Source organism: Myotis nattereri (genome assembly GCF_964212035.1).
Source record: "Myotis nattereri genome assembly, chromosome: 20".
Classification (NCBI taxonomy): domain Eukaryota; kingdom Metazoa; phylum Chordata; class Mammalia; order Chiroptera; family Vespertilionidae; genus Myotis; species Myotis nattereri.
Window position 1 is genome coordinate 3,675,577 of NC_138096.1, and position 123,847 is coordinate 3,799,423.

Here is a 123,847-nt window from a genome sequence, read left to right on the forward strand (position 1 = left end):
AGCTTCACCTCCTGCCAGTGCCTCAGTGTCGCCAAGCTGAGGACTCGACTGTGAAGAGCAATGGTCACCCACAGGCAGGAAAGAGACCAGGCTGCACGCCTGCACCCCCAGATTAAGCCAGACCCGAAGCTCACCCCACCTCTGCACCCCCCAGAAATGCCTCTGGCTAGGAGGTCCGAGTTGGGTTTTCTTTTTTTTCTTTTTTTAATGTTTATTGATTTCAGAGAGGAAGGGAGAGGGAGAGAGAGAAACATCAATGATGAGAGAGAGTCATTGACTGGCTGCCCCTGCACACCCCCTACTGGGGATCGAGCCCTCGCAACCCGGGCCTGTGCCCTGACCGGGAATTGAACCAACCGTGACCTCCTGGTTCATAGGTCGACGCTCAACCACTGAGCCACACCGGCCGGGCATGCTCATTCTTTTAAATCTTTGCTGGCCCGTTACATGACACCTCATTGTTTTCATTTGCAAACCTGTGGTTTTTATAAGGGATGTTAAATAGCCTGTCATTTCGCTTTAACGTTTCGGAACGTGGCTGTGTTACCTCCAATTCTGAGTACAGTCAACAACCTCATAAAACACACGCATTTCTGCAATCTTCTGCAGCCGGGCCTCTCCGGGCTGGGGCCCCGGTGTCCGCAGGGGTCACCCACCCCCTGGAGTCACCCTGGTCAGAGGACAGAACAGAGGCGCTCCCTTCTCCACCCTGACCCCAGTCGGGGACAGCCCTGCCTCGCCGATCCTTCAAGACAGGATGCTCATGCCTGCAAAACTAGGCCAGCGCCCAGCTCTGAGGGCCAGTCAAGGAGTGAACAGAAAGTCCTCGTAAAAACTGAAAAGACGCCCTCGCCGGTTTGGCTCCGTGGGAATGGACAGAGTGTCGGCCTACGGACTGAAGGGTCCCGGGTTCGATTCCAGGTCAGGGCTCGATTCCTGGTCAGGGCTCGATCCCCAGCAAGGAGGGTGCAGGAGGCAGCTGATTATGGATGTTTGTCTCTCTCTCCCTCTTCCTTCCTCTCTGAAATCAATAAATATATATCTTAAAAAAACCGGAGAGGCCGCCCATCTTAAAAATGCCTGTGGAACCCCAAGGAAGACCACGGGGTTTTCCGTCTCCAAGGTTCTTGGGGGGAGAATAAACACCTGTGTTCACTGCCCGTGAAGGAATGAGCCGCAGGAGAGAAGGAGCAACCCGAGAGCCCTGCCTGCTTATCACCTGGAAACATCTGGAACATGTGGGCAAGGAATGGGGTGCCTAGGAGGCCGGGGCTCCGGAGGAGGAAGTGGGGCGAGCGGGGCGAGGATCTGACGCCGCCAGGCCCGGGGCTGGTTTCCTGTGCATGGGTCCGTGGTCTGTCGGCCGGCTTTCCTGCACGGGGCCCTGAGCAATTTCACTTTCACACCGGGGTCTGCTGTCTCCGTGGAGATAGGAGGGCCTCCCAGGAGTGAAAGGGCAAAGCTTCCACTGGGAGTGAGGTGCACCAGGCTGTGGCCTTCTCCCCAAGCCCACCCAGGGCATCCCTGCCCACCGGGCCTCTAAAGTCTACAGTCGAGCCTGGCCTGTGTGGCTCAGTGGTTGAGCATCAACCTATGAACCAGGAGGTCCTGGCACAGGCCCGGGTTGCAGGCTTGATCCCCAGTGTGGGGCGTGCAGGAGGCAGCCATTCCAGGATTCTCCCTCTTCATTGATGTTTCTGTCTCTCTCACCCTCACTGAAATCAATAAAAACATATATTAAAAAAACAACTATAGCCCTAGCTGGTTTAGCTCAGCGGATAGAGTGTTGGCCTACGGACTGAAGGGTCCCAGGTTCGATTCCAGTCAAGGGCACGTGCCCAGGCTGTGGGCTCGATCCCCAGTAAGGGCTGTGCAGGAGGCAGCCCATCAATGATTCTCCCTCGTCATTAATGTTTCTATCTCTCTCTCTCCCTCTCCTCTCCTCTCTGAAATCAATAAAAAAAAAACACATAAAAGACATTAAAAAAAAAAAACAACTATAAAATAGACTTTGAGTGTCTATCACCTGGAGAAGTTACCAGATGAGGCCCAGACAGCACTGACATTGTGCTTACCCAGGAGGCACCCCAAAATACTGACAGGATCCTCTCTAGGCGCTAGGACGGTGAGCAGTCTTGAATTGCTTTGCTTCGCTGCACTTTCCATAAAAAGCCGACGTCACCTCTGATTCCTTTTCATCACCCTCCCCGACTCTGAATATTGAATCAGCCATGCCTGCAGAGTCTGCTTCAGCGAAGGGTCTCCCGTCAGGTTCTTGTCCCATGTTCACGGGTCCCCCACCGGCTGGAGGCTCTCACCTCCTCCGTGCACACCTGCGGCATCTCGCGCTCGCTCCCTCCTACACCTGCCGTCAAACCCCAACTCCGTGCCATCTCCTGCTTCAACACCTCCCGGGCTATGTGAGGCTGAGCCAACCTTGGCCCAGGTCCCAGCGCCTCTGGGGCTCACGTGCCTCCCCATGCTGTTCCCGGGGTGGGGAAGGGGGGGAACAATCCGTTCCTGCTTGCTGCCATGGCCTTTCCCGTGTGAAAAGCCTGTCGCCAGAGGACATTTCTCCATGGATTTTTAGAGAGAGTGGAAGGGAGGGGGAGAGACAGAGAGAGAAACATCCACTGGTGGCTTCCCGCACACGCCCCGACCAGGGTCAGGGATGGATGGAGCCTGCCACCCAAGTACGCGCCCTTGACCAGAATCGAATCTGGGACCCTTCACTCTGAAGGCTGACGCGCTACCCACTGAGCAATCCGGCCAGGGCTAAAAAAAAAAAAGGGGGGGTAGAGGGGGGACTCATCACATTCTGCCATGAATTCTAGCTGCATCCCTTGACACAGATGGGACCTCAGGCCCTCAGATGAAATAGATCAACACACTATTCTGCAAATAATTCTGTTCTTATCTCGCAAGCCCCTCCCCTCCTGCAAAGGGAGCCCAGGCCTGAGGTGACTGCTCAGCCACCCTCAGCCCCAAGTTAGCAAATCTCTTAAAAAAAACCCAAAACACCACAGGGACTTTCAAAGACCTGGAGGCTTGTTTCTAAAGCCCCCTCTTCTCTTTATCTCAGCCAACTATCAGACAGACAGACAGACAGACAGACCTACCATCTCAGCCAAATATCAGACAGGCAGACAGGCCTACAGCGCTGTTTATTTTCCTTGTGCTTCAAAGGGACTTAGAGCCCTGGCCTGAGGCACAGTGACAAGGTTGGGCTGTACTGGATCCTGATCCCCCACCCCACCCCCCAGGGAACCTGGAAAATGACTTCCCAGCAGGGCTCTCTGACTCCCCAGCCGCCACAATCAGACTTCAGAGCATGTTTACAAAGCAGGGAGCAGACAAACAGGAGTGGCCCCGAGGGCTTCCTGTCTCTGATCCCGCAGAGGGGAGGGGGGGAGGGGGGCCTTCCTATCTCACCCCCACATGTACCCTCCGAGGGCCTAAGTTCAGACTCTGCACACAGCAGGCAGAGGTTTATTATCGAATTCAAACCCAGCACTGGTTTCTATGAACGTGGATCCATCAGTAGAAACTGCTGGGAATTAAAGTCATTCTGTAAGCAGCTTTGAGAACCTCCTCAGAGCGGCTTGGAAATGCGTCCATGCCCAGGCGAGGGGGGGAGAAGGCAGTCCCTAATGGATGAAAAGGTGTGGAGGCTGCTTGCTCGTCTACATTTAATGAAGTCTCGGTTCTCAGACCAGATGCGCTCCTTTAAGAAAAAGGATGCATCCCTTGGGTTTCCGGTCAACAATCTCTAGATGAAGAGTTAAAGGATTCCTGTGATAAATGTTTTGGAAAATGTATTATTCTTGGGACAGAGAGAAGCAGCCTTCGGATATATTTGATTTCCTACATTAAGTACCTACCTGGGAGAGGAGAGGGAAGGGGCCTGCAGATTCTAAACACAGGGGCGGCGGGGAAGGGGATCGTGGCCAGCAAGAGGGTTGGAAAGGAGGCGGGTTTCCGATCTAGCCTGGCCTGGCCTGGCCGAGGCTGGAGAAAGGCTCGCCGACACCCAAATCCCTGCCCTTGTCCTGCTTTTGGCGTCACCTAAACCGTGCGTCCTACTCACAGACACCTCATGCGCTCCCCCAGGGCTGAGCAAAACGAAGCCCAATTGTCCGGAGCCCAGACACCACCCGCAGGCCCGCGCGCTTCCCCCAGACCCGAGGGCGCAGCTGCCCGGCCGGGCGCGCGGGTTGGGGGCGCCTGGCCTCCACCACCATCTGCGGCCGTCCCCCCACCCCCCTCCCCCCGCCGTAATCGGACTCTGCACGCGCCGCCTGGGGAGCGGGGGAGGGGGCCAGGGCTGCTCCAATCCGCGGTCTACACTCGCTCGGACAAAGCTGCCCTCCTCGGGGCAGGAAAACGCCATCGCACACGGGTCTGCACCCGCCGCGCCCGGGCGCGCAGGGAGCCGACCCCGACTCGGGAAGTCGCCGGAGTTTCCGAGCCCACGGGACTGGGGCGGGCGGCGAGTCTCTGAAAGCGGCCCCTGGAAAGGGGGGACCCCCCAAAACAGGGCGGTGGGCCAAATCGTGAGCACACACAAGAGGGCAAGTCGACGAGGTAGGGGAGCCCGGCCGGTGAGCTCATGCGCTGGGCGTCAACCCAGGAACCAAGAGGCCGTCGGTTCGATTCCCGGTCGGGGCACATGCCCGGGGATCGGGGACTTGGCAGGAGGCAGCTCTCTCGTGATGTTTCTCTCTCCCTTCTTCTCTAAAATATCAATAAAAACACATTCAAGCAAGAAAAAGGGAAAAAGGGGCAGTGGAGAGGACAGTGCCCGTCTGCCCGGGCCGGCTCCGGGGGCCACCCATCCAGAGAGGGGCGGGTGGGCGCGGGGACTTCCGGAGCGGAGCGCGCGGGTCCCGCGACCTCGCCTCCCTCCCCGCCGCCCGCGGGGCCCCCCTTACCATCTCCTTGCGCAGCAGGGCGAGCGCGGCGTCCAGGTTGGGCGGCTTGGGGGGCAGCGCCGCGCTCCGGGCCCCGCCGCCGCCCGCGCCGCCGCGGCTCAGCTCGTCCTGGATGCGCGACTTCTGCGCGTACAGCCGCTCCAGGTGCCGCCAGCCGCCCGCCGCGCCGCCCGCCGCCGAGTGCAGCAGCCCGCTCAGGCTCTTGGGCAGCGGGGGCAGCCCGTCCACGCGCAGCCCCCGCGCCGCGCCCGCCGCCTCCCGCGCCCCGCCGGCCCCGCTCATCGCGCGCCAGGCCACGCGCCCGCCAGCGCGCCGCGGCCCGAGTCCAGGATCCCCCGCCCGCCCGTTCCCGGCGGCGCCCCACCCACTTCCCGCCGCGCCCCGCCCCGTCCCGCGCCCCGGGAGCCGCCCCCGCCCCGCTGACTTCCAGCCCCGCCCCCTGGGCCCCCGATCCGCCCAGCACCGTGTTCCTCCCGGTGCCCCGCTCACTCCTAGCCCCGCCCCTTACCCTGGCCCCGCCCCCTAGGCCCCGATCCGCCCAGCCCCGTGTTCCTCCCGGTGCCCCGCTCACTCCTAGCCCCGCCCCTTACCCTGGCCCCGCCCCCGGCCCGTGCCCGCCTGCGCCCCTGTGCGCCCCTGTGCGCCCCTGTTCGGCGTCTGCCCTCGCCCACCTATCGCTTCTCGGGGGGGGGGCACCCCCTCACCTGCCCACGACCTCGCGGGACCGAGCCCTGCCCCGGCTGCCCCACTCCCGGCCAGGTGGGCTCCCGAGCAGCCCCCGAAGCTGCTCATAGTGACCAGTGACCGAGGGGGCCCCCACTTCAGTGCGCCGGGGGAGGCCGGCTGGTGCAGGGGGCGGTGTCCAGAGGCTCCCGCTCGGGGCGGCAGGAGATCGGAGAGAAAGTGGGGCCGTGGTCGCCGTCCCCGAGGCCAGGACCCATCCAGCCGGTCCAGGCTGACCCAGGTCTGGGACAGCCAGACCCCGGCCCGGCCCTCGCCCCTCGTCCACTTGGGCGCTGGGTCCTTGTGAGTAAGAGGCACGTGCAGACGCCGGGCCCAGCGGCCAAGAGCGCCAGGGCCACTTTGGGCATCAAAGCGCATACTTGCGCGCCCGGGCGGTGTGGCTCAGTGGTGAGCGTCGACCTATGAACCAAGAGGCCATGGTTTGATTCCCGGTTTGACTATCAACAATAAAAAGTATATTTAAAAAGGAAAACCAAAACCCAGTTATTTAGCTCTCCTTGTTGAACCATGAAATGATTCCTTCCATGAATGCATGCACCTGGGACTAGACTCCCCCAATCATGTCAACAATAAAAGTGAAAATAATACGGAAACAACAACAGCAACTAAGCATGTCTGTCAGCCTGGCCCTGAACGCGCCAGCCATTCCACAGAGAAATGTCAGGAAAGTAGAGAAAAGGATTAACTCTCCCAAAATAGCCATCATTTCTGAAGCAAAAGTAACCCTCACAGCCCTGGCCGGTTTGGCTCAGTGGATAGAGCATCGGCCTGCCGACTGAAGGGTCCTGGGTTTGATTCCGGTGAGGGGCTTGTACCTTGGTTGTGGGCACATCCCCAGTGGGGAGTGTGCGGCTGATCGGTGTTTCTCTCTCATCGATGTTTCTGACTCTCTGTCCCTCTTCTCCCTTCCTCTCTGTGAAAAATCAATAAACTATATTTAAAAAAAAGAAGTAACCCTCATAACTCACACCTCAGAGGGAGAGGATAGAGAGAGAAAGAGGTTCCCCCTTTATAGGAAGGAAGAATAAAAATGACAGTTATGCCCTAGACCAGCGGTTCTCAACCTGTGGGTCGCGACACCTTTGGGGGTCGAACGACCCTTTCACAGGGGTCGCCTAAGACCATCGGAAAACACATATATAATGACATATTGTTTTTGTGATTAATCACTATGCTTTAACTATGTTCAATTTGGAACAATGAAATTGGGGGTCACCACAACATGAGGAACTGTATTAAAGGGTCATGGCATTAGGAAGGTTGAGAACCACTGCCCTAGCTGGTTTGGCTCAGTGGATAGAAGAACAGCCTGCAGACTGAAGGGTCCCGGGTTCAATTCCCGTCAAGGGCATGTAACGCGCTTGCTGGCTCCATCTCCAGCCCTGGTTGGGGTAGCGAGGGAGGCAGCCAATCAGTGTGCCTCTCTGACATTGATGTTTCTCTCTCTCTGTGTCCCCCCCCCCCCTCATTTCCACTCTCTCTAAAAATCAATGGGAAAATACCCTCCGGTGAGAATTAACAAAAATAAATAACAGTTACAGCCAGAGAGAGACAGAGAGGTCAGGAAATAAGGACCCATTGGCACACACAGCCCCACTGCAGATCGGATACCCATGCCGTACACAGAGTGGATAACTTTAATATCCACTGATTATTTGTTTTCATTATTAAACAATTCCATTGTTCCAAATACACTCAACGGGCTCATAAATGGCAAAGTGTTCTGAGCACTTCAGACAGCCCAGGCAAAAAGCCCTGCATTTTGGGGGGCTTTCCCCCTTTAACCTAGACACCCTCTCCACAGAGTCCAGCCCCAGAACCCTTGTGTGTGTTTTTTTAAATATATTTTTATTGATTTCCAAGAGGAAGGGAGAGGGAGAGAGAGAGTAGCATCCATGATGAGAGAGAATCACGGATCGACTGCCTCCTGCACGCCCCACACTGGGGATGGAGTCCGCCACCCGGGCCTGTGCCCTGACCGGGAATCGAACCGGGACCTCCTGGTTCATAGGTGGATGCTCAACCACTGAGCCACACTGGTGGGGAGGGACCCTTGATTTTAACGGGGGCGGATGTCTCCTCTGGCCCCTTGCCCAGGAGTAAGATGGGCCATGAGAAGCCCCAGCTCAGGCCGTGTGAGTTGAGGGCACTGGAGGTTTCCCGCCCCACCTACCGCCCAGATTCCTCCACCTCATCACCGCACCTCGCCTTCCACTAATCACCTAGTCACATTTCCGGATTTCAGGCATTTATTTATCCGCCTACTTAAACGGCGGGTGTCTTCTTCGGCAGAGTGACAAGAGTGACACCTTCGCTGGTGTGGGAGTAAGGAAGCATTTGATCTTTGGTTCACACCCTGGCATGAATTCCTTTCATCCCCTGAGTCACCTTGCTGTCTGTCCTGAAGATCCCCAGAAGCTGGGTGACAGGAGGCGTGGTGATCCATGGTGCCAGGCGAAAAGACATCATTTCAAAGTATCAGGGCAGCGATATCATGTTAAAGCACATACTTGTGCCCGGCTGGCGAGGCTCAGTGGTAAAGCGTCGTCCTATGAACCAGGAGGCCATGGTTCGATTCCCCATCAGGGCACCTGCCCGGGTTGTGGGCTCCATCCCCAGTGTGGGGCGTGCAGGAGGCGGCCGATCTGTGATTCTCTCCCATCATTGATGTTTCTCTCTCTCTCTCTCATCCTTTCCCTTCCTCTCTCTGGAATCAATAAAAACATTTTTTTTAAAAGCTGGTTGATTTGCCCAGTTTGCTCAGCTCCTCGGCCCTGGGACCTTGACACCGGCCTTGAATGCTTCCTGAGGAGGCGCCGGGGGCGGGATCGGGCAACTGGTTTTGTAAAGGCCCGACCAGAGCCTGCAGGTAGAGGTGATGGTCGAAACCTGTGAAATAGAAATGATCACAGGGCGGAGAGCCCTCCACCAGGATTAGGGACACTCACTCACGAGCCCTTTGAAGAAAAAAAAAAAAAAAAAAAAAAAAACCACCAAAAAAGGCAAAAGAGAGTTCAGAGATCTAGAAAATGCAGTAAGTAAATGAAAACATGTAGGCCCTAACCAGTTTGGCTCTGTGGATAGAGCGTCGGCCTGCGGACTGAAAGGTCCCAGGTTCGATTCCGGTCAAGGGCATGTACCTTGGTTGCGGGCACATCCCCAGTAGGGGGTGTGCAGGAGGCAGCTGATCGATGTTTCTCTCTCATCGATGTTTCTAACTCTCTATCCCTCTCCCTTCCTCTCTGAAAAAAAAAAGAAAGAAAGAAAGGAGAGAAAGAAAATATGTAGGAAGAATCTGCCACAAGCTCTTTCCTTAAGAGCCAGAGGCAGCACTTCCCAGAGGAGGCTGGGCCTCACCGGACAATGCCCTCGGGGCGGGGTCTCAGCAGGAGCACAGCTGGCGGGAGAGGAGGTGGGACTCGGGGTAGAGACGTGGAGAAGTGTTTGTGGAAACCAGGCAAGAGGAGACTGACATGGATGGGCAAGCTGGTGGGAGGGAAAAAAGCATGAGGAGGAGGGAGAGATGCTTGGATTGTTATCGCTAATTCATATCTCCTCCCCGCCCTCCTTTCTTTCCCTTCCCCTTTAATCTGCTTCACGCCAGGCAGTGAGCCAGGTTCAAAGATCTACATGAGTGACTCCGAGGTAATGAATGAAATCCTCTTAAGAACATGGTAATTATTTTTGTTGATGCGGTCCCAGCCTCTCCTTAAACGTCTGAAAAGACGTGGGGGTCACATCATTGAGATGTCAAACCTTTCTGAATTTTAGGAATAATTCTCCTTCGTGGTGGGGTGGCCTCCTAATTGAAAAAGCCCTCGCCCAGGCCTCGCTGGTGTGGCTCAGTGGATAGAGGGGTCCTGGAGAGGGAGGGGTCCTGGGTTTGATTCCGGTCAAGGGCACACGCCCAGGTTGCGGGCTTGATCCCCAGTAGGGGGTGTGCAGGAGGCAGCCAATCAATGATTCTCTTGTATCATTGATGTTTCTCTCTCTCTCCTTTCCTCTCTGAAATCAATGAAAATATACCCTGAGTGGCCAGATTATTATGCCCACCCCATCAGTACTTCATCGACACTTCCAAAAATACTGAATACTGAAAACTTCCTAAGCAAATACTCTCAAGGTTTTATTATTATTATTATTTGCATAACTAATTCACTTCATTGTACTGATGGGCTGGTCATCATAATCTGGCCGGTCATAATAATCTGGCCACTCAGTGTATTTTAAAATAATAATAATAATAATAATAATAATAATAATAATAAAACTAAAAAGTTCTCACACCGCGTTATCTCATGTGTCTCCACAAAAGTCCTTATTTAGTCAAAGAAGATCCCTCTCTTAGGAAACATTTTTAACTGCGAGAGCCCTGCTTACACATTCTTCCTCGAAGTCAGCTGAATGGCTGTTTTTCCTTCCAGCTATCCGTTCCTCTGAGCTGTCCCTCCTTCGCTTAAACACCCGCAGGCCCTCCAGCCGGCCTTCTGTGAAGACGTGCTTTTGAATGACTTTGCCCTCTGCTCCTTTTCCTCCACACGCATCCTGGTTGTCAGTATTTCTCTTTGCGGGAGGGATGTTCATCTGTAAGTGACAGAGTCCAGATGTGGCTGACAAGCTCTGGACAGCTAGGACTGGTCCCCCCCACACCCTCCCCCCCCCACACACACACACACACTCACACACACACACACTCACTGTTCTGCTGCTCTTCAAGCTTAAACTCCAGTTAAAGAGGGGAGTTGGACACATCACACTTCTGAAGAACATCAAATGTTCATCCAACTGTAGGTTCAGCCCTTTTTCAGGTAAGTTGCACAAGAGAATAGCAGCCCATCCCGACAAGTGTTAGGATCAACAAATATATGTTGATTTAGGCCTCGGATGTTTCTGGAGAGACATGTAAGAAAGGGGCTCTTTACTTCTAGGGAGTGGAAAAGGGAGGTTCCCACAGGGAGCGTTTTTCTCCTTTAAATATATTTTTATTGATTTCAGAGAGGAAGCGGGAGGGCGAGGGAGATAGAAACATCGGTGATGACAGAGAATCATGGATCGGCGGCCTCCTGCACGCCCCACACTGGGGATCGAGCCCGCCACCCCGGGCATGAGCCCTGACTAGGAATCGAATCATTCATCGATCGAACACTCAACCGCTGAGCCACACCGGCCGGGCCAGAGTGGCATCCTTCACCACCGCAGTAGCCAAGCCACCAGTGTCACTGATAAACAGAAGAACAGGGTCAAGGGCAGAACCCTGTGCCAGAGACCTTCCTCGTGCGGCAACCATTTGTTGACTCCCATTCCTTGTGTACATTGGACTGCTGCAGCTCAACTGTGTCGGATTGCAAGGGCGCGGAGTTCAGTGTGACAGCCAGGAGCCCCAAAGGTCTACTAAACCAATGACAGGTGACCACCCAGATTGAGAGGCGCCGCGGGTATAAAATACACAGCGGGGTCCCAAACACCTCGAATGAAATCAAGACTGGAGAGACCTCATGAGCCATCGTTTATGTGGACTGCACGTTAAAATAATAATATTTTTGGATACATTTGGTTCAATAAAATGTATTCTTAAAACCAACGGGACCTCTTTATTTTTTAGAACACTACGAGATTTATAATGACGTCTGAGGTTTGCACTTGTGTGGACAGCGTCCTGGCCCTAGCCGGTTTGGCTCAGTGGCTAGAGCATCAGCCCATGAACTAAAAGGTCCCAGGTTTGATTCCAGTCAAGGGCACCTACCTCGGTTGCAGGCTCTTCCCCGACCAATCGTGCAGGAAGCAACCAATCAATGTGTCTCTCGCACATCAGTGTTTCTCTCTCTCCCTTTCTCCCTGCCTCTCCTGCTTCTCTCTCTAAAATCAATTTTAAAAATTTAAACACACACACACACACACACACACACACACACACACACACGAAACTAAACTTTTATCTCCACGCAGGAGATAAAGCCAGCCCTTGACCAAGGGCCTGGCTGTGAAGAGGGAGAGGTGTAAGAGACACTTTTTTTTTTTTAATTGATTTTTTTACAGAGTGGAAGAGAGAGAGATAGAGAGTTAGAAATATCGATGAGAGAGAAACATCGATCAGCTGCCTCCTGCACATCCCCCACTGGGTATGTGCCCGCAATCAAGGCACATGCCCTTGACCGGAATCGAACCCGGGACCCTTCAGTCCGCAGGCCGACGCTCTATCCACTGAGCCAAACCGGTTTTGGCAAGAGACACTTTTTAAAAAACACATAAAACTGATGACTAGCCCTAACCAGTTTGGCTCAGTGGATAGAGCGTGGGCCTGCGGACTGAAGGGTCCCAGGTTCGATTCTGGTCAAGGGCATATACCTGGGTTGCGGGCACATACCCAGTAGGGGGTGTGCAGGAGGCAGCTGATGGATGTTCCTCTCTCATCGATGTTTCTGGCTCTCTATCCCTCTCCCTTCCTCTCTGTAAAAAATCAATAAAATATAAAAAATAATAATAATAAAAAAAATAAAAAATAAATAAAATAAAAATTTTTAAAAGCCCCACAATAACGGGGACACGGCTGGCCTGCAATTGTCACCGTGTACGCCGCACAGGGGTGCCCCCTTAGGAGTCGCTGCCCGCACCTGTGTGTGCTCAGGACAAACGCGGCGCTTCGGTCCAGGAGAAAGACAAAAGCTGCTTTCAGAGGAAGACAGGAAGCGAAACCTGAGCTCCATCTGTCCGGGGCCTTGAATAAAAGCAGACGTGTCTGCCTGCACCTCACCTTCTGCCCGTGTTTCCTTCGGTCAAAACTCAGTACCTTGGCACCCTCTCCGTGTGCCATTTATCAGCATGTTGCTGGCAACAGATGTCCAAGGCGGGTGGGGGTCAGGGGGGAGGGGAGTGGGTAAGGGCCCAGGATGCTCACTGTCCAGGCTGTATCCACAGGCCTTTGTTGGAAAAGAGGCAATTGCTCTAATCAGAGTTTGCTGAAAGGGACCTCTGGGTATCGTCTCGCCCTGGTACGATGAACGCCTGCTTGGGAGTAAGCAGGAGGCGATTTTATGTTATTTATTTTTAAAATATATTTTTATTGATGTCAGAGAGGAAGGGAGAGGGAGGGAGAGATAGAAATATCCGTGATGAGCCAAAACCGGTTTGGCTCAGTGGATAGAGCGTCGGCCTGCGGACTGAGGGGTCCCGGGTTCGATTCCGGTCAGGGGCGTGTGCCTGGGTTGCGGGCACATCCCCAGTGGGAAGTGTGCAGGAGGCAGCTGATCGATGTTTCTCTCTCATCAGTGTTTCTGGCTCTCTGTCTCTCTCCCTTCCTCTCTGTAAAAAATCAATAAAATATATTAAAAAAAAAAAAAAAAAAGAAATATCCGTGATGAGAATCATCGATCGCCTGCCTCCTGCACGGCTCACCCTGGGGATGGAGTCCGAAACCTGCTTTTCACTGTGTGCACCACCCTCCATGCATGGGAGCCTAAGGGTGCCGTGAGCTGGACCTCAGGGAGCTGGGTCAAGTGGGACCTGGCCTGGCCTAGGGACACAGCGCCCCCTGTGGGCCATTGCAGGGAAGTTCTCCTTCCACGTGCACAATTACTGTTACACCCAACAGGACTCACCAAGTGCAGAGCAAGGTGGCTTCCCCGCGGGGGCGGGGGGCTGGGCGGGGGGGGGGGGGAGGGGGGGTGGGGGGGTGGGGGGGGAGGGGGGGGCGGGCGGGCGAGGGTACACCAGAACATCAGGTAGGAGGTGAGTCGGGAAGAGGCCCCACCTGGCCCAGGAGCTGGTGGCAGGATCCTTTTTTAAAAAAAAAAATTTTTATTGTTTTCAGAGAGGAAGGTAGAGGGAGAGAGAGATAGAAGCATCAATGAGAGAATCATGGATCGGCTGCCTCCTGCATGCTCCCTTCTGGGGATGGAGCCTGCAAACTGGGCATGTGCCCTTGACCAGAATCAAACCCACGACCCTTCAGTCTGCAGGCCGGCCGATGCTCTATCCACGGAGCCAAACCAGCCAGGGCAGCTCTTGGTATTTTTACAAGGGCACATACCTGGGTTGCAGGCTCGATCCCCAGCCCCCACTTTCCCCCGCCCCATCAGGTGCGTGTGGGACACAACCAACCTATATGTTCTCGCTCACTGTCTCTCCTCCTCCTAAATAAAAACCAATGGCAAAATATCCTCAGGTGGGTTTAACAACAACAGCCAAAAGAAGTTCAAGTATCCAATAGACAGACACACAGTTAAGCTGCCCCTAGTCTGTGGAGGATCGGATTCCTGGGCAGGCCCAGGCGTGAGTGACAGGAGGCTCACGTGGACAAATGCAGTGGACACAGAAGGCGCGGGGCTGTGTCCCATCCCCAATAACAAACACCTCATTCCCCCCAGATGTATAGACACACCCTCCTCTTGGGGTGACGCAACCAGTGTGATCCATTTAGTCCCAAGAATCCTGCTGGGAAACAGCCCCTCCTTTTAAGAGACTATTTTATGCAAATCGCTGTTAATAAATGCGCCGTCTAAAACCCAGAGGCCCTCTGGGTGATTATGACAGCACGCAGGGAAAGCGGCTTGAAGGCAGTGATCAGGCTGAAGCCGGTGTCCTTAAAAGAAGAAAGTAGGACACAGACACACACAGAGGAAAGGCCGCGTGAGGACACGCCCGTCGGCCAGCCTAGGACAGAGGCCTCAGGAGGGACCAACCTCGATCTTGAACGTCCAACCTCTAGAACCATGAGAAAATAAACTCCTGTGGCTTAAGCCGCCTGGGCTGTGGGGGTCTGCTGGGAGCTGGGCCTTCGATTCACACTCTTCTCCAGTCTTTATTGGGGATCATGCAGGGATGTCATTTAAAACGGAATGGGGCCAGAACCGGTTTGGCTCAGTTGTTAGAGCGTCGGCCTGCGGACTGAAGGATCCCGGGTTCGATTCCGGTCAGGGGCATGGGCATTGGTTGCGGACACATCCCCAGTGCGGGGTGTGCAGGAGGCAGCTGGTCGATGTTTCTCTCTCATCGATGTTTCTAACTCTCTATCCCTCTCCCTTCCTCTCTGTAAAAAATCAATAAAATATATATATAAAAAATAAAAAATAAAAAAATAAAACGGAATGGGGTGTAGGTATGCGTGAAGGCAAAGAGACCAAGGGACCATGTAGCTCTATAAATTGAGGAGTCATGTCATTGCTCCTGGCTTTTTCCCATTCGTTAACTGCCTTGCTCTTCCCATCTGTAAAATGGGACGAGAACAGTCATGCTTACTCTGCAGTTGTGGAAATAGCCTGAGGAAATGCAGCCAAAGTTGTTCCGTAGGTGCTCAATGAGAGACCATACCACTCTCAGAGCGTCTGTAAAATCAATGTGTGCGTTAGACAGAAACATGGGTCTCTATTGTCTGACGATTCCCAGTGTCGCTGCTGGGATGAAGGAAATTAAATGCCTGGTTGAAACCATTTCATTTCTTGGTCATGTTTCTTTAAAACAACAAAAAAGAAAAGATAGCCCTAACTGGTTTGGCTCAGTGGATGGAGCGTCAGCCTGCGGACTGAAGGGTCCCAGGTTTGATTTCGGTCAAGGGCATGTACCTGGGTTGCAGGCACATCCCCAGTAGGGAGTGTGCAGGAGGCAGCTGATCGATGTTTCTCTCTCATCGATGTTTCTAACTCTCTATCCCTCTCCCTTCCTCTCTGTAAGAAATCAGTAAAATATATTTTAAAAAAAGAAAGAAAAGATAAAAGTCTATTTAGGTCACAGTGGGTGGATTAACCACTGAGTGTTGCTAAAGGACCGGAAATTAAAGTATCCAGGCACCTGGTCACCTTCAAAACAAAGGCAGTTAAACACTGCCTCACGGGAGAGTTGCTGGACACGGTCTAATTCAGGATGGCACCGGGCCCCAGAGAAACCAGCGGGCCAATTTCTCACTTGGCTGATCCCTGGTCCTGGAAGGAAGGAGCTGCAGAAATAAAATCTCTAAAGCATCACACAATTTTCTTTACCTCCCTCCCCTTAAAACGTCCTGACTGGGCCCGGCTGGTGTGGCTCAGTGGTTGAGCGATGACCTATGGTCCAGGAGGTCAGGGTTCGATTCCTGGTCATGGCACAGGCCCGGGTTGTGGGCTCCATCCCCAGTGTGGGGCGCGCAGGAGGCAGCCAATTGATGATTCTCTCTCATCATTGATGTTTCTCTCTCTCTCCTTCTCCCTTCCTCTCTGAACTCAATACAAATATATACATTAAAAAAAAAAAAATCCAACTTCCTTACTGGGTGATCTGACTCCAGTCCTGGTGGCTTTACAAGTCCCCACTCTTCTCTCCTACCTCCCCCTTCCCCCAGGCTCCCGGGTCCCTGCAGCTGGAGCCCGACCCCGTCCCTGGGCTGCTCCGGGCTGGTGGCTGGCGGCTGGCGGCATCACGCTGGCCTCTCTCCTGGGCTCCCGTTCAGGCTGAAATTCCACTGCACCCCCCCGGGACCCAGGGCCTCGCTGGCAGGGATTGTGTGGGGCTGAGTGGGCCCAGCTGCTCCATGGCATTTGATTGATGGGGGTTTAGCGGAGACCTTTTAAAACCCAATTTCCTTTGGAAAGGCGTCTTGGAAAATCGCCCTGGCTGTGTGTGTGTGTGTGTGTGTGTGTGTGTGTGTGTGTTTCGAGCGTGTTTGTTTGCATGTATGTTTTTATGTGTGTACCCCACACACACCAATGGACTCTTCAAATACAGTGTCTATTGAACTGAGTTCAACTGATTTGAATTTAACGTGGGGATCCCCAGAGGGGAGGAACAGAACACGTTCCCCATATCCGGACCTGGCCCGGAAGAGTGTTCCAGACCTTTTCATGTCTGAAAAATGCTACAAGCACTCATAGTTTTCCCTGGGACCCAATACTCTTCAACCTCAGCAGGTTTAGCAAATTTCCGTGATGCCCAGTGTTCCCAACTCCGGAACCTCGCTGCTGGGCCCACTCCTCCAGGCAAGTGCAAGAAACAGCAGCTTCCAGCGGTTGAGCCTTGACCTATAAACCAGGAGGTCACGGTTCGATTCCAGTCAAGGGCAGGTACCTCGGTTGCAGGCTCCTCCCCGGCCCGGGGCCCTGATCGGGGCTCGTGCAGGAGGCAACCCATCGATGTGTTTCTCTCCCATCGATACTTCTGTCTTTCCCTCTCTCTCCCACTCTCTCTAAAAATCAATGGAAACATATCCTCGGGTGAGGATTAAAACACACACACAATGTTATTGCCTGTGTTCCCTCTGCTCTACTTTACTACATCCGCGAGACTATTCCGGAACAACCAATTTGACCAAATTACTGATTTCTGTTCTTTGCTGTACATATCCCAGAAGCATTCAAACCTTCAACAAATTGTCCTGTGGCTTTATGTTCCGATCAGCAAGGAGGTTTTCACTTCCCCTCTGACTCATCTGTTCCTTTTCGCAGCTCCCGTCTAAATGCCTCCAGCCATTGACATTTCAAATATCCTGGCCTTTTGGTTCCCCATGTCTTAAATTCGTTCTCATCCTTTTGTTCTTTTCTTTTTTCTTTTTCTTTTTTTTTGCTGCAATCTTGGGACCCGAGCATCGCTGGTGGAGATACCCGGCATTTCAGGAGTGTTTCCACCCATTTGCCACACAGCTTCATGTCGATCTGTTCTGGACCAGCTGGAAGACAGGGTGACTGGAATTCACGCTGGTGGTGGCGAGATTTCCCCAAAACACCCTAACGCAGCGGTTCTCAACCTGTGGGTCGCGACCCCTTTGGCGGTCGAACGACCCTTTCACAGGGTCGCCTAAGACCATCCTGCAGATCAGATATTTCCATGACGATTCATCACAGGAGCAACATGACAGTGATGAAGTAGCCACGAAAATAATGTTATGGTTGGGTCACCACATGAGGAGCTGTATTTAAAGGGCCAGAAGGTTGAGAACCACCGCGCCTAACGGAAAAGGAAGAGCTGGGTCGATCCACAGATGTTGCTGTTGGCTTTCTAGGCTACACTCTTCCACTTGACAAGAGTTTGGCCCTTACCTTGGACATGAGAAGCACAACGCATGGATCCTGAGAATGTCCTCACAGTGTGGCCTGGGGAGGGACCTGTGTGCTGACCACAGGGGACACGGGGGATGGGGCTGTGGGCTGACCAAGGAGCAGGTTATAACTCTCTCTAGTACTATAAGGGCTGCAGTCAGAACAACTATTTTTTTAAATAATCTTTTAAAAAATATGTTTTTATTGATCTTTAGAGAGAGAGGAAGGGAGAGGGAGAGAGAGATAGAAACATCGATAAGAGAGAAACATCATCGATCGGCTGCCTCCTGCATGCCCCCTACTGGGGATGGAGGCTGCAACCCGGGCATGTGCCCTGACCAGGAATCGAACTGGTAACCTCTTGGTTCATGGGTTGATGCTCAACCATTGAGCCACAAGGGCTGGGCCAGGACAGCTATTAAACTGCACTTTCGATGCAGGAACATCACGGAGGCCTGAGCTCCAAGAGCTGACGTTTAGGGGGTGTTTCCCACCCAGAAGGCCGGAAGCCCTCACTCAGTAAAGCTGTAAGTACCAGAATCGCTTCGTCCTTGACACACAGCCAGTTCTGGGCCCCGTTTAAACAGCGAGAAGCCGGGAGGTACCGTGCATGTGCTGGTGAAAGAAGCCTTTATGAGCTCGCTGCCGCTGGAGCCCGGAGGGGAGGGTGAGTGGAATGTACTGGAATGTCTGACAAAAGGCAGATTCTTGGCCTAAGCCGCTCAGTGCAACCACCGTGTGAGGCTCCAGGCTGCTTGGCTAGCCCGGCCTCTGGGCCTGCTCCGCAGCCAGGAAGAGTAGCGTGGAGGGGGCTCCCTCTGCCCAGCTCCCCCTCCCCCCAGAGAGAATTGGGGGGCAGGCGGACCTGTCCTCTTGAAGGTTGGGCACCCACAGCCCTGGTGTTTCCTGGCAACCTCCCACACCTGAGAGGCCTCCCTCCCTTCTAGACCTGGAGACTTACATCCAGGTGTGGCAGGCAGGTTCCCGCTTACGGTGGCTCTATCTATAGAAGGCAGATTAGCCCCTAACCCAGTGGTTCTCAACCTTCCTAATGCCGCGGCTCTTTAATACAGTTCCTCATGTTGTGGTGACCCCCAACCATCAAATTATTTTCGTGGCTACTCCATCACTGTAATTTTGCTACTGTTATGAATCGTCATGTAAATATCTGATAGGCAGGATGTATTTTCATTGTTACAAATTGAACATAATTAAAACATAGTGATTCATCACAAAAACAATATGTAATGATAGATGTGTTTTCCGATGGTCTTAGGCGACCCCTGTGAAAGGGTCGTTCGACCCCCAAAGGGCTCGCGACCCACAGGTTGAGAACCGCTGCCCTAACCAATTTGGGTCAGTGGATAGAGCGTTGGCCTGAGAACTGAAGGGTCCTGGGTTCAATTCAGGTCAAGAGCATGTACCTTAGTTGCAGGCTCCATCCCCAGTGGAGGGCGTGCAGGAGGCAGCTGATCGATGCTTCTATCTACCCCTCTCCCTTCCTCTCTCTAAAATCAATAAAAATACTCAAAAAAAAAAAAAAAAAAGAAGAAGGCAAATGAGGGCAAGGTTGTCACCATCTCCACCTGGTGTTCCGCTGCCTGGTGAAATGATTGCTCTGAGCTTCCTATAGCCGAGGGCAGGGAGAGTCAGGTGTCTTCACTCTTGGAGCTCTGCCTTGGCCCTGGGTGGGTCGGCTCTTCAACCTGAAGACACACTGCTCACCCGTGGACAAAGCTGAACTGAAGAGTCATAGGATTTCATCATTTAAAAAAATACATTTTTATTGATTTCAGAGAGAAAGGGAGAGGGAGAGAGAAACATCAATGATGTGCATCAGCTTGCGGCCCCCTGTCCCCTGGGCACCAGCCTCACCCAGGGCTGCGGCTTCCTCCCGTGACTCGCCAGCCGGCGCTGCTCCCCCCCACCCCCACCCCTGCTGCCACCCCCACCCCACTACGAGCCAGCAGACGCTGAGCTCCCAGGCCTTGCGCCACGGAGCCAGCCCCTTCTTTGTTTGGAGCCACGGAGACCTGCAGGAGAGGGGGAGGCGAGACTTCAATATTCACAGCGTTTCTCAACAAACGGCTCCTAATGTGTGTCTGTTTCACGCCAGCCTGCAACTCCGTGGGATGAGCCGGCTGCGCTGCCAGCCCTTCCTTCTGCCTGGTCCCCACCCACTGTGCCCGCGCCTCGCCCACCGCCCTTCCCGCGGCAGCGCGGAGAGAGAACAGCGGCGCAGACCGCTGGGGGGTGGAGGGAGGCTGTGCCGGCGGCTCCGGGCGGGCGCCACGACGCGGAGATGTTCCCATTCATAAAACCAACCTCCCGGTTCGGGGGGCCTGCCGCCCGCCGCGCCCCGCGGGGCCGCACCCGGGTAGGGCTGGCGGGGGGCGCGCGGTTCCCGGGGCGCGGGCCTTACGTGGCGCGCGCGGTCGCGCTCCGCAGGGAAGTCGAATGTTACGAATCCCAGCCGGTGTCCTCGCTCAGGCCGCCCGGAGGACTGACATCGGCGGCTGGATGGACACGGAGAGCCAAAATGGCTTGCGGTTCGATTCATCAGACAATACCTCGCCCTTTGACTTGGTGTCCGACATCTTGGGACGCGCGTCTTTCTGCTCCATCCCAGATGCAGGAAGCGACGGTCAAGCCCCGCTCCCCCTCCCCCTTTGTAAACAACTGGCCTTTTCGGTCCCGGTGACTCCCCTTTTGATGGGGGCGGGTGGGGGAGCGGGAGTGGGCAGGGCAGACGGTGGCAGGGACGAGGCGGGGCGGGGCGGGGCGGGGCGGGGCGGGGCGGGGCGTTGCACGGCTGCAAGATGCGCTCTCCACCCCAGTCCTAGATTCTTATTAACAATGATCCCCGCCGCGAAACCCTTAAAATTGCCCCTTCACTTCCGTGGCTGCAAGAGGCGCTGAGTCCTTATTCGCTGAGCTGACGCCTCCCCCCTCCTCCCCTCCCCGCCACCCCTCTCTGCCCTGGAAATTACAACTCCTCGGCGCGCCGCTCGGGGAGGAGGCGGCGGCGGCGGAGGGAGGCGGGGAGGGGATCCCCGAGCCAGCCCCGTGCTCGCCCTCCGCCTACCGGCTGCGCAGCGCGCGGCCAAGGTCAGAGGCGCCGCAGGAGCAGCCGCGGAGAACCAGAGGAGCGGGTCCATTCCGGCCGCAGGAAGAGCGCCCAGGGCGCATTTGGCCGCACCGGCGGCCGCCAAGAAGGGAGGCGCACGGGGGTCTCCGGGCCGGCGAGGCCCCGCTGGGGTAGTCACTGGCATCGCGACCCGGCAGGTGGCGGCCCCTCTTCGGTCCGTGTGCGCCTTGAACTCGGGCTCCACTAGAGGCTCCCGGGCGCTGTCCGCCGACTGATGGTGCTGAACCCAGCCCCGCTGTCAAGCGGCCTGCTCTCCCGCCTTCTCCCCTACGGATCGCCCCTTTTGGGGGCGGGGCAGCGGCCAAAGGGGGGGGCCCTGGGCAGCCGCCCACTGGAGCGGAGGGCTTGGAGCAGGCGAGGCAGCGAGCGGCAGCCGGGCGCGGGTCCTGATGTGGAGAGGACGCGCGCGCTGCGGCCGCTGGCGGCGCCGGTGCTGATTCATCACCTCGAGCCTCGCAGGCCCCCGCGAGGGCAGCGGGCGGCGCGCTCCGGACTCGGGCCGCAGGCGGAGGCCGCTGGGGCCGGAGCCTCGCGGGCTGGAGGTGAGGACCCTTCCCTTCTCCTGCTCCCCGTCGTCGTAGGGCGGCGGCCTCGGGACAGAGAAGGGCGTGCCCCGAGCTGCGCGGCAGACATGCCCGTGTGGTGCCCCCGCCTCCAGTCTCCCCGGTGCTGACCGCGTTCGCGCCCCCCTGCGCCCGTCTCCCGAGCTGGGGCCATCCACCCGGGACCCGAGCCGCGATGGAGGAGGAGCTGAAGTGCCCCGTGTGCGGCTCCCTGTTCCGGGAGCCCATCATCTTGCCCTGTTCCCACAACGTCTGCCTGCCCTGCGCTCGCACCATCGCGGTGCAGACCCCGGACGGAGAGCAGCACCTGCCGCAGCCGCTCCTGCACTCGCGGGGCTCCGGGCTGCCCGCGGGCGCCGCCGCCTCGCCTTCCCCGGACCCTGAGGCCGCGCCCGGCCCGGCCTGCGGCGGTGGCGGCAGCGGAGGCGCAGCCGGCGGCCCGGGCGGTGGCGGCGGCGGCGGGGACCACGCGGACAAGCTGAGCCTGTACAGCGAGACGGACAGCGGGTACGGCTCGTACACCCCGAGCCTCAAGTCGCCCAACGGGGTGCGGGTGCTGCCCATGGTGCCCGCGCCGCCCGGCTCCTCGGCCGCCGCCGCGCGGGGCGCCGCCTGCTCCTCGCTGGCCTCGTCCTCCAGCGCCATCACCTGCCCGCAGTGCCACCGCAGCGCCTCCCTGGACCACCGCGGCCTGCGCGGCTTCCGGCGCAACCGGCTGCTGGAGGCCATCGTGCAGCGGCACCAGCAGGCCCGCGGGGCGCAGGCGGCGGCGGCCCCGGCCCTGGCCACCTGCCAGCTGTGCGACCGCACCCCGCCCGCGCCGGCCGCCGCGCTCTGCGAGCAGTGCGACGTGCTCTACTGCGCCGCCTGCCAGCTCAAGTGCCACCCGTCCCGGGGGCCCTTCGCCAAGCACCGCCTGGTGCAGCCGCCGCCGCCGCCGCCCTCCGAGGCCGCTTCTTCCGCGTCCGCGGCCCCGGGCGCCCCCAGCTCGGGCGGCGGCTGCAGGAGTCCGGGAGGCGCCTCGTCCGGAGCCGGAGCGACCGGGGGCGGCGCGGCCCGCAAGTTCCCCACGTGCCCGGAGCATGAGCTGGAGAACTACAGCATGTACTGCGCGGGCTGCCGCACCCCCGTGTGCTACCTGTGCCTGGAGGAGGGCCGGCACGGCCAGCACGAGGTGAAGCCGCTGGGCGCCATGTGGAAGCAGCACAAGGTGGGTGAGCGCCCGCGGGGCTGGGGGCCCGGACGGGGTGCGTGGCCTCTCTCCTGGAGAACTGGCAAGGGCTGGTCAGAGGGTCAAGCGGACTGACCTCATTCATTCATTCATTCATTCACGCGGGACCGACCTCATTTATTCATGCATGCATTCATTCATTCATGCAGGGATGATCTCATTCATTCATTCATTCATTCCCTCGTTCTCTCATCTGTCATTGGACAAACACTTCAATGAACTCCAGATGCTCTGAGCTGGGTGTTGGAGATGGGAAGGGCATGGAAAGATGACGTAGTAAGAAAGATGATTCTACATAAAGGGCACCCAGAATGCAGAAGCGTGCTTTTTTCACGCCTTAAATTGACTAATAAGTTACCGTTTAAAAAACATGTATTTTTATTGATTTCAGAAAGGAAGGGAGAGGGAAAGAGAGATACAAACATCCATGATGAGCATCATGGACCGGCTGCCTCCTGCACACCCCTCACTGGGGATTCAGCCCGCAACCCGGGCACGTGCCCTTGACCGGAATCGAACCTGGGACCCTTCAGTCCGCAGGCCCACACGCTAACCACGGACCCCAACTGGCGAGGGCAAATGAGTTACCTCGGTGGCCCTAGCGTCCAGCGCCCCTTCCCTCCTCTATAAAGTTTGTTTTTAAGTTCAAGTGTTACCACCTGCGAGCGAGAAAATGTCCCAAGTCTTGCACTTGGTTAACCGTCTCTGAAGGCGGGAAGGGTTCGATCCCAGCCCTCGGTGAAGGGACACACTATTCCCTCCAGAGCCGAACTCCCACCGGCTTCCAGAGCAGAAATTTCCCTCCTCTGTCAGCTAGTCTCCAGCACTTTCCACCCCCAGGCACCGTGTTTGAAGAAGCCTGCGTCCTTTTCCCCGGGGGAGCGTGGTGCCGTCACAGAGCAGGCTCTGAGTAAGACAGCGAGGCCCACTGGCATCTGCAGGTTGCCCCAGCCTCCCTCCCCAGCACTTGCCTGGGATGCCACCTCCCAGTGGGAATGGAACAGCCTCTTAGGCTATTGGCTGGAGCTCCCTGGTGGCTGCCAATCAGGTCAGGCGCTTGATTATGGCCCCAAGGCAAGTGCAGGGTCAGTTCTTGGAAGGAACATGCATCTTCATGGCTCATCCAAAGGCTCAGTTGAGGTTAGTGAGTCAGGCCTGGCAGAGTTAGAGTCCCCGACAGCAGCTGCAAATGTGGACACTTATTATTCAACGTCCTCTCTCCAGTAAATGTTTCACACCTTAAAAAGGCAGGAGGCAGCTGATCGATGATTCTCTCTCATTCTTGATGCTTCCATCTCTCTATTCCTCTCCCTTCCTCTCTGAAATCAATTAAAATATATATATTTTAAAAAGATTAGCGCCCTAGCCGGTTTGGCTCAGTGAATGGAGCATCAGCCTGCGGACTGAAGGGTCACAGGTTCAATTCCAGTCAAGAGCATATGCCTGGTTTGCAGGCTCGATCCTCAGTGAGGGATGCGTGCAGGAGGAAGCCGATTGATGATTCTCTCTCATCATTGATGCTTCTATCTTTCTTTTTTAAAAAAAATATATTTTATTGATTTTTTTACAGAGTGGAGAGGAGAGGGATAGAGAGTTAGAAGCATCGATGAGAGAGAAACATCGATCAGCTGCCTCTTGCACGCCCCCTACTGGGGATGTGCCCGCAACCCAGGTACATGCCCTTGACTGGAATCGAACCTGGGACCCTTGAGTCCGCAGGCCGATGCTCTATCCGCTGAGCCAAACCGGTTAGGGCGATGCTTCTATCTTTCTCTCCCTCTCTTTTCCTCTCTAAAATCAATGAAAATATATTTTAAAAAAAGATTAGCCGCCTTCCTGGCCTCTGTCCACTAGATTCCTGGAGATGGAACCTGCAACCCGGGCTTGTGCCCTGACCGGGAATTGAACCTCAACCTCCCGGTTCATAGGTCAACACTCAACCACGGAGCCACTCCAGCCAGGCCACTCTTCCTATAGTACACAGGACACCTCCCCCAAACAATGATGCAGCCCCAAATGTCGATAGTGTTTCTGCTGAGAAGCCCTGCTGTATAGTTACATAGACCTACCTCCCAGTCTCAGCGCCTGTAATTCTGTAAGCTTTAGGCACAGCTTAAAGCCCGCTGGATAATAACACCTAATTCCCACCATTGTTGTAAAGAGTAAGTGTGATTCTGTGTGTTTAGCCTCTAGCACAGTACCTGCCCCACAGTAACCAATGTGTGTTATTACTTTTCAAGTTCTTACACTTAAAAACCACTATACCTGTGGGAAAGCACAGGGTGCATAAAATGCTTATTTAACCTCAGTGACCTGGTTTCCTGCAGAAAAACATGTGCTGATAACTTCTTTATTTTAAATACATTTGCATTGATGTCAGAGAGGAAGGGAGAGGGAGAGAGAGATAGAAACATCAGTGAGAGAGAATCATGGATCGGCTGCCTCTTGCACGCCCCACATTGGGGATGGAGCCCGCAACCTGGGCATGGGCCCTGACCAGGACTCGAACCGTGACCTCCTGGTTCATAGGTCCACGCTCAACCACTGAGCCACGCCGGCCGGCTACACACAAGTCTTCACAATGAAGTGCAAACTGTGTGCCTCTAATAACCCCTCCTCCTCCTCCTCTTCAACCTGTGACTCCGGTGTAGGCCCAGCTGTCCCAGGCCTTGAATGGCGTTTCCGACAAGGCGAAGGAGGCGAAGGAGTTCCTGGTGCAGCTGAAGAACATTCTGCAGCAGATCCAGGTGAGCCGGCTGCAGCGCCGGGAGCGCGGGGGGTGCAGCAAGCTCAGGAGAGGCGTCCAGAGGAGAGGACCGCGTGTGGCGAGCACGTGTTCAGGGATGCGCTCGAGGAGGCTGGCTTGTCCTGCAGCCTCAGACACGGCAGACACCACACTCGGTCCGCTCACGCTCATGCGGCACTTGATACAGGAGATTTCACATCAGCTCAGTGACAGAGGATCATAGGAAGGGCTGGAGAGAAGTCACGCACCCCCTGCATGGCCACGGCATCCTACGGGGTGTCAGCCTGTCCAGCGTGTTGGGTACCCATGTCATCAATGCATCCAAATGTAAACGTGTTATTTACTAAATAAGTGTATTTTTAAAAAATATTTTTATTGATTTCAGAGAGGAAGGGAGAGGGGGAGAGAGATAGAAACATTAATGATGAGAGAGAATCGTGGATCGGCTGCCTCCTGCACGCCCCACACTGGGGATGGAGCCTGCAACCCGGGCATGTGCCCTGACCGGGAATCGAACCGTGACCTCCTGGTTCATAGGCCAATGCTCAACCGCTGAGCCACACTGGCCGGGCCTAAACAAGTGTATTTGTAGCACTCTTGCTATGTTACATCCTGAGCCAGATGCAGACTCCTCAGGTACTGTGTCTGGCCTCAGGAGCTCGGAGTGTGAGGGAGAGTGCACATGCGTGTGCTCCGTGTGAATGTGCACGTGGAGGAACATACACGTGGTGACCCTGGAGAACAGCAGTGTCAGGATGGAGGAAAGGGACTGAGGGACTAAGTCGGAGATGGCTGCTTGGGACACATGTGCACACGCAAGAGGACGGGATTACGCAGAATGCAACTTTGCAGCCTGTTCCCCCGCCCCCATGAGGATTCCTGTGACAATAAAAACTCTGAACAAGGTTTGAATGACTAAGGACTATCCTGCCAGAGAGATGTGCCGCGATGCACGGCTCCTCTCCCGCAGTTCACATCTACTCGGTTTCCAGTTTCATCTCATCTCGGTAACTCCAGGACGCGCGTCCGTGTGTCTAGCACCCGCCAGACCTCAGCACGCCTCCCCTAACCCTCTCTGCTCCCCCAGGAGAACGGGCTGGACTATGAAGCCTGCCTGGTCGCTCAGTGTGACGCGCTGGTCGAGGCTCTGACTCGGCAGAAGGCCAAGCTGCTCACCAAGGTCACGAAAGAGAGGGAGCACAAGCTGAAGGTAGGTCCCCGGGAGACCAGGGCGCCCACGCCCCTCCCTCCCCGTCCCCGTCGCAGCCTCTGCACCCAGCACGGGTGGAGCACTGAGTCCATATTAGTGAGTGAGTGAACCGATGAATGAATGAATGAGTGAGTGAGTGAGTGAATGAATGAATGAGTGAATTAATGAAGGAATAATTGAAGGAGTGAGTGAGTGAAGGAAGGAATGAGTGAGTGAATGAATGAATGAGTGAAGGAAGGAATGAGTGAGTGAATGAATGAATGAATGAGTGAATTAATGAAGGAATAATTGAAGGAATGAATTAGTGAATGAGTGAAGGAAGGAATGAGTGAGTGAATGAATGAATGAATGAGTGAATTAATGAAGGAATAATTGAAGGAATGAGTGAGTGAACGGATGAATAAGCGAGTGAGTGAAACAAGGAAGGGATGAGCAAGCTGCCCCTGGGCCCACGTACTCACGTGACTGTCCCTGAAGCCAGTCGACACGCATGTGGTCCCTCCAAAGCCAGCACTGGACGCCCCGAGTCCTGCCGGTCGCAAGTCCACTCTCCCCAGCCGCCTCTGAGCCCCGGGAGCTGACTCCAGGACTCCTGCTCTCGCCTCACTGACGGTGACGAGGCCGAGCTCGCTCAGGTCCCAGCTCTGCCCTTTTTAGGCCGTGTCTGCTGGGTCCCGCACTCAGTAATCAGCAGCCATGACAGGACCCCAGCCAGCAAGGGGAGGGGGGGTTCCCCTCGCACGGTGCTGGGCTCCTGGGCTGGGCAGCACCTGTAAGCATGTGGCATTGACGAAGGACGACTTCATAGTCCCAAGGCTCGATCTGTTTTATAGACATTTGCCAACCGAATCGGAAATTATTACTTCCTTTTCCTCTCTTTTTCTTTTCTTTTCTTTTCTTTTCTTTTCTTTTCTTTTCTTCTCTTCTCTTCTCTTCTCTTCTCTTCTCTTCTCTTCTCTTCTCTTTTCTTTCTTTTTTTGGTTAACCCTCACCTGAGGGCATTTTCCCATTGATTTTCAGAGAGAGTGGAAGGGAGAGGGAGAGACAGAGAGAGAAACATCGATGTGCAAGAGTCTCATTGATTGGTTGCCTCCCACATGCCCCCAACCGGGATCTGGGATGGAACCTGCAACCCAGGTACGTGCCCTTAACCAGAATCAAGCCCGGAACCCTTCAGTCCATGGGCTAATGCTCCAACCGCTGAGCCAAACCGGCCAGGGCAGGAAATACTACTTTCCAGGGAAGGAGGAGTGAGCTCTGGGGATGGTCCGTGGCTGGTGAACCATGGAGTCCCCCGAGGCCAGTGAGAAGGGAGACCAGCCGGGGGGAGGTTCAGATTCCGCACTTTCTCTGCTCGTCTACCCAGAGTTCAGGACGTTTGCTCTGCTGGGGGCTGTGGCCCCTCCTGTTGGGAATGGATCCATTTTATCCCCCAGTAACGAGGGCATGTGGTGCTCAGGAGCAGGACGGCGAGAAGAGAGGGTTCGCAGCGGGCCGGGCCAGTGCCACCTCTTCCAGAACCTTCTCTGTGACTCTCGCCTCGGATGATGAGAGGGTGACTGGGGACTCTTTCCCCGCAGATGGTCTGGGACCAGATCAACCACTGCACGCTGAAGCTGCGCCAGTCCACGGGGCTGATGGAGTACTGCCTGGAGGTGATCAAGGAGAACGACCCCGCCGGCTTCCTCCAGGTGAGCCTGCTCCCAGGGCCCAGGCGGGCTCGCTCCCTTCCCCCAGCCCCACCCCACTCCCCAAACTCCGCTAGGAAGGCCCCTTCCCAAGGCCTGGAGTTGAGTAGTCCTTTGCTCAAGGGTTCCAGAAGACCCGAGTCCTCATCTTTTTTTATCTTTATTATTTATTTGTATTGATTTCAGAGAGGAAGGGAGAGGGAGTGAGAGAGAGAGAGAGAAACATCCATGATGAGAGGGAATCACTGATCGGCTGCCTCCTGCACGCCCCCACTGGGGCTGGAGCATACAAAACGGGCATGTGCCCTGACCGGGAATCAAACCTGGACCTCTTGGTTCATAGGTCGAGGCTCAACCACTGAGCCACACCAGCCGAGCTTAAGATAGGATTTAAACCACACAGTGCGTTTGCATGTTCCGCCTGTCGCACTGGTAGGGTTCATTTCCTCTCGTCCACGGCTTCACACTAGCCGAGGGCAGCCCCATCCTGCCCCTGGGCACAGGGACAAGGCCCCAATGCCTCCCTCATCACTCACTGCACGATTTTCCCTCTGCAAATCCAAACCCTGACCTCCGCGCTCCCTTTAAGATCTCGGACGCCCTGATCAAGCGAGTCCAGGTGTCTCAGGAGCAGTGGGTCAAAGGCGCCCTGGAGCCCAAGGTGTCCGCGGAGTTTGACCTGACCCTGGACAGTGAGCCGCTGCTGCAGGCCATCCACCAGCTGGACTTCATCCAGATGAAATGTAGGGGTGAGCCGGGACTGGCCAGTTCAGGCAGGGCTGCTTTCAGAACAGGTGGCCCCTCTGAGGGGCAGCTTACAGGGGTGGGGAACGTCTGGTCCGCGGGCCATAGAAGGCCCGAGAAATCCTTTGGTCTGGCCCTGCCAAGGCATAAGGGGTGAGTTAACTAAATGCTTGACCAAATATAGCAGGCTAATTTTCTTTAAAATTTTTTTAAAAATTTATTTTAGCGAGGAAGGGAGTGGGAGAGGGAGATAGAAATATCCATGATGAAAAAGAATCATGGATCGGCTGCCTCCTGCACGCCCCACACCGGGGATGGAGGCTGCAACCCTGGGCATGTGCCCTGATGGGGAATCGCACCGTGACCTCCTGGTTCATAGGTCAACGCTCATCCACTGAGCCATGCTGGGCGGGCATAGCAGGCTAATTTTTAAATGGATAATTTTGCATGGCCTGCAAATGATGTTATAAATATGGAAGTGGCCCTTGGCAGAAAAACGGTTCCCCACCCCTGCACTACAAGGTCATGATACTGGGAGGGAGGTGGAGCGGGAGGGGAGGGACGCCCGAGTCACAGACGAAGCTCAAGCCCCAGCTCAGCCACCCGCTGGCTGGGTGGCCCCGGGCAGGTGGCCCCCTGGCCTGAACCTGAGCTGTCCCACTAGTAAGAGAGCGTCCTTGTTCATCAGAGACACTGTCCCGTCCTCCTGTCCTCCCCCAGGCCCTGACCTTTGCCTTCCTCCCTCCTAAGCTCCAGGGGCCCCTCTTCTGCTTCTGTGACTTGTTTCCTGAGCCCATGCAGCCCAGCTGGCTCACTTCTTCCACCTCTGTGACTCTCTGAATAACCTTCCTCTTATAAAATAAAATAAAGTAAAATAAAATAAAATATGCTCCCAGCACAAGGCTTAAATGTCTGCATTTTACAGCCCCATCCCCACCCCTGCACCCCCAGCACCATCCCAGCCCCAGGTGTTAGCTGTGCGCTGGCCCCCAGGGTCCCTATGGGCCTGGAGGCACGTGGATGGAGGCTCTGCTGGAATTCCCACAGATCCTCCAGTTTAACAGTGGAAATCAGTGGTTGTCAGTGGGTGGGTGGGTGGGGGAGGCACCTTCTGTGGCCCCAGAGGTGCCTGGACAACCTGTGCCTGCCCTCACCTGCCCACCTGGAGTCTAGACCCCAGGGCGAGGGGTGCACAGGACAGGCTGAGAGTGGCTGCAGGGTGGCTGGGGAGGAATTCAGCCAGGTTTCCTCCTGGGGGCCTGGCTCGGATAGGGAAGGGGAGGAGGTCGGGCCCTGGGATGGGGAGGGGGCAATAAAGGCCCCGTGCCCTGAGGGGGGGGGTCATGCTCTAACCCTCGTGTCCCTGTCCCCGCCGCAGTGCCACCCGGCCCCCTGCTGCAGCTGGAGAAGTGCTGCACCCGCAACAACAGCGTCACGCTGGCCTGGAGGCTGCCGCCCTTCACCCACAGCCCCGTGGACGGCTACATCCTGGAGCTGGACGATGGCGACGGGGGGCAATTCCGGGTGAGCCCCGTGCAGGTCTGGCGGGCCCGAAGGTCCAGGCTGGGCGTGGCTCTCACTGCCCCAACCTCTGGGCCAGCCTGAGAGGCCGCCCGTCGCTCTGATGCCACCAGAGAGGGTATTGGCTCCAAGGACAGAGTGATGAGGTGCGAAGGCCCTGAGGCAGGAATAAGGTTTTTAATATATGTATCTCTTTTTATTGATTTCAGAGAGTAAAGGAGAGGGAGAGAGAGAAACATTAATGATGAGAGAGAATCATGGATCGGCTGCCTCCTGCACGTCCCACACTGGGGATCAAGCCCACAACCGGGGCATGTGCCCTGACCAGGAATCGAACTGTGACCTCCTGGTTCATAGGTTGATGCTCAACCACTGAGCCACACCGGCCGGGCATCACTCTGACACTTTCAATGTCAACATGCCGCGGAGAGAAACCCTCCAGGTAACAGGTGCCGGCCGTGTCCCCGGCTCTCTTTCAGGAGGTGTATGTGGGCAAGGAGACCCTATGCACCATCGACGGACTCCATTTCAACAGCACCTACAACGCCAGGGTCAAGGCCTTCAGCTCCTCCGGTGTCGGGCCTTACAGCAAGACCGTGGTCCTGCAGACGTCGGACGGTGAGCACGGGGGTCTCCGGGGGAGAGACAGGTGCAGGCTCTGTCTCTGAGCCCGGGTGAGGGCCTGCTAGCAACTTCCCCCCTGCTGACCGGCTCCCCCCGCCTCCTTCCTTTCCAGTGGCCTGGTTCACCTTTGACCCCAACTCTGGGCACCGGGACATCATTTTGTCCAACGACAACCAGACGGCCACCTGCAGCAGCTACGACGACCGGGTGGTGCTGGGCACGGCGGCCTTCTCCAAGGGCGTGCATTACTGGGAGCTGCACGTGGACCGGTACGACAACCACCCGGACCCCGCCTTCGGGGTGGCCCGGGCCAGCGTGGTCAAGGACATGATGCTGGGCAAGGACGACAAGGCCTGGGCCATGTACGTGGACAACAACCGCAGCTGGTTCATGCACTGCAACTCCCACACCAACAGGTGCGTTGCCCTTGGCCTGGCCAGCGTAGAGAAAGGGTATCCCAAAATTCACCCAAGATTTGAATTTTTCGTGAGCAATAACAACAACAACAACAACAAAATTAAAGCCTAATTGTACTTGGTTCATTGAATCAGATTCTAATACCTGTGGCCCTTTAATTCAATCCCTTCCATTTGATCAGCATGACCAAGTACCAATGATGGCCCAGGAGCAGGGACAGTGAAGACCAATGAAGACCACGGCTTTGTGTCTGTGCCAGCAAAGCCGTGGAGGCCATTGACCCTGGTGTGCTATTCCATACATAACCCTATACTGTATGTTTTATGAATCAATAAAAAATGTACAATTTTTAATTATAAACCTGGGTTTTCTATCAAAGTTACTTCTTGCGTGAATTTTGGGACACCCTTTATATTTAGGCGGTTGTCCCTGAGCCACCGCGACATCCCGGGCTGGGTGTGGTGACGGCCCCATGGGGGCTTCTCTCCACAGGACGGAAGGCGGCGTGTGCAAGGGGGCCACCGTGGGCGTGCTGCTGGACCTGACCCAGCACACCCTGACCTTCTTCATCAACGGCCAGCAGCAGGGCCCCACGGCCTTCAGCCACGTGGACGGGGTCTTCATGCCGGCCCTCAGCCTCAACCGCAACGTGCAGGTACCTTGCCCGCCCCCCGGGGCCATGGGCTGCTGCCCCTGCTGCTCGGGGGACGTCCACAGGGCATCTGGGCGGCCGGGTGGTTCTCATTCCAAGGCGAGAGGTGCAGATCCGTTCCTAGGGGCACACGAGTGGGCTGCACCTGAGTGACCTGAGCCCACAGCCCCGCGATGCGGAGACGCGGCTGCCTGTGGGCACCGGCAGCAGAGGGTCACACGTGGCCGCTGTGCCCTGGGCGCTCAGGGCTTGCTGGGGCACCCTTGCCCCCCTCACCGGTCCCGCGTTCCTTTCCAGGTCACCCTGCACACAGGACTGGATGTGCCAACCCACCTGGGGCGGCCCAAGCTGGCCGGCAACTAGCCCCCCCACTCCCACCCCACAAGGGTGTCTGGGAGGAGCCCGCCACCCCTCGCTGAGATCAACAACCACGCGGGCCGATGGATGACCACGTCACGGTGCCCCCCGAGGCCCCTGAGTATCTTAGAGACGTGTTTGCTTTGGGGGACGGAGGAGGGGTCGCAGGCTGGGCCTGCCGAGGCCGCTGTGGGTGGGGGACACGGGGTGTGCTCCCCTCAGTCCCCCCTGGACGGTTCAGTACTCACAGAGGACCTTGCTCCTGGGAGTGAGAAGGGATCGGGGTGTATGGTTTCCTGCCGTCTGTTCCCAAAGCTTGTCTTTGGGGGAGGAGGGTGGAGGCGGAGAGAAAGGCAAACTTGGTGACTGTGGCCCTGAGAGCAGGAGCAGGAGACCCTGTGGCCCCGTGTCCCCAGGGCCCGCCCGTTGCCAGGAGAAGGTCTTGAGCTTTTGGGTCCTGGAGCTTCAGTGAGTTCTGCCACTTGCAGACGAACCAGGATCCGTGGGAAAGGGCGCTACGCATTCATGCGATCCTCAGCCGCTCGCTGAACTGTTCAACGCCTTCTAAATGGTTTCCTTAGGTCCCCCATCAACCAGCCTCTCCTCTCTCTCTCTCTCTCTCTCTCTCTCTCTCTCTCTCTCTCTCTCTCTCTCTCTCTCACACACACACACACACACACACACGCACGCAATCATCTGCGGAAGTGAACCCACTCGGTCCTTAGTTCCTAAACACAGAAGGAAACAGGGAACCGGAATTGGAGTGACCAGGTGACGCGCCTCCGCCTGGGGGTGGCTTCTCTGGAACGGGCTCCCCCGTGACCTGCAAGCTGTCCCAGCTGCTCCCCCGAGCTGTGCCCGCTCAGACGCACCCACAGAAGATGAAGACCCCGGGAACCCCTGAGAGCCGGCCGCTGCTGCTCTGAGACCCAGCTGTCTGCCATCATGAAACATCATGAGCAAGCAGCGGCCGCAATGGCAACCGGGCGGATGGGACCCCCCTGAAGAGGCAGCAATACTGTTCCTTGGCCCCCAGCTTCCCGGATGAGCCTGGGTGTGCTGAGGCCACAGGGAGCACCCACCTCCTCCCTCCCCTCCCTGCTGGGAGCACCCACCCCCTCCCTCCCCTCCCTGCTGGGAGCACCCACCCCCTCCCTGCTGGGAGCACCCACCCCCTCCCTCCCCTCCCTGCTGGGAGCACCCACCTCCTTCCTCCCCTCCCTGCTGGGAGCACCCACCCCCTCCCTCCCCTCCCTGCTGGGAGCACCCACCCCCTCCCTGCTGGGAGCACCCACCCCCTCCCTCCCCTCCCTGCTGGGAGCACCCACCTCCTTCCTCCCCTCCCTGCTGGGAGCACCCACCCCCTCTCTCCCCTCCCTGCTGGGAGCACCCATCTCCTTCCTCCCCTCCCTGCTGGGAGCACCCACCCCCTCCCTCCCCTCCCTGCTGGGAGCACCCACCCCCTCCCTCCCCTCCCTGCTGGGAGCACCCACCCCCTCCCTGCTGGGAGCACCCACCCCCTCCCTCCCCTCCCTGCTGGGAGCACCCACCCCCTTCCTCCCCTCCCTGCTGGGAGCACCCACCCCCTCTCTCCCCTCCCTGCTGGGAGCACCCACCTCCTTTCTCCCCTCCCTGCTGGGAGCACCCACCCCCTCTCTCCCCTCCCTGCTGGGAGCACCCACCCCCTCCCTCCCCTCCCTGCTGCTGGGAGCACCCACCTCCTCCCTCCCCTCCCTGCTGGGAGCACCCACCTTCTGCCTGGAGACCCATTGGAGTCAGGTCCATCTCTCAGAAAAAGTTCTCACTCCTCCCTCACCCCCTTCGTGTCCCCCGCACCTCCCTCTGCAGGTGGACGTACACCTCCCTCCTTTTTGCAGGAATATATTTTACAAGCATTTTCTTTCTGAGGCCGGGGAGCGACTAGTCTCTTTGCTGGATTGGATTTTTCTATAACTCAGTCCGGACACCAGCACCACCGGTGTCCACTCGGCTCCGGCCGCTTGTCAGACACCGCCCTTGCTTTCCGAGTGACGCTAGCGCCCTGCAGACCCTGCCTCTGGTCAGCAGATCCGGCGACTACGATCCTACCTCGAGCCCCCGCTCCTGCTGCGGCCAGCTGCCCGGTGGCCTCAGGAGCTGTCTGGTGCTGTGTCCAAGCCTCGCCCACCAAGGTCCTCATCTGTGCAGCCGCCTCTGCTCGGCACCCACGGTCCTCAGTTCCTCTCCTTCGCCGCTGCTCTGGGTGGACTCAGCCTCGGGGGGGGTGGGGCGGGCGAGATTCCTGAAGACGGGGGACATAGAGGCCCCACGGCTTCCTGGGCCCACAGAGCCATGGCTAGCAGGGCCAGCTGCACCAGCTTTGGGAAACGTCTCCTGGAAACGACGAAGCCAGTGCCCCGGGAATAGGAGTGCAGCTGGGAAATCAGGCAGGGCTGCCTGGCGGAGGGGGCTTTTTACTACAGTGGAACCCAGATGCGAGGCGGGGAGCTCCCCGCGTCATCGAAGCTCTGCGTCTTTGGAGGGAAGATGCTCAATCAAGCTCAGCCCGCACTTGGTGTCAGCTGGGAGAGCCAGCACCGAGGTCCCAGGGAGAAGGGTCGTTCCCACAGTTTCAGGTGTCTCTTTGGGAAGAAAATGTCCTGAAATTCAGGGAGAAGCCACCAAAACACCCTGCCCCCTCCCACCGCGGCCAGCAGGCCGGGAGGTCCCGTGGGCGCCAACACGGGATGGTCCTCCCTTCCCTGACGCCGCCGGGAGCGCAGAGCCATACGGCTGACGCCAGGGACCGCGCCCGGCCGTCCCACAGCCGTCCCTCCTGTCTCAGCACAGGACACCTTTCAGGGACAAGAATGGACCCGGGAGGGAAGCCAGGTTCGTGCCGCACTCAGTGTGTTTGGGGGTCGGCAGCTCGGAGCAGGGACTCAGCACCCCGTGGCCATGCGTCACCCTCCCAGGAGGCCCTGGCCATTTTAGAAGTCACGGGCCGGGGGCATCTCATCGGCCACCGAATCCCCTGACCTTTACACTGCGGTGACACTCTCGTACGGAAAATTGTATCAAGAGGATGCTCTGTTGGGCTGGCGGAGGAGTAGCCTGGTCCATCTCCCCAGCAGTTTCTGTGAGAAGGGAATTCAGAGTCACGTCCAAGGTCAGGCTCCCTGCCTTGCCGATGATGCCTCGGTTTCGGTTTTGTACGTAGTTCCCCCGCAGTTTGTCCTTTGCTGGCAAGCAAGCTCGGGCTTTCCTTGTAGAAGGAATCTCTTTAAAAAGTTCCCAATCGCATCTCACTGCTAGCCTCCTTAGCAAGCTAAGACCTTCCAGTGGTTCTCAACCTTCTGGCCCTTTAAATACAGTTCCTCATGTTGTGACCCAACCATAAAATTATTTCCGTTGCTACTTCATCACTGTCATGTTGCTACTGTTATGAATCATCATGTAAATATCTGACATGCAGGATGGTCTTAGGCGACCCCTGTGAAAGGGGTCGCGACCCACAGGTTGAGAACCGCTGCTCCACAGCCCTGCCTGTCCCCTTTCTAACCAGGGTAACACCCCCGATGAAAGCGATCTGATCCGCGAGGGAATGACCTAGTCATGGGAGATGGTTCCAGGCGGCCTCTCCAGCCCCGTGTGCAGCCTGTGGCCCTCATCGCAGGCAGCGGGCACAGGCCTGTCCATCCGGGCTCCTGGTGCCCTGCCCCCCACCGCCCAGGGCTCTCTCTCAGGAAGGCAGCGGAATGCAGGACCCGTGTGCACTTTTCCCGGGCGTATATTTTTAATTATTTTTTTAGCCCTCACCCAAGGATATGTTTCCATTGATTTTTAGGGAGAGTGGGAGAGAGAGGGAAAGGCAGAGAGAAACATCGATGGGAGAGAGACACATCGATTGGTTGCCTCTAGAACACACCCGACCTGCAACTGAGGTTCCTGCCCTTGACCATGCCCTTGACCATGCCCTTGACCGTAACTGAACCCAGGTCGCTTCCTTCTGCAGGCCAACACTCTGCCTGCTGAGCCCAAGGGGCTAGGAGGCTAGGAGTGCGATGCGCTAGGGCTCCCAGACATGTTTGCTTTTCTGTAGGGCGTGGGCCCCTGTGGAGGCCTGTTCGGGCCCAGGTGAGCCTGTGGCTTGTGGATGAAGCCGCTCTGGCCCATGGCCACCTGAGAGGCTGGAGGGGGCCACATCCCAGGAGAACTCACCCATGAATGCTGAAAGGCGCTCTTATAGGGCCCCAGGCGGGTGCTGGGTTTCTCAGCCTCAGCACTGCTGACTTTTGGGGGGTGGGGGTGTTAGTGCCCGGGTGTGGGACGTCCTGTGCAGGGAGATGTTTACAGCAGCCCTGGCCTCTTCCTTCTAATGCCAGGAGCAACCCCCAAGTGAGTTGTGGCAACTGGACGTGTCTACAGACCTTCCCGGGCGCCCCTGGCTGGGAACTCCTGGGCTGTGCTAGTGGTTTGTCAGGATGGGGGTGCCCCCTCCAGTGTTACCTGGAAAACCTACATCACAGGCTGCGGGCCTGGGTTTTCATACCCGAGACCAAGCTCTCCAGGGGCCTGCTGCGTCCTGCCGGCTGGGGGCAACTGGGACAGACATACGGACGGATGGACGCCAACCCGTCAGGACTCAGCTCCTATTCCCCGAAGATGCCCCCGCCCCCACCCCCATTCCTGGAAACAAAACTCTTTCGTTGTCCTGGCAGCTTCCGAAGTTCCGTCAGATTCCATTCGACGGTATTTAAGTCCTCGCTGATCCTGGGGCACCTCGGGGCTCCTGGGCACGGAAGTCCCGCCTGTGGCTGTCTCCATTCCTCCCTGCAGGTCCTCCTCGGAGAGAAGGGATCCTGGCAGCTTGACGTCCGTGGACTGGAAACTAGCCAGGAGCCCGTGGGGGCAGGATGTGTGGGCCAGACGCCATGTTCAGGCCTCGGGGGCTCATCGGAACCTGGCTCTGACCTGGTTCAGTTCCGGGTGGGGCCTGGTCTCTTCAATCCTCCGGTGCCTCGGTATCCCCACCTGAAGAAGGGGCCCGTCCTCCTCACCTACCTCCTCTGCTCTCCTTTGAGGCCTAGACAAGAACGCGTTTTCCATCAAAACAGGACGGTCTGTCATCTGTTGACTCCAGGCCAGCGGTTCTCAACCTGTGGGTCGTGACCCCTGTAGGGGTCGAACGACCCTTTCACAGGGGTCGCCTAAGACCATTGGAAAACACCTATATAATTACATATTGTTTTTGTGATTAATCACTATGCTTTAGTGATGTTCAATGTGTAACAATGAAATTGGGGGTCACCACAACATGAGGAACTGTATTAAGGGTCGTGGCATTAGGAAGGTTGAGAACCGCTGCTCTAGGCTAACGGGTCACCTTCAGTAAATCAAGCCCAGGTGGTGACTCTCCGGAATGTTCTCCGACCATCGCATCTTCCATCTGAGCCTCTGACGACAGTATTTTTGTTTTGTTGTTGTTAATCCTGACCCGAGGACATTTTTCCATTGATTTTTAGAGAGTGGAACCGTGAGGGAAAGACAGAGAAACATGGATGGGAGAGAAACACAGGGATGGGTTGCCTCCTCCACTTGCCTCGACCAGGGCCCAGGCCAGGGAGGCGCCTGCAACCGAGGTACATGCCCTTGACTGGAATCGAACCTGGGACCCTTCAGTCTGCAGGCCGGCGCTCTATCCACTGAGCACACCGGCAAGGGCTCTGAGGACCGTATATATTGCACAGCTGCCTGGCCTCTCGGGGCAACGCTGACACTTACAGCAGCCTTCCTCTGAGGCTAGGAAGCAGCCCCCCGAATGTCCCCATCACCATGAGGCCTCTGCGCTCTGCCCGAGACCCTGGGCACAGCCCCACGCCAGCACTCCTGCTATTCGTCCCAAAGGCATTGTGGGCGGAAGTTCCCTTCGGATACAGAGAGAGGTGCACCCTCCTTTCTGACTCCTTGGTTGCCTTAAGATCTGGTATCTGAGGGGTCCCCGCCCATAGTCTGGCTCCTTTGTCTCCAAAGATATCGGCGCGGGAGGGAGGGGACATTTGAAAGCGGGGTCTCAGAGAGAGGGGTACAGCGCTAGGACTTCCGTCACTAAGTGGGTCCCCGGCTTTTCCCTTTTTTTTTTTGTTTTTCTGTGAAGCCTGAGTTTATTTCTATATAAAAATGCTCAAGAGACTTTAAAAAGGCCCAAAGGCGTCCAGGTTTAATTTAAGATCGTCCCGAGGTGGTGTCTGTCAGTCTCTCCTTTGGCGAGGCATCCACTGGATCCTTGTTCATGAAACACCTCGGTCGCTCTAGCTGGATCGTGGCCACTGCCTGGGACTCCCAGTCTCTGTCCTAAACGGCCATGGGGTTCTGAACGAGGAGACGCGTCACACCGGAAATCGGCACAAGACGCCTGCAGGTTCTACACGAATGTCCCCTCTGCGTCATTCTTTGCAACCAGGCCCAGGGATTGCCAACTGGAGCGGCAGAGACCGCGACGAGCGTGCCCTGCCGAGACTGGTATGAAACGCGGCCCTTTCAGGCCGGAAACCAGCAGGCACCCTCCAGGGTGAAAACACTCCCCGGCTTTTCCAATGAGCGACGTTGACTCCAGTCAGAAGGAGGAGGTGGGAGTGGAGACCTGGCGGCACTGGTCCTCTCTCCAAGGGCACTGCTCATTGAGGGTGCTGGTCCTGGGGAGGGCCCTGGGGGCTCCTGGGCAGCGAGGTGGGCACACTCACCAGGCCAGGCCCCCGGGAAGGCTCTGAGAGTCCACCGTGCGCGTCAGGTTTGGGACAGTGACGGCTGGGGCCCTGCGAGCAGGAACACAGTGGCTGCTGCCCCGGGGGTTCCGCCTGGGGTCCTCCCACTCCCGGGGGCCACCCCCGGCCCAGACCACCTCAGTACCCAGAGGAGGGCAGGCTGAGCAGAGCAGAAAACGTCTGATGCATGACCCAGGATTGCTGCTTTCGCACTCAACTGTTGTATTAAGCATGAGGGATGTTTGTTGACCGTTGGCAGAGGAATTTAAAGAGTAACGAAGCGCTTCGTGTCCTTGTTTTGGCTGCCGACAGAACGCCCACTTTCCTGCCTCTCTTTACCCGGTCCCTCCCTCCCCTTCTCCCCATCCCTCGCATCCACGTTGTCACTGGTTGGTGGTGTTTGGTGGCAGCCCTTGGTCCCTTAGGTGTTCGAGTTCCACAAGAAGCCCGGGGGAGGGGGGGCTTTTTCTAATTTTTGTATCGGTGCCCACAGCCTTTGTATGTTTTGGATTGCAGACACTGTGTTTTCTGGTCTTTGGGGGTTGGTGGAACTTTGTGTACTGCCTTTTGGAAAACCTGAGTTTTACCACGGTCTCAAGCAGATTTGAAATAAATTCTTTTGACACTGCCAGCAACTGAAAGACGAGGTATGGTCTGTGATGACTGCTGGGCGCGGGTCTGCCCTTCCCCAAATATATAAAAATAATTGATTTGAGAGAGGAAGGGAGAGGGAGAGAAACATCAATGGTGAGAGAGAATCATGGATAGGCTGCCTCCTGCAGGCCCTCCACTGGGGATCGAGATTGTAACCGGGGCCTGTGCCCTGACCGGGAATCGAACCGTGACCTTCTGATTCACAGGCTGACGCTCGGCCACTGAGCCACACTGGCCGGGCTGAGGACTTCTCTTAAATGTGCCGCAAGCTGTGAGAAGCCCCAGACGCTCAGCCAGGGCGAGAGGCTAAGAAACGTGCTAGCTGCCCGGGGGTTGCCTTACGGGACTGGCTGTTGCTTACATGTAGGTTCTAGGACACGAGTCCAATGCACCTGCTATTTCAGTCATGGCCACACACGCCCCAAAGGGTGAATTTTATTTACGTCCCTTCCTGTGAAGTAGACTTTATACACTTGAGCCTGAACATGGAAGCTGCTTTTCCCACAAAATAACTTGACAAATGACCACATTGTTAGCTTTCACGATACAGTGACATCGAGTCGTTTTTAGAAAATTAAATGGCGATTGAGAGCTAATTATCAGCCCTTACAAATCAGCACATTCCTGAGAAATCTTCTTACGAGCAAATGCACAAAACACTAGTGACAGTGACACTCGAGTGACGCGCTGGGAAAATTAAACGTCTTCCGCCAGGTTCACTTCACATGCGCACAGCGGGTGGTTGGCCCGACGTGGCCCCGCAGACACAGAGCCCAGAAGCTTTCCTGGTCCTCTCTGATTTTCCCCCAAAGAACAGTCACGAAGCAGGAAATAAGTAACGATCTGGAGTCCGGCCGGCCCAGCCTCAGTACAGGGCTTCCCGTCCCTCTGGCTCGGCAGCAGCTCACTTAGCCACGCGGGACGAGTTTATCTTCCTGATGTCGACGTGGCTCAGGATCAATGTCCCATTTTTGAATTTTCCAACCTGGCCAATCCGTCCACTTGACAAAATGCTGGGAGCTGCTTTCTTCTTCTTAGATTTCCTACGTTTAAAGAGAGAGCGACCCTTTAGTACAGTTCCTCATGTTGTGGTGACCCCCAATGTCATTGTTACAAATTGAACATCATTAAAGCATAGTGATTCATCACAAAAACAATATGTAATTACATATGTGTTTTCCGATGGTCTTAGGCGACCCCTCTGAAAGAGTCGCGACCCACAGGTTGAGAACTGCTGGTTTAGAGGCAGGCTCAGAGGGTCGCGGCACCACTGGCCAGACCACATGATGGCTCCCGCAAAGCCCCGCCTCCATGGTCTTCCCTGGTCCCTGAGACACGCCAACGGCCGCAGGGTCTCTGGACTGGTTCCTTCCACTTGAGCTTTCCAGCTGTCCCGCCTCTTCCCCCAGGTGTCACCTCCCTGTCACCTTCTTGGACGGCATCCGGCCTGCCCCCAGGCATCTTATTTCACAACGCTGCCTCTCAACCTCTCACGGGGCGGAGCGGAGCGGAGATGCCAGCTTGGCACCCTGCACTGTCTGCTGTATGTTTTGGTTTGTTTCCCTCACCACAGTGTCAGGGCCTCGAGGGCAGGGATGCCCTCCAGGTGCTCATGGCTGCACACCTAAGCTGCCTACATGCCTGGCACGGCCAGGACACATGCCAGCTGAAGGCGAGGGCGAGTTCGCTGGAGCCCAAGAAAGAGGTTGAGATAACAGGAGCCAATTTTGAAACAGAAGGGGGGGGGAGGGGGAGAAAAGGCACTAGAACAAAAGCTAAGAAACACCCATAAGCAACACCATCAGTATCAGTTATTAGATCACGGCGCTCTGCCTGGAAGCCAGCCACTCCCCACGGGACTGGGGCGCGGTCACACCCGCAGGGGACAGGGGACAGAAGTCTCTGTTGGAAATGCCAACCTCAGCGTTTCCACTGGCCGCTTGCAGGTGCGGATCTTTGGAAACAGGAGACTGGAGAAGGCTCCCGATCCAGTCCTGAGGTCGCTGCTTGAGGTGGGCAGCTGACTCAGTCCTGCCTTCCCCTCACAGGGGAGCCCTGGGACAGGCTGGACCCCCAGCGACCCCCGGCTTATCCCCAAAACTCAGCCACAGCTTCCCCACGCCGTCCGCCCTCCCGCCGTGTGGTGTCACTCACCTGTCCTCCTGCCCTTTCCTCTTCTTTTTCTTGAAAATGTCTGTGTCCTGGGCCTGTTTCAGAATTTGAGACAATATATACATCAGACATAGCAAGAGGTCTGTGATCAAAAGCCAAGATGCTATTATCTTAATGCTTTTTGAGTAGACACATTAAAAAAAGACTCAAAGTTTCTTCCTAAAACACTTTTGAGAACATGGAAGGCCATTCCAGAGAAGACTGACGACAGAAATGTCCACTCTTCCGCCCTGGCTGGTTTGGCTCAGTGGAGAGCGTCAGCCTGCAGGCTGAAGGTTCGATTCCTGTCGGGGCGCATGCCCAGGTTGCGGGCTCAATCCCCAGTGTGGGGTGTGCAGGAGGCAGCCGGTCAATGATTCTCTCTCATCATTGATTTTCTACCTCCCTTTCTCCCTCTCCCTTCCTCTCTGAAATCAATAAAAATATATTTTTAAAAAAAGAGAGTAAATGCAAAAGCTATTAAAAAAAAGTCCACTCTCCATTTCAGATGAAAAGGAGTGGAACACCCATCCCGTGTGCGGTTTCAAAGCCCCCGTGCACTGACCAACACAAAATACAAAAGAACCGAGTACAGGAAATCGATGAACGCAGCTGACAGGATCTGAACAGGAGTTTGTGGCTTCAAGCAAACCGCCATGCAAATACACCAGATCACTTGGCTGCATTACAAAACGCTGCTGACCTGAGGAAGTGGTCTAGACCAGTGGTTCTCAACCTCTGGCCCTTTAAATACAGTTCCTCATGTTGTGACCCAACCATAAAATTATTTTTCGTTGCTACTTCATAATTTAATGTTGCTACTGCTATGAATCGTCATGTAAATATCTGATATGCAGGATGGTCGTAGGCGGCCCCTGTGAAAGGGTCATTCGACTGCCAAAGGGGTTGCGACCCACAGGTTGAGAACCGCTGGTCCAGACCTTTCCAAGCAGCTGGGCCCAGCAACCATTGTGACAAATGGCCACCACCTTTCTGTTCTGGCTTTAATGAAGGGAAGGCCATGACACCTACCATTCTCTTTTCCTCTTCCTTGGCTGCCTTTTTCTCTTTGATCTGCTCCTGCAAAACCTTGTAATTCACGTAACTCTTCTTGGGAGGCTGCAATGGAAGAAAAGGGACACGTCATCACTTTGTATTCTGCACCCATTTCCCAGCATCCCTTGCCCCGGCTGGCCGCGTCCTGTCTGGTGACAGGAGGCCAAGCAGTCCCTCACCTGTGCGCCCAGCATGACCGCACGCTCCCGTTCCAGAACTCTCTCCTTCCCTTTTCCGTAGCCCGTGATCCCAAACCGGTGCACCTCCAGCCGAGCCTGGGGACAAAGCAGAATCAGACCCAAGTGCTCCCCACAAACTCCCCAGGAGAAAGCCACGCCCATCGGGGATGTGTTCTGGAGACCACGAGCTGGCGCCAGATACTCAGCGACGAAAGCCCACAAGACGCTGTGATGGTTCAAGGAGCTGCGTGGGTCTCCTGCAGTGGCCGCCCCCTCCCGACACCATCCCGGGTTTAATGAGGACAGCAGAGGCAAAGCGTGCTCTCTGCACGAAGGAGGGACAGGAGCAGTGAATACAGAGCCTGCAGCTCTCTGAGGCTCCACCACTCCCGCCACCCTCGGAGGCAGTGATTTCCACTTAGAGGTCCCTCCCCAAGCATCCCTACTTAGACTTAGAAACCACTAACAGCAGCTTTAAACACAGATCTGTGTGGGTTTTTTTTCTTTCATTAAAAGATAATTTAGAAAGAAGAGGGAAAGTCACCTATACCTACTCTTAGCAGCTGAACTACTTGCTCCTGTCTTTTTTCTCACACGAGTTTGAAGCCTGGTTTATCATCACAGAACTCGCGCATCCCTGCTTCTCCTGCTCTCCGCTGCAGCACCGGTGTTGCGACAGAAAACCATCTTGTTTCAGATGAACGGGCGGTTTTCAAGCGAGTGGGTGCAGTGACGTGCTGAGCCATTCCCCCAACCCCCGGACGTGTTAACAGCCATCGTTTTTGGTAGCATAAAGATGGAAAAATTAGCAATTTCAAAACACATACCTTTTCTAAGTTAAATTCTTGTATATTCACATCTTTCTCCAGGATACCAGTTTTGGTCTGAAAAGGGAAAAACAAGTCTTATTAAGATCATCTGTTACCACATCATTATAATCTCTAGCACCGACGGAGTGGACATGTTTTAAAAGGCCTTGAAGCTGGGCCCAGATGCCTAGATGCCAAACGATGACACAGGCATGCTGCACAGGATCCTGATTAAGACCTACTTATGCTTCAGAGACGCAGTGGCTTTACGTGTCTTGATAGACTTGGCATGTCTTCTTGAGTATAAACCACTTCAACTAGATGACTTTCTTCCCAACAGGCAGCTGACGTGGGACCTACTAAAGAACAGGGTGGAGCCCTGACCGGTGTGGCTCAGTGGATAGAGCGTCGGCCTGCGGACTGAAGGGTCCAGGGTTCGATTCCGGCCAAGGGCATGTACCTTGGCTGCGGGCACATCCCCAGTGGGGAGTGTGCAGGAGGTGGCTGATCGATGTTTCTCTCTCACTGATGTTTCTTACTCTCTATCCCTCTCCCTGCCTTTCTGTAAAAAATCAATAAAAATATATTAAAAAAATAAGAGTTTAAAAAAAAAAAAGAACAGGGTGTAGACCACTAAGGGTGACCTGGAGATGGGAGGGTTTCAGGGTCAAGGCCAAGGGAGTGATCTGGAAACAGTGGAGGTCATGAGGGCACGGAGAACCCGGGGCAATAACTTGGGAAAACGTTCTGCCTGTGAAGGTGCTGGAAAATGCACTCGAGTTAATCCAAGGACAGAGAGCCCAGGCTAACCGACAGTCCGTCTCTCTAGTGCAGTAGCTGGGAACACAGCTTTCACGCCAGGAGGCCTTAGGCCTGAACATGAGCTCTGGCGCGGACCTCACATCCACAGAAAATTCCCAAGCTTTTACGTCTCCGAGAGGTAATGCTGTGAGGATTCTGCAGATTATACACCACGTCCAGTGGGATCCCAGACAACAATCCATACTTAAGCACATTCGTTCGTATTTCTGTAGCATCTATGAATATTCATGCCAAATGAATAAACAAAAATAATTCTTAAGCCTCAGATCAGTTCAGGTCAGTTTTAGCTGCCAAATAATTCTGTACCAAACTTAAAAAATGCCCCACTAACTTGTGATGTCGAATGTTCTGGGGTTTTGGAACGACAGGTTTGAGACTGTGGGGTTACTGTCTGAATGCAGGCCGACGATTTAAAAGGCAGACAGGTATGAGTTTGTGTGTGGGGGGAGGTTGTGGGTTAGTGGGGGGGATGAGGACACATTTGTAATACCTTAATAAAAAAAAAAAAAACATTAAAAGGCAGATAGGTGCCATCAACTGTGAGATAATGCATTAGCTAATGAATATAATAACCACTTTTAGTAAATAGTAAGCACCCAGCAAACATGAGCAGTCCATCGTATGCTCAAAAGCAGCCTACCTGGACCTCAGTCCAGCCATAGGAGCCAAGATCCCTTCCGTTCTCAGTGCACTGTTCTAGTACATTTTTTGCTAATATGTTTTTATTGACTTGAGAGAAACATGGATCGGCTGCCTCCTGCATGCCCCCTACTGGGGATCGAGCCCACAACCCAGGCCTGTGCCCTGACCGGGAATCAATCCAATGACCCCGAGTCGTAAGGGACGATGCTCAACCGAGCCACACCAGCCAGGCGATTACTTCTCTTATGGTTTCCTTACCCTTTTCTACGTAGGCCACAGAAGAGGCTAAGGTTCATGAACGGGGCAGTGATGGACGGACGTGAGGGGTGGAGAAAGGGCACGAAGACATGGCCGGAAGGGCCAAACAACACTCGGACCATTTTAAACTATAAATGACACTTCCTGAGAAGCGCCGTTACTGTTCACCCCTGGCAGTGCGGCAAGGCCCTTTAGAGTGGGCCTGCCACTCGCTCCTCGAATCCCAAGCCCAGGCCACTCCACTGGATGGGGACCCCTGCAGGAAGTCCGGCCTCAGTCCCCTCCTGCCTCGTTAGACGGAGCCGACGAGCCGACCTGTAACCCACTTACTGGGCAGGGGGCACAGTGATCTTTTCTTTGATTTCAGAGAGGAAGGGAGAGGGGGAGAGAGAGAGAAACATCAGTGATGAGAGAGAATCATGGATCGGCCGCCTCCTGCACCCGCCGCACTGGGGATCGAGCCCACAACCCGGGCCTGTGCCCTTCACCAGAATCAAACCCGGGACCCTTCAGTCCGCAGGCTGACGCTCTATCCACTGGGCCACGCCGGCCAGGGCCAGAGTGAGTGATCTTTTTAAGTTACAATTCACCTCATGCCTGTGCTTAAACTTCTTTGGTGGCATCGCATGCACTTGGCACTAAAACCTGAGGGCCTCGCCGTCACCTGCGGGACCTGGCAGGGGCTGGGCAGCTGCCTTTCCCAAGCTCACACCTCCCCTCCGTCCTACTCCCTCTGGCCTTCCAGCTTCCAGACCCAGCGGGCCTTTCCGCACCTCGGGGTCCTTGCCACACAGCCTTCCCTCTGCCTCAAGGACTCGTCTGGCTCCTGTCACAAAAGCCTTTCACAGGGCAGTCGGTCTGATGTCACGTCCTCGGACCTACATCCTTCCTTCAGAGCGTTTGTAACTCTGTTTCGTGATATTGTTCGTTTTCCTGGGGTTCGCCTGCCTCCACCAGCAGACGGTTCACTCCCAGAGAGCAAAGGACTGCACCTCATTTCCTGCTGATCTCCTGGGTCTGCCCAAGAGCAGGCACTCAGTTATTTGTGGGTAAATAAATGAATGGATAAGCGATCTCTTACCTACTATTCCTGTCAAACTACTTCTGTGGTCCCTACTCTATACGTGGGCAGGATTAGGAACTTCCTTTGCCAGTTAGACATTGGTAAAGGGTAAAAGGCTAAACAAATGGTGGCCAAGTCTGGCTGAGCAACCATACCTCTCCCACGGACTGAATTTCAAGCGAGACTTACCAATTGTCTAAGAGAGATTGCTGCTCAGTAAACTCAAGCTGCTTTTCACTGCTGGGGACAGTCAGCACATCCCAGGCAGCTCCCCGGGGAGGGGACCCCTGGGCACTGCGCCTGGGTTCCTCCAGTCTACCCAGGTACCTGTTCCCCTTGCCCATTCTACTCCGTATCCTTTTGCTGCAATAAATCATAACTCTGATATGCCCGGCTAGTGTGGCTCAGTGGATTGAGCGTCGTCCCATGAACCAAGAGGTTGCTGGTTCGATTCCCGGTCAGGGGACGTGCCCAGGTTGTGGGCTTGATCCCCAGTGTGGGGCGTGCAGGAGGCAGCTGATCAATGTTTCTATCTCATCGATATTTCTCTCTCTTTCTCTCCCTTCCTCTTTCTCAAAAAAAAAAAAAAATCAGTAAAAACATAACCATGACAGTGACTGCATGCTGAGTCCCGTGCGTGCTTTCGGCAAGTCCCCCAGGTTAGGGTGTGGTCTTGGGGGCCCCTGACACCGCCTATAAAGATAGTCACCCCGTTCCACAATATCAGAGTTTCCCTCCCAGACACACAAACTAACCGGCTCATTACCTGGGCGTTCTCGTCTTGATCCGGCCGCTGTTTCCTTTTCTTACTCCTGCTGTGGAATTCCACCACCTCCACCGGCTCCCTCCTGTTCAGGGGAGAGGGCGATGCCGCCGCCCGGGGGGCTTGTGGGCCTGCAGGGGCCTCCGGGGGGGGCACGGAGGGGGCACACCGCAGCTCTTCCCGGAGCTCCGAGAAGAAGCTCGAAGCCTTCTTCCTCGGGCCTCTTACAGGAGCACCAGGTGGGGGAGCGGGCTCGGCCCCCAAGGCCACGGGGGTCCCCGCAGCTCTCTTCTTGTTTTCCTTTTTCCTTCGGATCCTTTTCTGTTCCGCTTCATCGTCTGTCTCGCCTGTTTGCTCGACCACAAGAAGGAAAAGGACATTTTTATTTTTAGCGACTGCCCATATCAAATCATGTGAATGCACGTATAGATATACATCGCCACAAACATGTGGATCTACCTACAAAGAAAAAAAACAAACTTGTTTTTCTTCAAAGAGGGTTGCATTTGCACCATTTAGAGAATCCGACACGCCACAGGGGACGATGCTCAACCGGGGTAACAGTATGTGTGACTCTCTCATGAGCTGGTCATTTTAGTCTTCACCTTGGCTGTTCCTAAGCCATCATGGCAACAGTCCCGGAAGCGGACCCACGCTGGCTCACGCTTTGTAACTCAAAATGTCAGCCAGTGTTTCTTTTTCACACTTTCTAGGGTTATAGGTGAGCATTATAGTGTGCTAGGGTGAGGGACTGCGGCATGGAAGGGTTACAGAATGTTACAGAGTGTGCTAAGGGGAGGAAATGGGACATGAGAAATTGAATGTGCTGGGAGGGGCGACTGACGTATGGAGGACTGTGTCAGGGTTAGGAACCATACAAGAAAAATTGCTAGATTGTCTTAGAAAAACAATGTGTTATGATATGCTCCAGCCAGGTGTGACTCTGTTTACCCCCCCCCCTCCAGGCTTATGAACTTTCTGTGAACTTCCAAGAAACAGCTAATGGAATGCTTTGCATTTTTTTCTAACACTGTTTTGCTATAAAGGATCATACTGCACCCTTGATCTCGGCCACATGCTCCGAAGCTCCCAGAGGGGGAGATAGGCGCTGTGGTCAGCTGGCCAGCTTAATAAAGGTTCTTAATTTTAAGTTCTGAGTCGGTGGTCTATCTCGCTGAGCCAACCCATAACAACGGTTTTTCTATCTTCTTTCAGTTACGAATTAAGATGAACCGGCCTGGCTGGCGGGGCTCAGTGGTTGAGCGCCGACCTGTGAACCAGGAGGTTCGATTCCCGGTCAGGGCACGGGCCCGGGTTGCAGGTCCCCAGTGTGGGGCGTGCAGGAGGCAGCCGATCCACGATTCCCTCTCATCCTGGATGTTCTCTCTCCCTCTCCTGTCCTCTCTGAAATCAATGCAAATGTGCATATATTTTTTAAAAAGACGATAATGACTGAAGATTCTCTTTGGCGCAGGCAGGAGAGATGCCACCCTCCTCCCCGGGGGCAAGCTCTGCAGAGCGTGGGGAGCTGCCTAGCAACGTCCCAGGCGGTTGCCACATTAAAACGGGAGTTTTATTTCCCTTCCCTCCCATCGAGATAAACGAAGGAGATCGCAGGTCGGCCAATTTAGGGGACAAAAGGTTGGGAAAACATTCTTCCACCCCCCGCACCCCACCCCCCGGCGAGGGGACGCCCGGAAGGACGAGGCCCCCGCGGGACCAGGCGATCCTAATGCCGGAGGGTCAGCTGGGCTCGGGGAGTCCGGGGCGGGGGTGCCCAGGGGCCCGGAACAGTGAAAAGAAAAGAAAAAAGGTGAAAAGGCTGCGGCGCCGCCGAGGGGTGCCGGCTCCCGGGAACCTCTGACCCCGAAAGCGGAGGCCCGCCCCGCCGGCGGCGACCCGAGCCCCTCGCTCCCCACGTGGACCCCGGAGGCCCCCGCTCACCAAAGTCGTAGAGGTTCTGGAGCACCGCGTCCAGCAGCTGGCGGGAGGGAGGCGGGGAGGGCCCCCGCCCCTGCTCGTGCGCCATCGCGGGGTCGGGCTCCGCGTGACCGACCCCCGGAGCCCGCGGGTGCGGGTTGCGCGCGCGAGGCGCCCTCACTTCCGGGTTCCGCCGGCCGCGCGCGCGCGCGCGCGCACACCCTCACTTCCGGGTTCCACTGCGAGAGAGCGCGCGCGCGCCGCCGCCGCAGGGCCCCGCGCGGCTTCCGTCCTGGCCAAGATGGCGGCGCCCGGGGTCCCGAGCAGCGGTCGCAGAGGGTGCCACCGCCCTCGGCGAGGTCGGGCCGCCCCGCGCGGAAGAACCGCCCCCAGCCGCCACACCAGCACCGCCACCGCCTAGCACAGCATCCCAGGCCCCGCCCGGGACGGACGGCAGCCGCGCCATGGATTCTTCCAGCTCGTCCAGCTCCAGCTTTGCCGTCGGCTCCCCTCGTCCCGGCGCTGTCGTGCTCCTGTATTCGGTAGGCGCCCAGGGAAAGGCGGCGGCCCCGGGCGGGCCCGAGAGAGGACCCTCTCCTCCCCGTCTCGTTTTCCTCGGGGCGGTCGCTCCGGGCCCTGGAGAGCCTGGGCCCCGACTTCCCCGAGGAGGGGCTGGTTGGTTGCCTTGGTTTCCAAGGCAACGGAGCATCACTGTGTCCGTGTGTGTGTGTGTGTGTGTGTGTGTGTGTCCCCGTGTGTGTGTGTGCGTGTGCGCGCTTTTCCAAGTTCCTCCCCGCGACGGTTCCCCCGGCTCCTTTCCTCTCGCGCCTTCCCTTCCCCTCCGCCGGCCGCGGGGCCGCCCGAAAGCCCCCGCCTGGCCCGGGCAGGAGGCGTGGGAACGGGAGCTGCGGCGAGGGCGCGGCGGGCGCCCTGTTGGGCGAAGCCGAGGAACCCGCGGGCCCACCCAGCCTGAGCCGCAGGCCCCGGGCCCCCACCCCGTCCTTCTGCTCGGCCTGCGCTCCCGGCGGGAGAGTGTTGGGCTCATCAGCGGGCAGAGAGTTTTTACGATTTAAGTTTTTTTTTTTTAATACATGCACACGTGTGTGTGTGTGTGTGTGTGTGTGTGTGTGTGTTTACATTTTTATTGATTTCAGAGAGGAAGGGAGAGGGAGAGAGAAACATGGATCGGCTGCCCCCTGCACGCCCCCCCACTGGGGATGGAGCCTGCAACCCGGGCCTGTGCCCCGATAGGGAATCGAACCCTGACCTCCTGGTTCATAGGTTGACACTCAACCACTGGGCCAGGCCGGCTGGGCTTTAATATATTTTTTATTGTTGCTGGTATTACAGATATCTCCCATTTCCCCCTTCATTCCCCCCCCCCCCCAGGTCTTCACCACCCTATTTATTGCCCGGGTCCATGGGCTGTGCCCATATAAGTATATAAAGTTCTCTGGTTTATCTCTTCTCGACCCCCCAGCCCCACATCAAGGTATGTCAGTCGGTTCCATGTCTTCCCTGCTTCGGGTCTTATTTTGTCGGTCAATTCATTTTGTTGATTAGAACAAATCTAAGGAGATTTGGAACTTCTGGAGGTTTTTATGGCCTGTTTTTGTCATTGTACTTTTCCCACAAGTCCCTTTGCCACCCAGCCTCTCTCCAACTCGCCTCTTCTCCCCCAACTGCCTCTCTCTGTCTCCTGATTTTATCAGGTCTTTTTATGCCAACAAAACGTTTACTGGTCACTCACCATTGTCACGAGAGCTCTGTAGCGCTCGGGGTTGCATAATCCTGGCGTAATGGATTGTGTGTGTGTGTTTTTAAAACAGTAGATTCATTTTTATCTACTTTAGGAGGAAATAAAAGAGGGCATTTAAAAGGTTTGCCACCATGCTTGTCCTAGCAGTTAGTGTCAGTCTGACTTAAATATAATGTTAATTTGTTTGAGAAGGTCAAACAGGGAAAACAGAAAAAAGCAAGATAAACAAACAAACAAACAAAAATCCACAACTTCAAAAGAGGGTATGTGTGTGTATGTGGCTGCCTTCCGGTTGGGAGATCAGCATTCTTTGGAACAAGAGGAAATGCCCATCTCATGGCAGAGCTAGGAGCTCTTCGTTGGTGGTAGCGGTCCATTTCTCCCAGGCTCGTCACTGCAAGGACCCTCCTCATGGCCTTCCCACCCGCCAGGTGTGTGGTGGGAATATCTGACCTCTAACTGCTGCCCCTGTGGGAGTCCCTAAGGAGTGTAGAAAGAGGGTTGCGGTGTGGCTCTGACAGGCGTAGGTCCCTTTTTCAGTCCTAACTGGCTTGTGACTTGAGTACAATCCTCCTATATAATAAAAGCCTAATATGCAAATTGTGCCCTCGACCAGGAGTTCGACCCGGTGTTCAGCCGGCCAACTGCCCGCAGCCCCTGCCCCCGGCTGACCCAGCCCTTGATCGGCCCCTCCACCCTATCGGAACCAACCCGTGCACAAATTGGTGCACTGGGCCTCTAGTTTCCTATATTACAGGAGAGAGTTGGGCCTTTACTTCCCCATTCACCAATGGTTCTTTACTGACTTTTCTCAACTTTTCATGTGAATGACTAGGCAGTTGTATATGAGCTGTCTCCTCGGACGGACGCTGCACATGTCTTGTGATTACATAGTTTTCCTCTCCTGATATCCTGAGCTTTTTCTTTTCTTTTTTTTTTTTTTTTAAACATATTTTATTGATTTTTTACAGAGAGGAAGGGAAAGAGATAGAGAGTTAGAAACATCGATGAGAGAGAAACATCGATCAGCTGCCTCCTGCACATCTCCCACCGGGGATGTGCCCGCAACCCAGGTACATGCCCCTGACCGGAATCGAACCTGGGACCTTCCAGTCCCCAGGCCGACGCTCTATCCACTGAGCCAAACCGGTTTTGGCCTGAGCTTTTTCTTACTATTCCTATTTCAGGCCTGTCCTGTGCTTGTGCAATGTGCTATCTAATCTGAGAGTGGTATTCGAGATACTTGAGATATTGCTGATTGCAACAAACAGTCCTTAGTCATTCTTCTCAGTGTTCAAGACACAGAAGTTAAAGAGCAAGCCCTCGCCTTTCAGGACTTCAAAGGAAGTCATGAAAGTAAACAAATAGTTGCAACGAAGTGGAACAAGGGCAGTGGTGGAAACATGCGCAATGCCTTGTGGGAGTGAGAGAAGGAGCCCCTGACCTGTCTGGGACCAGAGAAGGTGACCCTGCGCTGAGTTTTTGAGATGTGAAGGGGGATGAGGGAGAGGAAGCCTGTGCTAGGCATCCATGTAAGAACCAAGGGGTCAGGGAAGGCTGGAATAGAGGGGGCCAGAGAAATGAAGGCCGGGAGGTAGGCAGTCTACATTTCCCAAAGGGATTTCATGTGTCGTGTTTACCCACCCTTGCGGCTGAAATCTGAACTTCACTGGGCACCATTTAAGGGGATCACATTAGTACGTGGAAGGTCTAAGAGAACTGCTTGGTTTCTGCCATGATTATCTGGATGAATAACCTCTCCTACTTCACTTAAGTGGAGGCTGTAGAAGGAGAGGCTGGCTGGGGAGGGAATTTGATGCCAGGATCCTGGACATGGGCCAGGACAGAGGAGGGAAGACAGCCCGAGTGTCAGTGGCAGTGAGTGTGGGGAGAGGGCGATGGGCCGCCTGTGGGGTATGGAGGGCAGCAGAAGGGGTGGCTAAGGAAGAGGAGGCAGACTCAGGTTGACTCCTGGTTTCTGTGATTGGGCAACTGGGTGGATGAGATGCCTTTCGCAGATAGGAGATGCGGACGGAGCAGGTTTGGTCAGGGTGTAATTGAGGTTGTTTTCAGTTTGAGCTGGGGGAGGCAAAGTTAATGATTTTTAAAAAATACATTTTTTTATTGATTTCAGAGAGGAAGGGAGAGAGAGAAACATCAATGATAAGAGAGAATCATCGATCGGCTGCCTCCTGCACACCCCCTACTGGGGATCGGGCCTGCAACCCAGGCATGTGCCCTTGACTGGCATCGAACCTGTGACCCTTCAGTCCGCAGGCCGACGCTCTGTCCACTGCGCCAAACCAGCCAGGGCAAAGTTAATGATTTTTAATTTGTGGATTATTACGTTATGGACCAGATCCATCACAAGGGGCTTGGGAGACATCCGAATAGAGTTAGAAATACGGGAGCCGAGCAAAGAGGAAGGGCTGGTCTAAACATGTAGGCTTGGCAACCATCCCAAGTAGGTTGTATCCTAAGCCACTGGCCTGGTGAAGTCTTGCAGTGAGACCACAGATGCAAAGGAGGCTGGGGGTGGGGGATCGCTGGCGCACCCGTCACCCAAACTATGGCTTCCTGTTAGACTCTGAATGAAAAATCTCGACTGCTTACAATGTGCTATAAGACACCACATCACCAGACGGGCAGCCGCTGCTACTTTTATTATTGCGGTCCCAGCACAAAGCTCTCCTCCCCAGAGAGGACTTCCCCAGCCATTCAATCTCGAGTAGCACTCCCACCCCTTTTCATTAGTTACTCTATCCCATTGTCCTCAGAGTATTTCGTTTCCAGTGCTGGCAGCCGGAGTCTGTAGTCTTGTACTTGCTGTCAGAGCTGATCGTTAAATTTTCATGAAGCTTGCAAGCCCCATGTTAAAACGCAGCCATTATTAAAAATTAAAGAGTAAGCCCTGGCCAGGTAGTCAGCTGGAGCATCATCCCATGCACCGAAAGGCTGCGGGCTTGCTTCCCATCGGGGTACATACCTGGTTGGAAGGTTCGATCCTTCGTCGGGCATGTATGAGAGGCCACTGATTGATGCTTGTCTCTCCCCCACTCCCCCCCCCCGCCCCCTTCTTCCCTTTCCTGTCTCTATAAAAATTAATAAACATATCCTCGGGTGAGGATTCAAAAAATATTAAAGATTAAGTTATATATTTACAATTAAATAAATCCTGTTAAAAAATAGCCTGGCCAGCGTGGCTCAGTGGAGTGTCAGCCTATGAACCAGGAGGTCACAGTTGGATTCCCATCAGGGCTCATGCCCAGGTTGTAGGCTCGATCCCCAGCGGGGAGCATGCAGGAGGCGGCCAATGGATGTTTCTCTCTGATATCTTTGTTTCTCTCTCTCTATCCCCCTCCATTCTCTCTAAAATCAATTAAAAAAAATTTAAAAGATAAAATAAAACATGATAATTCAATATCAATTTATTGGTCCTATTTACATTTTTTCTTGGAATATGAAGATCTAACATTCGTTCACTCTGCTCTTGTCACATGTCACAGAATACAAATGGGACAGAAATAAAGCTTTACAAGTACAGTCCCTAATCTGTCCTGACTTATTATACAGGATGTGCATGACTTTCTTTCCTTTACCTTGTCCACAGAAGGAGCTCAAAAAGTGGGATGAGTTTGAAGATATGTTAGAGGAAAGGAGGCATGTCAGTGACCTGAAGTTTGCCATGAAGTGCTACACCCCTCTCCTGTATAAGGGGCTTGTTCCATGCACGCCAAACGATATTAAGTATAGTGTTCTCAACTCCGAAGAGGTTTACTACGTCATCAAGCAGGTAAGTGAGTCCTCTTCCACGCAGCCCGGTTTGCTCCTGGTCAACAAGTTCTTCCTCTTCTTGATGCTATGAATTTATTTGGCTATCTTTAATGTATCTTTTTTAAAAATATATTTTTATCGATTTCAGAGAGGAAGGGGGAGGGGGATAGAGAGAAACATCAATGACGAGAGAGAATCACGGATCAGTTGCCTCCTGCACGCCCCCGACTGGGGATGGAGCCCGCACCCGGGCACGTGCCCTGACCTGGAATCTAACCGCAACCTCCTGGTTCCTAGGGCCACACTCAACCACTGAGCCACGCTGGCTGGGCTGGGCCTAATGTATCTTTTTAGGTTTAGCTACATTCAGCACATTCATCAAATGTATACCATAGCCAGAACGTGTGTGAGCCTCTGTCCTAGACACGGGGTCTAGCCATGAGCGACTGGAGCAGGGTTCCTGCCTCTGAAGTGTGCAGTCTGATGGGGTCTGAGGACAGTTGTATCATCAACTTTGATACAAGATTCGCTGGTGGGCGCACTGCAGGGCCACCTGTTGGGGGGAAGCTAGTTTTGTGTAGGGAGTTAGAGATTTTTTAAAATGAGGCCTGGAAGAGGATTAGGAGTTTTCCAGGTGAACCGGGTGAAAGGAGTATTTCTAACAGAGCAATAACTTTCCCCGTGGTTTTCAAACCTCACTTGGGAGCTCTAAGAATCCCTGTGCGTCAGCCCCACCCCGTACCAGCTACACCAGGAGGTCGGGAAGGAGCCAGCCATCGGCAGTCTTTAAGGAAGCCCGGTCCATTTCAAAGGGTGGCCGTTTGGGAACCACCCGCTTGCTTTAAGGACCAGAGAACACGCGTATTTGCAGCACTGAAGGTGGATTAACATGACCGACCACAGAAGCAGAGAAGGGGCCATGGTGAGAACTGAGGCTGGAGAGGGAAGCAGGGCCTCTGGCGTGGAGGGCGTGCAAACCTCGGAGCGGAATTAGAAGCTGTGCAAAGCCATTGAAGGATTTCCATCTGGAGTTGGTGCGATTGTTTATATTTTAGAAACATACCTTGCTAAAAATAGAGATAAGAAATCTGCTCATGATGCTCAAAGTGTAGACACCTTAAGCCGTTGCATCTGCCATTTTTTAGTTGGTGCCTGCAACTTGGTTGCAATGATGTTTGGGCTACTGAGTTGCAATGCTCTTGGCCTTGTTTTGTTTCTGTCCTCGCCAAGTACCAGTGTTGGCTAGTGCAAGGGATTCTGTTTATTCTTTAAACACATAACCCTAGGGAACGGAAGGGCTGTTTGCATTTTAAGTTATGTCGTCAAAGTCAGTAGGTGCAGGATCTGTAGGGAAGTGAGTCCTGTAAGTTCAAGTTTATGATTAGGTGACAAGTTGACATTGAGATTGCCCTTTCCCTGATCAAAAATGTACAAAGGCTTTTAGACAACAAAGACATTTGAGAGGTAAAGTAGACGTTATTAAGGGAAGGGAAGAAGGCTTCACAGCCAGGGGAGGGAGGGGTGGAGAGGAGCTGAGTTCTGTTTGGGACAGACTGACCGCGGCCGCTCCCTGTCCTCTCTCTGAACCCTTTCATTCTCATCAGCCCCTTCCCTTCAGTCTATAGACAGGTCCAGGGCCACTGAACTTACACTTGAAAGTGATTGCAATGGCAAATTTTATATTATGTATATTTGTATCATAATTTTAAAAACTGGGATGATTGTAAAAAAAATAAAACAAGTTGAAGGCTTTCCAACTTGGAAGAGCGTTTTTCCTCTCTTCTTCCCTCTTTTTTTTTTTTCTTTTCATTATTTTATTGATTTCAGAGAAGAAGGGAGAGGGGAAGAGAGATAGAAACATCAATGATGAGAGAGAATGATTGATCGGCTGCTTCCTGCACACCCCACACTGAGGATTGAGCCCGAAACCCGGCAGGTGCCCTTAACCGGGAATTGAACCCTGACCTCCTGGTTCATAGGTCGACATTCAACTACTGAGCCACACCGGCCGGCTCCTCTCTCTTCTCATTCAAACTTTTCAGCTGTTCTCTCTGTGGCTACTCTCTACTCCCCAGCCTCCTGTTCGTTACGTCTCAGTCCATTTATATTCAGTGTGAGTTCTCTCCTGACTGTGTTACTAAACCTTTCTTGCTGCACCCCTCTCAGAGGAAAAGAGAGGAATACAGGTTAAAAGGAAACGTTTATCCTGGTTCCACACTCTTGGGCCTGTTGCATTGAGTCAGCCCTCAAAGAAGAGAAGGTATGGGATGAGATAGAGGATGATTGCACAGCATTGGTGAAGGTGCTGAAGGCCACAGGATTGCTTTTTTATTTTATCACTTATGTTAAAACGGCTAATGTTGCCCTGGTCGGGTAGCTCAGTTGGTTAGAACCTTGTCCTAATACGCCAAGATTGTGGGTTCAATCCCCGGTCAGGGCACATACAAGAAGCTATAATGAATGCATAAATAGGTGCACCAAATCAATGTTTCTCTCTCTGACTCAAAATCTATTTTTTTTAAAAAGGCTATTTTTATGTTGTAGTAACTTCACCATAGTGTTGGAAAAAGATAAGGTGTTCTTCACTGCATGTGACTTGGGGACCCAACATCCCACTCCCTGGTCTTCTGTTCCTCACCCGAAGCAGAGCATTCTGGGTAGCCATCAGCTAACACACAGACTTCCCTCCTTTTCAAAGCGCCTGTTTGGGGGCGGCTCGAAGGATTCAGTTTGGCTTCCCCGAGGACAGAAACGGACTCGCTCGTCTCCAGGCCCTGGCCGGGCTCGCACAGCGCCAGCATTTTGTTCTCGTTACCAGAAGATTGCTCTGCCGTGGGAGTGAAGGCGCGTGGAGCTCACTGATCGTCTCTGATAGTCGGGATCTGTAGCAGGTCCCGTGTATCTGAGGTGGTGCGATGGGGCTTCCGTGTAGTCTTGTCTCTACCTTGGCCGTGACCTGGTCGTGGCATCGGGCAGTCACTGAAAGGCGCCATGCCCTGTGTTTAGGGCCGCGGCTCCTGGGGGAAGCTGGTAACACACCTGATGAGAGGGGGCTGGCCTCCTGTCTCACATGCCATTCCCTGTGAGGAAGGCCGATTCCCTGTGAGTTCCTAGTCTGTGAAGTTGTCTAAAGATCATTTATCCACTTGTGTTTCGTTGGAAAATATACAATGTCCGCCTACATGAAGGAGAAACGTACTAATTTTGAGTTCTCAGCATCAGCCGTGTGGACCTGGTGTGAATAAAAGAGCTGTGGCTCCTTTTTCCAGAAACGCATCCCCGCTTCTCTCCCCTCCAGCTCTCCAAGGAGCCCCTCCAGTCCCAGGACGCCCTCCGCGAGGAAGCGTGCCAGATCTTGGATGAAATGAGCCACAAGCTGCGTCTGGGAGCCATCCGGTTTTTTGCCTTTGCCCTGAGCAAAATATTTAAACAGATTTACTCCAAAGTGTGTGTCAATGAAGAAGGTATTCAGAAAGTGAGTATTTCTGGTTGAAACAGCCCTCTCTCCTTCGCCCCTCCCTGTCTGGGCAGCTCCGCGGCTTCTCACCTGCACTCAGTGGGCAGGCCGGGCCGGCAGGCGTCCCCTGGCGCAGGGCTCGGCTCTCCGCACGGTGGTGTGTGGTGAGTGCCAGATGGTGAGTTTTCTAATTCCGTCACTTCCGTTACTTAATAGTTTGCTTTTTCCTGTAAGGAGACACTTTCCTATAAAGATTATATTTTTTAATTTGTTTTTTAAATATGTTTTTATTGATTTGAGAGGGGGGGGGAGGGAGAGAGGAACATTGATGAGAGAGAAGCATCCATCGGCTGCCTCTGAGGATTCTGTCCACTCAAGTGTTTCCTCCTGTGACTCTTCAGATCGCTCACTCATTGCCAGGTCTCTGCCCAAGAACGGTGGCACTGTGCCTGGGCCAGGGCAGCTGGTGGGCCATGCCTTCCCTGATCTCAAATCTCCTTCCCTCAGCCGGTCCTACTTAGGGCTCTTCACAAATACCTGGCATTAAACAATGTGTGTAACATGCTTACTATGTACAATGCTTAATACGGTGCCCGCCTAATATAAGTTAGCGATCGTCAGTGTTACTTTATGATCCATCAAAGTTTACCTTCTCCATATCCTTGCACTGGGTGAGGTTACCTAGAACTCAAACACGTGTGGTGTGTGTAGGAGGGGAGGCAGACGCAGTATCTATCAGTCTCCCCTCCATCCACGTGCACATCCTCCCGGGTTCTGACGTGAGGTGTGACTTTAATAACGTGAACACTGAAATGATTCAAAGCGTCTCATTTATGTATTTTAAAGCTACAGCGAGCCATCCAGGAGCACCCGGTTGTCCTGCTGCCCAGCCACCGAAGCTACATTGACTTCCTGATGCTGTCTTTCCTCCTGTACAACTATGACCTGCCGGTCCCAGTCATCGCGGCGGGGATGGGTGCGTGCGCTTCTCTCCTTTCTTCGATTGTAAAGATTAAAACGTGCGCTGGAATGATCCCAACCACAGATTTTTATACCAGTGCTTTCATTCCTGGAGGATGGGGTCCCAAAAGTAGGATTGCGAAGGCAAATAAGTTATGTGTTTACGCTCTCTCAGGGTAGCCAGGGAAGCTGGGGTTTAAACATATACGGCTGGTAATAAAGGCGGTAAACAGTGGGGAGAAATACGGCTGGGACTTCAGCACTTTAAACGCATTTCGTCTATGGACATGTGAGGAAGTGATTTGAAAATCAGGGAAAATGAAAGGGCGCCTGTAAACTGATGCCAGAACTCCTCGCCTTAGCCTGGCTTCTTCATTAAAGACGGTGGGTGTTTGCCGGATGGTCCACTGCGGAGGGAGAGCTTGTTGGCCTGGCTGTCCAGGGCCTGTGCACACATGCTGGCCTGCCAAGGTCAGCAGTGGTGCAGACTGAAGAAGTCGGTCTGATGACGTTGCTGCAGTTGGCACGTGGCCTGCCGTTGCCCTCTGCCTCTGGCTCAGGGGTGGGCGACGTCCGGCTCGTGGGCTGTGTAAGGCCCGAGAAATCATTTGGTCTGGCCCCGCCAATGCATCATGGGGAGGTAATTAAATGTTTGACCAAATATAGCAGCTGATTTTTTAAAATATATTATTTTATTGATTTCAGAGAGGAAGGGAGAGAGAGAGAAACGTCAGTGATGAGAGAGAATCATTGATCGGCCTCACACTGGGGATCGAGCCTGCAACCCAGGCATGTGCCCTGACCAGAAATCGAACTGTGACCTCCTGGTTCATAGGTCGACGCTCAACCACTGAGCCACGCTGGCCGGGCAGCAGGCTGTTTAAGTGGATAATTGTGCATGGCCTGCGAATGATGTTATAAATATCCACGTGGCCCTTGGCAGGAAAAAAGTCCCCCCACCCCACCCCTCTCCCGCTCCAGCTGGTCTGATGGTGAACCCTGAGGTTCATGGAGGGTGCAAGGTTCCCTCCCAGCAGGCACCTGCCCACACAGTCCCTCCTTCCCATCATTCCAGGAGATGTCTCTTCTTGGGGACTTTGATCTCAGAAGTGACAATCCTGAAGGTCACAGGAGAGTCTTACGTCCATGAGATCCTCCTTAGCAGAGCATGAGTTAGGTCTTTATGGACCGTCCCAGGCTCTGCAGTCAGTGCTGGCCCCTCCCCCTCTAGACTTCCTGGGGATGAAGATGATCGGGGAGCTGCTGCGCATGTCGGGCGCCTTCTTCATGCGGCGCACCTTCGGCGGCAACAGACTCTACTGGGCCGTGTTCTCCGAATACGTCAAAACCATGTTGCGGGTAAATGCAGACAGTCGCCGGGTGCTCCAGCTGCTTCCTTCTCGCCGAAGTCCCCTGCGAGCCCTCGGTTAAGTCCCTGACGCCCGGATGGGCGCTGAGCCGTGTTCCTCCCGGAGGAGCGCGCGGAGCCCGGCAGCCTGGCTGCTCCGGCGGCTGTGTTGGAGCTTCCCCGTGAGCAGTGTCCGGGGCGGGAGATGGGGAGGAAGCAGAGAAGCCTCGATCCTTTGAGCGTAGGCAATGGGCTCTGTGTTTTGTTTTGTTTGTTTGTGTTTTCTCTTTAAAGAATGGTTATGCTCCTGTTGAATTTTTCCTCGAAGGGACAAGAAGCCGCTCCGCCAAGACTCTGACTCCTAAATTTGGTAGGTCGCTCGCAGGCGGAGGAGGAGGAAGAAGACACACCCAGAGCCAGAGGCGGGGGGGGGGGGGGGTGTCAGTGCAGCTGCGAAGTAGCACTTGACACTTTGAGAGGAAGGGAGAGAGAGAGAGAGAAACATCAATGATGAGAGAGAATCATGGATCAGCTGCCTCCTGCACGCCCCACACTGGGGATCGAGCCCACAACCCGGGCCTGTGCCCTGACCGGGAATCGAACCGTGACCTGGTTCATAGGTCAATGCTCAGCCATTGAGCCACACCGGCCGGGCCTTGGCGCTTTTTTTGCAAGATGCTGTTTTCTTTATGAGCGGAACTCTTTAAGCGTAACTGCTTGTATTTACGGGCTCAGTGTGTCCTGTGCACAGTGTCTTCCTGTGCGCGTGCCGTGCTTGCAAACCGGGATGTACATACCTGAAGGCCACGTCTCCCTCTGCTTGCAGGTCTGCTGAATATTGTGATGGAACCTTTTTTCAAAAGAGAAGTTTTTGACACCTACCTTGTTCCAATTAGCATCAGTTACGATAAGATATTGGAAGAAACCCTTTATGTGTATGAGCTTTTAGGGGTGCCCAAGCCAAAGGAATCTACGACCGTACGTAAAGGATGGGCGCGCCTGCGTTTATTGGGAGTTAGGGGAAATGCTCATTTACAGCTCAACCAGTTTCCTCATTTGCTTCTTTGGTTTTCTTCCCCCTGTTGCGATGCTGTTAGGGATTGCTGAAAGCCAGGAGGATTCTCTCGGAAAACTTCGGCAGCATCCACGTATACTTCGGAGACCCCGTGTCGCTTCGATCTCTGGCAGCTGGGAGGTTGAGCCGAAGCCCGTATAACCTGGTCCCAAGGTGCAAGATCGGTGTTTTCATAACCGAGTTAGAAATAGGGATGAAAAGCTGGAAGTGTGAATTGTGACTTTTTAAAAAAATATCTTTTTATTGATTTTTTAGAGAGAGAGAGGAAGGGAGAAGGATAGAGAGAGAGAAATGCCACTAAGAGAGGAACATCATGGATCGGCTGCCTCCTGCACGCCCCCTCCTGAGATTGGAGCCCGCAACCTGGGCCTGTGCCCTGACCGGGAATTGAGCCGGCGACCTCTTGGTTCCTGGGCCAACATTCAGCCGCTGAGCCACACCGGCCGGGCTGAATTGTGGTTCTCGACTACTTCTAGGACTGGAACGTGGTTATTTGAGGTCACACATCGGGGAAGTGGAAAGCCTCAATTAAAGAAGAATTATATGCTTGGCAGAAACGATTAGCTGTAGGATGTATATGTCAAATACGCAGGCAGACTGTTTGCTCTTCTCAGAGGAGCCAGCACCCAACTAACTCAAAGTGGGGAGAGCTACAGGGGTGCCAGCCAGTGAATGGATGGACCCGGTGGGCCCGCACAGGGTGTGCTGAGTGTGACTGGATCACGAATGGGGGTGAGTTTTTGTCTGTAACTGGTTGTCTCTGCCTTGTAGGTACATCCCTCAGAAGCAGTCGGAGGACACGCAAGCCTTTGTCACTGAGGTCGCCTACAGGATGCAGCTCCTGCAGATCCAGAACCTGGTGCTGAGCCCGTGGGTCCTGGTGGCCACCCTCCTGCTGCAGCACCGGCCGGCCATGGACTTCGACGCCCTGATGGAGAAGACGCTGTGGCTGAAGGGCTTAACCCTGGCCTTCGGGGGCTTCCTCATGTGGCCCGGTACGTAGGGGGTCATTGCTCGGCTGCTAGAACCTCACGCCAGCACCTGGCCTTGGAATCCACAGGCCAGGCCCCCAGCACCGCTGCCTCGCAGGCCTGAGGCTCCCAGCAGGGACCCCGCCCGCGTTTTGCCGTTGGCCTGAACCAACTGTCCTGTGTGTAGACAATGAACCCGCTGAGGAGGTGATCCAGTCCAGCCTCCTCCTGCACTCCAACATCGTCAGCCTCGACAGGGACCGCGTGGTTCTGAAAGTGGACGCCAGGGACTCGGAGGTGGTGGACGGCCTCATCTGCCAGCACATCACGCTGCTCATGTGCTCGGCCTACAGGAACCAGCTGCTTAACGTCTTCGTCCGGCCCTCCTTGGTGGCTCTGGCGCTGCAGGTGGCTGGTGGGGGCAGGAAAGGTAACTCGGGAATGTGGTCTGGAACCGGGGCGGAGGCCTGGCCCTTCCGTGCTGTGTAGGGAGCAGCACTGGGCCTCATACCCCTCCTCCCACCTGTGCAGCCCACACCCCAGCCCGGAGCGGGCCGTGCACGCGGAAGTTAGGTTTGTCCCTAAATACATGCCCGTCTGCCTGGAGCTGGGGACTTGGAAGGGACCTGAGCCCGCTCACAGCACAGCAGACAGGACGTCTCTGGGTGGCGGGCAGGTGGCGCTACGTGTCAGGAGAACAAGAGAGAGTCCTCTGTTAGTGTGTGCGAAGGGTGGAACCAGGGGCGTAGAGGGATGAAGAAACCGTCTCTCTCCTCTGCCGGGGTCGGTAAAGGGACGGTCCCTCGTGTCTTAGCAGTGGGGCTTCTTGCTCAGCCCAGACTGACTGCCTGGAGCAGGGGTGGGGACGTCCTGCCGGGGGCTGGGCAGGCCTGTGAGATCCTCTGGTCTGGCCCTGCCAAGGCCGCACGGGCGGTTGATGACACGTCTGACCAAACGACGGGCTGACTTCAGCGGATGAGTTTGTGTGGCCTGAGAATGATGTTAATCTCCGCATGGCCCTCAGCAGGACGAGGTGCCCCGGTCCTGGATGGGAGGCTTGGTTGCCGTTTAGAGTCACCATTGAAAGTGCGGGCGGCAGCTGGCTCTCGGGCACAGATGGGGTTGGTGGCCGCTTTTGTTGGGGCCTCACCTCTCATCCCCGAGAGGCGGGAACGTGCCTCGGAAGCTGCGTTCGGAGTGTCCTGGACTCCTCGCCACTCCCAGGTGGTGATTTTCTGCAACGAATCCCTTTCCAGAGGACGTCTACTGCTCCTTCCGCTTCCTGCGTGATGTCCTGTCGGACGAGTTCATCTTCCTTCCGGGAAACGCAGTGAAGGTACGTCTTTGCCGCCAAGGAGCGAGCCCGGGCAGAGTGCGAGTCCTGGGGAGGCCGGGCCCCGTCACAGATGGGTCTTCCCTCCCTTCGGCTTAAAGGGGACAGGACGCTCACAAGTCAGCCAGCTCCAGTTTGATTCTGGGTTAAATTTATCAATAACTTGGGGATTATTTGGAACAAAGAGGGTCATTCTTTGAACGGTTAGTGCAGCTACAGCAAATCAATCAACTCGAGCTTGCTGAAAGTTTACCAACCAGCACGCATGTTCCTGGTAACAGCTGTTGGCGTGAGGGGGCCTTTGGCTTTAAGAGCAGAGAGTGTGGTCCTGCCTGGCAGGGCAGCAGCTGGTGAGGGACCAGGCTGGAGCTGGGTGCGGGGTGGGGAGCCCGGGATAGACGGGGTGGGCTTTCTGGGTACTGCTCAGCAGAGGGGGCGGGGTCTTTGGCGCATAGGTCTGAGGTTCTAGGACTTTCTGTGCCCTCCTGTCTGAGGAGCGTTTCTGCAAAGGGAAGGACAAGCCATCACCCAGGTGGTGCCTCCTGGTGGTTCCAAGCGCTGAGTCTTGGAACCAGTGCTTCCGTGGCCACCGCGTAACAGCCGGAGCCTCGGGAAGGGCTGAGCTGGTGTCTCGTGCTCTGCGCCCCTGGCTGCACGCACAGGGCGGCCGCGTCCTCGCTCAGCGGGTCCTGTCTTCTCTGCCCCCTCCCAGGACTTTGAAGAAGGCTGCTACCTGCTTTGTAAAAGCGAGACCATTCAGGTGACAACGAAGGACATCGTAGTGACCGAGGCGGGAAAGCCCGTGTTCGAGTTCTTAATAGAGCTCTTCAGGCCGTTTGTGGAGTGCTACCAGGTATGGGTCTTCCAGAAGCTCGTGTCTAAGATCCCCACCGCTACTTATTCTGGCCTGAAGGGCAGGTGTCTTCCCCAGCTGCCAGGTAGACCAGGAGACTGATCCTGGGATGAGGGGCTTCGCCCGCCAGGTGAGACCCTGCTCCCTGGTACAGGCGGCGGCTGGGTCCCATCAGACCGGGAGGACCGCTGAGTGGCACAGTCTTCCTGTGACCACGGCTTTGCCCAGGCGTTGCTGTGCTTGCTTCACAGTCTTGGTTCAGAGTCTGTAGCGCGGTGTTTGACACCCAGTCGGCACTTAGTAAACGCAAGAGCTGCCTGGTACAGTCAGTGGAAGGGAAAGGAGAAGTTCAGGTGCAAGAAGCTGAAAGTTGGAGCTCTCAGGAGCGAGTCAGGAGGGGCTGCTGTGCACGTCCGCAGGGAGAGCGCTGCATGCAGGGGAGGCGGGTTGTTGGGGATGGAAAGGTCAGAGGGCCCCCGCCTGTCTATGGCTCTGAGCTCGGCACTGCGGAGGGCACGGCCGCCTTCCCGGCGAGGCTGCTGCGGTCAGGGAGGTGGCCCTCGCCGGCCTCCGTGCACAAAGCCCTGCCCTGCCCTAACCGGTTTGGCTCAGCGGATAGAGCATTGGCCTATGGACTGAAGGGTCCCAGGTTCGATTCCCGTCAAGGGCATGTACCTTGGTTGCGGGCACATCCCCAGTGGGGAGTGTGCAGGAGGCAGCTGATCGATGCTTCTCTCTCATCGATGTTTCTAACTCAGTATCTCTCTCCCTTCCTCTCTGTAAAAAATCAATAAAATATGTTTTTTTTTAAAAATAAAATAAAAAAATAAAAGCCCTGCCCTTAGCTACTGGATAAATACCGTCTCTACCTTTCCTGGTAGAAATCATCAAGTATCTTAGGGTCTAGCAGGTTTTAGAGAAAAAAAAATTACAGAAAGCCTGGGCCCCTCTTTTCCTAAGCAGCACACGGTAAATGAAGCTGCTGGTAACTGACTTAACTTCACCATGAACGTGGGAAAGTCTGTTTTAATCGGTGTCCACACCACTGCAGCCTGTTTCCTAACTGTGAGCGCGACAGCAGCTCAGTAGCGCTCCTGAGGACCCCAGAGCCTCAGAAGAAAAAATAAACAAAAGAGAAAAAGCACCCGCAGCCCGCGTGTGCGCAGCCTCTGCGTGCGGTGGCCACGCTCGGGGTGCGGCCCCGGGCTCCGAGGGGGCGCGGGACTGTCCACTGCGCTGCGTGTTGGCTGCCCTTTGCCTCTTCCTGAACCCCTCGTCCTCTTCCACGCAGATCATTTGCAAACACCTCCTGGAGGAGGAGAAAGACTGCTTCACGGAGAAGGAGTACCTGGCTCGGGTCAGGACGTTCACCAGCCAGCTTCTCGATCAAGGTCAGTCCTGCCTGTGGCTGCTGGCCGCCTCCGCTGGGAACAGAACGACCCCTCACGCCTCCCCTCTGTTGCAGGCGCCTCGCAGTGTTACGACGTGCTGTCCTCGGACGTGCAGAAAAATGCCTTGGCAGCCCTGGTGCGGCTGGGCGTGGTGGAGAGGAAGAAGGTGTAAGTCTGGGCTCCCGCGGGTGCTGACGGGTAACGATGAGCAGAGTCCAGAGCCACGCAGGAATGTCCGGTCGAGTCGCATGCGCGGTGCTCCCTCATCCCCTCCCCATTAGCACGTCAGGATGGGTGACCCTGCACACGCCTCAGGGGGCAGAATGGAAGGATGTGCAGCAAAGGAGCGGGTGCTGCCGGCCAGCGTTTGGCGTTGGCCCACCACTGAAATGCATAACTTACAGGAAGGATTGGGGGAGTGTCGTGTGGTGTGTGTACATTTACATGCACATACAGGTACAGTACATCAGCGCACACGAGTGTGTAGGGAGGTAGACACGGACTCTCTGAGTGAATGGATGTAAGACTGATAATGCTTAGGGGTCAGCTCTCCCAGCGTGCCTCTCAAGTGGCCGGAGGAGGAAGCAGAAGCCAGGGAGGAGGACAGGAAGGAGCAGGGAGCCTTCCAGCTGCTTAACACTGACCTTCAGGAAACTGCTTAAAGGCAGCCTTGCTGGACGAGAGGAGACAAAACAAAGACCTTATATACTTGCATGCACAGCCATGGACACGGCGTAGGGTGGTGAAGACCTGGGGGCTGGGTGCAGGGGAAAAGGGAGGGAATGGGAGATACCTGTAACACTGGCCACAATAAGAAATGTATTTTAACAAAGAGATAGTCCTACTGTGTAAATAGAGAAGATAGTCCTACTATGTGACTAGTGAAGGTTGTAGTTCCCCCCAGTCTATGCAGTAAGAGCTGTTCCTTTTTCTCTTAGAAATAACGACTGTGTATTTAATGTGAACGAACCCGCCGCAGCAAAGCTAGAAGAAATGCTTGGTAAGTACATTCAGTGAAGTGCAGTCGGTTTCCGCGTGATGTTTGTCAACACAGAGTGAAACAAGGAAGTGTGCTACGGCACAGACACTTAGCAAAGTGGACAGTTGAGTCTTAATATAAACAGAGAACTATTACGTCATCTAGAATTTTCTCACGGAGACTAAGGAGAAAGTGCGAGGAAAATGACCAGAGAAAACACCACAAGCATGAACAAGGCAGCTCAGACGCAGAAGGGTGGTCAGCCCCCGCCTGCCCACTCGGTCCGGGATCTGGACCCTTTGCATCTGGCATTGGGCGTTGAGCACGCACCTCTCTGATCCTTGGAGAGTCACCCAACCCTTACCCTTCAGCAGGTCCTATCAGCTCACAGAGAAGTGGTCCCGCCAGGAAGGCAGGGCGTGTAGGGGCTCCAGGAAGAATCTAGAGGGACCTAAGCAGAGATCAAGGCCGTGGCAGGGAGAGGACACTGCTCATAGGAGTGACGGGTAGTGTAAGGAGGGGCGATGTCAGCATTGAAAAAACTGACGACATTGACCAACGCTCTGGTCACGGAGTAGGATTCTTCCAGTTGTCATTTTGCACCCAAGCCTATTTGGTACCTTAGTCAAACCTGCGTGGAGGAGTTTTCGGTGGTGTCTGCTGGGATGAGGGGAAGGCAGGATGGGCATGTGGTGAAAGGAGAGGGGGCAGCAGAGGGCAGAGGGTAAGAGGGGCAGATAACGACACAGACCTCGTGTTGCGAGGCGATGGGATTGATTTCTTATGACGGAAGCCAGTGTCCTATGGGTGAGGCCGTAGTGGACTGGAAGTTTAGGAAACGTGACCGGGTTTACCTCCTGCCTCTGCCCTGGCTCAGGGCACTGGCTGTGCCCACCCCTCTCCGCAATGACGCTGCTTCTGCACAGGCCTGTGTGCTCACAAGACCTCTTCTGCCCATGGAAGAGCAAGCTCTCCGGAGTCTTTCCTCATAAGGGCACTAATCCCCTCAGGCTAGGGCCCCACCCCGCTGGGGCTAGTCCGCCTGTAAACTGCACAGTGGCAGCTGTTTCTCTCTGCCTGTGGCTGAAACATCGCCTGAGTGTCAACTCAGTGTCACGTCATGAGCTGTCTCTTTCTTCCGCAGATTGTAAGACCCCAGTAGGAAAACCAGTAACTGCAAAACTTTAATGACTGCCAAGCAGCTGTGGGACTGTGGCCGCACAATTACTGTCATCCAAGGACTCTTACAGCCAATGGCGTGAACCAAGAGCCTTTCTCCTCCTCCCGGGACCCAGACTGAGGCTCCCACCGCCTACAGCCTCGGGCGGCGTCTCCGCCCACCACAGGACTTAAAAGGCATTTGTATCAACTCTGTGTGTTTTAAAATAAAATAACCTTTTGGAAACATGTTGGAAAACGAAGCCCAGCGCCTGTCACTCACCCGCACCCGCGCCCGTGCTAACTTCTACAGATTTCTGACAGCGCGGCATCCACTAGAGGCTGTGGCTGGGAAAGCCCGGGACGCGTGTCACTGGCATTTCTCACCCCAAACAAGGACACGGCCACAGAGATGCGGTGAGTCCCCACCGGACGTAGTCGGGAGGGTCTTGGAAATGGCGACTTCAAGTGAAACATTTAATGAAACCAGTGTCACCACAGGCTAGCTGATGCAAACAGGCCTTAAGTTCCTGTAGCATATTTCTGGTCACATGGACATCACCAAACTTGCAAGTAAAAACCCAGCCCGGTCGGTGTGGCTCAGTGGTTGAGCGCCGACCTATGAACCGGGAGGTCACGGTTTGATTCCCGGTCAGGGCACAGGCCCGGGCTGCGTGCTTGATCCCCAGTGGGGGGCGTGCAGGAGGCAGCGGATCCGTGATGCTCTCTCATCGATGTTACTGTCTTCCCCTCTCCCGTCCTCTCTGAAATCATCGGGCCAGGGCCCCACCCTCACTGCCCATCCAGCCTAAGTACGTCCCACAGGCTGCATCTCTAGATACATCACCTGACCTGGGGGCCACGATCCAGGCCATAGCAGCAGGGGTCACAGATGCAGTGGCTAAGAGATTGTCAAACCCTCGAATTGGAAGTGCCATGGGAAACGTTGGAAAGTTGCTCACCAGCGACGCCCAGGAGGAAAAGGGGTCGCATGCTCTCCCGCAGTTTCCTGGGCTCCGAGGGAGGGAGGTGAGGCCAGGGGAGTGACCGCTGAGCCCTTGGCCTTTCTCCCGCTAGGACTCGAGGGGCTGGGAGGCACCTGGGGACGGGTCCAGACAGGGCCACCGTTCTGACTGCTGTCCCCTGCTTCTGGGTGTCCGAAAGGCTGTAGGGATAAGAGCTGTGCCCGGGCACTGAGCTGCCGGGCTGTGTCTGGCTTTGCCCCTCCCCCCCCCCATCACTGATGGGCCAGAACCATGGGAGCAGCGGAGTGTGGCTCCGGTTGAGAACACCGGGCCGAGTCTGCCACTTGAGAGCTGTGCGTCCTCAGGCAGGTTTCTGTTGGCCAGGCCGCAGCTGGCCGTCTGTTTCATTGGGGGGTGAGGTTCACGTGCACGGACCCACAGGAAGCCTTCCATAGAGCAGACACGTTACACAAGCCAACACGGGCACAGAGGTCACGGCCGGCCTGTCTGCCCTCGCACATCCGGGCACCTGCAGAGGCTCGCTGGGCTCAGCGGGGCAGAGAGCTCCCTGCAGGCACCTCAGCCGATGGTGAGGAGAGAGCAGAGCGTCACGCTGGGAAGCAGGGGAAACGTCGTTTTTAGGAAACGGGTGGAATCTCCGCTGACGCAGTATCCCTGGCTGCACAGATCGCCCGCTGCAGTGAGTGCAGAATGTGTGAGTAAAGTGGAGGGTGTGTTGTGCTGACAAGTGGCAGCGCCCAGCTGGGTTGGCTCACAGGGTGAGGCGTTGGCCCGTGGACTGACGGGTCTCTGGTTCGATTCCCGGTCAAGGGCACGTACCTCGGTTACAGGCTTGATCCCCGGCCCCCATTGGAGTGCCGGTGGGAGGCAATCATCTATGTGTCTCTCACATGAATGTTTCTCTCTCTCTTCCCACCTTCCTTCCACTCTCTCTAAAAATCAATGGGAAAATATCCTCAGGTGAGGGGAAGGAAGGAAGATGGCAGCTTACTCTAACCCCGGGACTGAGTCAGGTGCACCAGCCTCTGAAGAGCTCCACCTGGGGGCGGGGGCGGGGGTGGGGACCTCACCCCGGCTTCTGCGGCCTCGCTCAGTCCCCGGGGCCCTCACAGAGGAAAACCCATGCCATGCTTGTTCTGTCTGAGGGCCACTTGGGCGCTTCCTGTGTGCCCAGCGCTCTGCCAAGAGCTGTACAAATATTGGCGCACCTGGTGCTCAGAGGCCTGGGCGACCTCGGGGATGGCCCTCCAGCGACAAGCAAGGTGGGCTGCACGGGCTCGGTGACGTGATAAAGTCAATTGCTTTCTGTTTTCATTTCACAAATGCTTTTTGTGAAAGAATCGCAGGCTAACAAGACTATAAAGTCCAATTTTTTTTGTTTTTAAATTTCACAGAGGGCGAGACAGAAACATCGATGAGAGAATCATTGCCTGCCTGCCTCCTGCACACCCCCTACTGGGGATCGAGCCCACAACCCAGGCATATGTCCCTGAACCTGGGACCCTTCAGTCTGCAGTCTGACGCTGTATCCACTGAGCCAAACTGGCCAGGACCAATTTTTATTTCCTTAAAAAATAAAAAAAAATCTCCCGCAGTTCAGTAGATTGAGCCTAGTCCTATGAACCAAGAGGTCCTAGTCAGGGCGGGCTCGATCCTCTCTCATCAATGTTTCTATCTCTCCCTCTCCTTTCCTCTCTCTGAAATCAAAAAAACATATTTTACAAATATTTTTTAAAACTCTATTTCAATAACAAGAACATAAATCGTGATGAAAGAACAGACATAGCAGAACATGGTAATAGCAGCCAGTTTTATCCAGTGTAAGAAAAACTGTCAGCTTTATTTTGATAAACATTTCAGACTTCCTCATCACAGCATACCAATAGGCAAAATGTACACAGGCGACTTCATACTGCATGTCAAGTCCCAACGCCCCCTCCCAGGTAAGCAAGTTGCAAAATACAAATGCGGATCATGTCACCCTAGGTAGTATTTGAAACAAAAATACGCGAGTTTTCTGCACTTACGTGACATGAGGCTTTAATAAAAAAAAGGGAATTCCACAGGGTGTCTTTTTTCAACAGGAATGAGGTCAATCAAGTCTGTGATTCCAAGCACAAGTGACAGTCTAAGTGCGCTCAAGTTTTAGAACTCGGAGTCCAATGAGACGAGAATTGGAGAGAAGAGCTTGCCCCCCTTTGAAGAGCGGCCATGTGATGGCTCTCCCGGCACAATGGGAGACCCTTTTACATACACTCTTCACCTCGGTGGTCCTCCCCCCACTCCCCCACGGACTGATGGCCAGAAGCACGCGTCCTTCAGCTGCAGCTTTGATGAAGGAGCACGTTCATGTCAACAGACCGTTCCACGAAGAAGCAACCATCTAGATATCGGAGCGCGCACATTTCAGTTTTGACTTCAGGAGGGTCATTTTATGTGCCCAGCGTCAAATAGCCACACAGGATGTGTCGCAAACAATATCATTTTAGAAGCTGTAAGTGGCTCAGAATGATTACAAATTTTTTTTTTAAATCAAATTCAAGTTTCCAGTGATCTTAAAAGACAAATTATAACTCTTTGTGTTCAGCTGAAATACCCAGTGTGGTTATTATCTAGGAAATCCTAGTTACGTAAAAAAAAAGAATTACAAAGTCAAAAAAAATCTGTAACTTTGATTACTTGCAACCTTTTCTATAGGCCTCGCTAAAACGAAAGGGCCCTCTGGCATGAGTCAAATTAACTCAAGAAACTTTACAGCTCTAAGCCCGTGTTCTGGGACCTATTTGTGGTTTTACATCATTTCCACAGTCTTCATACCACTATTTTTATTTAGATAAGAGAAATGACCTTTTGAAGTAATTGGCATTAGAAATGGCACCTATGGGGCAAGAATCACAACTACAAACTAGGGACAATGGGTCTCAGCTGAAGTCTGAGGCGTTTTATACAATCGACATACAACAGAAGCGACAGATTAGAAACCTGGGGAAATTAAAATTTCTTCAGTTATTTTTGTTTTAGGAAAGAACCTGAAGTAAGCATTCTGTTCACTTTAAAAAACAAAGCAAGTAAAACAAAAGATAAAACTACAACAAAAAACGCAGCCTGCAGCATTTTAGGAGTCACCAAACATTTCTTTTCCTTCCTTCCTTCCTTTTGGGTACATTTCGTCTCATCTTTCTGTTCTCCACTTTGTTCCAAAAAAAAAAAAAGCAAAAACAGTTCTCTACCCAAAGCAGTTATACTGGAGCCTACCTGGTGTGGTCAGTGGTTGAATGTTGACTCATGGACCAAGAGGTCACGGTTCGATTCCCCGTCAGGGCACATGCCTGGGTTGCAGGCTCGATCCCTAGTAGGGGGTGTGCAGGAGGCAGATGACCGATGTATCTCTCTCATGATGTTTTTTATCTATCCCTCTCCCTTCCTTTCTCTCTAAAATCAATAAAAACATGTTTTTTTAAAAAGCAGTTATCAATCGGGGAAAAAGACATATGTAACACTTTAAACAATAATAATAATAAAAAAAAAGCAGTTATACTTGAGACCACTATGGGGTTTGCATATGATTTTTTTCTAATTTCCCATCCACCAGACCCTGAAATCTGAACAAGTATTTCAATGAAAACTTTTCTCCCATTTGCATGATGTCTGAGCCACTACAGAAGGCGGGAGGGGTAGCTAAAACTCACTGGTACTGCCAGTTCCTCAATGTGTCCTGATTCTTGTTATTTTTTTAAATGATAAAGACAAACGCTCCAGCTGGGCGTTCACACCGTTCAGGAATATGCTGAAAAAATAATTTATCATAGCCCTTAAGATTTTCAAGTAAATGCTCCCAAACCAATTATAAAGCTACTAATTAGCAGCTGAAAATAATTAGCCATTTGAATCACATTGGAAATGTCTGCTGAACTGGTTTATGAAAGCTTCCTCTTATGTAAGGATCAGAATATTTGCACAAACTAGCTATTTTCACGGAAGAATTCTCTGGAACAAAATTTACCCTAAAACCAATTTTCTCGACTCCTTTCTTTCCCCCAAATTGTTCAATCACATTTTTATGTGTGGAAGTATACGAAGCAGGTTGTTTATGTGGCACTGTACCCTTTTAGAAACCTAACATTTTGGTGAACTGGAAAACTTTCCATAAAACACTTACAGATATTACTTCCCTGTTGCTGCATAATATATACTATGAGAAGGTATGTTTTGACTCAAAGGATGAACTGAAATGATAACAGTGTGACAATATATTCATTAGAGAGTTAGCATAATTTAAAAGGAAAAGCATATTATGTATTTTATTAATTGCAATGTTTTTGTTATGTGGGCTTAATCGGACATTTTCCTCTTTCTCCTTTTGGGTTTCTAGCTGAGAGGGCGTCTTTTATGGTTCAGCTGTGTTGGAGGCTACAGGGAAAATGCTAATGCCGTCTAACATAAATATAAATAATACAGAAGCAATATACACGCATACACAGAAACAGATCCCAGCGTCAGACCACGGAGGTGGTGCTCTCGGGGTTCACGCGGATCAGCCTCGACGCGTTCCTCAGGTCCTGGAGCTGCTTGGCCGGCTTCCCCACGCCCTCCTCGAACCTTTTCTCCACCACCGGGAGGACGGTTTCGTAGAGGAAGGACGCGTTCTGCCGGATAAAGGCCTTCTTCTCGGGGTCCTGCTCGCAGCGAAGACTGTAGTCCACGTGCTGGACGGCCACAAGGATGACCTCCACCAGGCTCTCCAGAAGCACCATGTGCAGCTCGGGGAAATACAGCTTCAGGGCCTCCTCCAGGAAGCCCATGGTCTGCTTGGTGAAGGCGACCACGGTGTAGCTCAGGTTCACCCAGCAGTCGTCGCCGGTGTACTGCTCAAAGCCACTCACGCCGCAGCCCTTCATCTCCTCCTTGAGCTTGCCCAGGGCCTCGGGCGTCATCAGGTTCATCCTCCTCCACATCTCCTCCGAGTTGCGGTGCTTGGTGGCCTCGATGATGATGTCCTTGTAGCTGTGCAAGGCGCCCTGGATGTCCTTGACCAGCAGGGCGTGGACCACGAAGGTGAGGTCCAGCCCGATGTCCCCCAGCTGCCGGCAGTGCGCCTTGGCCACCTGCACGCACTCGGCGGCCGTGGACAGGCTCTCCTTGCTGTCGAACACCTGCTTGCTGAAGGCGTCCACGAACATGCCCATGGCCGACCGCGCCCAGACCACGAAGGCCGAGTAGCAGCCGCTGTCCGTGCCGGCGAAGTCCGTCTCGAACTCGCGGGCCGTCTCCAGCAGGCTGGTGAAGAAGACGTGGCACAGCTTGTGGATGTAGAGCAGCGTGGCCCCTTCGATGCGCAGCTGCCGGATGGCCGTGTGCACCGCGGCCGCCCGGTTCCGCAGGAACAGCTCGCAGGCCTTGGTGCCCTGGCCCAGCCGGATGAGCTGGGACACCGCCCGGCGAGTGGCCTTGGGGCCGCCTCGCAGGGACCGGCCCGGGGACAGTTCGAACACCAGCACCTCGGTCAGCTGCCGGACGCGCTCCTCCACCTTGGCCCGGAGGTCCTTCACGGGGGGCGGGCTGGGCTTACCCTCCAGGTAACGGTTCAACTTATCCAGCAGGTCCACGGCCCCTTCGAAGTCCCTCTGGGCGATGCAGACGTCCAGGTCCTCGGGCAGCTCCTGGACCCACTCCATGGAGAGGTCCACCCGCTCTTCCTCCACCTCGGGGGCGGCCGGCTCGTCCTCCTCCTCCTCCTCCTCCTCCTCCTCGAACGGGTTGGCGGCCTTGGCGGCCGCCGGGGGCAGCCCGCGCGGGGCGGCGGCCTCCTCCTGCTCGCGCCGCCGCTTCTCGGCCAGCGCCCTCTTGGTGGCCTCCAGCACCTCCAGCCACTCGCGTTTGATCTTGGCGTTTTCCGCCTGGAAGATGCGGCTCTCGGGGAACATGAGCAGCTTGAACATGTCCTTCATGGGCGGGTTGTCCTTGACGTTGACCACGGCCAGCCCGTCCAGGGGGTAGAGGGCGTTGTAGCGGTACATGCCCCGCCGCTGGGGCAGCCAGGTGGCCACCAGCAGGCAGTCGTTCATCAGGAAGCCGTGCACCCGCTGCAGCTGGGCCATGTGGTCCGCCTCGTACTCCACCAGGTCGCCGTTGTACACCAGGTACTGCCCGGGCGTCTCCAGCAGGTGCCGGCAGCCTTCCACCTTCTCCAGCAGCGTGGTGAGGGTGCGCTGCTTCCCCTCCTCGCCCGGGCCCGCGCCGTCGCGGGGGGCGCCCCCGGGGCCGGGGAAAAGGCCAGCCGGGCCCCGCCGGTGGTCTCGGGCCCCCGCGCCCCCGCCCCCCTCCTCCCCTCCCGAGGCCCCGGCGGCGGCGGCGGCGGCGGCCGGCAGCAGCGTCAGCGGGATGGTCTCCAGGCTGCTCTTCTGCTCCGTCAGCAGGTGGCTGAGCTGGTACATCTCGCTCTCCAGGTAGGAGATCTCGCGCGCCGTCTCGATGAACTGCCGGTAGTTCTGGTAGACGTTGCGCTTCAGGTTCTGCGCCGTCTCCTCCGCCAGCGCCTGGATGCGCTGCCGGTGCTCCTGGAGGTCCCGGTCCCCGTCCGACTGCTGCGAGAGCTGCTTCACGTACAGCCGCGCATCGAAGCTGCCCGATTCCAGCTGCCGCCGCAGGCGGCTCGCCCCGCTGTCCGACATCGCCATCGCCATTTCCGCCCGGGCCTCGCGCGGTCGCTGTCACTCTCGCCGCCGCCGCCGCTGCCGGTGCCTCCGCGGCAGGGGGCCCACCCGAGCCCCGCGGAGCTCCAGGGCGGAGGAAGCAGAATGGAAGACAGGCGAGTGCGCCTGCGCCTTGGGCTGGGCGTCAGATAGTGCGCCTGCGCGAGGGGACCGCCCGCGCACAGCGCGCCTGCGCAGCAACGACGGTGCCCTACGGCGCCTGCGCCGGAGGCGCTATCGCGGAAGTGAGTGGGGGGACGAGACCGAGCGGGAAGTAGGCAGTGCGCTTGCGCCCAGCGTGACGTTCAGTTTGACGTTGTAGGTGTATCGTGACGGCGGTAGCAGTCTCCTGAAACTCCTGGGCCCCGAATTCTGGGGACCCGTTTTGAGCCCCCTCGGAGGTGTCATGCCGAGTTCTTTTTCTTAAGCCCCAGAACTTGGCTTCGGCCTTGGGGGTGAGGGGTGGGGGGCAAACTCAAGTTCTCCTCGTCCTCGAGCCGGCTTGCCCCGAGTTCTCGCGAGACCTGCAGGCGGAGCCGAGAGCAGCCCAACAGCCGGTTGCTCCGAGGAGCGAGCTCACCTGCCCCCGGAGCCTGGGACCCGCCCGCAGCGGCGGCCGCGCCCGCGAGCGAGCCCGACGCCCGCGGAGACCGCCCGGGAGGGACCCCGGCAGCGATGGACGAGGACCTGGTGCTGGCAATCCGGCTCCAGGACGAGTGGAACCTGATGGCGGAGCGCGAGCGGGCCCAGGCACCCCTGTCGCTGGTGGACGCGTCGTGGGAGCTGGTGGACCCCACGCCGGACCTGCAGGCCCTGTTCGTGCAGTTCAACGACCAGTTCTTCTGGGGCCAGCTGGAGGCCGTGGAGGTCAAGTGGAGCAAGAGGATGACCCTGTGAGCCCCGCGCCGCCGGGAGGGCCGGGCAGGGCCGGCGGGCGGGCGGTTGTCCCCGCCCCTCCCCCTCCACCCCCCCCCCCCGCTCCCCGCAACGGACTCGGGGCGGTTAACCGAGGGCCCGGCGGCGGCCCCTCTGGCGTGTCCCTCCCTCCCCTCCCTCCTCCGCCCACACAGCGCCCAGAAAGCTGCGTGCCCGCCCGCTCCGGTCACCCCGAGAGCAGAGGCTGCGGGTCGGCACGGCACCTCCCGTGAGAAGAAACGAACCCGTTTCTGGCTGGTCTTATGGGGGTGCCGACGGCCCGGGCCGTGTGCTCCTCTGCTCCCCGCGCCGCCGGGACCCCCCGTCGGCCGTGAGCGCGGCGGGAGGGTGCGGAGTGACCGTTGGGCCCCGTGGCGCCTGGGAAAGGGCCCTTCCCTGCGCGCGGAGCCGGGAGGCCCGCCCCGGGCGCGGTCGGGGTCGGTGACCAGCCCCCACGGAGCCCGCGATGCCTTTGGAGACGGTGGATGGAGGCCGGGCTGCGGGGCGGGGCGGCCGGAGAGGAGGGAGCGGGGCCGCGGGCACGGAGCTCGGGGCGGGGCGGGGCGGGGCGCTCCTCTCCGCTGCCCGAGGGCCCGCCTCCCGGGAAGCCCTTCGCCCGCCCCGAGCTCCCCGGCGGGAGCGGCCCCGGGTGTGCGGGGCTCGGCCGGGCACGGGCGCCCGGTGCGTGGCGGTGACGCTTTCGCGGTGGTTCTTCCAGGTGCGCGGGGATCTGCTCGTACGAAGGGAGGGGCGGCATGTGCTCCATCCGCCTGAGCGAGCCGCTCCTGAAGCTGCGACCCCGGAAGGACCTCGTGGAGGTATTTGCGCTCCGCGTAGACCCGTCTCCCCGGTCAGGCGGCTGCGAACCGCGAATGTAAGAAATGCACGTGTCCGTTGTGCCTCGCTGCGGACCGGAACTGCGGAGCAAGTGACGGTGACCGTCTGATTTTCCAGGGCCTCCGTTACAGGCCGGGTGCGGTGTCGGATTTGGTGTTTATACCAGGAATTGGCGAGTTTCAAGGCGTGTTCGCCTCGTTTTCGTAAATGAGGAAATTAAGGTTCAGAGGGTTAAATAACTGCTTTAAGTTGCATATGTAGAAAACGGAGAAAAACTTAGGCTCCATCTCTTCCAATCAAGACACACATTTTTTTAAAAAAATATATTTTATTGATTTTTTACAGAGAGGAAGGGAGAGAGATAGTCAGAAACATCGATGAGAGAGAAACATCGATCAGCCGCCTCCTGCACACCTCCTACTGGGGATGTGCCGCAACCCAGGTACGTGCGCTTGACCGGAATCGAACCTGGGACCCTTCAGTCCGCAGGCCGACGCTCTATCCACTGAGCCACACCGACTTCGGCCAGACACACATTTTGATTCTCTTCTGTTCCACCGCCCGCGGTGCCGCCCTCCCGGTGAGCGGGCGCCCTTCCTGCCGGGGTGCTGCCTCCCGCGGGCAGGGTGGGCGGCAGGAGCTCCTCGGTGGCCTGTCGCGGGGTCCGGTGGAGGCCTGAGTCCCCAGGGTGCTCAGCGGGGGACTTGTCTTGTCCCAGTTACATCGCTCCAGGCGAAGCCCCAAAGAGCATGGGGGTGGAGGTGGGGGGGCGGATACGGCAAACCCGCTGGGAAATGCGAGGGACGCTGTTTTTAAGGGTAATAAAAGGTAGCCAGCCTCACAACAAAGATGATACTTAACGTGAACTAAACATTTAAAAATAACGAAGGTGGTAAATTTTATGTTACTGACTTTTTATCACCATTTTAAAAAAAGTAAACAGCTGCTAATGTAAAATGGTATAACAGAAATAATTAATAAAAAAACAAAGGAATAAAGCAACAAAGGCCAGAGAAAGAGAAAGGTAGGCGTAAACACAATGTCAGCCGTTCTGTGACACAGACTAAACACTCTAGTTACAGACATGGAATAGCAAACCCGATGAAAAGAGACACGTTAAAGACTCTTATGTCAGCTGGTTGGAGCGTCGTCCCCATACACCAAGGTTTTGGGTTTGAACCCCGGTTAGGGGACATACAAGAATCATCAACGAAAGCACAACAAATTAGTGTGCTTCTTTCTCATATGGGTTACTTATGTCTTTCTCTGTGAACTGTCTGTGACCTTGGCACATTTTAAAGTTGGGTTATTGGTCATTTTCCTGTTGACTAGTTATATTTTAGGAATGAATAGCCAGTGAGTGAGTTGCATATATATTTTTGAGTTCACTTAACTTACGGTGTCTCCCCTACCCCCCATACAGAAAATTTTAACTTTTTATGTAGTGATTTCATTGATCTTCTGGATTTTGATGAAGAGATAAAAAGGCTTTCCAGGAACAGGGAGTTGCTAACGCAGGACCTACAGAGCTTCAGACATTCTGTGCCCTTGTGCTTGTATGTTTTTCTAGAAAGATGCCTCGTGACTTTTATCAACATCTGAGAGGAGCCTGTGAGCCAAAGAAGGTTAAGGCCCCAGGTAGAGTAAGAAAATGCATGTTTACTTCAACAGCACCAGAAACTCACGCGGTTGTTTCTGTTGCAGACCCTCTTGCATGAGATGATCCACGCCTACTTGTTTGTCAGTAATAACGACAAAGACCGGGAAGGGCACGGCCCCGAGTTCTGCAAGCACATGGACCGCATCAATCGCCTGACGGGCGCCAACATCACGGTATGTGCAGCCACACGCTGATACTCAGGAGCTCATCCATCCAGGAGCTGCTGAGATTTAGTGCAAGATAGAGAACTGGGTGGGAACGAATGCTCTCGGAGGGTTTTGCCCAGAAGCGAGAGGCCTGGAGACGCTGACTCGGGAGGGGCAGCCGAGCCGGCCTTCCTGGAGGCACCTTTCTGGGGGCGCATCAGGCCTGCAGTCCCTCTTCTGGGCTGTTGGCGGCGTCTCCCACACGCTTCCTTCGTATAGCCTCCTCCTCAGCCCACCCTGTATTCTGCGCCGCATCACGTCCAACTTCCCCAAGTCGACTTCGATTTCTATTGCGACGTCATATTGTAGGAGGCGGCAGAGCCTGGGCCCGAAGAGCATGAGGGTCAGACTGCCTGGGTTCAGGTGCTGGTCTGAACTGTGGGTCCATTTAACTCTTCTCCGCCTCATCTTACTCACATGGGAAGTGGGGATGAGCACAGTAACTTGGATCCTTATGAGGATGGAAGGAGAAAATACATGCAGAACCTTTTAGCAGTCTGGGTACTAATTAGATATCAGTTGTTTTTATTGTTATCAATGGGTCTTATCGGATAACCTCTCTGTTACTTTTTTTTCTTACCTCCACATCCCCTGCTTAGATAGGCCTTGTGTTGCTAACTGAACTTTCCACCTCCGCCCCCTCCCCAACCCCCCCAACTCCGCTTTTGTTTGCTGTCAGCATGTCCATCTGCCCAGTGGGCTCTGACTTCTCTGTCCTTTAACTCTCAACAGATATTGAATCTTCTGCAGGATTTTATTTTCTCAACACAGGGCGCTCTCCCTCTTTCTAGACCTCTGTATATGACGCTTAATGGAGCGAGCACCTCTGGAAGGACGTAACAGACTTTGAACGGAAGTGAACCAAATAGGACATTCTTGCATAAATTCTTTGGTTTTTGGGGTATCGCCTTCCTTTAATAGGCAGTAGAGGCCAGTGTGATGAAAACCAACAAGTGCTCCCCTTGATGTATTTTTTCTAGCTGTCAGAGCTAACTTTCTAGAGCGCTCATTAATTAGCGGATAGAGTTACTTCAACATCAAGAAAGTGGCTTGCGTTAAAGAACAATCACAGAAAGCCCAGATTAGCAAAAGCACCGTGGAGCTGCCAGTATAAAGGCTTCTGGTCTCATTAGAATTTGCACTTCCAGCTCAGCGGGAAGAGGATATATTCTTTTATCTTGGAGGCCTGTGTGTTGTTAGGTCGCAGAGGTTTGATCGAGTGGACACCCTTGCTTTTTCAGGTTACATCCTGTTATAACAAACCCCACAGGCCTCCAGTTTCACACTGCGGAACCGTTTTCTTTCCGTGACCACATTGTTAAAGAGTCACAGCCCCCGGCTGTAGGAGTTACAGGAGTTGGAAGCAAAACAGATCCAATTCCCAGATTCTGTGGCCAATTAGCAGAGCTCTCAACAGGAGGGAAGGCAGGTCTTACATACATGCCTCTGCCCCGAACCTCTGTCCCCCCGTCTCTTCTGCACCTAATACAGTGCGCCTTGTCTGCGTGCTGGCCGAGCAATAGGGTTTTTCTTGCTTATGATGGAGAGATGGGGAGTGTAAAACGATCTGTAGAGTTACAGAAAGCTTAGCATTCTTTCCCACATGGGGAATTTATTAAAAAGTGTCTCATAAAAAAAGTAAAAAATCTCATATACAGATGCTCCTTATCTTGGACAGATAGTCATGTTCCCCTGAGGAGACAGAAGAGAAGGGACTCATAATCATTTAGGAGAATCGGTCTTTAAATGGTGCCCTGCCACCCTCATTGCCACCAGGGCGGGAGGGCTAGCCTTCCTTCAGTCCGAAGTCTGCATCTGCCTCTGCTTAGGCTCTAAATAGGATCTCATCTCAGGGTGAAACGGTGATCCTGGTTAAGGGTGAAAAGCGCGTTTACAGGGAACCTGGACCCATTGAATGAAGCTCCTCAGTCAGGCAGCCAATACTGGGCCCTTCATGGGCCACACGTACATTAGCCACCGAGGACGCAGAGATGAAAACCTTAGAATTCTGGACAGTGTTTCCCCCCCCAGCAGATCAAATGAACCCACGGCTTCTTTGAGAGACGCGAGCGGAGAGCCGCGCAGGTGCGGGGAGCGGGCTTCCGCGGAGGCTGCAGGGCGAGGTGCTTGTGTTTAGGAAGCTCAGCATGGAAAGGAGCCCTCAGCCCTTTGGTGCTAAACTTGTAGGGAAACAGTTCCTATTTGTTATGGCATCCAGACTCTTGTTTTTTATCCTAAGTTTTTATCATTAAATTCGTTTTCTAAAACTTTAGCATGTATGGAGGCTTTGCATTTTTCTAAAAGGCTTTCTTTTTGTCTTCTAATCCACATTTAACTGCTGCTCTTCCCCATTAAAGTGAACTTGGAACAGAGCTAAATATAATTGCTGTCTTTCCCAAAATAAAACTTCAGAAAGTTCTAGGAAACTGGAAAGCTTAAAAACAAAAAAAAACACACCCCTTTTGTATTTTCTTAAAATTGTTGCCTACTCAGTGCTAAACCCTCTCTTTCCAACCAGATATACCACACCTTCCACGACGAGGTGGACGAGTACCGGCGCCATTGGTGGCGCTGCGATGGGCCGTGTCAGTTCCAAAAACCCTACTACGGCTACGTGAAGCGCGCGACCAACAGGGCTCCCTCCGCGCACGACTACTGGTGGGCGGAGCACCAGAGCACCTGTGGGGGCACTTACATCAAAATCAAGGAACCGGAGAACTACTCCAAAAAAGGCAAAGGAAAGACCAAGCTCGCAGCAGCGGAGAATAAAGGTAACTCTGTTACATGCCAGCTTTCCACAATGGTAGCTACGGTGTAAAGACAGTACCATCTTTCAGAAAGCTGGCACACAGTATTAAGAGAATCTTAAGGGTTGTTTCTCGAAGTTTTCCAGTGTGGGCTTATAAAACTCATAGCCCATGAACGATGGTAGAAACACACACGTGTAGATGGAAAAGTCGAAATCGTTTCCACGGATAAATATTGAGGGTCCCCCTTGCCTATGACTCAGTGAGTCATTAGGAAACAGAAGGCAAAAAGATTGTCAGAACAAAAACACTGATTCCAACAACAATGCCCGGAACGTGAGCCGTTCCTACACCCCTTCCTATCGGCTGGATTCTGTCCAGCCGACTGTCCTATTGATGTGTCCTTCCATTGGGAGGAGAAGGGGACAGGATGTGACATGTGCCTGCAAGGACTTCGTCGTCAGGTTTCTCCCTTTCCTGACAAGTCCAGTCCCTGCCTTTTGAAGAGGGAACAGGTTACTAGAGTTCATGCTTCCTCCCTGGGAAGTTGTTGGTTTGATGGGGGACCGGGCATGTGAGCTGCACTTCCCAATCCGAAAGGCGCAGTTGAGGAGCTGTAGGGGAATTTCGGGGCGATCACACCTGGTTGGTGTGAGGAGAAGGCTGTGGCACATGGTGGGCTTTCCCCTCCTGGAACGAAGCTTTCCGATGCTAAGCAACGTTCAGGGTAACGTTATGTCGCTGCGGGTCTTTGCCTGATAAAACGAGAGCATGTTTTTTATCCTTCGTGTTGTCTGAGTACGAGCTGCTGAAGATGGTCTTTCTCTCATTCATAGGTAATTACATGGATCTAAGTCAGAGTGAAATACTTTAGCATTTGTTACTGTATTATTTTGGGTGAAGGAAAAGTCTCCCTTGCCTCTGTTGCAGATAAAACGAACGGAGTTGTGCCATTCAGCGGGAGAGGCCATGTCCTGGGAGAAACAAACAACCTCCTGTCCTCCGGGCGGTTCCCCACTTCACCTGCTGATAAAACCCAGGACCCTCCAGGTCAAGACCACGCAGCACGTGCTGGGAGACGGAACGCGAGAACGGAGGCGAAATCTGAACAGAACGGTTCCAGGAAAAAAACCGCCTCCCCTGTGCACACCGGCCGCCAGAACGTGGTGAGCAACTACTTTCCCCGAGTGCCCGTGGCCAACCAGAAGGCGTTCAGGAGCGTGAGCGGGTCCCCCACGAAGGGCGCAGCGGCGGGCGACACGGGGAAGAGCCCTGCCTCGTCCGCTTCTCAGAGAAGGACTTCCTCCTCCAAGGCCGCCCTCAGGAACTCGCTCAAAGCGGCGGAGGCGACGGCCGCGACTGCGTCCCGGGCCGAAGCCGAACCCCCCGGGAAACGGCGCCGGCGGGAAGACAAGGCGGTTTTTGAGAATTTTTTCATCAAGAAAGAGAAAACACGAAGCGGTGCCGGCGATCCCCAGTGCAGCTCCCGCCCCGCGGCTGCCGCGCAGAGTTCCGGGGGCTCCGCCGGCTCCACCGGCTCCGCCGGCCAGAGCAGAACAGTGGCTTGTCCTGTGTGTCAGAGCGAGGTGCTGGAGGCTCAGGTTAACGAGCACTTAGATGTGTGCCTTCGGAGCACTTAGATGTGTGCCTTGAAGGCGAGAGCAGCAAAGTCAAAAGAAGAAGAAATCTTTAAAAAAAAGAATGGGTCTCACACACCAGCAGTGTGGCCTCACCATTCGTGTCAGTCACTCAGGAAGTTCTGGGAAATGCTGAGACCTGTAGGTTATAGTCTAGCTGTAGCCCCCAACAGATGTTCTATTTTACATATACCTACGACACTGTAATGTGAAATATTTGTCCAAGGTGCTATATTTATATTCACTCGTGCCTTACGTGTACTGCAGCCCAGCTCTGCGTGTTTACATGCATAGTTTTCAGATACTCTTCTTTCTTGCTCTTAAAGGTTTTAAATATTTTAATCTTTTTGTGTTCTTCCCTCAAAATATTTAGTGAGGAATTAAATATTTGGTTAAATTGAGTATTTATTAATATTAAAACTCATTCCTAGTACTGTTCATGTGTATAGTGTCAAGCATATTGACCAAAACACAAGCTAGAATACAAAGTTAGCTGCGTTAGGGTACTCAAGGTTATTTAAAAAACTTTTTAGATTTTTTCCTCCCAAATCTTAACAGGAAATACATTTTATATACTTGAATTTTATTTGACTTTGGTGGTAACTGATTTTAGGTGAAAGTAGATTTCTTTTGGAGTATTACTGGTCAAATAGCCACTATAATTTTCTAGGTCAGAGTTTAGTTTTTTCAAAATTTAGCAAAATGAGTGGCTAAACTTGGTGCTAAGTAATTAATATATATAACATAGCAGAGTTAGTTGCCTAGTTTATGCGACAGTGAACCATTGTCTGAAAGTAGTAGTATGACGCTATAAGCCAAAGTTGAAACCATTCTAATAATAGGAATATTTTAGTGAAGGAACCTACTTTTATCAGTTTACTTCTGTCTCCTGGCTATTCCTCCAGCATATTGGCATATTCCTAAGACGTGAGTTCCCAAGTTTCCTTTCTTCGGAACTTGGGTGCAACATGACTTGTATGTACATGAGGCGCAGAGATCCTCGGAGTGAAGCTGGGGTCCTGGTGGTGCCTCTACCCAGCTAACACCCACGCTCCCTAAACGTGACAGTTTTCTTCTCTCACCACAGGTTGGTTTAGCTCGTTTCTGAACTTCATAAAGTAACACTTTGTTGATATGTGTAGCATAAGTTCATTCTTTTTTTAAAAATTGCTCTGTAGTATGTATGTGAATATGCCAACATGTATACATCCATTCTAAATTAATGGACGTTTGTATTACTTCCAGTCGGAGCTGGCGATTACGAATAATGCTGCTAAGAACATTGTCATTTTCTCGGGCATGTACCCAGAATTGGCTTGCGGGCTCACAGGGTGTATTTATGGTTAGCTATAGTAAATTTTGCCAGTTGATGCTCCTACCAGCAATGTACGAGGGTTTCAGTTGTCCAGTTATTAACACTATTATCAGTCCTTGTCATTTTAGCCTATCTGGTTGACAGTTCACAAGTTTTGATATTTCTCATGTGTGAAGTTGAAAAATAGTATTTAATAAATACAAATTATTTTAAATGTGTGTATTATGTTGAATATATGGAGTGACACATTTTGAGCCAAAACTGTACAAGGTTCTGAGCCTACGAAGTAAAGAAGAGAGTACAAGCCTTCCCGTAGCTTTACAGCCCGCCGGGGGAGGAGACAAAGGCAGGGGAACTTCCACATGGTAAGCGCCGCCAAGGTCCCTGCCAGGTGCTGTGGGCCTTAAGGACATGGGGAGGGGGGGGGGGAGGGACAGCTCAGGGCCCTGCTTCAGGGGACGTTCCTTGGAGATGACATCCGAGTTGCTCTAGTGAGCCAAGTTGGCCTGGTAAGAGGATGGAAAGAGTTGAAAAGGAAAGAAACACAGAAAATGCCAGGAAATAGAGCAGCCCATTCTACCGGGAGAACTACGCTGTTCCACAGGAATAGAGTGAATGTGAGGGACACAGCGAGAATTTTGAGGGCAGCAACCCTATCTTACGTTGTCCGGGTGGTCCCTGAAAACACACCTGTTGGTTCAGGTGGGGTGGTGCACCTGGGACGCCAGCTTGTAAGCCAGCCAACATCTGAGAAGTGTTTGATGGATTCTCTGCGGGCAGCACAGATGGGAGGAAGAAGGCAGTGGGATGGAGGATGGCATGGAGAAGTATTTAGGTGTAAAATCAAGAGTTGGTCAGTTTCAAGCAATGATGGAAGAAATATGGTTAGCTATAGAGAATACTGAAATTAAATTTGTCACTAAGTCTTTAACCTGCTAAATACTTTTTTTAAAAAAATATATTTTATTGATTTTTCACAGAGAGGAAGGGAGAGAGAGAGAGTTAGAAACATCGATGAGAGAGAAACATCGATCAGCTGCCTCTTGCACATCCCCCACTGGGCAACCCAGGTACATGCCCTTGACCGGAATCGAACCCGGGACCTCTCAGTCCGCAGGCTGACGCTCTATCCACTGAGCCAAACCGGTTTTGGCCTAAATACTTTTTAAGAATTCTGTTACTCCCAAATCTGAGTCGTTCACTCAATCAAAGAAATAGTTTTCTGTTCTATTGATTAGGTTCTTCCCCTTTAAAGCAAACTTCATACCCTAATGTGGAGCTGGTGATTCTGGGTCCACCTCTAAATGCTGTCTCCCTCATTTAGGTAGATGGGGAGTACACTTCATTTGGGATTTCTGAAGTCAAGGTTATATGCTATCTAGCAAAACTAACTCTAAAGTTAGTGTTTTGTCTTTATGACAAAAACTTCTGACGGTTCCAAAGCTCTGAGACTCCTATTTCCCCGAAGCTGATAGGGTTTTTAAGTAAATTAGAAAGTCAACGTGAAACAGCCGCTGGGTCTTGGCAAACGGTGCCCAGCTGTGAGCCCAAGGCCAGCATCGGGTCTCATTGGGCTGTGGGAGGACAAAGCTAAACGCTGTGGTTTGATCATCTTTACTGAGAGGCAATCGCTGCCTTCCTAGCAATCTGCTGTGGTGGCTGACTAGCAGCAGAGCCACCACATGAGGAGAAACTCTAACGTACAATCATTATTACAGGTCAGATTGCCTCGGGAGTGGAAATGAACAGAAAAGGGTGCGATGTGGAGATCAGCTCTGGCTTGCCTTTATTTTTTCTGACATTCCACTAGAATATTATAAGTTGTGTGACCACATACTTCATCATCACATGAAATAAAAAGTAAAAGACTTTCTTAAGTGACTCTGGAACTAAAGTTTACAACCTGTGTATTGTGATGCAGAAACCTGCTGGCGATAAACCTACAAGATTTATTTACCCTCTTGTTTCCTGAACACCAGGTGGCGCTCTTGGCAAGTTCAATTGCTCGGAAATACCCCAGGGCAAAGTAAACCCAAAGGATCAGAGAGAAGCTTGCCAACAGGGGTAACGGTAACTGCCAGTTCGGAGTCACAGAAAGGAAAGGATAGCTTATGATCTCACGTCCAGGGAGAGGGACACCGCCAGCCAAGGACTCACCTACAGGGCACCTTCATCTCCCCAAACTTATTTCACCTTTCACTCAACACAACACAAGAGTCTTATGCAAGAAAGAAACCAGGACTCACATATAGCAAAACATGGTAACGCCCCGCTCTGTGGCTCAGTGGTTTAGCACCAACCCATGAACCAGGGAGTCACACAGTTCGATTCCCGGTCAGGGCACAGGCCTGGGTTGTGGTCTCGATCCCCAGTGTGGGGCGTGCAGGAGGCAGCCGATCCATGATTCTCATCATTGATGTCTCTATCTCTCTCCCTTCCTCTCTGAAATCAATAAAAACATTTAAAAGTATAAAATACTTTAAAAATAGATACAAAAATGAAAGCTGAGTAAAGGTAATCATGTGAAAATTAAAAAAAGTTTAAAAAAACAAAAGCACATGGCAGTGCCCAACAGGAAGTCTGCCGGACCAGGAAAGCCAGGCTTTCCCACTGTTTCTGAGATCACAGTCCCCTCCTTTAGCATGTCCGTCACGGCTCTGTGTCGTCTCAACTCGTCTGGAAGTTTCCACTGGGTATGCCCTTTGCCCCTGCATTCCAGGCTAAGAACAAAGAGGAGCCTCTTAGATTCTTGGTGTGAGCAAGTGCGATGGCTGGGCATTTCTCCAATTCCATTATCTGCTTTTCACAAACACCTTAAGGAGCTCCGGCTCTTCTCCGTAGTTCTCCGAAAAATCAAGATTTGCCTATTTCCAACCTAGATTCCTCGTAAGACACAAACCCTCCCGCTTGTCAGCATTCCTCGCCAACTACATACAGTTGACCCCTGAACATGGGTTTGGGCAGTGCGGGTCCACTTACACATGGATTTCTTTTTTCAATAAATACTGTATTTTCCTGATGATTTTTTTTTCTCTAGCTAACTTTATTGTGCGTATACAGTCTAGAATACGTATACAAAATATATGTCAACCAACTGCTTGTTATTGGCAAGTTTTGGGGGAGTCGTTACCTGTCATTTCTGACGGGGGACTGGCACCCCTGCCCCCTGCACTGTTCAAGGGCCAACAGCTTATGAAAATCCGCATCAGCGTTAAAAAAACCGAGAGGGTATTGGTTGTTCTACAAGAGACTCCTCAGAGGACTCGCTTACGTATTTGCAGACATTTATAATGACATTCAATAGATACACATAGCCGAAACCGGTTTGGCTCAGTGGATAGAGCGTTGGCCTGTGGACTGAAGGGTCCCCGGTTCGATTCCGGTCAAGGGCATGTACCTGGGTTGCAGGCACATCCCCGGTGGGGGATGTGCAGGAGGCAGCTGATCAATGTTTCTCATCGATGTTTCTAGCTCTATCTCTCTCCCTTCCTCTCTGTAAAAAATCAATAAAATATATTTTAAAAAAATAGATACACATAAATGCGCTTGCGAACAGGCCTGTGACTCACCCGCAGGCTGTGGTCTGCAGACTGCTGCTCCTCAGTACCGTGCAGGGTCCCATGGTGTGACTCTCCACAGTGCACCTGTGTCCATCCCTTCCATTGGGAACTCCTGGCTGCTTTCCTCTTTATTATATTTCACTGTGTTTTCGGGTGCCGCTATTCTCTGTTGGGTACTTTATAACTTCATGGTAATTTGAGATAATTTTGTCTTTTTCTGTTTCTTTGCCGAGTTACATCAAGCCTTGTTTCAACGCTCCCTGAGGTTTCTGTTTCCTCTTTGGGTCCATTTTTGGTGGCGGTTTTTCATTTTCAGTTCGATTTCTGCAGTCCTGTGGGAGGTGAGTTATTTCCTTCAGACCCGGGTGGTTCCAGCTCTCTTCTGCCAGTGGCTGGCGAGACATGTCCCTGTGCTGTGTGGATCCTGTCTCTTCGCAGTGTTCACACCACCCGTCTTCCTGTTCCTGTTTGAAAGGCACTGACTGCAGTTGGTTCTCTCGTCTGTTGGGACGGTGCAATGCAGCATTACTTTGTCAGGTGGGAGGGTTTGGAGTCTCTGAGGCCTTCATTTTAGTTTTCGCTTCTTTCACTTTCCCGTCAGGCCTCTAGGAGGTACCTTCCCTTCTCCCAGAAACGGGAGGCTCCCCAACAGGCGAGCTGCGATCTCAGGAACTTTCCAACATCCGCTTCTCGTGCAACTGGTGTCAGATGTATCAGCGCTTCCTTCCCTCGCGGTGGGGTCCCTGCTGTCCCCGTGAACGGCCACGCTGGCCCCATGGCCCTCACCCCTCCACCAGTTTCCACCCGACTCCACCCTCCCGTGGGGCCTGGTGCTGGCTCTTCAGATGCGTGTTCTCTGCTGTCATTGAGCCGTTTCCCGTGTCTCGGTGATGCGGCAGGACAAGGGAAAGGTGACGTTGTTCCCGGCCTGGATCGTGTCGGGAGGATTACACAAGATTCGGATTTAGGCAGCTGCCAATATTTATTGAAAACCCACAAGCCCAAGCACCTTCCCTTAAACATGAACACACAGCAAGAACGACCAGACATGAGGAGAGCGTCCAAGAGGAAGGGCAGAAACGAAAACCAACAGGAAGGTTGAAGACTATCTGTTAAATGGAACACCTTATGTAATTTTTTTTAAAATTGAGAGAACAAAAGAAAGCCCTGGATTAAAACCTAACAACAGACATGAAACTCCTGCTGGGAAAATGGGGGGTGGGAGGGGGATAGGAGTCTCCAAAATAAAGGACAGATACACAGCAACTAGGAGAAGCACAGGCCCACCGGCAGGTGCTCCACGAGCCAAGGATGCAGGAGAGAAATACTGTCATCATTTAAGAAAATGTTGGCAGGGGGGGCGGCCAGGGAGAGGTCCATGGGGGAAAAGGGAGACTTACGTAATACTTTAAACAATAAAGAATTTAAATTAAAAAAAAAAAAAAGAAAATGTCCCCAAATGGAGGGCACACTTGCAGGCCCACGCCAAAGCACACGGAAGCCTACAGCGCCCTGGGACCAAGGGCAATGCCAGGGGCGTCCGCCGCAGAGAAAAGGCCGGTTACACACACACAGACGGCCAGGGCTGCAGACGGCTCAGCGCCCGCCCGCCACCTAGAAGCCGGAGGCGATGCCTTCCGAATCCTGAAGGAAACCCAAGGCCAAGTTGGGATTGGGAACTCAGGCAAATGAGCCACGAAGGGGACGACAACGACCTGGCCTGGGAAAACTCGCCAGGAAGCGCCGAGGGCACCCGCGCCAGACCCCAGACCGAGGAAGTAACCCCAGAAAGAGGAAGCGTGGGGTCCAGGGAACCCAAGATCCAACCGAGCGGGGAAGGGGCCCCCCCGGAAAAACGGGGAGAGGCGCCTGAGGAAGACGGGGCTCAGCCCCCATACAGGGTGATGGCTCCACAAGCCCACAGGTCGGAGGCCGCGGGGAAAAGAGGGAAGAAGCGAGGCAGGAAGGAGAACAGTCGATCGTGGAAGACAAGTCACCCTGGTTACGAACACGCGTCTCAGCTTTAAGTGAGCACGCAGTCTGTTACCCTGGTGTGAGCCCCAGTTACAGCGCGATGACATGAGGAAGAGGGGGGATGGGGCAGGAGCTCGACAAGCAGCTGGGGCTGCAGAGGCCTGTGCGTGTCTCCCGTGATGGAAGTCAGAGATCACGCCTCGTGCTGCAAAATCGAGGCGCAGCGATGTCGCAACGGAATTCAGAACCGGGCAAACGCCCAGGGATCACTTCAGCAGCCCCGACGCTGAGACGGGAACGACGCAGAGAAAGGGTAGCACGGCCCCTGCACAGGCATGACACGCGAATTCACGAAGCGTTCCCCTTTATTTTTTAAGAAAAGTCACTTCTCTGGTCCTGCTGTATTTGTAAGTGGAGATCAAGATTGCTCTGCCAGCCCTGGCTGGTTTGGCTCAGTGGCTAGAGCGTCGGCCTGCAGACTGAAGGGTCCCAGGTTCGATTCCGGTCAAGGGCATGTACCTTGGTTGCGGGCACATCCCCAGTAGGGAGTGTGCAGGAGGCAGCTGATTGATGTTTCTCTCATCGATGTTTCTAACTCTCTATCCCTCTCCCTTCCTCTCTGTAAAAAACCAATAAAATATATTTAAAAAAAAAATTTAAAAAGAAAAAAAAGATTGCTCTGCTTGCTTTTTGTGTTCTGGGGAAAAAATGTAAGGGTATTTTATAGAACACCAAAGAAATAGAGTGATTTGGGCAGAAAAAGTCATCATCTCAGTGCAGCGGAGACCTTACACCCAATAACCTCTGACACCTTGTTCAGAGCTCAATCCATTCGATGAGAGGAGCGTGAGCTGCCTGTAGCTGTGTGCGCGCTCCCCGTCTTGGGAAGTGGCCTGTGTCCCCTACTTACAAGTCTTCCAGCTCACGGGGCCCTGCCCTTGATATTCATCACTGACCCCACGGCAGGTCCTGAACATGGCCGTGTTCCAGGTGAAACTGACTTGCTGGCGATGATGAAAAGAATCTGCATTAAAACCACAATCGGAATCCGGGGGGTGTACCCCTGACCTCAGATGTCCCCCAAACCATCCTGGAAGCAGTAAGACTGGGTGTTTCTAAACAACTGAATGTTTTGAAACAACTGAAAACAAGCTGATGTACAATTATGTTATTAAACATCTGGTACACGGTTCTCATCCTTGGCCCAGGTGCCCCCTGGCCAATCTGCATTTCATTAGGTCTCACACGACTACGTCTGTAGCTCCTGCGCTGAGGTGGCTCTAAGTGTCACACAATCAAGTGGCTGGGCCAGAACTAAACAGACTGGTCAGTTCTGTCTGCTCTTCACCACGCTGCCTGATTTAATTAGTCTTCATCTCGAACTCATCTGTCCTCTCCCTGAATCCACCCAGCTGCATTTCCGTACCATTTTCTAAATGCCCAAGGATGGGCTGGGGGGGAAACCCACACGAAAGATATTTAAAGGACAGGTAAGTGAACATGACCACTGATCTCATTTTATAAGAGCTCATATAGTTTAGCCTATGACACACGAATTCATAGCTACTCCCACCCAACAGGACACCTCTGGCAATTAGGGACTAAGGGCCAATGCCCGTCCTTTTGAGCACAGGGTGACACCGGTGTGCTCAAGAGCATGAGTGTTAGAGTCGTTCTAAAAATCCTACTCAAAGGGGCAGAACCCAAACGCTGAGAATCTCAGCACAGAGTTCAGGGGCCTCAAGGGCAGCGCAATGACCCCCGGGATGTGTCTCACATGGGGCCCCGTGTTTACCGGTTTCCCTCTTTCCCTTCTCATTTACAAAAAGTGACAGCCGACGTTCTGAACCACGCCAGAGGTGTGGGATTTTAAGCACAGCACAGTATCTGATACAAAGAAAGTCGGTCTCTGAGAAAGGATTAAAAACCAGGAAAAGACAGATGGAAATAACAGGCATACTTTTTTTCCAAGAACGTTTATACATCACTTTAATTAGATTAGCTTTACAAGCAGCTTGGGCGCCCTTTCATAATGCAACACTGCTTTTCAAATTACATGACTTTGCACGGTCTATGTATGAATCCTGAGATTCTGTGCCTGTTTATAAAGGTCTGTGTTTTACAGCTGGTTAATGTGTTGCATAAAAACAGCATTAGCAGCTTTGTCTTTAACCAGGATTAAACACATCGAGGCCACAAATAATTTTAAATTTTGTTTTGAACAAGAGTCCTGCTTGGTGACAATGTAACGACCCCACTAACATGAAAAGAGCAGATTTTAAATGGACATTAAAGAAATGGCTATTCTGGTTCTTGATCCTTTCACAATGACCTCCAAGAGATTACATAGACTCCTCCCCCAAACTACGAAAGGTCAGCCCTGCCTGGCAGCACAGCCCTCCCAGCAGAGCTGCAGGCGGACATCGGAGCGTGACACGGGGCTCCCAGGCTGGGAGGCTGTTGCTGAGCCCTGACAGTCAGACAGACCTCCCCTCCACACGGCACAACCTGCTCGACACCTAACAAGGCAGCGCACGCGGAGACCAGCTGGCGGGGACGCCCCCAGGCCAGGCTGCGGAGGCACTAGCTGTGGAGATGTTACTGCACGATCGGAACGAGGAGAGGAAGTGGGACAAGACTGAACACAGGCTATGAAAAAGACATAAACTGCAGCTTTGTCCTGCAGTTCTCCGCAGTGAGGCCGCAACACTGAATATCAGTCCCACCCTAGATCCGCACTGTTGGTTTCACTACATTTTTTTTTCATGTTTTACATGAACAATATTGATCTTTTAATAAAAATTACTGAACTTTCCCTAGAAAAAGCCTCTAAGTGAATACAAACGTTACAAATGCTTAGAACTGTTGTCAGCGGAAATATACAGAAGTATTTCTGTACACTCACATTGTTTTGGCCAAGAAGATCAAGGACAGAGATAGGAAACCTTAGTGGGCCTTCCACCCATAATGCGTGCAGGATACGGGTGCCACCCTGTGTGCTTTGCCTAGGACACCCGTTCCGGTTCATACATTATGTGGCCAAGTCTGGGAGGCCTTGTGTGATTTCGGAACATTCCCTTTTTCTGAAAAGTAAAAAAGAAAACTCACACAACATGAAATGATCTTGTTGTTCTCCTCTTTTGATTTTCCACGCGAGCCACACACCTTTGGGTGCTGATCAAGAGGCCAGCCTCACGGTGGGGACCCCCTCAGCAGCGGCCTGAGGTGTCACCAACATCCCCTCTGTGACAAGTCAGTTTCGAAGCACAGCCTCCCCTAGAGGCTACCCAACGGGAACCAGGTTCTGACCTGCAGGTCGGGGGGGAGGGGGGGCGTTACAGGAACAGGAAAACGTAATAGCAAAGCTCAACATGCAACCAACCGACGGGAAGCCCAAGGAAAAGCCTCAGAAGGGGCTCTTCTACCTATAGCAGCGTGGACAACGGGTGGCCCGCGGACCCTGGTGGTCCTTGAGGTCTGAAAGGCTGGCGACCGCTGCTCCACAGGACACACCTGAGCGCTTAGGGAAGCCCTTTATCCCGGGAACTTGAGGCTGAAGATGCCCTCAAGTTCACGTAGTGCCAGTCACTGCAGCTTTTTTTAAAAAAATTGAACTTAAAATATAAACCTGTATTTTCCTTGCTGTGTATTTTTTCTTAGAAAACATTCAGAACTAAAAGTTATTGGTAGTAAATGGTGATGGTTTTACTGTTATGTTTCATTATTAACAATGTCAACAAAAACAACAGAAGCCATGTTTAAGAGTTCAAATTAGTGTAAGACAGGACTACAAAAAATCCGATTTTTCAGCTGGTAATTAAAGTGCTCCTTCTTGTAAGTAAAAAGAAAATTAATTGTCAGTCACTGGCAGAAATCATTATAAGAGGTCTTTTAGGGCAAAATTTAATAGTACGAAGAGGTTTACAAAAATAGATTGATGCTATTTTGGGGGACAATGCTGTAATTTTTTCTCAATTCAGTTTTGATAAATTGTACCTGATCATACAAAAATTACTTCAAATTCAAACTTGACTATATAAAAAAGGGAGAGATGAAATGAACTCAGCTAGATGGCAGATCTGACAAAATGTATGAATGAAACAATGCTACCTAGGGCACTTATCCATGTCCAGGGGTAGAGACCATGCTCAGCTGGTAGCTTATATTCTTCCATCAGCAATCACAGGTTTGGAGTCAGTCATGCAGTACAAAGCCTCACGGTCAAATCTTCTTCCTGATGCAACACCAAAAGGTTGTTTCCGTTTCCTTATTAAAATGCCAACTGGTTGTCTATTTTTCTTTATCCCATTCATTTGTAGTCACAAGTTAACAAAGCGCCAACAGTCACTGGAGGTGAAGGAGGGTATTGCTGGGTCAGTCTCTCTATAAGACGTCTTTACTGATCGAATCAGAAGGTTTATTTAGTTCAACCCTCACACCTTTTTCACCTGCAGGTAAAACAAACAACAACAACAAAAATTCATTCATCAAGCACCAGCCAGCTGTCACTGCTTCCCACCGAGTTCCTAACGGCATGCACAGGTCTCAACTCTGCAAACATACGTCATCGGAAAACTCACACCTTCACTTCCAAAGCTACGCTGGGCACTATCCTGTGATGAATGCGTTACTCTGAGCTAGCAAACCTTCGAGGGGAAAAGACGTTCTCTACACAGAGATTTGTCTTTTGATTTAAACAGTACTTAACTTGTTATAAAAGAGTAGTGTGTTCTGCATCACTGAAAGCGCACACACTGCTGGCTCTCCAAAAATGATGACTTTAAAACCTATGAACAGCCAATCTTTACGGTTTCATAAAAGGAGGATCTGGGATTAATAGGCTCATGAAAACACAGCTAGTTCATCAGCAGCGTGAAGGCTGAGCAGACTTGTGGAGATATGAGGTTAGAGAAAGGACAGGTGAGCGTCCATCAGATGGGAGCTAAGACCGGCAGCTCTGGGAGACAGGCCCTAAGGGGGGGGGGGCGGCATCCTGAGGACCCTCAGGCTTCGCACATGGGTGCTGCCCTGCGGCCACCATGGCAGAGGCACACTCCACACGCCTGTCTGCGTTCCTGACGCTGGCGTTTCCACTCCTCTCCTTTGTGCCATTTTTCTTCACGTCCACGTCAGCCATGGAGGCCTGGAGCACTCGGTACAGCATGTCCGTTTAAAAAGGAAAAGACGTGACCTCCCTTCTATGGGCCCCGGGAGGGGCAGCCCGGGGGCCGTTACCGGAGCTCGGCAGCTCGCGGCTGAGCAGGATAATCACACAGAAACTCAGCTCGGGTGGTAATGTTCTCAGGCTTCTGTGCCCCAAACGTTCCTATTCTTTGGGCCATGCTTTTGGTGAAAGATAACACTGCAGCTGACTGAAGAGAAGTCCTCTTTGGAATCAGGGAATCAAGGGCTCTGACCAAACAAGGACCGTGGGCGTGGTCCTTCCAGTGCACCCTGGCCCCAAATGCCGTTTACCTGTTTGATATTTTACTTTAGCTCGGGCTCTCTCATCTGCATCAAAATACCAAACAGTTATTGCGTACCTAAAAGAGAATTCAGAACAGGGTAAGAACGATCGCGGGGGAAGGGGCATGCTGTCGCAATGTCTGTAGAACGTGTCCTGTCAAAACAACGTCCGTCGGAAAGTTACCGGGATAACGAGCAGAGTCACCCCCACTCAGCCGGCCTCCAGGATGCTCAAGAGCTCAGCAGGGAGGCAGGCGCAGCTGCGGGGGGCGCGCGCCCAGGGCGGAGTTTATGGCTCCTGGATGCCTCCTGAGCTACATGATGGTGGTCGGCCTGCCCACAGCCGACACACAGGTACTGAGGGGTAAAGAACAGTTGCTGCACCTTCCTGAGCAGGAGCCCGAGGGCAGAGAACAGCAGAGGACCCAGGGCTGCGGCTCTGCAGGGGCAGGAAGGACAGCGCTGCATGACCGTGAAGAGTCATGATGGATGCTCACCATTTTATAACCTCGAGTCACCAAGAGAGATTTCAATGATGCCAGGAATTTTTTAGGACTTTTATCGTAACGGTTATACTGTCTTTAGACATACAGCTTAGCTAAACTTCCTCTTTCTGAAATGTTCACTTATTGGGAATATATTCCACAAATAAATGAGGAACCTCTGGTTTATTAAATACTATCCAGTACATAGTCACCCCTTTTGGTACCAAAAATGGGGGAAATGTACACACACTTCCTGACCGCGAGCTGCAGTCACATCCTTAAGAGAACACAGCAGGCCCTGGCCAGTGTGGCTCAGTGGATAGAGCGTCGGCCTGCGGACTGAAGGGTCCCAGGTTCGATTCCAGTCAAGGGCATGTACCCTGGTAGCGGGCACATCCCCAGTGGGGGGTGTGCAGGAGGCAGCTGATCAATGTTTCTAGCTCTCTATCCCTCTCCCTTCCTCTCTGTAATAGAGAACACAGCAGGCAGGTAAAGCACCTTGCAGATTCCGCCAGGATTCCCCGGGGGAAGCAATACCGATCGCATGACGGGCCAGTACATGGGACAGAGCTACATGCTGTAAAATATTTGAAGTGAAGAGTCAAAGGCAGAGCAGAGTCTGAGGGTGTGGGCACCTGGGGAAACCGAGGCCTGGGGACCTCTCAGACGGTGAGGGACAGACCAGGGGTTGCCCTGCACCAGCCCCCGCACCTTTCTGAACATCTAGACTCTTCTCTTTTCCCGAGAGGCCTTGGGAGAGGAATGGGGCACAGGTATGTGGTTTCTCTCTCTGTCGCCCATGCCCCAAACTTGGAGTCTCTTAGTCATCACAGTTCTAGATGCCGGATCGCCTCCCCTCTCTGGCCCTCGGTCCTGACCCGCAAACACTGGTAAGCCACCAATGGATCTGTTTCTCCCTCACCTCCCCCGGCCTCCGCAGGAACCCCTCACGGGAACCTCTGCACTGGAGCTGGGCGCCTGTCCCTTCCCCCAGGCCCGAGGGACACCACTGTCCTTGTTCCTGACGTCCCGGGCCAGCTGGGCTCGTCTTTCTGCTGGACACGGACCTTCCTCACCAACTCACACACTGTCCCCCCTCCAGACGCCTGTGGCCCTTACCCTCCACATCGCCTGGCAGTTACTTCCCTTACTACCTGAAAATGTTTATTACCTCTTCCTCTAGAAAGGATACAAACAGACCACACTCAGGACTCCATAAGAAGGAAGGTCTGTGAAGCAGTTTCTAGGTCAGAAAAGTTCTAAAGAAGCAGCTGGGCCTGGCTGGTGTGGCTCAGTGGTTGAGCGTCGACCTATGAACCAGGAGGTCATGGTTCAGTTCCCAGTCAGGACACATGTCTGGGTTGCAGGCTTGATCCCCAGTAGGAGGCGTGCATGAGGCAGCCAATCAATGATTCTCTCACCATTGATGTTTCTCTCTCTCCCTCTCTGAAATCAGTAAAAATATGTCTTTTTTAAAAAGCCTACTCTTCTCCGGTGTCTGAGAGTATGCCTCTTGTCACCATATCAAGCAACTGCATGACAGTAATCCACTATCATGATGTTCAAAGTCCTTTTGATAATAAAAAATAGGTATTTAATACATTGTGCTATTTTTCTACAAATATTATTTTTACAACAATGTCTGTATCATCTTCCACTTTAAGTTTTAACAATTGAGCCACAATAAATGCAAAAAAAAGGATTTAAGAAATACATTAAACAGCATACTAGTTATAGAATATTAAACCTTGTTTAAAAATATATATATAATGTGGAAAGAGATGCTATTATTAAAGCTAAAGGTTATTTTTCTAACCTTAACTCCCACACATGACAGCCTTTCTCTCCTCTATTCTCTTTTCTCTTCGCTTCTGCTCCCTGGTCACCTCTGGTTTCTCTCCTTGGCGTATTCCCCTACATCATCTCTCTCTCTTCCCCCGTCCCCACCTTTTGAAAAGCTCCCTTTTCCTTCTCTATCTGTTCTTTCTATTCCAAGTGAATGCAGCTGACCCTGAACAACACGGGTTTGAATGGCATGGGTCCACCTACACGCAGGTTTTATCAAAATGTACTGTAATATATTATCTTCCTTGTGATTTTCCTTAATAACATTCTCTTTCCTCTGGCGTACTTTATTGTAAGAATACAGGATGTGATACATACAATGTGCTAATGGACTCCGTTATCACTAAGGCTTCTGGTTAACAGTAAGCTATTAGCAGTTAGGGGTTTTGGGGGTCAAAAGTCACACACGGATTTTTGACTGCCTGGGAGTCTGTAACCCTTTATCCACACACTGGTCAAGGGCCAACTCCACTCTCACGAGATCACAGGAGGGTGAGGAGATAAGAGATGGACAAACAAGGAGATGGGGCTGGAGAGAGGACACCCCGCGCGTCCACTTTTACCCCGAACAAGCGGCGTCTGTGCAGAGTCACACGCAGCACTAACTGGGAACAGATCTTGTAAAATTACTCACATTCAAAGCTATGACCGAAGCATTACAATACATATCACTGAAGAACATGAAAATACTCATTAGAAAACTCCAGTTTATCTTATCTACCCCTCCGTCCTGCCATCATCTTAACAATTGTTTCTTAAAGGAATACTACCTTGTAGCAAAAGCTGGTTGTACTTCATGAGGGTTGCGGCGGTCAGACCAGAAAAACAGCAGTCTATCAAATTTGGGTTCAATGTCAGCAAACTGGGCTTTGCCTTCTGGAAAAATTCGAAGTATACCTCCACTTACCTAGGAAAAGAGTCAAATATCTAAGTGTGAACAACCAAGAATGCTATAAAATTAACTTTAAGGGGAGAGGGGAGTTCATTACAGCGACTCAAAATTCTTAACTGGATTCTTCACAGATATATCTCAACTAACAAGGTTTGAAGGTGAGTTGAAATTCTAAGTAAATGCACTGATACAAGAAAAAAATCATTTCCTGTTTTAGGGTTTTTGAAAATACTGGCTAAAACAGATGAGTATTATCTGAATCCAAAAGTCTTAAAATGAAGTTTTAAATCAGTAAACATTTCTTATTTATAGGGTGGGGCACAACTAGGTTTACAGTTGTTCACATGGGAAATCTGTAATAAAAAAGTGTGATATGCTAATTAGCCTGGACAGCCGAACGACCTTCCAGACAAGAAGCCGGGGCTGTGAGGGCCGAGGCAGCCGCTGCAGCTATGAGGACCGAGCCCCTTGCACGAATTTCATGCATCAGGCCTCTAGTATTTTAATAAAACACTTTTATAAAAGTTAAATTTTAGGTGAACACATCAATATCTGAAAGTAAAGGAACCCACTTTTTGAGATGTATTACTAGTATTTGTTTCATTTTACAAAATCTACGCCTAATACCTCAGACGGAAACAAATCGAAGAAATGTCTGACTGTTACACGTGTTAAAGACAGTCCTGCCCACGGGGAGTGTAAGTGCCTGTGAGAAAGAAGAATGTTCAATGAAGTTGCATACCTTGGCATCCCAGTCTTTATTAAGATAATATATACATGTCACACATCTTCCATCTCCGTTGGGATTATCAACATGACGCACATATCCCGTCCCATTGCCTGGGTAACAAGCAACCATGGCCTGCAGTAGTAATGAAGATGGTTTTGTAAGTCCATGCGTGAATTAAAGGAGAAAACAGCTTATGAAAGAGATCTCTGGTTTTTTACTACTCTTATACTTAAACTGGGATCCCTCGGGCTGGCTGGCAATCGGCCGATAGGGCTGTCTCGCCCAGTCCCAATCAGGGCCGGCCGGGAAGGGGGCCGCGGGAGTCGGCTGGCTGTGGGAGCGCACTGGCCACCAGAGGGCAGCTCCTGCATTGGGCATCTGCCCCTTGGTGGTCAGTGCATGTCATAGCGACCAGTCTACCAGTTGTTTGGTTGACCGGTCCTAACGGTCGCTTAGGCTTTTATATATATAGATCCTTCTCTTTAATAAAAAAAATCACATTTTGTAGGCCAGAAGAGGCAAAGATACTGTGCTGACACTATTTTAAAGAACACCAGGTCCGCTGGTGAGCAAGGGTGGTCTGTGACTCCTGCTTCTCAGCACCACGCTATGTAACTGAATGAATAGAGTTAACTGTTTACTAAAACAGAAATATTATTCACTCCTGAACTGCTTTCTCTAGAGCCCGAGTACTACACGGAGGTACATGGGGGTGGAGACTGGGGGCGACTGGTGGGCGATGCAGTGAAATGACCTTCAACGAGGGGCTGCATTTATCTGTTTCCTTTATTTAAATGCCAACTGAGACTTTTAAAAAATAAACAAATAAAAGAGAAGTTTTAAACAATTGTTAAGTAAATCTTATAATCCCTGTGATAGCTCAATGACCTGCATCTGAATGTGTTATCTGAGGTGGCCATTACCACTGCAGCCTGATCGGGTGTTCCCTGGTCCCCTTGGTTCTGCTCTGGTGATACAGGCTCTGCCAGAGGAGGAGGAGGAGGAAGGGGGTGAGTGCTCACAGGGCCTGCACTGACTCTGCATCTCCTGGTCAATGCCGCTCTGGGAAGGGCAGCAGCACTAGACGGACAAGGGATGAGATGGAAAACCTCCACGCGAACCGGCCAACCAGGAAGCCCACCGGTGCCTGGGCTCCGTGCTGGCGACTGCCAACAGGAGCCCTTCCTCTTCATCACTGAGAAGCACGCAGTCCTGCTCCGGCAGGAAGAAGAGTCCCAGACCACAGAGGAGCCCTCAGGCCCTCAGGCCCCAGGCCCCGCACCAGCCCCCAGGCCCCAGACTGGGAGCCTGAGGACAGGGAGAGCCCACGCTCACCCGGAAAAACCAGACCGTCAAGAAAAACTGGAGACCGGAAAGAACCAAGCTCCTGGAGGTTCCGAGGGAAGAGGAATTTTGTAGGAAACCTGCAAAAATGTGGAAGGGTCATGAACTCCTTCCAATGACCGTGTGGCCAGGGAATGACCTGGTGAAACCATGTAGTGATCCTGCACGTGTTGGGACGTCCCCGCTGGGGTTCTAGCGACTTTAAAGGTCCTTCTGGAAGCCGCATGAGATCTGGCGGCTACTGTGTGTGTTTAAACGAGAATCCATAAGTTAACTAAGTTATCCTGAGCTGTGGTTGGACAGTCAAAATTTAAAGTTCCTTCAATGTAGCATAGCTTTTCCAGTTTTAAAGTCATATTCATGCTCGACTTCTTAATTGGTAATTTGGTTGTGCTGGTGGACTTTATACACAGTTGGGTAAAAAAGACTCTGATGTTGCCGTTTTTGCGTAGTTTGTATTGCGTATGCAGAAGACCCTCACATACTCTTTACTCACAGTATTTTTAGTAAATTCCGTTTCTTTTCTCTTAATCTCTTGGTAAAGCGAGTAATAACTCCTTCTAAACGTGATTTCACCTGCTTGAGCACCTAAAGTCATTAGCAGCATTAAAAATATTTACGGACACACGGCAAAAAGAGTCAGCATGGCGTCCGTCTGGAAGGACTTAGCTGAAACGAAAGAAAACACCGGCACACACAATACAAATGCTCAGCAAATCATAGACAGAAAAAATTCTGGAAAAAGGAACTACTCGCGGGGGACAAAGCAACAGGACGAGGCTTGGAGCTACACACCTACGCTTATCTTTAAAGGGCAGATGAGGTCTGAAAAACTGAAGGGAAGAAAAGCAAACAGTCTGAGCATAACAGACAGGAAGCAGTCAACGGCAGTGAGGTGTTTTCACAGTAAAATGAATCTGATAGACACAGGATGAAATCTTGGAATTAAGCAGAGGAAACAGGACGTAAAAGCTAACCGACAGTGAGGTCCTCTGGTCCTTGAGTGGGGACAGCCACAAGGAGAAGTTTTAAGAAGGCAGCTGCCTTATCCTACGATTTGTGCAAAAGATGATTCTTACAGACAAGTGTACTTGTGGTCTGTGGTGTCCCCTCCCCCACCGCAGACTCCTGTGTGCAGCCCTGAGGCCCGCAGACCCGAGCATTTACAGGAGGGCCTCCGGGAAGCGCAGGAACGGGATGCGTGTCTTGTACGCTCTAGAGGGTCCCTGCCCCATCCTCCGAGGACACAGCAGAGCTCCCTCCCAGGAAGGCAGCTCTCCCGGGAGACCAGCAGGCTGGCCGATCTCGGACTTCCCAGCCTCCAGGACTGGGAGCAGTAACACATTTCTGCTGTTGGTAGGTTCCCCAGCCTGCGGTATTTTAGCCCGAAAGGACCACCAGGACACACCTGTAAAGGACACAATTATTCCAAGAGATGTCCATCAGATGCCTCAGCCTCAGGATAAGGACATGGATCCCAGTCCATCAAGAAAAAGGAAAGGCTCTCCCCCCAGATGTGCTAGGGCCCGGGAGATGCCCAGTTATCCTGGGTCCTCCCCGAGCAGGACCACACACTCCGGGCCTGGGGTGGAGGCCGCGAACCTTTGCTAGGGAAACCATGCAGCCCCCACTATAGAATCCTGAGGGAGGTTCCTATCTGCTATCCCTTTGAGACACCAACTGTAACTGTTTCCCACTGGGAAAAGCCAATACATAAGCAAAACAATTAAACACTATTTTTCCCTTTTTGATATGAAAATATACATGACTGAGGACATTCTTAAGATTAAAAAAAACCCTAAATTTGTCTTTTACTCTGAGAATGAAAGGAAGGAAGAGGTTTGGGATGCCTCTCTGGAACCTGAAGACATGTGTTTCTGGCCTTGGAAGGTGTGCATTCCATATGAAGTTGAACCAGGAAACTTTTTAAAAAAAATTCTCTTTTGAACTAAATTACTTTAAAGTACTGATTCAAAGCTAAGAGAACTAACTTTTTATGAGCTGTCAATCAATGTACTATGTTTGCCCTGAACAAGAGGAAATGGTTTCCCAGCTGAAAATTCTATGAAAATACATTGCCTGGGGCTGACACTGCCCTTTGTAATGTTGAGAGCTGACATTTAGTAAGAAGATCTTCACAAGAAATCTATGAGGCAGACAGACGCAATCTCCCCATTTGAGGCAGTAGAAAAGTGAACTGCAAGAAGAAACGCTTGTCAAGGTCAGAGACTAGGGGCAGAGGTGAGGCATCCAGAGTGGAATCGCCTCCTGGATTCTGACTCAGTTCCTGGCTCAGTGAGGCTGTGTTTAGTCTGACCCAAGAGTTCAGATGAAATTGGCAACACAGGGTCCTAAGTGACTCCTAAGCGATACACACGTCATGCGTGATGCTCAGTTCTCCCACGTACAGATGCACTACCTAAGGTCTTTTACACCTCTGCTCACACCTGTCCGTCCCCATTCACTCCCAAAGCACCGCCCCCCACCCCATGCCACCTGCCGTTTACGTAAATCTAGCTCAAAAGGAGGAAAACAGGTCATGGAAAGAACTGGACTGAGAGCAAGTAGGTATTTACCAGAAGAAAATTTTTAAACTTCAGATTTCAATTATACCTGCGTAGTTTATATAAATCTCACTTCCTAAAGGTACAATTAAAAACTTTATAAGAAGTTATACATTTTGTTCATTGCGTTAATGAGCATATTGCATGGGGGTAACGGGGAAGGGCAATCTATATGCACTTAAATCTCTTGACTCGTTTGCTAAATTTAATGTTATAAATAACGTATCTCACCATAAATAAACTCAGACTATGTTTTGAGAAGTAAAAATGTCAAGCCTGTATCCTGGCCACAAAGAAACCAGCACCGGAAAGGAGCCCAGCGATCAGAAAAGGGAGTTCTCTGGCCGGCGCTGTGCACGCAGGGCCGGCAGGGCCACTCGGAGACCAGGCTTCAGACCTGCTCCACCGCCTCCAATCCAAGGAGGAAACAGCGCCGGCAGAGGAAGCCCTTCCGAGCATTGCGACAGCTCAGGGCTGACTTTATGGAGGAAGCAGTGTCTGAGCTACGCTTAAAAGGAGATAAAAGTTGGCCAAGAGGACATTTCCAACAGAGTGGGCCCATAAGGAAGTTTTAAATGCAAACACAGAACATACCTGGTGAGGAGGAATATTCGGTTTGCTAACGCACAGAGTTCTTGAGAAAAGGGGGGAAATCGGAAAAGCCAAGAGGGGCCCTGATGCTGCAGGCAGAGGGGAGCCATTGCTTTCTGGGCAGGGGAGCGACATGATCTCCACTGCTTCAGAGCATGACAAGAAGGCAATGGATTGGGGAAGGGGCAGGAAGAACATGCCACGGAGAAGGCGAGTGAGAACAAAACTTCAGCAGACCAAGCAATGACATTCGGATACAAGGAGGGGCCTTGGGCAGAGTGGAATGGGGAGGAGAGAAGTGAAAGGACTTGGCAAGCACTTTCACAGACAGCGCAAGGGGCAGGCTGAATCAAAGGGGGCTGAGGGGGTTTGTGTCTGGAAGTCGGGAAAGCGGGTTTGGGGGAGGAGTTTAGTTTTCGGACATACTGAGTTTGCCAGGCTGGTGGGCCATCCCGGTGGAGGTGTTCAAAACGCAGCTGATAATGTGAGTCTGGAACTCCAAAAAGAGGCCATGGCTGGAGATGCCGATTTAGGAACCATCTTCAGAGGGGATGGCTGAAGCATGGGCTGCCAGAGAGTGCCAAGGCAGAGAGAGTGGGGAGAGAAGAACAGAGCAAAGGAGACATTCGCATGGAATAAGTCACGGAGAATAAGAGCTCATTAGCTGTGTGGCTTTCCTGGTCACAGGAAAACGGTCAGACAACTGGTCAATAGTTGACTCATTGTAAGTGATTTTTGACTAATTGTAAATGATAAACATATAAAACAGAACTTATCAAGCATTTTTAGGATTTCTCCTTAAAATGTTTTTTAAAACTTTTTGCTATTATAAATAATATTGTAAAATAGTTTTAAAGCTCTACCATTATACATATCCTTGATGCCTAAAATTAAATTCCTAGGAGTGAAATTATGAGGTTTAAAAATTTTTATTGCCAAAATTTTCTCTGGTTATATTAGCTTACTAGAGGCCCGGTGCACAACATTAGTGCACTAGGGGGTGGGGGGGGGGGGGTCCCTCAGCTCATCCTGCATCCTCTCACAGTCAGGGACCCCTCGGGGGATGTCCACCTATTGGCTTAGGTCCAGGGAGCGGGCCTAAGCCAGCAGGTGGACATCCCCTGAGGGGTCCTTAGCGCTGCCCCAGAGGTGGGAGAGGCTCCTGCCACCTCCACTGCGCTTGCCAGCCGTGAACCCGGCTTCTGGCTGAGCAGTGCTCCCCCTGTGGGAGTGCACTGACCACCAATAGGCAGCTCCAGTCATTCCACCATTCGGTCAATTTGCATATTAGCCTTTTATTATATAGGATTATTAAATGAATCAAATTCAATAGTGATGACACTAAAGTAATTCTATGAGTTGATAATATCCACAAGATGATATTGTTAAAGAAGCTACAAAGCATGAATGAAAGATAGCTAGCCCCCAAACATCCCATATTGTTTTAGGAAAGAAAGAATTAACTTTTAGGATTTTGTTTTAAAAGCCTCCTATTATAGACTATATGGTAGATAAAAGAAATATCAAATAAGTAATAGCGCCCGACCAGCATGGCTCAGTGGTTGAGCATCAACCTATGAACCAGGTCACAGTTCAATTCCTGGTCAGGGCACATGCCCAGGTTGCAGGCTCGACCCCAGTAGGGGGGGGAAGATGCAGGAGGCAGCCAATCGATGATTCTCTCTCATCACTAATGTTTCCATCTCTCTCTCCCTCTCCCTTCCTATATATTTTTTTAAAATAATAGCAACAAGTTACAAAATAATCTATGTTTACATCAATAAAAACTGTAAGAATAAGCTCATTTGTATGTGATTTGATCCAATCTTTCACATAGATACTAACTTATTTGTACACATGACTAGCTTTTAAAATTAACATCTAGGAGCATTTGAGATGTTGCTTCCTGGCATTTGTCATTGGTTTAGCCCAAATAAACTCTTTAAAAATTTTTAAAAACAATCAAAATTAACATCTAAGGGTTTTTGATTCTTAAAATGTACCTTAAATAATTAAATTAATGATTAATAAAATATTTATTGCCATTTGACTTCACTCTGCTAAGGGGAAGGTGTGAAGGGAGAAAGATCCTTTGATGAAGGGGGGTCCCTCAGTTTGAATCACTTCATTATCCATGACCCTTATAAACTGACCAGTTTCTGTTTGCACAGAGCCAAGGCTAGGTGTCAACTGCCCAAGCAAAACCAGATGTGTTTTCATTAAAAATAAGGTTCATTAAAAACAAGTCAAGAATTCTGAATCTAAGCTGAACTTTAACCAACACAATGAATGCGAGCAAAGGTTTAGAATTAAGGCAGCTGAGGCCAAGTCTGAATACTTTGAAAAGGCACGGCTGAGAGCTAAAAATATAATCACTTCTTTAAAGGCTTCTTATAATAATCAATTACTCAACATTGCTTCTATTAATTAGGTCAGCATTATCCCAATGCTGGGATATTCATAGTTGGAGAGACTGGAGAGGTGCTGAGTGACTTCCCAGGTAACTAGAATCCGGAGCAGCGCCAGCAGGCCCTGCTCCCGTTCCTGTCCAGTCACCTGCCCCCCTGCTGCTCTCCCTTCCCGAGAGATTTCCAGGATAAAGAACACCTGCAAGAATCTTTAGAGGAAATGTGCACGAGAGAAAACCTTACAGTTACTATGCAACACCAGGCCGTTCCTGAGAACTAGCCACAGGAACAAATTGCTCTTCCGTACTTTAGAGACACTACCTACCTGCACTACCAAGAGATGCCTCCGATCAAACAATTACAGAAATTATTTATAATAAAAACAAAACCAACCGATATGAACTCTAGTTTCACTTTTGTTGAAAGTATTCCTCCACCCCAGCCCTCGTGCACTATAAAGTTTTCATTTTTTAAAAACTCAGGTTAATCTTACTGCCAGTAACAAGTACAAAAACAAGACAAGACACATGAACAGGAGCAGGGAACAGGACACTGTGAAGGGGTAGAGAAGTGGTTCTCAACCTGTGGGTCACGACCCCTTTGGGGGTTGAATGACCCTTTCACAGGGGTCGCCTAAGACCATCGGAAAACACATCTATAATTACATATTGTTTTTGTGATTAATCACTATGCTTTCATGATGTTCAATTTGTCACAATGAAAATACATCCTGCCTATCAGATATTTACATGGCAATTCATAACAGTAGCAACATTATAGTTATGGAGTAGCCACGAAAATAATTTTATGGTTGGGGGTCACCACAACATGAGGAACTGTATTAAAGGGTCGCGGCATTAGGAAGGTTGAGAACCACTGGGGTAGAGGGAAGAGGGAAAGAATTCCAATCCTGTATTAACCATTGGAGATAAAGGCTGTCAGTCTTTTATAAGGAAATTGCACAAACACAGCAGATGTGCCTGGAACCATATGCTCCCAGGGAAGACGTTCTCACTGAGGTCATGGTTTCCATCCTGGTACTTACCACTTAACTGTTTCATTTTATAGCCAGACCGTAGAAGGCGAACATCTTTCAGAGTGTGCACATGTGTGCCACCAGTCTATGACTTAAGCTGACAACTAGAAAGGGGGGCAGGGAGAGGCAAAGCACAATTCCACAGGCCGGAGGCAAGAACAGCAACAGAGGAAACACAGACCCTCACTCTCCCATAGCCAGGCATGAAATGCTTAAACATGTTTTTTGTTTTGTTTGTTCTTTAGAACTCTTCTTAGAACAGGGATTCTTAATATAGGGACTATGGATGGGTTTAATTATAAGCAAAATTTTGCCTGTATGTTCATTTTTAGGGTGAGAAGGTATATAGCTTCCATCAGATTCCTAAATGGGACCAGAGCAAAACAAACAACATGACCATAATTACCTTGGAAAAACTTGTAAGCTTTTGGGAAGGGATGCTATCTATTATCATACATAATTTTTAGACAAATTTTCTTTATTCAAGAAATTTGATTCCAAAATACTCTAGGTTGTAACCACTATGAACTACAACCATTCTTCGTACATAAATAATTTGTGGTAAATACTAAATCTCAGGCTACTTCCTTTACCAACTAAAAAACTGTATTAAGAGAATGAAAACATTTTAAATATAAAAATTAAGCAAAATTGTCATGAGAAATCCTTTATAAGCACAAATATGTATGTATGTATGTATGTATGTATGTATGTATGTATGTATTTCAAGACCAATTTCAAATGACCTCTATGCTGGCCAGTTTCCATGATCAGCACCACCAGTGCCCTCTTTAAACAGTTAAGTCAACTGTTTCCATGAAGTTGATTAAACACTTGAATGTGGTTAAAGCCAAAGGTTTCCTGATCATAAGAAATAGTTCTGGGCTGGTCCGATGGCAGTGGGTTACCAGAACTTACCTAAAGTTAGTATCACTAACCCCCCACTGCTAAACTTGACTGGCTTAAAAACAAACAAACAAAAAAGAAATAGTTCTGGCCTTGATTAACCCATGTGCTCTTTTGTTAAACATAGCTCTTAAACCTCCTTTAATATTATTTGAAAATTTGAAAAAATTCTTGTTCTAAAGCCAAATCAAAACTATGATTCTATGATAATTTTAGAAGCTTAAAATTTTGCTCTTGAAATGTTTTCCTCTGCACATCGATCACATGGTAGCAATACTGAACTCTGCGTCCGTTTGCTGGCCACGGGCTTCTCTCTGCTGGGTCATCCATTGTGTTTCTTTGTTTTGAAGTGACGCGTGCCCACACCACTGGTGGGGGGTAAGGGCGGTAAGACGTGCAGGTCCTATCCCTTCAAGATTCACGGACAGGCAGAATTCTACCACACGCTGTAACCTGACCAACTGCGACTGGGCCCAGGCAATGGTGTAAAACTTCATTTCACCTTCAGAGCAGACCTTTCTCCCAGTATCTGGAGTTAAAAATAGTGTAGGCCGTGTTGGCCTGGGTTATTTTTATCAGGAAAACAGGGACTAGAAACAGCACCGTCGAGTTGACCGCAATAGGACAAAGACCCACATAGACTTTCAAAAGGTCTCGCCGTAGTTTTAGAAACTGGACTGGAAGCAGGGGAAGCAGAGGTGAAGTGCAGGCAGGTTGGCTGAGGCGCTCACCAGTGTGAACACAAGTAACAAGGCACAAGAGCAGCCAAGGTGTTTGACATGATGAGACAGAATGGCATCAAACAGCTCCAGGAGTTACTTCCGGAGGAAAAGGTATATAAAGAATCAAGAAAAGAGGGCTCAATGGAAGTCAAAGTTGAGGGAGAGAGTTGGGAATGGGATGCAAGCTCGATCCTAAAGAACGTATGAGGTTTGAACGGCTGGAGTCAAACGACTCACAGAGGTGTGGGCAGGAGTGAGAAGGGGAGCAATCGGGAAGAAACTAGTCTGGCTGAACTAGCGGTTGTATTTCAAAGATCAGTAACAGGTCAGAGTGGGCCTAAGCAGCTGAGAGTATAAATACGTAGGAATCAAACTGTTAGAATAGGCAGCTAGGTAGATATGAGCTAGGGGAGGTAGCTGGGGCTTGAAAGGAGAATGGTGTGATGTAACAAACTGAAAATAGACAATAGAGGCGGCAGGCCCCTATGTGAGGAGGAAAGATTCAGAATTGGACCAGGGTCCTACCCTCAAGTGGCTCACAATTAGCACAGAAAACCAGCAATGGGGGGGGGGGGGGGGGGCGGTGCAGGAGGCGGCCTGTCAGTGATTCTCCCTCATCATGGATGTTTCTATCTCTCCCTCTCCCTTCCTCTCTGAAATCCATAAAAATATATTAGAGAGAGAGAATGTTCTTGTTGTCAACGCCAGCAGTGCTAAGGTTCCCTGCCGTCATCCCCAGGCAGCCCCGGTGGCAGAGCTGACGAGGGCACGCTGTGCCAAGAAGCCATCTGCCTCTGGAGGAGAAAGGATGGGGCTGGAAGGTCAACAGCAGCAGCAGCAGCAGCACGGCCCACGTGAAGGAATGCGGGAAAAGAGAGCACAGGACTGTTCTGTTCAGGCTCTGGCTGAGAGGAAGTATCGACACGCCGCTATAAATGGAAACTGAAGAAGTGGGGCGAGAGAAGAAGACAGAAGAGTCAGGGCAAGATAAAGGAAGCTGTTTCCCTCCAGCTGCTCCAGCCAAACGCCCTGGTGTGGCTCTCTCTCCTTCCTCACATATAGTCCGTCAGCAAAGCTCACGGACTCCACTTTCAAATACATCCAGAATCCAACTAACTGTCCACACACGCGCAGGTACTGCTCCGAGTACCGGCCCTTAACTTGTTTATTTCTGTCTTAACATTAACCACCTACTCTGTCCTGTATTTACTTAAACAGATGTTATGACCCCCTCACCTACCTCCAGGAGAATTTAAGCTCCTTGAGAACAGGAGGTGTTTTGTTCCCGTTGTTCAGTTATTCCTAGCTCCTAAAACAATATTTATACATAGAAGGTACTCACTTCATATTTGTTGAATGAACAAATGAATGAAAAGCTTACCAAACAGGACTCAGAGAATAGAATAAGCAGCAACCAAAAATATAAGTATTTTCCTTTGGTAAAGAAATAGAATTTGGGACAATGAATAAGGAAAATAAGAATTCCCAACACTTGAAAATTTTTAAAAGCAAACAGCGACTACAGATACTATCCAAGTAGTTCAGAAATAAAGCTTCAACTTGGTTCTGGAAAAATGTGATAATGAAGTATCAAATATTCCAATAAAGGTGGCAGAACAGTTCAGAGTTTGGACTAGAAAACACAGGCGTGAAGTAAAGTATTGTAAGGGAAGACTCTGGTTAACCATCTATCAGTTTTTTGTTTGTTTCTTTCATTTTTTTTAGAACAGAAAGATTTTTGGCTGTAATCAGAGTCAAAGATAAGCTAGCTAAGAATATGGCTCAATAAATGATCTAAATATCATCCTAGAGTGACAATGTTTCCAGTGCAGAAACAAGGGCAGAGCGGAAAAGGAGGTAGAAGGCAAGCAGGTAGTAAAATGCACCCACGGAAACTGTGTGAGCATGTGCTCCAATGAAAGGGAGACTGGAACATTCGGTGGCGTGTGAAAGGCCTCAGGCAAAACATTAAAAACAACTAAGCTGATACCATCCATCCGAAGGCAGACCAGAAAGGAGCGGGCATCGGAAAACATGGTGGAGGTGAACAGCCGTAGAGGTCAAGGCTGGCAGAGGAACACAGGGGAAGGAGAGCAGAGAACGAACATGGAAATCGGAAACACAGCAGAAAGGTGCAGGAAACAAGGAGGCCAGGCCTGTTTCAGGGAAAATGGCTTTTACATCGGAACATCCAGGGAAACTGGGGAGGAATTATCCACAGGAAGAATATTTAAACTGGAAAGAATGTCAAATAAACCAAAGTGTAGAATGACAAGGGTAAATGGAAGCAGGAAAAGGAAGTCGTAAATGTTCAAGAATCCTCAAAAAACGGCATAAAATACATCCAAATTAGTGAAGTGGAAATAAGTAATTTTTACATGAGCTGCAGCATAAAGTTAAATATGAGAATGAACTAAATCAAACGTCAGTCAGTTTTGTCACTAACCAGCTCCATGACCTTGAACAAGTCAGTCACTTAACCTCTCTGGGAATTATTGCCTGTTTAAAAAAAAGTGTGTGTGTGTGTGTGTGTGTGTGTGTGTGTGTGTGTGTGTGTGAGAGAAGTGGTTAGGTCAAAAATGGGTAATAATTCTAAGTCTTTTCCCTCCAGTTTATAAGAGGGAGAAAGATAGGAAAAGCACAGAACTCTTAAAAGAATCAGAAAAATAAAAAAATTTAAATGGAAAGAGTAAGAGCTAACCGTTTTGCATTAGTCTTTACGATTTAAAAAGTGCTTTTCCATGTAGGAACTCACAGCAAGCCCGAGAGGCAGAGGCAGGCCCGGGAAGATGAAGCAACTGGCTCAAGGACACAGAAGCAGTGGCAGGTCCAGGATTCCACCCGGATCCAACAGCAGCACCACGTCCACTGCCCAGCTGCGTTTCGATGCCCTCCTGTGACTAAGGTTTTGCAGGGTATTTTTGTGGTGTATTAGGTAATAGGTAAGTCAAGAGTTATAAACATGCCCCCAAAACACACACAAAAACACCCTTTTAATCTAAAATAAAATTCTTTAGAATGAAAGGTGTTACCTTATCCATAAACTACATGTAAGCCAATTCACTACACAAAATGTCCTTTAAAGTTGAACTTCGTTCATTCACAGCCCACTATTCAGGCTACTCTTTCAGTCCACACGTATGTCTTCAATTCTAAAGCACTAAATAAAAATCATTGAAGTATCAATATTTTCAGCCTTTCTGCATTCAGAATAACTGACTTGGATCTTGAATTATGAGATAGCTATCAAAACATTAAAAAACTGTTTCAATTTGTAAGTGCTGGATGCCAAGAGTATCGAAAACGCGGCAGGAGTAGACCGAGAAGTTTGTTTGTGACATCTGAGGACCGTCACCACCACCCCTACAGTAGTGATAAAGTCACAGAATTTTTCTCATCCTGTTCTTCGCTCTAAAAGCTATAATCAGCCGAAGCTAAGAAATTAACTGCAGTACTAAGTGAAATAATCTCAGGAATATAATCTGCTACTTGTTGGTCTCCACCTAACCTACTCCTTTTTTAAAAACTTCACTCCTTTTCTTAACGTACATTTGAACTGAACAAAGTTTTGGATAAAATTCTAACAATATGCATATGATTTTAGCATTTTTATCTTAACAATTGTTTTCCCTTTAGGGTGGCTAAGAATCTCCAACTGAATAATAGTTTGACACTTTCCCATGATCCTCAGCATTCCTCTTCTTCCTGTGCCCCCAGGTCAAGGCACCTATGATTTCTGAGGGACACTCCTCTTCCCAAACGAGCAGGCCACGACTACACCCTACTGGACATCGCTACAAGTCTTCTTGATGGAAGAAAGGGTGCAAGACAGGATCAAGGATCAAAGGGCAAGGGGGGGTGTGTGTGAAATCCCCCCAAAAGGACCACAGAAAGTATATAGTATAGGAGCTGTTACATCTGGGTTCCCGTTTTTCTTCTGTATGACTTCATCCTTCCCTTGTAGTTCCTCTTCCAAAGTAGTTGGACAAACTGTGGCCAGATAAGCATGTCCGAAGGAGAAACTTGGGGGAAATCAAAGCCTTCACTGAACGAGCCACAGACAATCACACATCACGTGATTATCAGGCCCTGACACACACAAAGGCCATGCAGAATAATGGAAATGAGAAAAAACATCAGATTCTTGTTCAGAAACCTGAATTTAAGTCCTGGTATGCTGCATGAATTTCTTGTAACACATGACCTAATTTTCCTGGGGCTCACTTTTTTTTATCTATGAACAGAAATAATACCACAATGATCTGCCTATTTTATAGAGTTGCTGTGAAAATTATCAGAAGAATACTACATATTGGGGCAAGTAACTTTTCAAATCACTATAATGTTGTAGATAAAATAAAGTTCTGCCTCTCTCAAGTTACTATACTAAAATGAACATGATTGAGGTGGGTAATTATACAGTGGTTTTTTAGCCATTATCCTAAATAAACATTGTATATTCACCTAATCAAAAGTTTATATAGCCCAATGGTAACATACAATTATTCACATAGGAGGCTAATGCTATTCATTCACTATCAACAAAATGTGTATAAAATCTTAGTTTCAGTGGTGTGCTAATAATCTACATTTTTCCATCTAATACCCTATCTATGTGCAGTGTAGTTTTTTTTAAAAAGCATGTAGCTTGATATTTGAAGGACCCAAGTATGAATCCTGCAGGTTATCCTAAGTGTAGGCTTTGGGCAAGTCTGAGCTAAAATATCCTCAGATGTAAATTAGGATTAAGATGATCATAATCATGCCTGCATTAAAATTAATCTGGTGCCTAGCACACCATGGTTGCTCACGATGGTATGACGGCTGGTAATCTGACTGCCTTCCCATTCTCTCATATCTTTTGATTTTTTAGGAATAGTTAAATCACATCATTAAATGTGGGTGTTTGGCAAAAAGTCTCTCAGCCAAGAAGTACAATGAAAGGGATTCCCTAAAATCATTTCTAGATCCTGAGCGTAAGATCAAATCTGAAGAGTTTAAAGTCCATCCTGCCTTCAGTTATTCCTTTCTCACACACGTGTAGTCAAATCATTTAAAGCCGAAGCTACTGCTGCCTTCACACCGGGACATGTGGGACGGAGATGGCTATTTGCTAACCGCCTCTGCAGAAGCAGCAACTGCCCTGAGAGGCTGCTCTCTCCCTCCAGGAGGACAGGGTGAACAGTGAAGTAGGAGAGGAGAGGGCTGAGCCTAAATTAACCGCGGAAGATCTTAGACATCCTCTTCCTCAAGGCTTCACCTGAAGCTTATGCCTCAACAATATACTCGGTCAGTCTTTAAAGAGCTGTATTAATATTCCCTCAAGCTAGTTCCTTTCCTGCTCTAGAGTTCATGATACACTCACATTTAATCCACGACAAAGTCATTTAAAAATATATCAATGAAAATCTGATTAACAACCAAGGTTAAGGTTGAATCAAGCCCCCTTTTTTTCTTGCAGCTTAATATTAAGCAACTGTTCATTTTTTTTTTTTTTGAGACAACATATTGAGACGTGCCTTCACCCAGCAATGAAGCCCCAATACGTAAATCACTTCCCACTGTAGTTCCCTCAGCAAAATCCCCAGGTTCAGAACTTCCTTAGCTGCCCATGCTGTCTGAGAGTCATCCACATGGATTATCAAAATAGATGGTCTGACCCACACAAAGAGGGACCAGGAAGAGTCAGCGTGTTCCTACAAACACCTACGGGTGTGATGATCTCCTAAGATAAGCCCTCCGCACTTACAAAATCAGACAGAGATGGATGAAGGAGGGTGGAGCAGGGTGGCCTGGAATGAACCTGGATACAAAGGAAATATTAAGACCTGGGAAGGAAAATGCAGAAGGACTGCAAGAGGTTCTTAAGGAGGGATGGCTCCATTGTTGACCAAACGGAGGAGGCAGGCGGGGTCAGTGGATAGGAACTGAGGAATCTGCGGGGGGGAAAACTGCAATAGTAAAGAGCAAACAAACAAATGTCACCAAACTGAGATGTTGGGATGGGCCCTCACTCCTGCTCCGATTCCATATGTGGGCTGTTTTTGTTTTTGTTTGTTTGTTTTTTCCCCCAGGAAGCTACAAAACAGTTCTTTTTCAACCAAGGGCTCAACAAAGCAAATAAAGGAAACCTGTGCTAAATATGTCACCTACCTACACCGAGAGGTCTGGTAACGGAAACACTGCTTTCCCCCCTTATGTCGTGGGATTCAAAACAGGAGGGACACGGGGAGGGGGAGGGGGAGGGGGAGGAGAAGGGGGAGAGGGAGGGGAGCAGCCTAACTCTTCCTGAGTGAGGAGTCTGACTGCACGCTCATTTTACATTGATCTTTTTGTGCAGATTCCTAACTCAGCACCGCATGCCGCCCTGCAGGTCGGTATCTGACGAGTGGTTGGTTCCAAAACCAGAGAATGGAGGAGCGAATGCATGCACTTGCTCGGAGCAGTACTTTAATTCCCGCCCCCCACCCCACCCTCCCCACCCCAATGGGCGGCTAACACTCCAATGAGGTTGGAACTACCCGTGCATTGCGATGCAAGAGGGAGAGAAGGCAGAAGTTAAAAGGGCGAGCCTACCTTCAGCCAGAAAACTATGCAACTGGATGGAAGTTCGCCAACGGGCAGAAGGTGGAAAACCGGAGGGGGGGGGGGCGGGGACACACGAGAGAAAGGGGCTCCCTAGGTCAACACCTACAGACCGGGCCCCCAGCCTTCCTCTTATCGGGGTTCTGCCCCCAGGAGATCCTTTCCGATGGAGAGACTCCATGCCCCTCGCGGACGCGGCCGCGGGCCGAGGCCGGCGCACACTTACTTTCGTCCGGCCATTGATTTTGTAGTTGCCCAGCTTCCCGTTACAGTGGCGGATCAGGTCGTCCATGCGGCTCATGAGCAGCCCGATGGTCTCGCAGCCGGGCTCCTTGCCCTCGATCCAGGTGATCTGGTCGCCCCGGATGTCCTTGGACGAGTCGCTCTTCTGGCTGACCAGCTGGCCGTCCGTGAACTTGCCCGTGTCGTGCAGGGCGCGCACCTCCTCGCCCACCTGCTGCCCGGTCTCCTTGCCCAGGAAGTCGTCCACCACGCAGATGCCGTGCTTGTTCATGCAGGGCACGATGTACTCGAGCGCCAGCTTCAGCGCGGGCAGCGGCTTCGTCTGCCCGTTGGGCCGCAGGCCGCCCGCCTGGCTCAGCCCCTCGCCCGGCGTGTTGCTCGGCGGGTACAGGTTCGCCTTCTCCTGCAGCAGCGACGCGCGGACCAGCGGCTCCTCTTTCGCGGACTCCGCCTCGGCCGCCGCCGCCGCCGCCCGGCCCTGGCCCTGGCCCTGGCCGCCGGGCGCCGCGCGAGGCGGGGACGCGGCCGCCGCGGGCTGGGCCTTCGCCTTGGCCGCGTCCCCGGCGGCGGCGGCGGCGCTGTTCCTGCGCGGCGCCGTCTTCCTGGCCCGCCGGGCCCCAGCGGCCCTGGGCGGCGGCGCGGCGGGGGCCGGCGCGGGGCCGGGGGGCGGGAGCGGGGCGGCCGCGGGGCCGGGGCCGGGGCCCGGGGCGCCCTCGCCGCTCTGGCACACGAGCTTGTGCTTCTTCCAGTCCTGGCGCTGGTGCTCTTTGCTGCAGTAGAAGGAGCTGCGGCAGCGGCTGCAGCGCAGCAGGTTCTCCATCTTCCCGCACAGCTCGCAGTACTGCCGGTCTCGCTCGCTCTGGCTCAGCCCGCCGGGCCCGCCGCTGTCATTGGCCATGGCGGCGGCGGCGGCGGCGGCCGAGCAGGAGGGGTGGCGGCCGGACGGCCTCGCCCGAGGCCGGAGAGCGGGCGGAGCGGCAGGGCCCGTCACTGCGCCATGCACCCGCCGCCCCTCGCCTCGGGCAGGCCGGCTCCCCGCCCTCGGCCCGGCCGCTTCCTCGTCCTCGGGTCGGAACCTCGGAGCGCCGGCTGCCGCGTCTCAGCGCCGCATCGCCCCGCGGGCGGGTGGGCGGAGGGAACGCGGCCTGCGCGGCGAACCGCGAACGGCGACCTCCGCTCGGGCGCGCGAGACCGGCCTCCTTGGCCGCCGCCGCCGTCTCCGCGTCCCGGGCGCCCGGCCGGCCTGTGGAGGAGCGCAGGGCGTGCGGGCGCCACTCGCTCTGCGCGCTCGGCACGTACACCACGGCCCCGCCGCGACCCGGGCGGGCGGCGCGCGAAGGCGGGGGCGGGGCGTGCAGGGGGCGGGGCGAGGGGCGGAGTCGCGCACACGCGCTGGGCCTGCGTGCGGCCCCGCGCAGGGCCACGCCCCTCGCCGGCTACGCCCCGGGCATGCGCACAGACACCGAGGGGGCGGGGCGGGGCGTGGGAGGGCGGGGCCACTGCGCAGCTGCGGCGCCCGCGACCCGGACGGTCCACCTGCTGGGCCAGCGCTGGCCGGGAGGGCCAGCGGTATGGCTACTGTTTGTTTAACCCTCCGGTGTGTTGTCGGCGCTCTCCGGACGCGGTTGCACCGTGTCTGCCGCAGCCCTCGTCGTGCATCGGAGGAAACGGAAATCCAGAGAAGTCAAGTAACTCACTCGGCCGCTGTCGCGCTGGACTGGGACCGGCTCCAGGCAATCGACTGTCAGATTCCAAAGCTGTTTTTTTCCATGACACCAGCGCAGCCCCTGTCTCAGCAAGGTCTGAAATGACAGCAGACAAAAATGAGTATTGCTGCGGTGTTCATCCAAGCCCTCGTGCCGGGTTTGGCCATTTGAAGGTATTGACATTTGATTTTTTTTTTTTTTTTTTTTTACCATTTTCAAACCCTGTAAAATCCTGCCAAGTTTGAAACCTCGCGAAAAAATATTTAGCTACCGACTTAAAAGTAATCATTGCTCATTCCAATATCCACGTTCAGGCACTTAAATTCAGTCTGATGGAATCACGCCTGCGGGTTGGATTTGGGTGATAAATGAGCAAGCATCACTACCTTCACGATTAAAAAAGAATTTTAATCACTTAATAGAATCTGTGCTATGTTGATGAGTGTCATTTTTTATTTTACAGAACACGCAAACCTTACCAACATAAGCCAAGGGTGTTTTTTCCCGCCTGCCGTTTATTTTAAGAATAAAAAGGGCGATGATTTTGGATTTTCCAACACTTGACTGAACAACAGCTGATGTGGGCAGTGCTGTGCCAGCCTTGTGTATCATGTAAATAGACCACAAATAACTTCAGCAGCCCATATAAGATGAGAGCCTGCCACACTTAAAACACAAGAGCTGGCCGAAACCGGTTTGGCTCAGTGGATAGAGCGTCGGCCTGCGGACTGGGGGGTCCCGGGTTCGATTCCGGTCAAGGGCATGTACCTGGGTTGCGGGCACATCCCCAGTAGGAGATGTGCAGGAGGCAGCTGATCGATGTTTCTCGCTCATCGATGTTTCTAACTCTCTATCTCTCTCCCTTCCTCTCTGTAAAAAATCAATAAAATATATTTTAAAAAAAACACAAAAAAACACAAGAGCTGAAAGGTGTAGGGCAAAGCCTGAAGAATATAAGAAATTATTATAGCCTGGTTGGCGTGTCTCGGTGATTGAGTATTGAGCTATGAACCAGGAGGTCTCGGTTCAATTCTGATCAGGACATATGCCCTGGTTGCAAGCTCGATCCCCAGGGCAGGGCGTGCAGGAGGCTGCCAATCAATGCCTCTCTCTCATCATTGATGTTTCTATCTCTCTCTCCTTGTCCCTTTGTCTCTGACATCAATTAAAAACAAAAAAAGACATTATTATAAACCACTTTGTAGAACATTTTTTTAAAAAATAGCCTGAATCAAAAAACATAAAAGCCCTTCATCAACAATACAGAATTGCAAACTGTCATTAAAATCTGCTGTATAACCCGGTTTGGCTCAGTGGATAGAGCGTTAGCCTTGGAACCAAAGGGTCGCGGGTTCGATTCTGGTCAAGGGCAGGTACCCAGGTTGAGGGCTAGATCCCCAGTAGGGGGTGTGCAGGAGTCAGCCAATCAATGATTCTCTCTCATGCTTGACATTTCTCTCTCTCCCTCTCCCTCTCTGAAATCAAAAAAAATATGTTTTTTAAAAAGAGCCTCACTTTTTAAAAAATCTGCTATAAAAATAAACAGTATTCTAGGGATGCTACCCGGTGGAAGAGGAAAGCAATTCCAATGAGCTTCGTCCCTGGGAGACTGAGATAAGTAAGATACTCACAGCTTCAAATTCCAGACCAAACTGAAATCCAACTTTTTCTAAAGAGAGGTTTACAAGTTTACAAGGTTGGATCCACCTCAGATGTGTATCCAACTTTCCCAGAGCTTTATTTAATACAGGCCAGACTGTCGTTGTCACACAAATGAAGTGGTTATACTACAGGCACCCAAGAGGCATCCAGTCCAGTGTGGACATGTAAACAAAGAATGCCAACCTAGCCCTAACCGGTTTGGCTCAGTGGATGGAGCGTCGGCCTGCGGACTGAAGGGTCCCGGGTTCGATTCCGGTCAAGGGCATGTACCTTAGTTGCGGGCACATCCCCAGTAAGGGGTGTGCAGGAGGCAGCTGATCGATGTTTCTAACTCTCTATCCCTCTCCCTTCCTCTCTGTAAAAAATAAAATATATTAAAATAAAAAAAAAGAATGACAACCTAGAGTTCGGAGGAAGTGCCCTATGAGAGGGATTAATAACAAAGAAAAAGGAATTGCTAGCTCTGCCCTTCGTACTAATGGAGATTCCAAGAAAATTAACCCAGAAATTATTGAAAGTTGCTTAAAGAAAGTCAACTTTTAAAACATTTTGATACACATTAATTACATAGAGTATAATGCCAATATAAGTAAAATCTAACACTACTTGGGCCTTCTTTTTATAGTAATTATAAATGATTCTCAACTATTCTCAAGGGCAGGACTTTACTAGGGAATACTCATTCACAAACACTTGACTTTTCTAAGTTTAGTCATTGTAGGTATTAAAAGTAGCCCAAGGATTTCCTTAAAAATGACTCCTGAAGCCTAAGATGTGCAAACAAGTGTATTTACATCCCTTTGCTCATTTCATGTATCTTCATTGATAGCTACTTAAAAGAATAAATGTCCATATCAACACCTTTTATTTTAAAGATTTAAAAAAATATGTTTTTGTTGATTTCAAAGAGAGAGGAAAGGAGAGAGAGAGAGAGAGAGAGAGAGAGAGAGAGAGAGAGAGAGAGAGAAACATCTATATGAGAGAGAAACATCCATTGGCCACGCCCCAGCCTGCAACCCAGGCATGTGCCCTGACTGGGAATGGAACTGGCAACATTTTGGGACGACACTCAACCAGCTGAGCCACACTGGCCAAGGCTCATATCAAAACGTTTATTAGCTTTTATTTTGTCCCAATTAAGTATACAAAATCACAGACAGAACGTGTGTGTCTTGGAAACAGTCCAATATGACACAACGTTTCATGAGTAGAACAGTCAAATATAAAATACCATTTCAAATAATGACAAAGATTCCTGATTTCAGAATTTTAGCTGATTCAGGCTTAGTAATCTGTGAACTAATTCGAAATGAGTGAGGTTTCACCAAACTATCTGCTGGCAATGCAACAGCCAATGACATTCACCAACAAGATTCTGAGCTCTACCAGTATCATAGCAGATGTCACTTCTGCAAGAGTTATACAGGATTCACTTACTTGGTGCTTAGGGTTGTGTTCCAATCTCTGTTCTTTTAAAAAATATATATATGTCGCCCTAGCCGGTTTGGCTCAGTGGATAGAGTGTCGGCCTGCGAACTGGGGGGTCCCAGGTTCAATTCCGGTCGGGGGCATGTGCCTTGGTTGCGGGCACATCCCCAGTGGGGGGTGTGTAGGAGGCAGCTGATCGATGTTTCTCTCTCATTGATGTTTCTAACTCTCTATTCCTCTCCCTTCTGCTCTGTAAAAAATCAATGAAATATATATTTTTTAAAAAATAACATAAAAAAATAAAAATATATATATGTCTATTGATTTCAGAGAGGAAGAGAGAGAAACATCAATCATGAGAGAGAATCATGGATCAGCTGCCTCCTGCACGCCCCCTACTGAGGATCGAGCCCACAACCTGGGCGTGTGTCCTGACCAGGAATCAAACCGTGACCTCCTGGTTCATAGGTAGATGCTCAACCCCTGAGCCCACGCTGGCCAGGCCCAGGCTCCGTTCCTAGCATGTTACAAATATTAACTCATTGAATCCTCATAACAACATTCTGAGCTGAGACTCCTATTAGTCCATTTACAGAAAACGAAGCAAGAGCAAGACAGCGAGTGTCCCTCCCATTTCAGTTATACGATCAGTAACACTAGGTTTGTTGCCTAATACACCGGGGAGAACAAAGGCTTATGTCTCCCCAAACCAGGAATTACTACAAAACTTTTCCTGCCAACAACCTAATAAATTGTTCTAGAAGCCAAAGGATGGGTTAAATTCAAGAGCTATCGCCTCCATATCACACCAACTGGGGCCAAAGCTGATTGAGTACCTACCAGTATTTGGCTTCCGTTTGCCCTTCCTGCTATGTTTAAACTATAAAGCAGTAACCACTACTGACATATAGGGAATGTACTAGAAAGTGGAGGCAAAGCTGAGATCGATCGCAAAGAACAGAGTTAAAATGAGAAAATGAAGTTAGGAATGACCGTGTTGACTCTTGAAGAAAACCCACTGAACAAAACTTACCTTAAAGGGACTACCAGTGGCCGTAACTGGTTTGGCTCGGTGGATAGAGCGTCGGCCTGTGGACTGAGGGGTCCCGGGTTCGATTCCGGTCAGGGGCATGTACCTTGGTTGCGGGCACATCTCCAGTGGGGAGTGTGCAGGAGGCAGCTGATTGACGTTTCTCTCTCATCGATGTTTCTAACTCTCTGTCTCTCTCCCTTCCTTTCTGTAAAAAAAATCAATAAAATATTAAAAAAAAAAAAAAATTAAAGGGACTACCAGTGGTTCTCAACCTTCCTCATGCCGCGACCCTTTAATACAGTTCCTCATGTTGTGGTGACCCCCAATTTCATGGTTACAGATTGAACATCATGAAAGCATAGTGATGAATCACAAAAACAATATGTAATTATATATGTGTTTCCCGATGGTCTTAGCCGACCCCTGTGAAAGGGTCGTTCGACCCCCAAAGGGGTCACGACCCACAGGTTGAGAACCGCTGGGCTAGGCCGATTTCTCCTTGAAAAATACTTTAAAAACTCTTAAGAGAGTATCTGTTCTGCTCAGGAAAGCAAACATCTGAGTGTTAATTAGTGACCCCTCGTCTCGCCTGTGAAATCTCATCTTCACACGTTCATGGGGAACAGAAAAAGCACGAGTATAGGCATACCACCAAGATAAACAGGAAGATGAACTTTGAGTTCTGGGAAAAGCAGCTAAAAATGCGAGCCATTTTCTAACTATAGTGTTGGGACACGCACAAGTAGGTGTCGTCGGGAAATAGCACCTGCTCCTCTCTGTACTGGGGGTTCTGCCAGCTGCACACGTGAGCTGTGTGCCTCCCCACGCAGGGGAGCCAGCTTCACTGTCCGGTAAGCTCGCTTCCCTGTGCACACAGAACCATGAAATAGGCTTTCTCTGGATTCAGGGAAGTTTATCGTCCAACTTTTTGAGCTTCCAATTCAAAAATTACCCACCAGCCCAGTTAAAAATACATCAT

The 123,847-nt window shown here is 52.3% G+C and overlaps 7 protein-coding genes across 9 annotated transcripts in view; 3 read left to right on the forward strand and 4 right to left on the reverse strand.

Moving 5' to 3' along the window:
- FAM89A (family with sequence similarity 89 member A) overlaps positions 1 to 5,213 on the reverse strand; it is a gene marked incomplete at its 5' end in the record, with an annotated part of 10,983 nt that extends 5,770 nt beyond the window's left edge. The window contains one exon of the mRNA XM_081114323.1: positions 4,932 to 5,213. Within this exon, the coding sequence (XP_080970449.1) occupies positions 4,932 to 5,213 (282 nt within the window). The remainder of the gene's footprint in view (positions 1 to 4,931) is intronic.
- Positions 5,214 to 21,560: 16,347 nt separating this feature from the next.
- TRIM67 (tripartite motif containing 67) lies at positions 21,561 to 32,581 on the forward strand (the record flags this gene model as incomplete). 2 transcript variants are annotated; one of them, XM_081114303.1, is made up of 10 exons in its annotated part: positions 21,561 to 22,595; positions 25,268 to 25,363; positions 26,450 to 26,572; positions 28,153 to 28,263; positions 28,850 to 29,009; positions 30,383 to 30,528; positions 31,005 to 31,143; positions 31,262 to 31,565; positions 32,059 to 32,221; positions 32,516 to 32,581. In XM_081114303.1, 10 exons carry the CDS (start codon positions 21,561 to 21,563, stop codon positions 32,579 to 32,581), a joined length of 2,343 nt encoding a protein of 780 aa, XP_080970429.1. The 2 variants fall into 2 exon arrangements, with proteins under 2 accessions (XP_080970429.1, XP_080970430.1); XM_081114304.1 differs by having other exon boundaries at positions 28,850 to 29,003.
- A 7,811-nt stretch (positions 32,582 to 40,392) lies between these two features.
- On the reverse strand, positions 40,393 to 50,329 carry FSAF1 (40S small subunit processome assembly factor 1). Its single transcript, XM_081114318.1, has 7 exons — positions 49,660 to 50,329; positions 47,719 to 48,062; positions 44,186 to 44,242; positions 43,359 to 43,454; positions 43,156 to 43,242; positions 42,127 to 42,179; positions 40,393 to 41,015 (listed from the first exon to the last, which is right to left on the reverse strand). Exons 1-7 carry the CDS (start codon positions 49,742 to 49,744, stop codon positions 40,877 to 40,879), a joined length of 861 nt encoding a protein of 286 aa, XP_080970444.1. The 5' UTR covers positions 49,745 to 50,329; the 3' UTR covers positions 40,393 to 40,876.
- On the forward strand, positions 49,880 to 68,942 carry GNPAT (glyceronephosphate O-acyltransferase). Its single transcript, XM_081114305.1, has 16 exons — positions 49,880 to 50,177; positions 55,005 to 55,187; positions 58,467 to 58,643; positions 59,472 to 59,601; positions 60,817 to 60,944; positions 61,228 to 61,303; positions 61,760 to 61,911; positions 62,031 to 62,161; positions 62,780 to 63,003; positions 63,167 to 63,409; positions 64,236 to 64,315; positions 65,025 to 65,165; positions 66,457 to 66,556; positions 66,631 to 66,724; positions 67,495 to 67,556; positions 68,680 to 68,942. Exons 1-16 carry the CDS (start codon positions 50,100 to 50,102, stop codon positions 68,721 to 68,723), a joined length of 2,043 nt encoding a protein of 680 aa, XP_080970431.1. The 5' UTR covers positions 49,880 to 50,099; the 3' UTR covers positions 68,724 to 68,942.
- A 2,528-nt stretch (positions 68,943 to 71,470) lies between these two features.
- EXOC8 (exocyst complex component 8) lies at positions 71,471 to 76,362 on the reverse strand (the record flags this gene model as incomplete). The annotated part of the gene is made up of 1 exon (XM_081114302.1): positions 71,471 to 76,362. One exon carries the CDS (start codon positions 76,360 to 76,362, stop codon positions 74,176 to 74,178), a length of 2,187 nt encoding a protein of 728 aa, XP_080970428.1. The 3' UTR covers positions 71,471 to 74,175.
- A 321-nt stretch (positions 76,363 to 76,683) lies between these two features.
- On the forward strand, positions 76,684 to 85,906 carry SPRTN (SprT-like N-terminal domain). The gene is made up of 5 exons (XM_081114313.1): positions 76,684 to 77,264; positions 78,005 to 78,104; positions 79,828 to 79,956; positions 82,508 to 82,760; positions 83,667 to 85,906. Exons 1-5 carry the CDS (start codon positions 77,047 to 77,049, stop codon positions 84,374 to 84,376), a joined length of 1,410 nt encoding a protein of 469 aa, XP_080970439.1. The 5' UTR covers positions 76,684 to 77,046; the 3' UTR covers positions 84,377 to 85,906.
- An 8,996-nt stretch (positions 85,907 to 94,902) lies between these two features.
- On the reverse strand, positions 94,903 to 118,132 carry EGLN1 (egl-9 family hypoxia inducible factor 1). 2 transcript variants are annotated; one of them, XM_081114315.1, is made up of 5 exons: positions 117,023 to 118,132; positions 100,653 to 100,772; positions 99,789 to 99,925; positions 96,698 to 96,765; positions 94,903 to 95,670 (listed from the first exon to the last, which is right to left on the reverse strand). In XM_081114315.1, the coding sequence occupies exons 1-5, from the start codon at positions 117,935 to 117,937 to the stop codon at positions 95,606 to 95,608; spliced, it is 1,305 nt and encodes a 434-aa protein (XP_080970441.1). In that variant the 5' UTR covers positions 117,938 to 118,132; the 3' UTR covers positions 94,903 to 95,605. The 2 variants fall into 2 exon arrangements, with proteins under 2 accessions (XP_080970441.1, XP_080970440.1); XM_081114314.1 differs by lacking the exon at positions 96,698 to 96,765 and having other exon boundaries at positions 117,023 to 118,067.
- Between the last annotated feature and the right edge of the window lie 5,715 nt (positions 118,133 to 123,847).

Coding starts and splice junctions, on each gene's coding strand:
- GNPAT (XM_081114305.1), top strand. CDS start 50,100: ATGGATTCTTCCAGCTCGTCCAGCTCCAGCTTTGCCGTCGGCTCCCCT. Junction 60,945..61,227: donor ACGTCAAAACCATGTTGCGG/GTAAATGCAGAC, acceptor TTCTCTTTAAAG/AATGGTTATGCTCCTGTTGA. Junction 66,725..67,494: donor GTGGTGGAGAGGAAGAAGGT/GTAAGTCTGGGC, acceptor TTTTTCTCTTAG/AAATAACGACTGTGTATTTA.
- SPRTN (XM_081114313.1), top strand. CDS start 77,047: ATGGACGAGGACCTGGTGCTGGCAATCCGGCTCCAGGACGAGTGGAAC. Junction 77,265..78,004: donor TGGAGCAAGAGGATGACCCT/GTGAGCCCCGCG, acceptor TGGTTCTTCCAG/GTGCGCGGGGATCTGCTCGT. Junction 78,105..79,827: donor CCCGGAAGGACCTCGTGGAG/GTATTTGCGCTC, acceptor TTTCTGTTGCAG/ACCCTCTTGCATGAGATGAT.
- EGLN1 (XM_081114315.1), bottom strand. CDS start 117,937: ATGGCCAATGACAGCGGCGGGCCCGGCGGGCTGAGCCAGAGCGAGCGA. Junction 100,773..117,022: donor AAATCAATGGCCGGACGAAA/GTAAGTGTGCGC, acceptor TTACTACTGCAG/GCCATGGTTGCTTGTTACCC. Junction 96,766..99,788: donor CAACCAGCTTTTGCTACAAG/GTAGTATTCCTT, acceptor ATTCTCTTTTAG/GTACGCAATAACTGTTTGGT.
- FSAF1 (XM_081114318.1), bottom strand. CDS start 49,744: ATGGCGCACGAGCAGGGGCGGGGGCCCTCCCCGCCTCCCTCCCGCCAG. Junction 43,455..44,185: donor AAGAATTTAACTTAGAAAAG/GTATGTGTTTTG, acceptor CTTTGTCCCCAG/GCTCGGCTGGAGGTGCACCG. Junction 42,180..43,155: donor AGGAAGAGGAAAAGAGAATG/GTAGGTGTCATG, acceptor ATTCTGAAACAG/GCCCAGGACACAGACATTTT.